The sequence below is a fragment of the Apodemus sylvaticus genome, chromosome 5 (genome assembly GCF_947179515.1).
Source record: "Apodemus sylvaticus chromosome 5, mApoSyl1.1, whole genome shotgun sequence".
In the NCBI taxonomy this organism is placed as follows: domain Eukaryota; kingdom Metazoa; phylum Chordata; class Mammalia; order Rodentia; family Muridae; genus Apodemus; species Apodemus sylvaticus.
Genome location: NC_067476.1, coordinates 141,671,147 through 141,785,240, shown reverse-complemented (window position 1 = coordinate 141,785,240; position 114,094 = coordinate 141,671,147). Strand labels below are relative to the sequence as shown.

General features: G+C 44.6%; 1 protein-coding gene across 3 annotated transcripts; it reads right to left on the bottom strand.

Moving 5' to 3' along the window:
- Positions 1 to 718: 718 nt before the first annotated feature.
- Phf20 (PHD finger protein 20) lies at positions 719 to 104,426 on the bottom strand. Of its 3 annotated transcripts, XM_052184094.1 has the most exons (18): positions 104,324 to 104,426; positions 82,140 to 82,254; positions 58,247 to 58,418; positions 55,785 to 55,869; positions 44,658 to 44,737; positions 41,427 to 41,814; positions 36,421 to 36,534; positions 35,470 to 35,658; positions 33,449 to 33,628; positions 23,125 to 23,403; positions 18,292 to 18,390; positions 17,215 to 17,379; positions 16,518 to 16,696; positions 13,097 to 13,196; positions 11,138 to 11,333; positions 7,267 to 7,663; positions 5,559 to 5,742; positions 719 to 3,360 (listed from the first exon to the last, which is right to left on the bottom strand). In XM_052184094.1, exons 2-18 carry the CDS (start codon positions 82,220 to 82,222, stop codon positions 3,218 to 3,220), a joined length of 3,033 nt encoding a protein of 1,010 aa, XP_052040054.1. In that variant the 5' UTR covers positions 82,223 to 82,254; positions 104,324 to 104,426; the 3' UTR covers positions 719 to 3,217. The 3 variants fall into 3 exon arrangements, with proteins under 3 accessions (XP_052040054.1, XP_052040055.1, XP_052040056.1); XM_052184095.1 differs by lacking the exon at positions 33,449 to 33,628; XM_052184096.1 differs by lacking the exons at positions 58,247 to 58,418; positions 82,140 to 82,254; positions 104,324 to 104,426 and having other exon boundaries at positions 41,427 to 41,794.
- Positions 104,427 to 114,094: the final 9,668 nt, after the last annotated feature.

Below are 114,094 nucleotides of genomic sequence, written 5' to 3'. Positions count from 1 at the left end.
CATGTTGGTTATTTGAGAAATGTTTTGCCTAAAACTATTTAGGGTTCATGACCTTAAAAACAAACTAGTGGCCATGATCAAAATGTTTATCATGAATTCCTCAACACCAATGCCTATTCCTCTCCTTCCTTAGCCTCTCAGTAATTGCCTCTGTAAGATGTCAACCCCCAGGAGTGCCGCACACTCGTGAGCAAGCCCTCCTTCCCTGCCCCAGTCCCTCCTGGTCCCACCCCTCAGATTTCTCTGCATGGCCCTGCCTATCCTGGAACTTACTCTGTAGACCTGGCTGGCCTGAAACTCAGAAATCTACCTTCCTCTGCATCTGAAGTGCTGGGATTAAAGGAATGCACCACCACTGCCCAGCAGGCGTTTTGTTTTTTGAGACAGGGTTTCTCTTTGTGGCCCTGGCTGTCTCTGAACTTTCTCTGTGGACCAGACTGATCTCATCATAATGTACAAAGCATTTGATCCTTGCTGGGTTATGGTGGTATATTCAGAGATCAAGACAGGACCATGGTTTCAAGCCCAACTCTGGGTTACATAAGCTCAAGGCAAGACTTTGTCTAAAGAACAATGGGTGTGATGGGACAGGATTTTAATACTAGCAATTGGAACAGAGGCAGGGGATTTCTGGGAGTTCTAGGCTAGTCAGGGCTATATAGTGAGACATTGCCTCTAAACCCACCATCTTTTATACTTCAGGGATGTGACTGACACATAGCAACAGGAACCTGTTTTTATTTTTCCAGATACAGAAGTTTTCATGTTTTGCAAATATTGCTTGAGAGCAACACTCATCTGTACAGTGCCTTCTGTCTAATAGCGCGTAAACACAGATACGTCCCCACAGTGCAGTGCTGGCTCAGCCAGGATCCACCTTGCATATACACTAAATGATCAAACCACAACTGTTTGTCAAGCTGACTTTGTATAGGTGGACAGTTTTTTTTTAACAGACAGAATGTAGGTAGTGCACATCTTTATAAATGATAATATTGTTTGCAAATAACAGATTCCAGTGCTCCAAACTTAGGGGTGAATTCACTTTGCCCCAAGAACTGGGAGTGGAGTCCCTCAACATGGCTTCAAGTTAGGGAAGAACTGGGGTTATCAGAATATGGGGGAGGGGGGCCTGTTTTGTTTCCCTAAAAACAAAAGTCACAACGGAACCAGATTATATCCTTGACAAAACCTAAATGATAAGCCCAGTAATGACCACATGGCAAAATTAGGATCATTCAGTTTCTGCTTCCTTCTTTGAAGGACACAAAACTGATTGCCTTCAAGGTTACAGCTTCCCCAGATGTGATATTCAAGAGTAGTTACATAAAAGAAAAACCTTAATTTAGAATCCTTTATTACATTTGTTTGTGTGTATGTGTGTCATAGAACAACTTAAAGGCATCAATTCTCTCTATTGGGTCCTGGGGATCGAACTCAGGTTAGCAGGCTTGGTGGCAAGCACCTCTACCAACTAAGCCACTTTGATGCGCCCTCCCCCCAAGTTAGTATCTAGTAAACAATCATCATACCTCACAGTTGTAGCTATAATTATCTTGTTTCTTCTCCCTTCAGACAATCATCATACAAGTCTCAAAATGTAGGCGTACGATAAGTTATCAGAACCCTGATGGCAGGTGTACTCTGGAGTACTTCTTCCCACAAGAAAACATGAATGCGCAGTGGGAAGCAGCCTCTTGTAAGGGACTGTGTTGGCTTAATTCCGGTTCACACATTCCCTAAGCTATGCCACATCAACTCACGCTTGCCCCACAGCGCATTTTATATCAGATGGTGAACAGATCTTTAGACAGGGCATTCATTCCCTGAAACTTCTCTGTACACATGCCTGAATTTATGAACGCGATGGCCTATCAAGCCTGAAACTTAACCCTTCCGAGGCAGCTAGAGGTGCTGCTGTTGGTAGCTACTGACATTGGCTCCTTGATGTTTACATAGTAAATATTTGCAGCCTAGAACATTACAGATTCCAAAACTGATAATGAACCTGTGGGTGTTGATGGATAAATCAAAGTTAGTGAGGCAAAAACTGGTGAAAATGAAGTCCTCACGGCATGGAACCTTTTACATTTTGCCTAGTAAGATAAAACCAACTGAACAACATAGCAATGACATGTGGAACCAGAACCTGGGAAACAATAGCACAAATATCTCTCTGAAGGTACAAAGAGGTTGTACCCGGACCATAAGCAGCATAATTACCTTCATCTCACAAAGTAATACAGACAGGAAGTTAAAGTGTTCTGTGTAGCGGCAAGTGCTCCACTCGCCTCAGGGAGGAGGGGAGCAGGCAACGCACAGGACTGCAAGTGTGCTGAGGAGACATAGAATAAGGTAATCATCCCCACGTTCTTCGTAACAAATTTTTACAGTAAAAGAGTTCAAAAATTTTGGGAAACTTTTTTTCATAACTTTAAATAGAACTGGGAAGCTGTTGAAATTAGTAAGTGGGTAGAAAGTGTTGTCCTTTGGGTTCCAGACCCTGACGGCTTCCTTCTGGAATTCCTTGTAGATTCTCATTATGTCAAGAGTCTAGCTCCTCCTTCAGCAGTTTCACTTGGCTGCCAAAGCCACAGCCCAGCTGACTCTGGACTTAAAACATAAAACCTTGTCCCTGGTACCATGAACCGTGTAAGAGACGAGGTGAGAAAATGAAGTCTTGAGGAAGCAGAGCAGTCAGGCCCCAGCCTTCAAACACCGCACGGCACAGTGAAGTCCCAACACTCCAGTGAAGCTGAGGGTTGAAAGCGGTGCCCGCTGCCCACATGCCACACCAGGCAGACAAACCAGAGGGGTTGGCACATGCCTCTACCTGACTCAAAAGTCAATTAAATAAACTGCAAATTGAATTTACAACTGTTTCCTACTAGATTTTTTTTTTTGGCTCTCATTTTGTTTATCATCAGTGGCACGATTCCAATTGAAGATGTGCAAAGACTTGCTTCGTCCAACCATGTGCACGGGATGGGATTCTAAGACTATGTGCTGCCTTTGCAGTGGCTTCCAGATCAAGAGTGCCCTGTCCTCCAGCAGCCAAAATGGTCTCTTTGTCCCAATGTCCATCACACTCCTGGCCAAATCCCTGAAGTCAGTCAGTTCACGTGCATTCAGCATGCTAAGTTTATTTACTTAAATACGCGAAGCTCCCCTGGCAGATGTGCCAGGATTGTGCTCCAAATGTCTTGGGTGCCCAGTCTCACGTCGAGCAGCAGAGGGCAATCTGCTGCACCTTGCCCAGGTCAGTCAGCAGCTGCTTGATACAATGCTTGAGCTGTGGAAGTCTGGCCAGTGGCTCCGGGGGCTCCAGCTCTCCAGTGTAGTCCAGCCAGCTCTCCAGCACTGCAGGTGGGAAAGAGAGGACCGCGTGAGTGCTCAGAACTTGACTGCCCATAACCTCAGCACAGCCATTTTAACAGACTGCCTCAGTACTAGCACCCCACAAGGCACCGCTCCAGGGCACAAAACCCTAATGCTAAGGTTTGCAGTGTGGACTATGGACCATAGGCTTCTGTCGAATGCTTGGCCTCCAGCTGGTGACGCTCTGTGTGGAGGAGCAGGTCACTAAGGGCCTGCCTTTGAGAGTCAGGCCCAGACCACTTCCTCCTTGCTCCCTGACTGCCATGACATAGACAGGTGCCTCCCCACGTGCTCCACCACCATGGCAAGACGAAGCAGCGATGGACTGGACGCTGAGATTATGAACAAGCAAATTTCCCCTCTAGTTGTTTTTGTCAGGTATTTGGTTACAGCGATGACAATATAAATGCTTCATGACTGTGCCGTCCTTAAGAAGGCCTAGTTAGTGACAAAATGATGTCTGCCCTCTCCCATCAGTCAGGTCAGATCCAGCTGTTGTGCTGAGGGCCCATGCAGCTTAGGAACTCATATGAATTGCATTTGCTTTAATAATGTTAAGGAGCCACACACACAAGGCTAAGCTGTTATTCTGCCACAGCAAAGCCCAGAAGGCTCTGAAGACAAAGCTTTTCCAGGTTGCAAATCGGGCAAGTGGGGCTGCTAGAAAATCTATAGGGACTTTGAGAAGGTCTGGTTTTTTATTTTTTTTTATTTTATTTTTTTAAAAATCACTGTCAGTTCTGATTTGCTTCATATTAATTCCTGATACACAATTATCAGCAGCATAAAATATACTTATTTTCTCCCTTTAACAAGTTAGTGTAAGCCTACACTAGCTTTTATTCCAGCAATCAGGTGGGGTCTCTTGAATTCAAGACTAGCCTAGCCCACAGATCCTGTCTCAAAACTAATCTGCCTCCTAAATGAAAGTTTTAAACTTCATCCTTCACCCTTCATTTTTAAGTTTTTTTGGCACCTCTTCAAGTAATGAAGGTAGGTGGGGTTCAAACCAGCGGGGCACATGGGAGGTCCTCTGGGAAGCCAGAGAGAGCCTGGTTTACCACCCCAACCACTGGCCACTTAGACAGGTGACACGGAGGTAAGATCTGTGAAGGCCCAGAATTATCTCTTGAGGAAGAATTCCTTGGGCAACCACAGAACATTCCACACAGATCAAGAAGACCCTCAGGTGGGCTGGAGCCATGTCTGGGCAGTTAAGATCACTGACTGCTCTTCCAGAGGTCCTGAGTTCAATCCCTAGCAACTACAAGGTGGATCACAAAGATTTGTAATGGGATCTAGCGCCCTCTTCTGGTACATATGAGAGCATTCACATACATAATAAAAGCCATGGGGCCTCATGTCAGTGGGCCTGTCCCTCTCTTCATCTGGCGGCAGGGAACTCCGGTTACTTCAGTAAACGTTCTACTTCAGTACTCTCATCAGTCCCTCTCCAACAGAAAAAGCATTAATTTTTCTTTGAACAGGACCCTTGTATGTTGCTCAGGTTGGCTTTGAACTCAGTCCTGCCTCAGTCTCTTAAGTGCTAGGATTAAGGCAAGAGGAAACACAACAAGCTTGGCATGGTCTCTGCCTCAGTCAGGATGGCCCCGACCACAGAGGAACATGAGCCACGCCACGTGACTGAAGATGGTGCTCAGAGTTCCCTCCAGCTGAGCTCGCGCTTGGCCACTAAGCTCTCCTTAGACCTGCAGTTACCACTGCGGAAGGAACAGGATAAGGGACGCAAGACCGAGCCCTCCTCCCCCATGGCACCAGACTATGTAAGTGGCTAATACATTTTAAAAGTTACGTTTTAGCTGGGCGGTGGTGGCGCACATCTGTAATCCCAGCACTTGGGAGGCAGAGGCAGAGGCAGGCGGATTTCTGAGTTCGAGGCCAGCCTGGTCTACAGAGTGAGTTCCAGGACAGCCAGGGCTATACAGAGAAACCCTGTCTTGAAAAAACCAAATCCAAAAAACCAAAAAAAAAAAAAAAAAAAAAAAAAAAAAAAAAAAAAAAAAAAAAAAAAAAACCCAAAAAAACAAAAGTTACGTTTGTCCTCACTGAGGGGAGAACTAGGAGAGATGGAGCTGAAGAGGCAAAAAGACAGCTGTCCCTGGACAGCAAAGCTGTGAACTTCAGAGGGGAAGCGAGACTGATTTCAGACCAGAACCTACCGTCCAGCTCCTTCTCAATGGAGTCCATGCGATGTGTTACTTCGTCCTGAAGAGACTCCACGTGTGTCAGCAGGTTGAACTGCCACTGGTGCTGAGAGCTCACCAGCCCTTCTCCACCTCTGTCCAGCAGCTTCCGCGCAGGCGTTTCTTCTGGCAAGACCTTCTTGGAAACGTATTCCCTCACCTGGGCATGCAATGATGTGTAAATCACTGAGAAGAGACAGCCAGCTTTTCTCCATCTAGCCAGCATTAAAACCCTCTGAAAAGGCAGCGCCCATCCTCCCGCTGTCATGTACAGTGCTTAATGCACAGAGGCGCCAAGCCTCAGGACAGCACCCACAGGCTCAGATGCTTCCTCAGCTGGCCCAGCCTGAAGCAGGCCTCTCAGAACCCCAAGGGCTGCCTAGAGCAATGCTGGTGACAGTTAGGTTCTTGTCATAGTTAGGGAGTCCTGGCTGTCTCTTGGTGAACATGTGGCCTTGGTGAGGTAGTTCTCCTACTGGCAACAGGTATATAGTTTTCTCAAACTATGGTGCTGGTCTACAGTCAGCTTATCAGGGGGTTGCCTTGATGAGAGTAAGAACCTCGAGATTTTACACTGTGTTTTCACAGGACTGTTAGTCTTTTACCCTAGATTCAGATCGAAAACTTTTGTTCATTTATTTAGAATGATATCAATTCACAATAACAGTTAGAGCCGGGTGGTGGTGGCGCATGCCTTTAGTCCCAGCACTTGGGAGGCAGAGGCAGGCGGATTTCTTAGTTCGTGGTCAGCCTGGTCTACAGAGTGAGTTCCAGGACAGCCAGGGATACACAGAGAAACCCTGTTTTGAAAAAACAAACAAACAAACAAACAAAACAAAACAGAGCTTCCTGTATACAAAGCGATGTTCTGAAACTTTCCATGGATCTGATGAGGAGAGTCAGAACCAAAGTGACTGAACCTAAAATAGAAACTAATCTGCTGCAAAAAGACCATTCTCACACCCTAAGCAGATGTCCATAGATAAGGACAGAGGCGGAGCGTGAGGATGCCCCTCTTGGCAATACACACCAGTGCATTTAAGCTGCTGGGTCCAGTCCATAGGCTAAAGTAGGGATGACAGGCAGAGACCTGAAACCACACAGGCCTCTTGCACAGAACACAGAACAGTGGCACTCATGAAGAATTGAAGATGGAGACTCTGGCAAAACACCTAGCCCTCATAACAGTGACTTAATAATGACAAAAACTAAGTAACAAACAAAAGGCTGGCTCCTGGGAAAAATGCTCAGAGTAGGAAAGACTTGAATGAAATTAACCCCTCATGACAATTTTCTTAAAAACATTATGTCTAATGCCATACTTGACTAAGTTCATGCTAATAATTTAGCATCTATTTATGATGTAAATGATACTAAAGAAAAAACAAAATTTCCTTAATTATAGCTTTTCCAACTTTGAATCAACTTCTAAACTTCTCCTCTCTCTGTTCCTGGCCCTCCCATTGTGCCATTTTGTCGAATTTCCTGGAACTGATGACCTTTGACTAAAGTATGTCCCTTACGCTTGTATACACCTTAGCAAGAGAAAAAAAGAAAAACAAAAACCAAAAGCCCTCTGATGAGCATATTTAATCTATTAAGAAGTGTCTTCCACAGGAGGCTAGCCCAGGACGCCCCAGCACTCAGCAAGGAAGGAGTAAGTAAGTACAGGCAAGACACCTACCTTTGGGGAGCTGGGTCTGGGATCGATGTCCCCTCTGCTCCTGTCTTGGTCGATGGGCCAGCCTAGGCGAGGGGAGAGGGGGTCATCGCCGTTCTCACAGAGGGGGCTGACTGCAGCATCAAGGGCAGAGCCTCTTGTCTCCACAACCAGCTTCTGCTCCACAGCAGGGTAATAGGCGCGAGGTTTCTGGTAGCAATGCTCACTGGTGATGTAGGACTCCTCCACAGACCGGGGCAGGGGCGATGGCTTCTCCACCGCCCCATTCAAAGTTCTATAGCTCGGGGACTCCTCGCTCCTGGTGTCTGTGATGTGGATGTGTCTGGAATGTGCTCTCCCCTCCCCTGAGTGCTGTTTCCAGGGCTGGCACCACAGCTGCAGATCAGGATGCTCCCTGCTTCTGTGGGGATGGCAAAAGGAAACAGTGTCGAGGGCAGCTGGCATTACTGCAAAGCTCCTCTCAAACATTCTCCTGTAAGGGACAGTGGCCTCTACCTGGGATATCTACCCACTTACCACACCGGGATGTAAACCCTCAGTTTCCTAGGAGGCCACGTCCCTAGGCTCCCACTGCAGGCACAGTGGATGCAACTAGACGTGGGTGCTGAGCAGCGGCCAGTGAGCTCAGGCTGCTTCTGGCTTCTTTTGGAAACTGGTGCTACTAGTGGAGACTCTGTCAGCTACCAGCCCTGACTTTAAAGGTGCCTGATGCCAAGCCAGACAACCTGAGTATGATAACCAGAACCACATGGTAGAAGAGAACCAATTACCAAAAGATATTCTTCTAACCTGCACACATAAAAGCTGTGGCACATGCACTCAAATAAATAAAATGCAGTAAAAACAAATGTGGCTTACTAACAACAACCTAAACTCAATCAACTGCCAAAATAACCCTGACATTCAAGAGCATTGATAATTACCAAATTACCAGTTACCAAAATGTAGTGGTGCTGGGGTGGGTAAGTATGTGTGGTCATTAATAATAAATTTCTTTCTTTTTTTTTTTTTTAAATTACAGTCTTCTATTTACACCATTCCAAAGAAAAAAGTAGCCAGGGTCAATAAAGGACAGAGATGGCCATCACACAGGACAGCCTCCTCTCTGCATCTGATGCAGGAGGACTGCATGAATGTCACAGTCCCCTGGAACCATTCTCCTGGACTGCTAACCCAACAGAGGGTCTTTACACTCATCTGGTCCATCTTAAGCAACTGTAAAATTGGGAAACAAGAGAAAACTATTTCAGTATACTGTTCTCAGTGGGAACAAGTACATGGAAAGTGTGTGGGAGCTGTGTGTGTGTGCGTGTGCATGTGTGGTAGGTGTGGGTATGGCTGTGTATATATGTATACATGTGCTAGGAACTTAGGAACTGAACCCAGGGCTTTGAGCACACTAAGCAAGCATTCTACTTACCTGCTCAGCCCCAAACTAACTAACTAACTAACTAACTAACTAACTAACTAACTAACTAACTAACTAACTAACAAACTAACTAACTAACTAACTAACTAACTGTCTGTCTGTCTATATCATCATTTTTAAGATTTATTATATTTTTAAGTTATATGTCTGTGCCCAGGGTATGTCTGTGACACACAAATATATTAAATGTAAAAACCGAGGTGAGAAGAGGGTCTGGAGTTGGGGAGTTGCTGGCAGTTGTGAGCTGTACCGAGAAGGGGCCAGGGGCCACATGGGTCCTCTGCAAGAGTCGTGCATACTCCGAGCCTGAGCTATCTCTCCAGCTTGCTTCCTGGAACATAGTTTACATGCACACACTTTTTAAATTAAAAAGGGACTCACGCCACCTTTCAGTTCTCACCTGCCCACCTTCCATTTCACAAGCACACAGAACTTCTACAACCTATGATCACTAAAAGGAAGAAAGAAAGGTGGCGACGGAGGAAGAGAAAAGGACAATGGTGAATGGTGGCTGGAGAGCACAGTGAGGGCAGTGGGGTGACAGTGTCCCCAGAGCCTATGTGGAGGGCAGTGGGGTGACAGTGTCCCCAGAGCCTATGTGGAGGGCAGTGGGGTGACAGTGTCCCCAGAGTCTATGTGGAAACAAGTGGCCAAACCCAGCTCTAGAAGGCCTAGAATCTCTGTATGAAGCTCTGACAGGGACAAATAAGTGTTATCAATGACTTGCCTAGAAGAATTTTTAAAACTTTTATTTTTAAGGGGGCAGAGGGTGGCTCAGCTATCGAGAGCACTGGCTCTTCTTCCAAAGGACATGGGTTTAACCCACATGGCAGCTCACAACTGTCTGTAATTCTAGTTCCCAGGATCCAGCACCTTCTCACAGATATAGATGCAGGTAAAAGCACCGATGCACATAAACTAAAAATAAATAAATCATTTTTTTAAAAGTATGTGTGTGCATGCACATGCATTCAGATGATCCCAGAGACCATCCATTGCATCTCTTAGAGCTGGGATTACAGATGGTTGTTAAGTTGGCCAATGTTGGTACTGGAAACTGAACACAGACCCTCTGGAAGAGCAGCAAGAGCTCTTCACTGCTGAGCTACCAGCAGTCCCCCTGGCAGCAGACTTAAGCTTCTTTGCCTATTAATCATGGGTGTTTAGGATGAAAGAATAAACAAAATGTGATATGCAAATACTACACATTTTGTTCTAAAAAGGAAGGACATTCTAATACAACACAGATGAACCTTGAAGGTATTATGCCAAGTGAAATAAACTGTAGGTAAATACTCCATGGCTTCCCTGAGGCATCCAGAAGCTGAAGTCACAGGGACAGAAAACAGAATGATGTTGCTGGGCTGAGAGGCTGGGGGACCTGGAGATTACTCAGTGCATGGAGAAATCAGTCTTGTGGGATGAAAAGAATTCTGGAGACTAGCTGCATGCCTGGGTAATGACTTTCACAATACAGAAATGTACAGAAAAACACTAAGATAGAAAACAGTCATGGCATGCAATCCTGTAATCCCAACTATGCTGGAGGCCAAAGCAAGAACATTGCTTGAGCTCAGGAATTTAAGACCAGACTGGTCAAATTAAGAGTTGGGTGCTTCATGTCTTTAATCCCAGTACTCAGAAGGCAAAAGGCAGGACCACCATGAGTTCAAGGCCAGCCTGGCCTACATATCTAGTTCCAGGACAGCCAATACTAAATAAAGATATCCTATTGTAAAAGAAAAAAATAAATTGAAAGGTTCAGATGGTAAATTTGGTATCTGGCATTATGTATATTTTATCACAATTTAAAAAGCCCTCACTATAAATATAAAAAAGACTCAATGTAAAACAACTGTATATGCGAAGATAATACAGAGCAACCTGGTAAGCGTGTACATTACACCACAGTGGCCAGCATCTATAATTCCATCTCTCAAGGGAAGGCTAAGACATGGTAGAAGGACAGAGCCACCTGCTGCAAACTGTCCTGACCTCTGAACATGTACCATTTGTGTGTGCACACATACATACCTGCACTACATGGGGAAAACAAAAGAAACCAAATGCATATATCATGTCCTGGTTTACAGTGTTAGTTGTATGAGTAATTGCACTTATCAAATTCAATAAGGTTTTTAAAAGAAGTGAACTTTATTACATGCAAAGAATTCCTCAATAAAGTTCATTGCTTTAGAAAGAAATGTTTATTACATAACTGACTTTTGGGGGAGCTGGGTGTGGTGAGGGTACTGAGATTCAAACTCAGCGCCACACATGCTAGGCAATCACTCGACCCCTAAGCCACACGCTCAGAATAGCAGCAGATATTTTGGTTCAGGTCTCAAACTTATCACTCTTTATGGCATTCCACTTTCTCCCCAGACCTGACTGAATTGAGAGCCAAAGCTGATCCCTGCCCAAGGCTGCAAGCGCTGCACTTACTGCAGGATGCTCATTTTGAGCTGCAGGCCGTGTAGCACCTCGATCACTCTCTGAACGTCCCCGAGCAGCTGGTGGGTGGCCACAATCTTCTTGGCATTCTGATGGGAATAGTTCTGTTCCAGAAATGCCAGTCCATGCATATGTCCCCGGCTCAGCCACTCCTTGTCATACCAGTACTTGAAGCCCGGCCTCTGACCTAAAGTGACGACATTACAATAGTCAAACATGTTGGAGGGAAACCCAGGCTGTCCCCTCAGCGGTCCTACTGCCCTGAGTTTCCAGAACTGTGTTCTGATTGCTGCACTCATTTTTTTTTTTTTTTTTTTTTTGCTGCACTCATTTTGATCACATTTCCGTGACCTCTACTAGGTATTGGAGACAAGGTAGGACTAAGGCATGGTCGCTTCCACCATCCATAGGAATGAGACGTAGTCTTCCTCCTTTCAACTATCTCCGCCTCCCTTCTCTAGACAGGGTCTCATGTGGCTCAGACAACCCTCAAACTAACCAGCTTAGACTGGCTCTAAACCCATTCCTCCTGCTTCTGCTTGGAGAGTTCTGGGATACAGATGTTCATCACCATGGCCAGCTGAATTACCTCTTCAGATTTAAGTCATTTCCTTCCCTCCTCTATTCATAACCTTCCACAGCTTTTGACTGTTCACAGAAGGAAACCTCACAACCCTATTTATTAAGGCGAATAGAATGCTTCTCTTTCCTCTCCTCACTCCACCCTTATCATGGCTTATCTGAGTTTTAGAAGCACGCACGCACACGCACATACACTCTCTTTCTCTCTTTCGTGGCCTGACCTCTTTCTTCCAGTGCTCCTATCTGAAGTGGCATTCCATCCCCCTAGGCCTCTCAGGACAGGTGCTCCCCATCTCCTCAGGCAGGGCTTTTGGCCTCCAGCCAGCACCAAAGCCATTTCAGAGTCCCTGGTTCCCCTCACTGCTTTCCCTCCTATCTTCACTTGTAGACCTGTCTTGTGTTTATTTAACTTGTTATTTTTTCTATCCCCAGTCTCATTAAAAGCCAGAGAAAAAGAAACCATCTTATTGATGGTTGCAGTCCCTAGCAACGTGTCTCCAATGTGACTCAGAGTGAACAGAAGGCTCCAGGCCCCTTTCCAACCAGACTACCTGGCCCTAACTAGAGAGATGACAGGGCCCCTTCCCTTCTTTGGACCCCTGCTTCCCATCTGTTACATAACAGATGACCTGGATGGCTCCCAGGCGCTGTTCATCATAAACCTCCTTAGAAAGGACAGAAAACTAAGCTCAGGGACTCGGCAGCACTTCCCGTTCCAAAAGCTCAGGAGGCAGCACCTTCCAATCTGACTCCTTCACTCTTCAGTCACTACAAAACCTGGCATGGTGGAAGCGACAGCCCAGAGCCACAGACAACCCGTTAACCATGGAACCAATGGCCCTGCTCCAGAGCACACCGAGACACTGCTTAGAGCATAGGAGCATGCACGGCTCTTCCCCACCAGGGGCAGTGACAATGGAGGGCAGATGTGCCCTCTCACATCCCCGAAATGCCACCAATAGAGCCGCACGCCCATCCTCAGAGCTCTCAGGAAGAAAGTGTCTCACTGCCGAATCTGGCTGAACCAAAGATCAGCAAGGCCCCGAGTAAGAACAACAGGATAATTCCCAGAGCGCTCAACACTGGATCTGTCTCATCAGACTGAAGGACCTCTGTGCTACGTGTTAACAAGAGCATGTGTGTTCCCCGAGACATTTCAGGACCAGGCCTTCTGCTAGGTAAGCATCTTCAGACACATCCCTACACCTCCGTTCAGGTCTGGCCACCAGGTGGGCTTGCAACAAAGGTGAGCAGAGTCCCCTAGCCATTAGCAAAGATTCATCGAGAGCACAGACATGGTGTCTTGGCAGTTGCTGTGCTAAGGAAGAGGTCCCATGATGCTCACACCCCAGCTCCAGCAATCTCTACCTGGAGGGTCTTGGCAAACATAGCAGGTGTATTTCTCCGGCACATTTTCTTCCAGTAATCCCATGCAGACCCCGTGCTGCCAACAGTGACACTCTTCACACTGAGAATTAAAGAAGCAACAGAAGTCAGAACGCAGGAGTCACCTGAAGCACCGCCCACAGGGCTGAGAGGAAATGGGGGAGCGCTCCCCTCTGACTGCTACCCAACAAAGCTGTAGCTACACGATGACTGACACAGCTAGTCCACACTGACCACAAGGAGGTTTACTCATAGTGAACAAATTAAGTCAAAGAGTCCTTAGTTCTTTAGACCCAGGTGCCATTTCAGAAGTGCCCATATGAGGCGATCATCTCTGGTACAGCCTACGGCACACAAAGACTTTAGATTGTAAGGTGTAGTGGAATATGCCTGTAATCCCAGCACTTGAAGTAGAGACACAAAGATAAGCTTAGCCAGACTCAGTTACACAGCGAGACCAAAGCCAGCCTGGGATACTTTAGAACCTGTATCGAAAACAAAACACAAAGCAAAAATGTAGATCAATTGAATAGCACTGACTTCAGACTGACTGATACCACTCCCGCCTCTCTGCTTCTACTTCCTGTTAACTTCAGGGTGTGAGTGAATCCGCTTCATACTCTCAGAATATATTACTGTTCTACTTTGCAGTTTCAAATCTCAACCCTAGGCCTCAGTTTCCCCAAGAACAGATGGGCTACTGTTCCTGCCCACACTATGGGCTGTCTGTTAGGTATCTAGGGTCACACGCACATCCTCCCACAATGAACTTAGCACAATGCTTTCTATTAAGTTTCTTTATTATTAACAGACAATCTAAGTCCCTTTGGCTTCCTAGAGCCATCATGTGCTAGCTCTTTGCATTTACTCTTAAAACTTGCTGAAGGTTGCACAGGTGGCCAACGGCACATGAAACAACATGAACTTAGCCAAGTGCAAAGATTCCTGCAAAGCCTTCCCTGGTATTGGGAGTGCTGCCAGAGGCCAGGAAGCAGAAAGGGAATCATTACTCTAAAAGCATCAACTTTACTTGGGGTTATAAAATATTGTGTGTACAGAGCCATATTGGGGCAGTCATGCATATGGTTTGAGTTTGAAGTTGGTCAAGGACAATTCGGGCAGGAAACTGCCTTTAGGACATAATAGGGAAGTAGGGTAAAGCAGGAATTTTTATCCTAGGGTGGAGAAGCTCAGTGAAGGTTAAGTTCATTGTTCCTCCAGGTCTAGGAATTCCTGAATTAAGCAGGTAACCCACCCAGCTGCCAGAGCAGTCAAGACAAGGACCTCCAAGGGGAAGCTAGACAACTTCCACTGGAACTCAGCCGGGGGTCTGGGGGGAAGGGTTTGCCCAAACTGTTAAAAAGTCCGACCGCCATTAAAGTTCCGGCCTTGATCAGTGAAATATTGTCTTGGCCCTCCTTCTTTTCACCCCTTCCCCATCCATCCCGCAGCTTCTGTTCCAGCAACCCAGCAACCCAGTTCGTAATAGCTACAGGCAGCTATGGAATACAACAATTGTGGCCTCAACAAATAAGGAAGTTGGTTGATAGCTCTAAAGTAAGCAGAATTCTAAGATTAGTAGTCAGAAAATATATGCAAAGAAGAAAGATGAAAAGGAGGGGGCTGACCTGCCAGGGATTTTTAAATATTACAAAAACATAATGTCATAGAATTGTTGTATTCTTATGTCTCTGCTTCACAGAAAAGAGAGAAAATCCAGAAAGAGACCAAATGTACAGAGAAAGGCAGTAAATCAAGCCACACTTCAAAAGGGGAGCACAACCTGTAATCCCAGCACTCTGGGAGGCAGAGGCAGGCGGATTTCTGAGTTCGAGGCCAGCCTGGTCTACAGAGTGAGTTCCAGGACAGCCAGGGCTATACAGAGAAACCCTGTCTCGAAAAAACCAAAAATCCAAAAATCCACCCCCCCCCCAAAAAAAACAAAAACAAAAACAAAAGGGGAGCACACTGTCAGTACACTGGGAAGCCACAGCTCTCAGGCCACACCAAAACAAAGCTGCAGGAGGATAAATCACACGTACGGGCTTAAAAAACAAAATCACAGCCGGGCGGTGGTGGCGCATACCTGTAGTCCCAGCACTCTGGGAGGCAGAGGCAGGCGGATTTCTGAGTTCGAGGCCAGCCTGGTCTACAGAGTGAGTTCCAGGACAGCCAGGGCTACACAGAGAAACCCTGTCTCGACAAAAAACAAATCCAAAAAAAAAAAAAAAAAAAAAAACCTCTCAAGTCCTAGAAGAAACCACAATTGTCTTCACCTCAGAAGCAGAGACAGCATGGTAGCACGTATCTATAATCTCAGCATTTAGGAAACAAAACAGAAAATACAGCACGTTTGAGACAAACGGAGCCAAATGAGACTAGTTATTTCATTAGCCTGACTCTCTATCACCTGTGAAGAGTCTCTCACTAAGGGACCGTCTAGATCAGGTGAGGTTCTGGGTCTGTTTATTCAGGATTACTGTAGAAAGGTGAGTAGGGGTATGGGACCGCAACATTGCCATTTCCCTGCCATTTCCTAGGCAGGGGGTGCTAAACTTGCCAGAGTAGAGAAGGTAAGCCAAGCACAGCATGCGAGCAAGGATGCATGGATTAGTCCCACTCTTCTTCCTGACACTGAGGTAATATGAGGAGCTGGCTTCATGCTCCTGCTACCGTGCTGTTCTGTGTCCTATGCACCCATCTAGAATGGTGGGCCACAGTAACTTCTCCCTTGAGTTTCTTTTGTAAGGATATTTTATCATAACAGAAAAGTAACTAAGACAGAGAATCTGCACCTCCCGCAAACCATCAACAAAAGGACCAAAAGGCATAAAAGCAACTATGCACAAGAAATCAAATCAACTTCAATGATGTCACATATATAGAACCAGGAAAGCAAAGAGCATAAAAAGCCTGTTCTTCCTAATAGAGCCTATGCAAAGACGCATGGTGGCTGCCGATCCTTTCCCTGGGAACACTGCTGCCAGCACACACACATGCATGCATGTACACACACACACAGACACACACACACACACATGCCAAGTAACAGAGATGGACAATGATAAAGCCTGACTCCATTCTTCCTTCAGGCTACCAGGGAAATGCATCGCAAGGAGAAGATGAGCCCATAAAGATGACTGAATTGCCTCTCCACAGTTCATGTTGTCCAACTCCTCCCTGTGAGACCACAGGTTAGGCCTTCCCCTTTGGCCTCAATGATTTCTCATTCTATTCATGGGTATTTACAGCAGCCTAGAATTCCCAAGAACAAGCTCAGTCTAACGTTGTGAGTTCTGCACACACAGGGCTGCTCACATGGCTCACTCGCTGCTGACCTCACACTAGGAGAGTCCTAGGACCAGTCTGGCTTCCTCTAACCTGTGTTCTGGAAACTACTTGCCTGAATCATGAAGTCATTTTCCTCCTGCACTTCACAGATGCAGCGGACCACCTCAAAATCATAGCGGTCATCGCCTTCAAGCTCCTCATCTGGGTTGGTGGTCACATCAACATCTTGACCATATTCCTCGTCACTCCAAAGAAAGCTCTCAGAAGAGGACTCACTCAAATTATCCTCCTCTGGAAGGAAAGGGAAGCCAACAGTCAGTGTTCTAAACTCACAGATAACTGTGTACCTCACACTATTTCCACCTGACTCCTCCAAGGATTCCACAGGCCTGCAAATAGGACTCGGTTTTCAGTTCTATTCTTATTAGAATAGCTCAAATGATGCCTGCTGCCTGACCAGGGCTAACTAATGTCCCCATTTCACAGAAGAAACACAAAGGGGATCCCAGTATCACTGAGTTCATTGTCAGAAGAGTGACTTCTTGTGACCCACATATAACACCGCCCAAAGGATTCTAAAATGCGTTCTAGTTATGCCCAGCCACCAGGACCTACCTGGCTTATAGCTATTTCTGTACATAGCCACCTTTAGATTTCTGCACACAGTAGGGAGAAAGAGAGCCAACTGCAGGGATAAGGCTAGACCTTCTCACTGACTACTTGCAATCACTGAGTACTTATTCTACACCACACCCATGTCATACAGCACATACTTTCTAACAGCCCGCCATGTAAGAATGAGCTCTTACCACATGCTTTCAATTTCCCTTTGTGGTTTCCATTATCCAAACCATGGAGCTGCGGGCTCATATGGACCCCAGGTTTGTGTGAGGACCCACACCTGGTGACAGCAAATGTTTTGGGTGGAGAAGGTTCCTGGGAAGTATCACTGATGTCCTCACTGCAGGGACATTCTACAAGAATAGCATCAGACACAAATGAGCAACTGAAGCAGCATCAGGCCCCAGAGGCAACCCCATCCAGTAACAGCCTTGGAGATTTGACAAAGGTCGAAGGCCTAGGTGCAGCACACCATGGAAAGGGGGAATGGCAGTCACCTTTGAGAACACTTCCTCCCCACCCCTGCCCCTTTCCTTTTATGATAAAATGGATTTCATAAGTCAGAGGCACGTGGATAATAAAACATGTCTTCTATTTAGCTCCCAAGGTTACAGCAGAGATTTTCTTAAAAGTGTTGTTTTCAACACTTTTTAACAACTAGAGGTATTCTTGAGAATTGACTATGTAACAGTTATGCAAGTAAACCTCAAGGATCACGCATGAATGTAAAGTCGGCGTTAGGACACTTAAGCTCAAGGGCTGAAGGGCTGAGAGCAGTCTGAGATAGTAAGAAAGACCACGTCTCAAAAACATAGGAGGGGAAAGGGACTTAAGCAACACACTATTCCTGTGCATATGTGTATCTTTCCCTGAGACAGGACACACTGGCCAGTGCTACAAGTGGGAGGCATCTACAGCGGCCAGTCAAACATTCTGAGGCTTGGCTGGAGGGCCAGGAAGATGGCTCAGTGGGAAAATATACTTGCCAAACAAGTCTAGTGACTTAAGTTAAATCTCTGAAGCCCACAGTGGGAGGAGCACTCGTCCTTACACCTCCACGCATGCTCTCTGCATGTGGATACCTTCAGTCACACACATCAGAACGTAAGTGCAATAACAGTAAATAAACTCAATCTCTGTAAGAGCTGGTTGCATGTTCAACCTCAACCCACATCCTCTTCAGGACCCATGCTAGGCTGAGCCCACAGGCCCTAAGAAAGGCCCCCTGCTCTTTCCTAAGTGGGGAAGCCCTCCATGGAAAATACCAGGCTTGGTTTTCTTTTTCTTCTTCTTTTTTTTCTTTGGTTTCACTCTCACAAGTTCTTTGAATTTCTTCTCTTTATTCTTCTCCTTCTCTTTTGCAGCTAGAATTAAGCACATGTTCAAGAGTTGTTATTTAGTATTTTGTCTTCAATTGTAGGATCTTATTCCTTTCTTAGTTATCTTAGCATGCCTAGGCAAAAAACCAACACACAATCCTGGACCTGCCCCTGCCCAGGAGAGCCCCTTCCTGCCTCTGGGGGATACAGCGTGGGCTGCCAGCACACCATCCCACCACCACAGGCCTTTTGGAAACTAGGAAGGGGCTGGGTGAAGTGTGCAGCGCTCATTCGCCGCATGTCCACAGCTGTCATAGTGAGCAGTGACAACAGTGACTTATTTGATCCTTTAAAGGCAAGTTTGCCAATACTACTAAAAAAGCAGAGGCAGGCAGATCTCTGCGAGTTCAAAGCTAGCCTGGTCAACATAGCAAATTCCGGGACAGCCAGAGTTATCTAGTGAAACTATCTCTCAAATACATAGGTTAAAATTTTAAACAAACAAACAAACAAATTTCAAAGGCCAGCAAGACTACCTTGTCAGAAAAAAAGTGTGTGCATGTGTACGTACACACACACACACACACACACGCGTGCATACATATATATGTATACATGTTACAATGACCTATGCCCATATATTGTGTCAGTTTTTCTTTTTTTTAGATTTATTTATATAAGTACACTGTAGCTGTCTTCAGACACACCAGAAGAGGGCATCGGATCCCAATTACAGATGGTTGTGAGCCACCATGTGGTTGCTAGGAATTGAACTCAGGACTTCTGGAAGAGCAGTCAGTGCTCTGAACCTTTGAGCCATCTCTCCAGCCTGCCCCTGTATTTTCAATTTTTTTTTTTTTTTGTTTGTTTTTTTGGTTTGGTTTTTTCGAGACAGGGTTTCTCTGTATAGCCCTGGCTGTCCTGGAACTCACTCTGTAGACCAGGCTGGCCTCGATCTCAGAAATCCGCCTGCCTCTGCCTCCCAGAGTGCTGGGATTACAGGCGTACGCCACCACCACTCGGCTTCTAAGTCTTTATTATTAAACCACAAGCAGGATCCCTACTGCAATCTATCTTCTAGAAGTCTTGGGACATGAGCTCTGTAACACTGGTCCCAACCCCCATCTTCTTTCCAGTAGTGCAGCACAGATTTCTCCCTTCAATTTATCCTTTCTGCATAAATGGACACGGTGCCACCAGAGTCTCTTCCACTACTGGGCACTATCCAGCAGGCGGTCCAAGCTGTGGTGCTTAGCCATGGACATCATAGGACAGCTATGAATGCGGTCCAACAGATCTGTAGACAGCAGAGACATGATACAGAGTGACAGTTGGACACCCTTGAATTCAGGTGTCTACCACGCTCACCCTGGACTAAGAAGTGACACTTGTGTTACACTGACATACCTGAACTACATGCTACCTCTCAGCCCCTCATCCCTGACACTGACATGTTCTGGCAGTGCTGAGGACTGGACACATGGCTTTATGTGTGTTCAGCATGTACTCTGCCACTGAGTTATTTCCCCAACCCTTAATTTTTTTCTCCTTCTTTGTGTAGACTTGGCTGCCCTGGAACTCACTCTGTACACCAGACTGGTCTTCAACTCAGAGATCCACCTGTCCTCTGCCTCCTGAGAGTTGGCACTATGGGCACCACCCTGCCTGGATTCCCATGTGCAGTGTGATGGTATCTAAACAAGGAATTTCTGAGAAGTATCTGAAATCATGAGGGCAGTAACTTCCTGATGGTATTAGTGTCCTTCTAGGGAGCCAGAGATGCATGTGAGGATGCAGGGAGGAGACCCTTCACTAGAAGAACCACACTAGGGACACCTTAACCAAAAATTCCTGGCATCTAGAATTGTGGGAGAGAAATGCTGGCACACATGTGGAAGTGCTCCCTTCTCTCCCACTGCACCAGTCTCCAGGACTGAAATCCTGCCTTATCACCAGCCTCCTATGCTCCCGTGCACAGGTTTAACCTAGAAAGAGTATCATGGATGGGAGGAGAAGCTACTGTGCTTACTACCTATTGCCAGTCTCGACTGCACCACTTTCCTACCCTGGGAATACCAGGACTTTAGACTAAACTAACCTTTGGGCATTGTGGGTGTTATTTTCTGTAGCCATTAGTATTGTTCACGGTGGTAAAGTCAGTGTGCAGGCAGGGACAAACCTGGCAGTTCTCCCCTCCCTCCCCCGAGACAGGGTTTCTCTGTATAACCCTGGTTGTCCTGGAACTCACTCTGTAGACCAGACTGGCCTCAAACTCAGAAATCTGCCTCAGCCTCCTGAGTGCTGGCATTAAAGGTGTGTGCTACCACTACCTAGGTCTTCTCTCTTCCTTTAAAGAGCATTAGTACCAGTGTTTGGCCAGAGACAAGAAGACACACTTTGGATCCCAGCAGAGATGGGCAGCTCTCTGTAAATTCAAGATCAACATGGTCTACAGAGGAAGGTCCAGGCTGGTCAGCATGGCATAGTGAGAACTTGTCTCCAAAAAGGGCAGTATTTTTGATGCTATATGTATCAAGATCAAGCACCTCTCAACCAAGAGAAATAAAGCAGCCTTTGACTCAGTACCAGAGTGCCACAACCACAAGCACTTCCCAGCACAGGACTTTGACCTTGGTCTCCTTCTCAGTGCAGGGCAAAAATCCTTGCAAAGTGAACAGGCTGACTTAGTTAAGCCTGGAGCAATTCTGAGTCCAGTGTTCTGGTCCTCTGCTCAATAAGCAACATTCCCTGTGGTGATCATTGTTTTATAAGAGCAGGTCCTCAGTCTACAATCTGGTTTATACAAGTCCTCTCTGAAAACTAGCCACCCCTGCTGGGGCTCAAGCAGGACCGAGGTAAATAAAGGCAGTAGGATGGTCAGCGTCCCCCACTGTAGTTCACACGGCTCCTTTCTGCCTAGTGGTCCCCATACCTGGTCTTCCTTGTGCTGCTCATTCTAACTCAGCTGTTAGTCTCACCAAGTACAAAACCAGTTGAAGGGAAATAGGCCCACACAGGCCCATAAACTGAATACCATTAGCCACTCGCTCATAGCTACTGGGCACCTAAAATGCTAAGCAAGTTTGTACTGACTTGTGATTAGTACACAGAAAACACATCATGGTTTTTAAAGATTGACTTCTAAGAAAAGTGTATAAAATAGAGAAGTCATGATTTTTATATTGAACACACACACACTAAATAGTTAAGTTTATATGTCAACTACTCAGGGTATGTTCTCAGAAGCTCATGCTTAGGTGACTTTATTGTCCAGTTATCACAGACTGTGCTTGCACAAACTACGAAGGCTGCAATATCACGAGATAGCATAATTTTATAACACTATGGTTGTATACATGGTTTGTCATTGACCAAATTTGCCACAAGGTGCTACAAGAACATTTTGGATATACTAAACATAAATATACTATTAAGAGCACTATTTATTTCCTCATTTTTAAAACTGTGGCTACTAAAAAATAGTGCACCACACACGCTTCAGAGTCTTGGTAAGTACACAGTATGCATGACCAAAGGTAGTCCTGACACACTGAGTCTTCCTGACACAACTAAAGACTGCCTTCTCATGTGCCAGAGATCTTAGATCCCTGGTCAGGCTCCACTGTCCCACAAATCGTTATCTTAAACTCCCCGGAGACACTAGCAGGTGCTTCCCCCCTACATTCCAAACTGCACTGCCTATAGGAAATGTGTGATATATGGATATGTCCATACTGTGCAGGTGAACTCTCACTTGCACGTGTGTATGGAAACCAGACACTGATGGTGAGTGCCTTCATTCACACTCCCCCTTACATTTTAGGAGGAGGAAACCATTTTGGCTAGTCTAGTATAGTTGGACCCACTGAGCCTCTGAGATCCTTATCTCCTCCTCCCTACATCTGGGGTTATGGCCCCAGAATCTTTGTGCCTAGCTTTTTAACATGGGGGCTAGGGATCTAAACTCCAGCTCTCATTTGCACACTAAGCCATCCTGCTAGCTCAATACATATACACTTTAGTACAAAATATCTAACTAACCAAAACAAACTAAACCTATGTGGCGATACTACAATCTCAGATGCAAATAACCTTAGAAGAGTGTAGAGTTTATTGGAAATTTGACAGCTATAGCACTATGCTCCTGTAATCCCAGCACTGTGGAGGTAGAGATGGAAGGATCTGGAGTTCAAGATCATTCTCAATACTTATGCTGACCTGAAATAAATGATACTGTCTCAAAAATAAAGGTATTAATCATTCTGAAATACCCTTGGAAACCTAATTCTCAACTTCTTTAAGCAAGCTCAAAAAAATAAAATAAAATAAAAAGGAAGGGTGTCTCTCTGCTAGGACAGAAAGGGAGACTTTGTGGTGGCTGTGCGGATGTGTTCCGTGGTTTCTGCACAAAGCAGCCTGAGGTGCAGTGAAGGGGTGGAGGGCTCACACCTGCACCCAGGGACAGACAGAATTAAGTAGGCTTTTTAGTGAGCGTTCAGGAACAGGACATGGGTCTAAGAGGCACCCATCTGTTCTGGGACAACTTCTGTTGATTTCAGAGCTCCTACTCATTCCAGGAATGCCACAGCCTCCAGCAGCAACCCTTTCAATGTCACATGAACATAGAGAGGGGCAGAGCTTGCTTCCTCCCGGAGGGCTTCAGTTCTACAGTGTCACTACCAAGAGCCACTTCCTCACTGGACCGTCAACCTACTGCAGCTTTCCATCTAAGAAATGTCAGGGCACTCCTAGGACAGTCCACAGAACCAAGATACTTACTTGGGGAGCTGGCAGAGAGCCGCTTCCTAGTCAGGCTCTCCTGGCTGGCCTTGTCAGACACTGCAGAGCCCCGAGTTTGTACATGTGTCTTCCCTGGGACGTCCTCTGGCTCTGGCGATTTCTCCATCCCATGGAAATACTTCATATGATAGTGCAGCAATTTAGCCTTGCGGAAAAATTTCAAACAGTCCACAACCTTGCATCGAAACTTGTGGTCTAGGTCCACAGCTGGCACATTCAATGTCACCAAGTCATCTGTTTTCTTCAAAGTACTTGGAACTGTAAACAAACAACCACACACAAGCGTGAGGAGCTCTGGGTCTGCGATAGCTATTGTGGACCATGTGTCAGCACACAACTAGGGAGAGTGGCAGAGTGGCAGACATCAAGACACACTGCCCCAGACATCAAGACACGATGTTACTTCCCAAAGCACTGTCTGGGTGTCAAACCCAACTTCTAGGAAACAACCTTGATTCTGTGTTAGAAAGGAGAGAGACACACTGATCTGTAACAGCCTAATATCCTCAGGGTTTTGCTGACCTTGGGGCAGAAAACAAGATGACAAGCTGGCCCTTGTGGCCAGTAAGCTAGACCAGACTCAAGATTCACCACCAGTCTTTACCAGCCTGTGTGGACAAAGCCAGAGATCTCCTCATGAAACCTAGGGGCCTCCACAACAGCATTTATACAGAGCTTTGTGTTTACTAAGCTTTGAAAGGTTACATGTGCCAATTGAAAAAAAAAAAAAAGTTAAAGACTGCAAACAAACACACAGCCTCCCATGTCGAGTAAGCAGAGGCCACAGACTATAATTAATGGCCCATGATGGAGCCAAGCACCACAATGCCTCAGAACTCAGCTCAGTAGCTTCGTGTCAAGAGGAGGCTCCTGTTATTAGAGAATTCAGGAGGCAGAACCAAAAGGGTCTCAAGTTCTAGGCCAGACTGAGCTACACTTGCAGAAAACCCAGTGCAATTCCCAGCAGCCACATGGTGGATCACAACCCAGTTGCTCCAATCTCAGGCGATCTGACGTCCTCTTCTGGACTCTTTAGATACTGCATTCATGTGATGCACAGATAAATATGCTGGGAAAATACCCAAACAGATAAAAATATACAGATAAATATTTTCTTCAATTTTCTTCAAAGAAGGAAAGAGAAAAAATACTGTTCGTTAAAGGTCTCCATTCACAGTTCCCTCAACCCAGTAAGAGGAATTATCTTTTACCCTCCAACACTAGTGCTAGGATGGAAAGGCGGGAGAATTAGAAATTCAGTTAGCCTCAGCAACAGCTGGAGATCAAGGTCAGTCTGGGATTCAGGAGGCGGTCTCAGAATAAAGGAAACGGCACCCTTGCACAAACACTAGCCGACGGACTTCAAAGCTGATGGTCTGTGTCAGACCCTGGATCCCCAACACTCCCTGGCCTCAGTTTGCATGAGTACAGAGCGAGGTAACAAAAGCACTGGCAGCACTGAGTTACAAGGACTGAATACATTACAAGTCGAGAGCCTTTAAAAGCTGCTGTGCATTTAAGGACACAATAAATACCAGCTAGTATCAATCTACAGGATTATTTTGTGTTACTGAGCAGCTTTTCTGGAATTAAGCAAAAGAAGAGGGAAGTGTGTCATTCCCCTCCCCCAGGCCACCCTGACTCCTCCCTAGAGTGAAGCCAATCGACTCTTTAGAGATACATCTAATCTGCAGAGGTCAATCTGGTTCTTTACTTTCTTGCCTATAAAAGTGACAAATGCCATCAATTCCAAAGAGTTGAGAGTTAAAGATAACTGTGCACAAAGTAGGAGATGAATATATATATATGGAAGACATACCAGGCATGAGCATAGTACAGGCAATACTTACACACACACACACTCACACACACACACACTCACACAGTTATCAACCAAATGGGAACTGTTTCTCCAATTAACTCTTTTTTTTTTGGTTTTTTGATACAGGGTTTCTCCGTATCCAAGACCAGGCTGGCCTTGAACTCAGAAATCTACCTGCCTCAGCCTCCCAAGTGCTGGGATTAAAGGCATGCGCCACCACTGCCCGGCTGCAATTAACTCTTGAGAGTCCAGGCTAGAAGACAGATGACTTTGTAAAGGCCTCAGTTTTATCTACATACTTCTAAAAATCGTGAAATCCAAAGTAAACCACAAAACTCCTAGTGTGTGGAAGCCCCAATCATCACCCCCATTTTAGGAGCTTTGTTAATTGGGACAATAAAAGGTTTTTGGGAGGAGTCAAGGAATTTTTATATAGTCCAAACTGTCCCAAAACTTGCTATATAGACCAGGTTGACCTCAAACACACCTGCTTCTGCCTTGTAAGTACAGATATTAAAGGCATGTGCCACCATTCCTGGCTTTAAAGTGTGTGTGTGTGTACACTCCAGGATTCATGTGTACCATGTTCATGCCCCAAAGAGGCCAGAAAAAGGGCTTGGATCCTCTGTAACTGGAGTTACATTTACAAATGGCTGTGGACCACCATGTTGATGCTAGGAATGGAATCCAGCACCTCTGCAGGAACAGGGAGTGCTCTTAACTGCTGAGCTATTTCTCCAGCCCCGTTTTCTCTTTTTAATATGGATTAGGATGGGGGATGGACCTCAGGAGTGAATGTTTACCTAGCATGCATGAAACCCTGGATTTGACTCAGGGGACCCTGCAAGTGTCCATGCAGGTAGTGACCAGAGAAGAGAAAATTCAGTTCAGACTGGCTTAGTCAACCTGGACCAGAATTTGGGTCTAACACCAGGTGGTATTGTCAGTTAAAACACAGTACAATTTGGGGAAAGGTTTCCAGGCAATAATCATTCCAATTCCAGGAGCACAATAAAGCTTAAGGTGTGACTACTTAGAATCTCTTTTGCAAGTACATGTGACCATGAAGATGGGTTCTTTAGAAATCTAGTATGGTCTCTGAAGGATAGCAAAGAGGTCAGCAGGCTATAAAATATATGACATCTCCCCTAAAGATGGCTTCTATTAAAAATTAAGGTCTAAGGAGGGAGCGTCTTGGATAAACATTCTGGGAGATTTAGGTGATATCTGCCTCCACAGATAACAAAAAGGTCACCAAATGCATCTCAACTTTTTGAGGAGAGTTTTCTAAAACTTGTCTTAGTTAGGGTTACTATTGCTGCTCTGAACACCATGACCAAAAAAGCACTTGGGGAGCAAAGGGTGCATTCAGCTTATGTTTCTATATAACTGTTCATCATCAAAGGAGGTCAGGAAAGGAGCTCACACAGGCAGGCCCTGAAAGCAGGAGCTGATGCTGAGGGCTTGCTCAGCCTTTCTTATAGAAGCCAGGAACCACCAACCTAGGCGTGGCACCACCCACCACAGGCTGAACTCTCTCCCCTCAATCACGAATCAAGAAAATGTTCAGGGGGTGGGGGTGGGGCAAGCCTTTAATCCCAGCACTGGGAAGGCAGAGGCAGGGGAAGCTCTGAGTTTGAGGCCAGCCTGGCCTACAGAACTAGTTCCAGAACAGCCAGAGCTACAGAGAGAGAAACCTTGTCTTGAAATACAAACAAACAAACAGTGAAGGGGGAACCCTGCAGGCTTTGTGAACAGCCCAATATCATGAAAGAGTGTTTCAATTGAGGTTCCCTCCTTTCATGTAACTCTAACTTGTGTCAAACTGATATAAGAGTAACCAGCACAAACTATATGGTAAATTGCAATTATCCCTACTAAACCCCACCTTATTATTTTAGCCTAAGAACTTAGTAACTTTTTTCTGCAATTTTGTTTATCTGAGATAAGTTCTTGCTATATAGGCTAGGCTATCTATAAATGCCATACTTCCTGCCTCCACCTTGCAAATGCTGGGATCACAGCCTGCACCAATATGCCCAGCAAGGATTTTGTAATTCTTACTGCACAAACCTATACATTTTTATGACTTTGGTGGTACTATTTTTAGACATGGTTTCTCTGTACTGTTTTGGGTGTCCTAAAAAACCCAATTTGTAGTCCAAGCTAGCCTCAAACTCAGGGGCCCACCTGGCTCTGCCCTCTGAGGATTAAAGGTGGGTGCCACCACCACCTGGCTAGATAGTCTTAGGTCTTTCCCAAGTCAATGAAAGAGTAGTCCAGTAGGTAAGAGAGGCTCTAGGCCAAGTTAACCAACCATAATACTCTTAATGGTTTCCAGAGCCAACTCAAGTCTACCTTTATAGAGTGACTACCAATGGCCTAATCATTTATCTCCTTATTTATAAATAGATTACAAGAGAAGTGTGTAGAAGTCTGACTCTACTAAACCAGGGCACATAGGCCCTGACAGTCTACCACTCCAGCAAACTTTTGAAAAGACAACGAGGTCAGCTAAGGAAAAAAGAAAACAGGAAAAACAAACAAACAAAACAAACAAGAAACAAAACAAACTGCCCCCAATCAAAATCCCTGATTCTTTTTTGTATTTGAGCAGAAGGGGGAATAACTTATTGCCGAGACAAGCAAGCCTGGCAGCTCGGTGCCTCTGAGGGATGGCAGTGCCAGGATCACACAGGCTCAGGTGGACAAGAAACCTCCCTAGGGAAAAGAAACTGCCATATGTCTCTAGGACAGAGCTCCCAGTCAGACAATCCAAAAGCTCTTTTTGATCAAGGATGGCGGCGTTAAGAAGATAGTGTGCATGCAGGAGTAAACTTGGATGATCCGAGATTACAAATCTTCAACTCCTGGTGTCCAAAAGAGTTGGGGTTCCCAGGAGGTTGGGCTTCCACTAAACCTAATGGTGTTCACCCCTTGTATAATTCCTCAAGTTTGAGCAGCACCTGAGTTATCTCTAATAAAGGTGATAGTACCTCCTGTTTGTGAGGCTTAAAGTCCTAGCAGAGAGTCTCTCTGTTGGTTTAACAACACAGGCCAGGTTCTGGGTGACTTCCCAGAGGCCAATGCACAGATGACCCAGAAGTGCAAGTAAAACACTGATGCTTTCAGCAGCTAAAGACTGAGGTCCACTTTGGAGTTTTCAGTTGGGAGCCCAGCCTGGACAATCCCTGGCTGAGTCAGCTATATGACAAGTACGAGAAAATAAGTATGTTCAAAGCCTTTGTGTTCAGAGTAATACTATTACACTGTAACAGAGAATGCAGAGCAGAATCTGTGGCCTTCTAATTTCCCTCAGACATGTAATAGAGAAATCAGGTCTATGTACAGACAAGCCCATCAAGAACCTGGGCTGTCTGAACTCCTTCCTATAGGCAGGGCACGCAGGGGTTTGGCTAGGTCTGTGTTTTCATCTGTGTCCTCTGGGGAGAGAGCCAGGGCTTCCTGACTATTGGCAGCAGTTGCCTCCTTTGGAGGCTGGTACTGCTGTAAATACATGGGCAATGTGTTAAATAAATACATACTATCTTGGACTTAATCTCGGCATCCGATCTCTTTATGGATGGTTGCTGGAATTTGAACTCAGGACCTTCAGAAGAGCAGTCAGTGCTCTTAACCACTGAGCCATCTCTCCAGCCAAGGTTGGCATTTTTTGTTTCATTTTGCTGCTATAGTATTAGGGGGTTATACCCCAAATTTCATGCATGACAGAACAACACCCCATCCCCAGCCCTTCAACTGTTTACTGCAAAAGTCTACTTTGAAGCCAGAGCAATGTTTCACCAGTTAAGAGCACTGGCAGCTTTGTTCCAGTCCAGTCTTCTCAGCACCCAGGTGGTCACTCACAACAGTCTGTAACTCCTATATTCCAGGAGTTTTGAAGCTCTTTGGCCTCTAAGGATACCAGGCATGAACATGGTACATACACAGATACAAACACATTTATGTACACACATAAAAAATAATAAAAATTCTAGACTTACTTTAATCTATTTTTGTATGCCCACTGCCAATATCTTAAAACCTCAGGTAGATGATACTCATGATACTCAGAATGGCCTAATTCTGGGCCCTTAGCACCTTGTTTCCAAAATCCTTACTGCACAATAAAGCCTCAGTTCTGGCTTCTAATGCCACTTGGCCCCAGTGACTAAGAATTCATGAGCTTCCCAGCTCACACCTTAGCTCATCCTATGCCCCTGTCTGCCTGCCATCCCGTCCTGGCTCAGCCCAGTCTTCCCTGCCATCCAGACTCAGCTCACACAGCACGTGGAGAAGGGAGGACCCAGACACCCCCTTCGGCAGGGATCACATGCCATCTTCTGCTGGCACAATGACTTCATGCTGTGCCTCACTGCTGGCGCTTAGCATCTGCTGCTGGATCCTGTTACCTACCACTTCTCCAACCAGATGAAAGACTCACTCCTCACTGTCTGGTGTTGCCTCAGCACCAAGATCTAACACAGCTGGGATCTTTGTTGGCAAAGAAAGCACATGGCCCTGTGCAGTCATACCTTTTGACATGTTCTGTGCGATAATGCCATAACAAAGTGTTTTACAGATCTATGAAAGAGTAACTTTCTCCACTCTGAAGGAATGAAAATCAATCCAAGAAAAACCAAACAGATCTCAACTCAAAATACCAGCCAAATGTTAAAATGGAAATGCCATATAGCTTTATTTATTTATTTATTTATTTATTTATATTTGGTTTTTTCGAGACAGGGTTTCTCTGTGTAGCCCTGGCTGTCCTGGAACTCACTCTGTAGACCAGGCTGGCCTCTAACCTAGAAATCCACCTGCCTCTGCCTCCCGGAGTACTGGGATTACAGGCGTGGGCCACCACCACCCGGCTATAATTTTATTTTTTAATTTAATTAATCTATTTATTTTTGGTTCCTTAAGAGAGAGATTCTCTGGGTTATCCTTGTGCTAGAACTCACTCCTAGACCAGGCTGGCTTCAAACTCAGAGATCTGCCTGCCTCAAGTGCTGAGGATTAAAGGAGTCATACCACCATGAGAGATGTAACTTTTTCTTTATGACATACAGACTGGCCATGAACTTGTGATGACAGGTGAGTACTATTATATCTGGTTTTTGTAGTCCTGCGGTTTAAAACCAGGATTCCTCCAAACTAAGAAAACACTCTATTAAGTAAGCTATATCCCAGGCCTGTATCATATAATTTTAAACAACCATGAAACAGAACAAATAGGGGATAGGTGCACACTTGCCTACTACATGTGAGGCTGTAGTTCCATCCCCAGGAAAGAATACAATGTAAGAGCTATACATAATGGCTTAAGTCTATAACCCCAGCACTTAGAGACTGAGGCAGGAGGTTTGCCATGAGTTTAAGGGCAACATGGACTACACAGGTTTATGTTATGTCTAACATAAACCAACTGTTATGGGTGGCAGGGGGTCCAGCTCAGTTGACAGCTGGCTGCTGCTTCACACAAAGCCTTCATTCAGTCCAGCTCCCAGCACCGCAGACACTGAGCTTTGTCGGACGACAATTCCAGCACACAGGAAGGAGACAGGAGGATAAGGAGATAAAGATATCTTCACTTATACAAATTCCAGGCCAATGTAGGATACAAGAGACCCAGTCTCAAAATTAATTAAAAATTATAAAGGGGCATTATGCTTCTTTTCCTGTCAACTTTAGAAGCATGCATATGCTTATATTAACAGATACAACAGTGAGCTGGGTGTGGCAGCACACTTGTAATCCCAGTACCCGGAGACCAAAGCAGGGCCACAGTGAGTTTCTGTCTGTCTGTCTGTCTGTCTGTCTGTCTGTCTCTCTCTCTCTCTCTCTCTCCCCGAAAAGCACAGGGGCAGCCAGAGAAGAACCCACTTGAGGAACTCTAGACAGCTTTTTCCATGTCTGCATCACTTCTGTTCTGTCAGCTGTCACTCCACCACACTTCTTCCCCACAGAAGGAATTACGAACTGCTAACCACTGTTGTTCAGACAGTATTTCATTCTGTGCCCCATACCAGCCTTGAACAAACTGTGTAGCCTAGGCTGACCTTGAACTCACTAGGTAGCCCAGGATAGCCTCAAACTCACTGTTACCCTCCAGCCTCCCAAGTGTGTAAGTCACCATGTTCCTCTTCTTTGTTCTACATTTACAACATTTTCATGGGCCTGAGATAATTTCAAGTGAGACTTACTTAAAAATGTACACAGGGGCAGGCTGGAGAGATGGCTCTGTGGTTAAGAGCACTGACTGCTCTTCCAGAGGTCCTGAGTGTGATTCCCAGCAACAACATGGTAGCTCACCACCATCTGTAATGGGGTCTGATGCCCTCTTCGGTGTGTCTGAAGACAGCTACAGTATACTCATATAAATAAAAAAATAATTTTTTTCACCGAGACAGGGTTTCTCTGTGTAGCCCTGGCTGTCCTGGAACTCACTCTGTAGACCAGGCTGGCCTTGAACTCAAAAATCCGCTTGCCTCTGCCTCTGCCTCCCAAGTGCTGGGATTAAAGGTGTGTGCCGCCACCGCCCCAGCAATAAATAAATATTAAAAAAAAAAAAAAGTACACAGGGCCGAGGGTGCTGACTCCGTGGTACACCCTTGCTTGGCGTGTACAAAGTCCCGGGTTCAATCTAGCACTATACAAGAAAAAGGCATAGCTGTGTGTATAGTTCAGTAACAGAGGGTGCAGTCAGTAAGAGTGATCTGTGGTTCAGTCCTTAGCATTAGAAAAATGATAATACACCTATACGAACACATGTACAGACAACTGTCTATGCTCAAGAAAAATACCTAGAGCTCCAAGGAGACGGCTTGGTTGGTAAAGGTGCTTGCTGTGCAGTCTGCCAATGTGATTTTGATCCCCAACACACATAAAGGTAGGAGAGAAGTGACTCAAGAACTGTCCCCTGACCTCCATGCATCTGGTTTCAGTGAACATTGCCTGTCTCTCGCCCAGAATATAAATTTCTACATACACACAAACCAAAAGAAAGCACTGGCCCTTATTCCACCAGATGGCAGTGCTGACCCTGGTGTTGGGCTGGGCTTTAGGAGGCCCTCTGCCAGCCAGCTCTGACCTTCTGCCCAGGAATCTCTGACAGACTTCTCCGGGCCTGACTCCATCTGAGTTTAGAAGCACTGAGGCTGTGGTAGTAGCCTGGAGAAGCCTACTCAGTGACTGAGTGCTCCTGCTCCCAGCGGCTGTTCTGCTGACAAGCCAGCCCATTTCCTGCTCACTCATATAAGGCATTCCTGGCTCAAGTGTCGTTAGCAGCCTTCTTCCCAGCAATCTTCTGCATCATCTGTATTCCCACAAAGACCTTAATCCAAAACAAACCCCAGAAATACTATTTTGCTTCAAGGATGTATCTCTCTCCCTTTAGCTACAGAATTACAAAGGTGACCTTCTTCCCCAAGTCCTGATCACCTATTGCATGCTGCTCCTTCTCGGAGTGGACACACTACTGTGACAAATGCCTGGAAGGAGTTGGCCCTGCCCCTCACTGTACCAAGTTCCTCAAGGCAGCACCCTGCTCTCTTCTCACTGTGTCCTCAGCAGTCGGCAGTCTGTCAGCAGCTGGAAGGGTACAGCACGAAGGAAGGAGGGCAGGATTTAGGATCAAACCAACAATCCATAATTTTGACTGAGTTGCTTCTTTGTCTTCTGTGAAGTTAGATTAACTTGAAAGTCAAGAACTCCACATATTCCTCAAAGCAAATGGCTCAGACTGAGAGCAACTTCCCTGCTCACCTACTTCAGTAGGAAGCCTGCAAACTGAGTCAGAAACCACATATCTGATGGTCTCATGACCTACCCAGTGCTTTGGCCCCACCTCCTGATGCCTACCTGCCACCCGCCTTCCAACCCTGCCTAAACACTCAGACCACGAATCTCTGTAAACTGAACAGCAAATACCTAGTCAAAATACCCTAGCCAAAATACCAAAAGGGAATATGGAAACAAAATCAGAAATGAATGGAGCATAGTATTGGGAAAGCAGAGGCAGGCGAAGCTCTGTGAAATCAGGCCTATCCTGGTCTACAGAGTAAGTTCCAGGACAGCCAGAGCAACCATCATATTGAATGTCTGTGTCTGTCTGTCTGTCTGTCTCTCTCTCTCCCTCTCTTCTCTCTCTCTCTCTCTCTCTCTCTCTCTCTCTCTCTCTCTCTCTCTCACACACACACACACACACACACACACACACACACACACACACACACACAAAGAATCAAGGTTTTCTGTTTTATTTCTTTTGACAGAGCTTCACTGTGATACCCTGGAAACAAGGCTGGCCTTGAATTTACTAAGATGTTTCTACTTCTGCCTGTGGAGAGTACAGTTGTGGAGGCCTTTAAATATTAAGACAGAAAAAAAAAATTACTGAAAGAGCACTTAAAAGAAGTTGCAAAGTAAAAGCACAAAGCCCACACAGAAAGCATGACTAAGTTAATACCACACACACACCTTCAACAGCTGAAACTTCCTGCACCTCAGCAAGAGCAGACACGGGTTCTGTTTTCATTGTGTTTTCTCCCATTGACTTGCAGTTCAACTCCAAGTCTGCAGCCCCCAGGCCATCCCCAGTGGGGTGGCAAGTTAATGCAGAAGAGACCTGGCCAGTTTCCAATGGAGGCTTCAACTGACCTAGAGGAAGAAATACAGAAAGAATGCTTGGGAAACAAATATGTATACAATCAGGAAGTCAAGAGTTCCAAAACAGACTAGAAAGTCAGAGACACCTCAGAGGACACGTAAGAACACATTTCAGTGGGCTGGAAGGATGGATGGTTCAGATGTCAGACTGTTTGCCACCCTTGCAGAAGACTCAAACGTACTTCTCAAACCCATGTTAAGTGGTTTAAAAACTACCTGTAACTGCAAATCCAAGGCATCTGGTCACCTTCTGCAGACATTGGAACAGATACATACAGACACATTAAAAAGAATGAATGAACAAAAGAAAGACAGTCACAGAGACAGATAGGATGGATGATGGATGGATGAAAGGAAGGGAGGGAAGGGAGGGAGGGAAGGAGGGAGGGAAGGAGGGAGGGAGGGAGGGAGGGAGGGAAGAAGGAAGGAAGGAAGGAAGGAAGGAAGGAAGGAAGGAAGGAAGGAAGGAAGGAAGGAAGGAAGGAAGAAAGGAAGGAAGGAAACCAAGAGAAAAAAGGAGGGTGGCAGCCCTCTTTAATCCCAGTACTTGAAAGTCAGAGGCAGTGGATCCTGTGGGTGTGAAGCCCACCTTATCTACAGTGAGTTCAGGCAAACTTGAGCTACAAAGTGAGATCCTGCCTCAAAACAAACAAACAAATTAATTACCAAACCACCAAAAACCAAGCATTTTTTTAAAAAGAGGGGTGGCAAGATGCTTCTAAGCCAGAGAAGCTGTAGTTAAACTCCAGTACCCTCTCAACAGAGAATAGAGTCCTACAAGTTATCTTCTGGTCATATGTACCACGGTACGTGTGTGTACACATACGTACGTACATACATACATGCAAAAAAAAAATGAACAAAATGGTACTTGTTAAAGAAAGAAAAGGCCTTCCACCCACACAGCCAGGGCTATAAATTCCTCAAAGAATCAGATTACGGTGAAAGGTCAGCAACCGAGGCGATGGAGCGAGGTAGCATCAAAACCGCAGAGCGAGAAGCAGGGTTCCAACGCCATGTACTTCCCTCCAGTCTGCCATACAGCATGGAACAATTAGCAAAAACAACCACAGATACATCCACTCCACCAGGTACAAACAAGACAGCATCAAGCACTGTAGCACCTTCAATACTTGGATTTCAAAAACAATCTACTGTGGGACTGGAGAAACAGTTCTGGAGTTAAGCTCCTACATACCGCCTCTGTACAGGGGGCCTGAGCTCAGTTCCTGACACTCACACTGGACAGCTCACAGCCACCTATAACTTCTGCTCCGGGCGATCTGACCACGTCTTCTGGACTCTGAGTAGCTGCATGCACATACACACACATACCTACACATATATTTTCTACGAGTTATTATTAGATTCAGTTTTATTTAGCGTGGATGAGTTTCAATAGGGTTTGCTTGTTTGTAGCCTTGGCTGGCCTCAAAACTATAAAGATATGCTTGCCTCTCCAGTACTGAGATTAAAGGTGTGCACAACCATGCCCAGCTGTGAATGTGTTTTGGCTGCATGTCCATCTGTGCACTACATACATGCAGGGTCTGAAGAGGCCATGACAGATCCCCTTAGAACAGGAGTTACAGGTGTTTGTGAGCCACCTAACTTGGGTGCTAGGAACTGAATCTGGTTCTTTTGAAAGAACAGCGAGTGCCACTAAACTATCTTTCCAGCCCTATACATAAAATATATGCAATATATAAAATAACACACACACACACTTTCAACCCAATCTAACACAGAAGCCAATTCAGAAGAATCTGGATTGGTTCTTAGTAGCCGGGCACTAGGCTGGCCAAATAATTCCTAAACAGACACTGACTCACCTTCAGCAGATTCCTTGGCACTGGGCGACTTGTCCGGTAGAGGGTCTGTATCAGCTGGATGAACCAGATCAGGTACAATGGGGTCAGGATCTAGGATCTCACGGGTCCCATTAGTAGACAGCCTGGAAGACCGTCTTCTGGATAAGTCTTTGTCACTGTTTTCAGAGCGTTTTTTTGGCTGTTCCTGGGCTGTAAACCATTAATAGAGTTGTGCTCAGAGACTAACAGGAAGAAAGACTTCCGCCTACATGGACTTCTGAGCTGGTCACTTCTACAAAGGCTTTTCCTATACAGACTTGTGGAATTTCTGATTGATCCTTTCCTAGCTTACAGTGAAAGCAAAACCTCTGCTAGGAAGGAAGTTTACCTTAAAAATGCATAGTCTGGGCTAGAGAGAGCTTAAACAGATGTCAAGAGTTTACTGACTAAGAAGACATGCTGAGGCATGTGCCAATCTTGACCATAGCTCTATTTTGGAGCTTCCGCCATGAAGGACTGTGTGCTGACTCCCAAGTCATCCATGGCTTACGAAAACCTTATTTAAAGGTCATCACAATTCCTTTTTGTGGTCAACATGCTTGTTTTCTAGTCAAAAAGTAGTATTTCTAGTGTTCGCTTTGTTTTTTCAGACAGGGTCTCTCTGTGTAGACCTGGCCTGTCCTTAAACTCACAGAGCCTCCCTCTGCCTCCCTAGAGCTAGGGTTGAAGGTGTGTGCCACCATGCCTGGCTTAAGTTTTTCTCTTATGGAAACAGATAAGCTCTCATTGAGCACCACAGATACAGTCCTGTTGCTGTTAGCAACAATTCCATCTCAATCACACTCCACTCACATTAGCTCATGTATTCAAAGACATTCATTAGTGTTTGTAAGAAACAGGGACAGACAGACACAGAAACTGACCCAAGTAATTATCAAATTCTAGCCACATATCCATAAACTGGGGACTCACATGAATTTTTGTCAAGTCGGGGACGCTTTAACGGGGTGTCACTTCGTTTTGATATTTTCCGTCTTCTCAACTCCAATGTTATTGGTTGCAAAGTTTGAGAGTTTGAATCCACAGCTGAAATATATACAAAGCACACGAAAAAATATAACTTCTTCATGCCTGATTGTGTATCTTTATACAAATAAAAATATATATACACAAGTACAAAACGAAAGAGAGAAGACACCCTCATAGAGATCAGATACATTACTAAACCCTGAAAAGCAACAGTCATCCTAAAGGTAAGACAAGACAATGGCATGAGTAAGAACTGCTTCCTTGGGAAGATGGGGGCACTCCACACACTGACTGTCTCTAGCTTTTTGTGGCCTTGCCTTAGACCCAGATCCTCTAAACCTTCACTTTAAAATACCACACTCCAACACAACCTCTTTAAAACATGTTAGGCAGTATAAAAGTCTCTTGACAGGGGACAGAGGAAGGACAGTATCTTCTTGCTAAGTTGCCCAGAGTAGCCCTTGATTTGTAATCCTCCTGCCTCAGCCTCTGGAGTAGATGAGATTGCAGGCATGCATGCTGAACATGCTCTTGTAATCTCGCTTTATTTGGAGAAGAAAAAAATTAATGAAGTAAAAGGCTCAAGGTGGTCTCAAACTACATCTATATCTAGGGATGACTTTAAATTCCTGATGCTTTTGCCTCTAGTTTCTGAGTGCTGGGGTTACAGACAGTTATTACCAAGTAAGACTCCTGAAGTCTTGGGTAGGGGAACTAGAAAGGAACTAGAAAGGAAGAGAATCTCAAATATATAGTCTAGGTGGCCTTCAACTTTTTTTTTTAAAGATTTATTTATTTATTATATATAAGTACACTATAGCTGTCTTCAGACACTCCAGAAGAGGGAGTCAGATCTCATTACAGATGGTTGTGAGCCACCATGTGGTTGCTGGGATTTGAACTCAGGACCTCTGGAAGAGCAGTTGGTGCTCTTAGCCACTGAGCCATCTCTCCAGCTCCAGTGGCCTTCAACTTTAAGTAGCCAAAAAAATGCCTCCCACCCCACCTAGCACCACACCTCCCAGGTGCTAGGATTACAGGCTTGTATCACCATATCTGACTCCTTCAGGCATTTTAAGCATCAAATCTTTTCAAAACTTGCTGACCAGTCCAGAAAAAGAAAAGAACTAAAACTGAACAAACTTGTACCTACCCAGTACTCAGAAAAACATACCATGCAGGTTCATTCTTAAAAATGTGTGTCATAGATTAGGGCTTGGTTCCTGTTTTCAATGTCTACAAGCTAAGTCAGCTGTCAGGTTCTAGGTGGTTTATTTTGTTTGCTTTGTTTAGAAGATCTAACTGGAAGCTGAGTCTACGGCAGGGCACTGCTGTGGATCGCCATCTCAGCAGGCACTATGACTCTGCAGTGCTGCATTCTCTACTTTTAGCCTAATGCATAAGAAATTCTCCTCAAATCTGAAAGATGGAAATCCAAAAAGAGACAGAAGAAAGATTAGGGAGCCCAGCGGGAAGGCGGGACTCAGAGATCTGAGGAGGGCAAAGAAGAGAGAAGAGGACTGGACCGGAAAACAGAGGGCTGGAAACAAAGCCAAGAGAAGAGATCCATGTATGATCTGCAGCTCCAGTGTGGCCATGTCAGAAGCTGAAGGAGAGACAGAGCAGAGCTCTGAGGAGACACGCCCCATTCTTGGCTCCTGCTATATTCAACCTTCCCAGCATATCAACATTATTCTATTCCAAGTGGCGGAAACTTGGATCACACATATTCCAAGTTAAACTAAACACAAACAATCTGCTATACATAGCTCAGATTCTGCTCCCAATCAGATCTGTGCAATCTAGGAGCTCAGGGCTCTCCTGGTCAACAGACCCATCCTCCTTCGTTCCTAAGGGCGCCTGAACTCTGTGTATGCACCATACAAGCCTTCTTTTCCTTTTGATACCACACATAAGCAAGTAGCTATAGAGAAGCTGAGTATTTCCTAACTCTCGCCAGAGCACCTCATCCGGGAGCCCAGCTTCTCCACACTGGTGCTGACAGAAGGCAGGGAAGCACAAGCTCAGCCTGTCCCTAGATGTCCAAGTCCAGTGAACAGGACATTTCCCTCTCTATTAAATGTGTCTATCTGGTATGAAATCACATCCTTACAAAAGCATTAAATGAATGTAGGAAGGCGTGAAGCTGTGGATGGCTCCACAAAAGAGTCTGTCACCTGGGGAAACAGATATCTTAGCACACACTCCACAGGCTCCAAGCTACAGCAGGAAGAGCTAAACTGAGCTGCAGACAAGTATGATGTCTACCAGTTCATACTTTCCACCTTTTTTCTTCCTGAACTACTGCCTTTTTCCAGCTTTCAAAAGAATGTTTGCTCTGGAGCCTAGAGATAGAGCCGTAAAGCATCAGCCTGGTGTGAACAAACGCTGGGCTCAGATGCAACGGAGGGGGGCAGCCTGCCTCCCACACACTCCGTCTGGAGACGGCGCACTGTCTGGGATGCTGAAACTTCTAGACTGCCCCAACTCGTTCTCTTCTTTGTCTGGAAGACACAGGGTATTTTCTCAGTTTCCCTCAGAACACTGTACAATTAGTAGCACTCTCAATGCAGGCCTTCGGTATTGGTGTTCACTTCTTTCTCACAAGTCAATCAAGACAGCAACTACAATTTTCTTTCTTTCTTTCTTTCTTTCTTTCTTTCTTTCTTTCTTTCTTTCTTTCTTTGACAGCAACTAAGCTTAAGGACAATGCTGTCACTTAGAAATACAATGAGAGCATCAAATGTAAGCTACATGTAACTAAATTTTTTAGTAAAATAACTAAATTTTAATCATATTAAGAAATTTAAAAAATGAAATTAAGTTTGAAAATTTAAAATAAATTAGTTTAACTATAAATTAAAATTTATATTTTATTTAAACCAATCCATCTAAAAACATTTCACCATGTAGTCAATATTGAAGACTATATCATGGGAGAGAGCTATGGGTGTGGCTCATGGCAGCACAGCCCTCCTCATCAGACAGAAGGACCTGGGTTTGACCAGCACTGCCGATTAACAAGAGAAACAAAAAAGGAGAGATGGGTATGGTGGCACAAACCTTTAATTCAACATTTGAGGTAAAAGCAGGAGGATTCTTAAGTTCAAGGCCAGACCAGTCTACAGAGTAAGTTCTAGGATAGCCAGAACTGCACAGAGAAACCCTGTATTGAAAAACCAGGGGTGGTTTTACTTTTACTTTGTTTTATTTGTGCATGCATGTGCATGTGAAACACATGCTTTCCTGAGCATGTGTATAAGTGGCTGAGTGAATCAGTGCCTACATATCACAGACCAAGTGTCAAGGTCAGAAGTCAATCGGGGCGCAGGGCCTGACCTTATCCCTTGGGACAGGGTCTCTTGTATCCTTGTTGTACATGACAAGATGGCTGCCCCACGTGCTTCCAATGAATCTTCCGGGAGCGGTAATCTAGGATTGCAGACAAGTACTACAGTACCTGGCCCTTATGTGGGTTCTGGATAGGCAAACTCAGGATCTAAGGCATACACAACAAGCTCTTTATCCAGCCCCGGAGGTTGTTTTTGTTTGTTTTGTTTAGTTTAGGAGGGGAGGCACATACTTCATCAGATGATAAAGCAGACTCTTATCTGATTTCCTATAAAATTAGAACTCAGCTTTAAGAAAGCTACATACACTTGTCTGAATGACGTAACCTAATGTAGACTTTCCCACTAGAAATCAATGAATTAGCTCTTATTCTAGTTTTCACAAAATATATTCTATATCAAATTTTACATGTTAAATTATCTACTGAAACTGTTTAAATTTCCATGGAGAAAAAAAAAAGATTGCAAGCTAGAAATGTAGCTAACTGGTAAAGCATTTGCTTATAGTGTGCAAGGTAACAGGCTCAGCTCCCGGGACAATTAACAACAACAAACAAGCCATATATGCTACTTGAAAATGGGAAGAAGTTCATAGTTTTCTAATGTTCATGCAGGAAAAGACCACGAATGCATTCAATGCCACCAAATCATCTCAAGTGTGAGTGTTCGACTTACCAAGAAATCAAAACTTGTTTCATTCTTGGTTATTCTAGAAGAATTCCAAACTTATACTGCCTTTCTTTTTATTTCTTTTTGGAGCAATGTTTCATTCTAGCACAGGATGATCTGCCGCTCAACTCTGCAGTCCAGGCTAGCCTTAAATTCACTGTAATCCCCTACCTCAGAGTTTTAGACTTCCTTTAAATAATTGGATATTATTCCCTACAACTATACTGGACCCTTAATTTTTACCAGTTTAGTTAACCAAATTATCTTTTTATGCAGACTGAAATGCCAGCACCAGTAAACATTTTTTTGAAGGCGCAATATCTTCTGAGATGATATCATTGTGAAGCGTGAACTAGTGGCCCTCCTGGTCCCGCTGCCCAAGTGACAGTGTCACAGGTGTGAGCTGCAATGCCTACTAAGAGTTCAAAATGCACCCTGCCTCGCTAGCATTAGGCTTTGCCTTATTTTACTCTGCCTCCGTCAGAGGCTCAACGTCTATATGTGTGTGTGTTTCGGCGCTAAGGCCTGAATCCAGGGCCTTCCACAAGATCAGTGTACCCTACCACGCTGTACCTCTCTTCCCTGCACCCTCAGCTTCCTGTCTTTTCCTCTCCTCTGTCATGTCTGCCCATTGGGATGTTATTTCCTCAGACTGAGGGCCCATAAGTAGGCACCAGGAGAAGGCCTTAGCTCCCTCGGCTCTTCCATGGAAACTCCATGTTTCCACCCCAGCTCAGTCATGACCACATTCCCCAACATGTCCACCTGGACACACACCTCATTGAAATTCAGCTCCACAGGCACGATTTGTTTTCAGCTCACAAGCCAGTCACAAACATGAAGGACTGAAGTACAGAAGGAGTAAAGAACCACAAAGGCCACAGAAGAACACCGCCATCACGCACTGCAGAGCGCACTTGGGAGACTCACCAGTAGGAGTTATGGAGGGGGGTCTGCCTCGTTTTCTTTTCGGCTCCTTCAGGTTCTCTTGCGGACTCTTCACGAGGTCCTTCTCAGGCTTCTTCTCCCCCTGGGCGTCCCCAGAATATTCCCGTTCGTTCTCAGAAATGTTCTCCTTGTCTTCCTTCTCGTTCTTAGGAAGGCTTTTTTCTGACACTTTGCCCTTTTCTGAGCAGATCAGCTTTCCATCTTGGTCAGGCTGCTTGGGCCGCTTTTCTGTCTTTAAGGCTTTTTCCACTTTGTCTTTCCTCACATTGACCGTGGCTTTTCTCTGTTCTTTAAACTTCTCTCGTTTCTCAGGAGACGATGAAAGACTTTTGTGATCTGTTTCTTTAGGCCTAGCATTACCCACAATATTCTAAAATGAGCAAAATAGCGATGAAACACTTTGTGATTACTTGCAAATACACAATCAGGAGGCTGCTTGCACACTTACGGAGACAATGAAGACACTAAGAGGACATAGGCCAGGTCACATGATGCACAGGACCAGGAGAGTACCTGAGCTTTGAGAACTAACTGTTCAAACACAACTGCTATCTCAATCCTTGTGCAACATCCCTACTAGGATGAGCCACGTGAGACTCGTTAGGGATGCCAACTAGCAGGACCCGTGGTTAGAAGTGGTATTTCTAAGGCAACTATTCTAGCCTTCTTATCTAGAAATTTTCAGAGATGCAGTGTACACTGATGTCCAGTTTGATATAGAAGAAAACCAAACTAGTAACTGGAAGCTTAACAGGAACACTGTTCAGAATGCCTAAGCCAGACCAACAGTCTTAGCTTCCTCTCCTGTTAACAGCTATGCTCACCCCAGCAAGCCACCTACTAGGTTTCTGAGCTGCTGGGTGTTTTCTCCATTGACAAGCAGTACTGCTTCTAAGTTGCTACTAAACTGACTTTAATAAGGCCAATTTTGAAAGTTAGAATCTCTAAGGCTACAATTAAGTTTATTTATGAATGAATCACTCCTCCAAAATTCCCAGAGAAGAGTGGGGATCTATCCCACAACATGCTCCTATGGGATTCTGCATATACATTCCAGGCTCATTGATTTCCCAGAAACAGGAATGTTTAACTGTTCAGCAGTCAAAGCAAAATTCGTCCCACAGGGGAAAATAATAAACAGTGAGAGGTTTTTTTTTTAAATGTCCCAATTATTATTCTAAAAAGATGGAGACAAATAGGCAGTTGCACTCTCGTCTGGATGGGGTGGTGTCAGTTCAGATCAAAAGACTTGACAGTTCCTACTTCTGAACTAAAACGAATTCCCAGAAATGGAGTTGGCTAATAGAATAATAAGACTTCACAGCTGGGTACAAATTCCCTGACTTGCACTTGGAAGCCAGCCCCATAAAGTACATGCATACTACTGAACCTGCAGAGCTATCAGAAAGCACAACTTCAGAGGACACAGGAACAACGGCAGGGGACTGTTACACTGTTAAGACAAAGAACTACGCTATAGACAGTAGCATGCACTTGACTTCAATTTGGGGAATAACACACACAAGTTTATAGCAACATAAACCAGCAAGACAGACACAGAGTGCCAAACACAAAGAAGCAGGAACCCTTTGTCTGAAGAGGGCTGTCTTGCTTTCCTTCTGCTTTTGAGTATTTTCTAGATCTTCTAAAAGAAGCAAACTTTCTTCTTCTAAGTTCAGAAAACTAAATGTAACTCAAGTGTAATTACCAAAACATTTGGAGTAACATGGTTGTAAAGTGAAAGTCTGGCCTATTCCAATACTGTGAAAAACTTTTAGACAGTCATCTTGAATCTAAAGACTACACTCTCTTGGCAGGTAGGGATGTGGGTGCATGTGTGCGCTTGTATGCATCTGAGAAATATCTGTCTTAGTGGTCTTCTGGGACTGAGGTAAGATGAGACACTCAGAGACAGCTGGAAAGTGGGAAGGGAACTGCCTATAACTCTTCGCTCCGTAAGCTCCCTCCCTCCAGGTCAAATCCATTTTCCTGAGTGAACAGTTAAACTCGATAGGTTCATGGCCCACACCTCGAGTCCCAACACCTGGGAGGCGAGGCAGGAGATTCCTGTGAGTTAGAGAACACCCTAGGCCAGAGTGAGACTGTCAGAAAATATACTTTATTTTAAAAGTTGGACTTTTGCTATCAGGCACAGAGGAGTCTCATGCCTGTTATATCTACCAATTGCATCTACTACATATTTCAATTCTTTCACTCATTCCATAAAAGCTAACAAAAATGTTAAAATCACAGGTGAAGCTTTTCTCAGGTGTGCAGGAGGCAGGTAAAGAGAAAGAAAGCGCCAATCATCTTGGCAAAATTTCAGTTTTCACACTATTTTCTAGAGAAAAGTCAGCAAAGACAAAAACATTCCTGAAGCTCCTGGAAAGTTCTCCTGCCCTCAGTGTTTATACAGAACCTGGTGTAATCTGCACCAAGTGAAAAACTTCATCATCAAAGAAAAAGACCCAATGGGTCAGAGCATCCCCATCTGGTCAACTTCCTCCCTAAGGAAGGACCACTAAGGGAGGACGTCTCAGACAGAACTAAAACCTCTGAGCAACCTGCTTAAGCTGTATCAGTAACTACCAAAATTTAAAAGGCCCCAAAAGACACTTAGTACACAGACTTTGTTAAAACATGAGGAGCAAGAGACTAAAGGGAGGAAATCATAAAGTATTTCAAGAGGGCTCAGAGCTCTGGAGCAGTTTTCAGGAACAGAACTTGGGCTCTATGCTCGGCAGGGGGAAGGGGGCATCAGGACACTTGATTTCAAAGTAGACACAAGTTGCTGCTGTGGTTGCCAAGTGCACAGCAAGGACAAGCTGTAAGCTCCCAAGCCATAGTCTAAGTCATGTCAGAGATATAGCCAGAGGAGGAGGAAGTGCATCTAGTTCCCAACAAGCTCCCCGTACTGGGTGAGGGTGCAGGAAGACGGGACAGGGGAAGCATCCAAGACACTTGAGAAGAAATGAGAGAAACGGAAGTCAAACAATGGGGGCTGTGCTCAGCACTTTTAAAGAAGAGAATCTGTGAAGGGGGAATGAACAAAGAAACACAGATTTTGCAGCTTCTGAAAACTTTCTGGTGGAACTGTGAGATGGAGGAAATAAAGACTTGTCATCAGAAACACATGTAATGTCTTTATTTGAGAAACAAAAGTACAGTGTTAGCATAGTTCAGAACACAAAAGCACAAAACCACATTTCTCACCTGATCTTTGGAAAAAGCTTTGACATGAATATGTTTGACAGTTTGAACTACTCCATCATAAAATTTCACAGTGTAAGTACCTAAAATTCAAGAAGATATCATGATTTTAACGTGCTGTTTCATGAAAGCAGCAACTTTTAAAGAATACACACAAAGGAGCTCCAAACATAACAGATGCACGTGTGATTATAAGAAGCTTAAGAGTCACCTTGAGGCAGACTCGGCACAGTGGTAAGGACCTATTTAGCATGCACAAGACCCTAAATTCAATTCCTAGCACACACACAAGGCAAATTTAGCTTCCTCAATTTTCTAGTCAAGACTGGTTTGCTTTTTATCTATAGAATTCAGAATTTGCTTTAAAATTTTCTCTGCTGTTTCATGAAGGAATTATGTACACTGAATTTGAGCCAAAAAGAAAGAACAGTAAAACAAAATAATCAAGAACTGAGAAAAACACAAGCTAATATCTTGGTGCATGACATTTACAATTTTTTTCTGTCTTGAAGGACATTTATCATGTTTTTTAAGAGGTTGTGTGACCCTAAAAATATGACCCTATCTCGGCCAAAAGGCTGTGTTGTCTGGCAGTTGTTGAATAGGAATCCTGTGAAAAAAATTAAAGCTAGAAACTTGTATAAGCGGGGTGTGTTTGCTGATTTGTTGATGCTGAAGACTGGCCTGGTACATGCTAAAGTCATGCTCTACCACTGAGCTGCACCCCAGCCCCTCAAATCTTACCTTCCCAAAGCGGAAGAACATCCAACTAAAAAAATCCTCATTAGTTGCATCAAAACATAAGTTTTTTAGGTTGTACATCTTAGAACTAATCCATGCCCTGCCTCCCCTGTTTGTCTTGGGGATTTAAAGTAAGAAACAATCACTCTTGTCCAGTGGCCTGCTAATATTCATGTGATAGGTCATTAGTGGTTCACACAATTCAGGTAAAAACCCTAAGAGGTACTAGAAAAAGACAGTAATAAAGGTGTGATGTGCTCCCTGTCATCTCTCCGCTTCCCCCAAGAAATAGGATCCAGCTATGCTGCCAAGCTAGACCTGCTTCCTGGCCTCCACCAGTCTTCCTGCTTCAGCCTCCACAGACCACCATGCTTTGTTCTTACCTCTTCAGTGCACAATCCCTTCCTAGCCAACTCTCCTCCAGCTCTTAACAGGGCCTGGTCACTAAGTAAAGTCCAAACACCTGCCTCTAGTATTGAACATTCAATATAATCAGAGCTCAATTATTTTCCAAGCCTACCTCTCAATCAATCAAATTCCCACCATCTCTGAGTAACTCACTTCTTACCCACTGAGGCACCTGTAACATTTCTATTTCATCTTTTTTTTTTTTTTTTTTTGAGATATTGTGTAGTTGAAAATAGTTGTGCAGTGATGCTGGCTCTTACCAACTCACAAGCTGTTTTGTTTTAGAGAAACAGGCTCATAATGTAACTCAAGCTAGCCTGGTACAGGCTGTGTAGCAAGGGTTGGCTTGATCTCAGAGTTACGGTCTGACCTCAACTCCCGAGTGCTGGGACCATAAGCATAGACCACCATACCCATCTCCACACTGTAACAGAAGTATCTTCCTACCTAGTGAGCCTCAGGCAGCCAGCTCACATGACTGAGACAGTGTAACAGTTCAGTACACGTTTCCTGTTTTCCGGCTAGTAGCCAGTTCCCTCTGCTCTGGCCTTTTGAAATCTGCCACCTGCAGAAAGTCACCTTTGAGCTCTTAAGAGAAAGGCTCATGAGTCAACTTCTTCCTCTTTTTTTTTTTTTTTTAAGATTTATTATTATATGTAAATACACTGTAGCTGTCTTCAGACACACCGGACGAGGGCATCAGATCCCTTTACAGATGGCTGTGAGCCACCATGTGGTTGCTGGGAATTGAACTCAGGACCTCTGGAAGAGCAGTCAGTGCTCTTAACCACTGAGCCATCTCTCCAGCCCCCGAATCAACTTCTTCCTCATGCAGTACATGGTACACAACAGTCAGTACTAAAAGTAATCACAGCAGCAGCAGCAGCAGCAGCAGCAACTCCCAAAAAGTGCAGTTTACCACCATGCCCTGGAGACTGGATTGAGGAGTGTTGGGGGCTGGGAGCATGCCTGTTTTAGCAAGTCCTCCAGGTGGTTCTGATGACACAGACCTGAGAGTCACCACTGAAGACTACTGGCAGCTACCTATGCACATGTACTCCTGGCAATTATAAAACAGGTGTCCTCAGCACAGAAGGAAAACTGGCTAGGAACCTATCAGAACATACAGACAAGCTTGTCCAGTTAGATTCAGGCTTTGATAGAAGAAAGAAATTATAACTATTGTCTACACTACGGGCTCAGCAATGACTTTCTGTACCGGTCATGAAGCAAATGTCTCCGCTCCAGTCTTCCCTGCCGACTCTGTAACAGCGAGGTCTGCCAGAGCGCAGCAGCAGCCACTGCTCCTGGGTGCTGGGCACACACTTCGTATCTCTGGGTTGCTAAGATTTACTTACATTTACTTAATTATTTTCCTTTATTTCTATTTTATGTATATGGGTGTTTTGCCTGCACATGTCTGTCTGTCCTGTGTGTGCAGCGCCTGAGAGGCCAGAAGAAGGCATCAGATCCCCTGGAACTGGAGTTACAGATGATTGTGAGCCACAGTGTAGGAGCTCAGAGGGGTCTTACTCTGTAGAGTCAACTGGCCTTGAATTTACCAGATAGCTTACACTGACCTCAAATTCATTGTGATTCTTCTGCCTCAGCCTTACCAATGTTGGGATTATGGACAAGTAATGACACAATATCCAGCTCTTGAAGACTTCTCATGGGCTAGGAAGATGGGTCACTAAGGAACCCAGTACTGATGTGAAAAAGGCCAACCACAGCCGCCTATAATGCCAGCAGCACCTGGGAGACAGACAGGGAGATCCTCGGCACTTGCTGGACAGCTACTGCAGCCAAATCAGTGACTTCTAGATTCAGTAAGAGGAATTATCTCAAGAAATAAGGTGGTGGCAAGAGGCGGGGCTGGGGAAGGAGGGCAAACAGACACACGCATATACTGAACAAACAAGTAATGAAGATATCTCAAGAACCAAGGTACAGTGCTGCACCTCAGGCTTCCCAGGGATGACGCTGAGGGATAACAACATCAAGCTCTCCTTTAATATTTGTTAATTCAGCTTAGTTTCATGTTTGTCTGCATGTATATCAGTGAACCATGTGTGTGTCTGATGTCCACAAAGACCAGAAGAGGGCACTGGATACCCTAAAACTACAAGCAGATGTGAACTACTGTGTAGATACTGGGAATCAAACCAGTATCCAGGTCTCCTGGAAAAGCAGCTAGTCAGTCACAAGTGCAGATCTCTCCAGCCCTCTCTTCGATACTTAGTGTGCTGGGACTAGACCATTAATGCTTACATTATAAAGAAAAGTCATCAGACCTGGTGATGTGTACCTACCTACTTGGGAGGCTGAAACAGGAGGATTGCCTTGAGTTCTAGATCAGTCTAGGATACGATGTGAGAAATAGACTGTGTAGATGACAGGAGGAAGGAGGACTGCCATTTTTAGAGATAGTTTCAAGCTCCAAAAATCGTAGAAGAATAGACCACCATTTTCAGCTGTTTGGAATTAATTTTGAAGCTAACTCTTCCTGATAGCAGAAGCCAGAGTACAAATTTAAAGCTAGGAATAATGCCTCATGCCTGCAATCATATTCAGTAGGCTGTCAAGTCCAGCATGGGACATTGTGTAAGAATGTGTCTCAAAACACAAAGAAAAAAAGAGTCGGAATTAAAACCTACACCTGCCTGCTGACCTCTGACCAGTTCTTTTCCTATTGCCCATTCACTGTCCAAGTCCTGATGCCTAAGTCCAAACCACAGACCCAGAACACCAGCTGGCCAAACTCTGGCCAAAGATTTGGAGGTCCCATTGCTAAGAGCAAATCCTACTCCTGACCCTCCCAACATCCAAAGGACTATACGCTGTCCCGTCTCTGTTCTCACAGTAAACACAGACGAAGAAATGCATCTGAGGGAAGAAGCACAGCAGTCTAGTCCTGTCTGAAGGAAGACCCAATGCTACTTTCAAGACTGTATGTACAACTTAAAGAACATTTCCTCTAGGGCTGAAGGGTGGCTAAGAACAAGCGGTGCTCTTTTGAAAGTCTGAGTTTGGTTCCCAGCATCCCCCATCAGGTGGCTCACAACTGCCTGTAACTCCAGCTCCAGAGGATATGACACCCTTTTCTAGCCTCTGCATACACACACACACACACACACACACACACACACACACACACACAGTTTTAAAAGAACACTTTTTAATGGAATTTGTCTATGGGCAGATTATTTGCTGGCCACAAATCATATCTAACATGTAACATGTAAATACCTGACAGAAATACCAGGCTGAGGCTGTAGCTCAGTGGTATACAGCACAAGGCTGAGTTCCACTCCTAATAACAAAAGGAAAAAGCACAGCATACCCTGACAGAAGGTCTACCTACTCTGGTTAGCTTAACCTCCTGCCCCGCCCCTCTTCAGTGCCAAATCAAACACAAGAAGCCTTGCCCTCTAAGGCTAAGAGCTTAGCATATCAGATAACCTTGGAAACAGTCAGAATGCAGAAGGGGTGTGAGAATCCAACCACAGATACTCTACAAGCTTTTCTTCTCTAAAGCCTATATACCTAGAACTCAGGCTAACCAGAGCTAGCTGGCTAGCTACATATTAAGATGCAGTCTAAAAGAAAAAAACAAAACCCACATGTTTTCCCACCAGGGATGACTTCAAGCATCCACATGAACCCTGACATCTGCACACAGATGTGCATATGACACAGCCTTTCACTTCAGAGCTACTATTTTACATACCCGTCTTGCTTTCTGCCATGGGACATTTCCCAAACCATCCAACCAGAGCAGCATACCCAGCCTTCTCTTTTCTCTTTAAGACAGGTCCTAAAGTCTTCCCAGTGTAAGAAATAAATTGTTACACTCATGTTTGGAATGAGGCTTAGAGTTCACTGGTTACATAAAAGCAGGGGACACCACGTCCTCCCTATCTGAGAATTCAGAGTTGGAAATTACAGGTTTGAGGTTTGGTGCTACAAGATCGGAAAATAGGGCAGAATCAAGCCACAAATCAGTCAATACACAAGGCTCTGCGACCTAAACCTATAAGATTGGTAATTGGGGAAAGGGACAAGTCCAGGCCTAGGAGAGGAGATTGGAATTTCTAAGATTCCAGGATTTGAAATCAGCATGCCAGTCATTTTTGCCCTTTCTCTATGCTGGCATCCTGTTATCTGGAACTGTGAGCTGAAAACTGCTTTGCTTTCACTGGTCTGTGAATTCATTACCTTATCTCCAGGCTGGCCTGGAACTCACTCTGTAGCTGAAGACAGGCCCTGAACTATGATCCTCCTGCCTTAGTTTCTTGAGTAGCTGGAACTATAGGCCTAAAGCACCAAGTCTAGCTCCCCTCTCAGACTTCTGATTGCTCAGATGAGTCCTGATCAGGAGCAGTACATGGCCCATAACCACAGTCCACCCACAGGACCAACAACTACAGCCTGTCCCCACTCAGGGTTCCCAAGACACTACTAGGCACTAAAAGGCCAAACCACCTACCTACCAGGAATATCCAACCAGGAATATCCAACCCATAGCTCATGAATAGCATGTAGCCAAGGTAGCCACAATAAACTTAAGACATCACACTCGAGGGGGTGGGATGGGGAGGGTGGCAGTGGCGGTAGTGGTGCACGCCTGTAATCCCAGCACTCTGGGAGGCAGAGGCAGAGGCAGGCGGATTTCTGAGTTCGAGGCCAGCCTGGTCTACAGAGTGAGTTCCAGGACAGCCAGGGCTATACAGAGAAACCCTGTCTCAAAAAAAACAAATCAAAAAAAAAAAAAAAAAAAGAGCTCAGCGGTTAAGAGCTCTGACTGCTCTCCCAGCCATCCATAATGAGATCTGACTCCCTCTTCTGGAGTGTCTGAAGACAGCTACAGTGTACTCACATAAATAAGTAAATCTTCCCCACCCAAAAAAATGTATTTATAAAACACAACAACAAAACAAAAAAAACCCTCTAGGATGATCTGTACAGATGACTAAATCATGTAGTCAAGTTAAAAAAAAATGGGCAGAAGCAAATGGATTTCTATGAGTTCAAGGTCAGCCCGATCTACATAGGAAGTTTCAGGCCAGAGAGAGCTATATAATGACTCCATATCTTCAAAAGAAAAAAAGAAAAAAAACAAAAAGAAAAAAAACAAAAAACAATGGGTACACTTGACATCTCCCCTGGCTTGAGAGCAGTGAACATCCATCCAGGCACACCTGTGACCTTTCAGGAAAAGCCTGCTGGGATGCTCTGGGCAGGCAGGTTTGAACTACAGGAGATACGGGCCCTGAACTCTAGAGCCTTGCCAACCAAAAACCCCAGCTCTCTCCTGTGACCTTAATTTCTCACCTATAAAAGGAGGATGAGTTTGACAACTAGATGAGATGTGCAAATTCAGCCAGGTATAGTGGCCCAGACCAGCACTGGGGAGACAAAGGCAAGGAAAGTATGAGTTCTAGACCAACCCAGGCTACACAGTAAGATCCAGTCTTAAAAGCAGCAAAGTACAGAAACTACTTAGCACAGAGCCTGTCAGATCAGTAAATGGCTCTAATTATTACCTCTCAGCAAGTCACTCTGAAAGAAGTGTACCAGTAACCCCTCCCCAGACAATACAACGAGAAGGAAGTCAGATCCTGCACATGTGGGCCTATCTTCCTTTTATTTCTCTTCGTGCAAATCTGATCACAAAGTACTAACCTCCCAATACTCCAAATGTAGGTTCAGTTACAGCAGACAGAAGATACACAAAAGAACCGCTTCTGGGGAGACCTGGGAAAACCATTTCCACAGCATTTCCTGTGGTAGGCACCAGCTCCAGGCACAAGCCCAAAATAAACTGAACTGGAGGAAAGGAGAGCATGTGACCTAGAAACTTGCATTTAATTAGGAGGAAGACTTATTGCACTGACCCTTAACTCCAGCATGTAGGAAGCACCATCAAGAACTGTTGCAAGTTCGAAGCCAACCTGGTCCACAGAGTTAAGTCTCAGGCCAGTCTGGGCAACATAAGATCAACAAGAAGGAACCTATCTTGTTGCTAATGCTAGCCACTTGCAGTTTCTTCAGTGAGAAAGCCCTGTGAACGGTGGTGCTCCACGGGGGTGAAGGTCATGTGGCTCTGGGCATGGCAGTACAGGCTGGTAATCCAACTCCTGTGAAGGCCAGCCTCAGCCAGACTCTCACAAGGAAAAAAAAAGTTGCAAAGATGAGTCAAACAGCCCCTGACAAATAAGGTCCAAGGTCAACTCACCAAAGACACAGGCACATTCACACGCACTCACAATTTTCTGAACACAGAATGCTATCTTTCATTCCTATATAAACTGGAACTGGGCATGTAACATGGCTTCAAGTATGGCTGCTTCACACTACATGAGGTTTTTTTCTCACTGCCAAAAAACAATAAAAGCTGGGCATGGTGACCTGAATTTGTAATCTTAGCACTTGGTGCAAGAGGACTGCTATGAGCTCAAGGCCAGCCTTGACTGCATAGTGAGACCAGGCTAGCCAGGAGTTTGAAGTAAGATCCTAATTCAAAAACAAGACAAAAACCAGATAGGTGTAAGGATTTTATAGTCTCAGCACTCTGGACGTGGAGGCAGTAGGACCACCAGTCTAGGGCATCCTCAACCACATAGTTCAAAACCAGCCTGGCTAGACGAATCCACCTCAAGCAAACAAACACCCCCCAAAGATCCATTATCGATGGCGAGTGCTGCTCTCTCTTTTCCAAACATTAACCAATTTCCCTAAGAAACTCTTGAGTTATTTAGGGCTGATTAATCATGCCAGACCCCTCATGCCAGTAGCCGTTGCTCCCCCACTCTGCCCACAGCCCCCACAGCCTCAGGAAAACCCCCAAGGAAGTTAAGAGCAATAGGAATTAAGCCGGAAGATGAATGCACACGCTGTGTTTCCCTGGGTTCCACTTCCTTCTCACAGCTTGGACTAGACAGAGTAGTTCATAGGAAATTGAAAGGCACCCTGCCAGCAGAGATCCACCTCCTCTTCCCCATCCCACGCGGCTGCAAGAACCAGCTGAGGAAAGTAGAGAAATCCAGGATAGGAAGAAAAAGAAAGTCAAGAGCTTGGAATCTAGCTCCGAGGTGGAACGCAATCCTGGCACATGAAGCCTTAAGTTTATTTAATACGCAGGACTGAAAAACCAAAGTGAACAAGGAACAAAGGAAGAGAAAGGGGGTGGAGAGGGATGGGTCAAGATGGCATATGCCCGTAATCCAGATGAGGCTGAGGCAGGAGAACTACAGCTTCCAGAGGCAGATTTGGTCTCCAAACAAAACCAGACAAACAAGTCGAGCACTATATCAACCAAGCCCACAAGCACTCCTACTCTGCTAGCCCCAAAGACAGCACCTAAGAACCAGTGGACAGGGTGGCACTGCTCAGAGGCAAGGAATCACTGGCTTCACATCCATAACTTTCCCAGCATGCTTCGCTAGCATCCCACTTCAGGATTTAGCCCATTCTGTATCTTCTCACCCTCCTTCTTCCAATCCATCAGTCTCAAGAACCACCACGGCTTTCAGCACAATACAGAAGGGCCTCAGCAGAAATCCCCACTCAGTCTCCATATCCTTCAATTAAGTGAATGAAGCAGGTGGAATTAATAAGTCAGAGCTATAGAACCAATCACAGGGTGGCCAATGACCACCTCATGAGCCCATGGCCTCAAGACTCTCCTTCCTATAACCTAGCTCATGAGGAAACAATCCGCAAAGCTTTAGTTACTCCAGTTATATTATTGCTCGATTCATTGTGTTTTGTTTTTTCCTGAGACAGTCTCACTGTGTAGCCCAGTGGCCTCTAACTCAGTATGCAGCCCAGAGCTGACTGCAATCTTGGGTCATCTAGTTCTAGTCTAGCCTCCACAGGCATGTGCCACCATGCCCACCTGTAGTTGCCCCAGCTTAAAAGCTGTTTAAAACTGCTAATTAACTACAGCCAATAATATATGCAATGGTATTCATTACTTAATGACTTCAAACGTATTTTGCACCCCCCCACACACACACCCTCCCCTCCCGAGTTAGGATTTGTCTGGTCAGTCCTGCTCTTACACTGTGCCTTCCATCCCCACTGCACACTGCACACTGGCTTCATTCTACCTTACTAAGTCTTCTGGATGTTGCCATGATGTCAAGCTCAGGGCTCTACACACACTACATGTAAAATGTCAGTTCCTAAAACTTCTGTGTCCTCTATGAAGCCACCCATCTACTTTCCTTGATCTCTTGCCTCCTCACAGAGCTCCTGCAGTCCTCTTCCTCCATCTGCCCCTGCTTGCCTCTGTGTGCCTGGTCCCAGTCACTCTATTGCAGTCCTACCTCCCATGAACTTGGCCAGCACTGGAACAAAAGCTGTCCCCAGCTAACTGCTGCTGTTACTTCAAGAGTGACTCATAGAACTCCACCAAATTTTCATCCCAGCTGAAGGGCTGGTGCTCCCCAAAAGAGCACTTCTAGTGAATCTTTAATTAGAGGGAAAAACATGACTTGATCGTCCTATAGTTATAGGCCCTTTATGAACCTAAAGAACACTCGATTACAAAAGCCAGTACTATCTTGAAAACAAGAATCTGGAAAGGCAGAATGCCTAACTATAAAGAGTATAACTAATTGACCTAACTATAAAGAGTGTTTTAATATGTAAATTTTTCCAAAACAAGCTGTTCATAAGATATATGTGAAAAACACTAATTAGAGATGTAATTTTAGAATATATAATATATATTATATGTAAGACATAATTTAGTGAAAGATGGAATTATCCAAATGCACTTCACGTGAGCTGGAAAATTCAGTAATTGCTTAGTTAGCTCAAAAGATGGAATGTCACTTTGAAGTTTTTTTTAGACAAAATCAACCATTTCCAGACAAAATTTAATCATCCAAACACTTGAAAGAGTATTGAATAAATAGCGGAACAACTTCATGGAATGAAAAACCAATGTGGGCCAGGCCTTGGTATGCATGACTTTAACCCCAGCACAGGAGGCAGAAGCAAACAAGATCTCTATGAGTTCTAGATCAGCCAAGGGTTCATAGTGAGACTCTGTATCAAAACAAAACAAAACAAAACAAAACAAAAAAGCAAAAAGACCCACAACAATAACAAAACCATTGACAAAATAGGCCAGTGTTTTCTTCTGATTTGCAGTGCTTGGGATTGGTTCAGGGCCCCGTGCATGCTCAGCCAGTCCTCTTTTCACCAGCTACATCCTCAGCCCCTTGAACTGACACAATGGGACTCTGACTGCCCAACACATTCACTCCAGAGATCAGGGCCACACACCTATACATCCTGCTAGAATATGCTAAGGAAACACATTGTGTGGACCCAGAGTCTCTTCTGATCATACAAACCACTCCCCTATACCACTCTCTTATACGCAAAAAATGCATCTTTTTGGATCAAATTCCCTGCCCTGTCTTCTCACGTGTTCAGAAATGCTAGGCAGCCACATGCAGGGTTCCCATCTTGGAGTCTCCATTTCCACCCTAATCACCTTGTATCCACAAAGCATACGTTCAAACATTTGCTGAGGCCTAATTAATTTGTAAGTTGTTCACAAATAAATAAAATAAACAATGAATGGTATCTATTTCATCAAAATATCAGGAAGTTCTAGAGAGAAAGAACCCACAGACCTCTCAGCAGAATCCGAAGTGCTGCTGAGTTGAGAAAATAATGAGTGAAACTTAGTAGCAAAGAACAAATCTCTCTCTCTCTCTCTCTCTCTCTCTCTCTCTCTCTCTCTCTCTCTCTCTCTAATGTAGGAGAGTGAACCTATAGGAAATCCCTCCCTCATATCCAGCTTTCTTTCCATTTATAATCTCTTCCTAGTGCCAGACATATACCTAGTAACAGCTGAAAAAATATTGCTAGGTAATAAATCCTGATACATTATTAAGTACTCAAACTATAAAAATTCCCCTATGCAAAAGCAAAAGCAACCACAACTGAACACCTTACCATCCTTGTTCACAGCAGTGACTCTGGCTGGATAAAACCGACAGTCAGACCAGCAAGCAAGCACTTGCTGGTTTATTTGAAATTCCTATAAAAAAAAAAAACATAAAAAAATAAACGTCCAGTTACCAACTGAATTTCCTAGGGAGCACATTACAGCACAATTCATTAAAGCAGCTGGGATGCATGGGAAGGGGAAGGGACTGGCCTGAGACTCAGTAATCCTAGCACAAGCACCACGCAGAAGGGTCAGCGGGTTGAGTCTGTTTTAGCCACACAAAAAGATTCTTTTGGAAAAATAAAAGAAGGGCTGGCAAGATGGCTCAGCAGATGAGGGTGAGTACTGCTCAGCCTCACAACCTGAATTCTATCCCCAGGTCACACGTTTATTAGAACAAGGGACAACAACTCTTGCAAATTTTCCTTTGACATCTTAAACCTGTGCTATAAGTATAAGTGTATGCATGCATACACTCGCTCTCTCTCTCTCTCTCTCTCTCTCTCTCTCTCTCACACACACACACACACACACACACACACACACACACACAAGATAAAAACAGACCAACAAGAGTAGACTAGAATGGGCTATTAAGATTCAAGTTGATTCTGACGTTCAGCATAGGGAACCAAAAAATAAGGTTAGGGCTAGAGAGATTGCTCAAGGGTTAAGAGCACTCACTTCTCTTACAGAGGACCTGAGTTCAGCTCCCAACACCCACATGGTGGCTCGTGACCATCTATAACTGCAGTTACAGGAGATCTGATGCCCTCTTCTGACCTCCAAACATACCAAATACATATACGCAGGCAAAACATCCATGCACATAACAGTAAAGAAGCCAATCTAAAAAACGATTATACACACCTTTAATCCCAGCACTCAGAAAACAGAAGCAGGAGGATCTCAGAGAGTTCAAGAGTAACCTGCTCTACATAGTGGGGGGGGGGGGGGGGGGAGGGGAGCCCTACATAGTGAGACCCTGTCTCAAACAACCAAAATCAAACACTCAAGAAGGTAAGACCTAAGAGTCCCTCTGACAGGGAGGTCTAGGTAGGCACAGGAGGACATCAAGGCAATCTTCTGCCATCCAGTATTCATGATAAAAAGGAATCTACGAGTCCTGGGCCACCAGAGAATATGCCTAGCTTAGGAGCTGGAAGGAATGTGGCTCCCATGTTCAGGGAAGCAGCACCAGGACATTTCATGCCCCCCCCCCCACTGCTGCCTCGTCCCTGACCCAGGGAAGCCCCCAAGGGCCTTTTGTATGCCATGCTGCTCTCACAGCACGGTGTGCATTCACAAACTACAGATGACCACAGAATGACCAAACGGAACAGTATTCAACAACCCTAAAGTGGAAGGGGAGAAAGGCACAACAAAGGCCAGCCAGAGGTCACGTTCCTCTGTGAGGTTAGAATGGAAACTGGAATGCAGGCTGAGACAGATCCCAAAGCAAGGGCTACCACAGATGTCTCAATGTCTGTTTTAAACGAAAGTAAAGGTTGTGTGCCATTTTGAAGGCAATTAAAGCCCTAGGAACAATAACGAAATTTAGATAAGCTGAAACAAATCAACCAAGTGCAAGTCTCCAGGACTATATACAATAAACTCAGGATCCACATATAAAATGACTGCTTAATAGATGAATCTTAGCACAGCAAAGTCCTTCCAGTGTAAGTCCTTACCTAGCGTACACTATTCTAGACACAGGGGTCTGGATTTCAGTCATTCACTCATTATTCAATAATTTGGTGGAGGAACAGTTTTGTTTATTGTTGGTTTTAAATGGGTCTCATTGTGTAGCTCTGGTTGGCCTGGAACCTGCTGTTTAAAGTAGGCTGGCCTGGAACCCCAGCTCGAATCTTGCCTCTGCCTCTCAAGTGCTGAGATAACAGCTCTACTGCTTTGGTTTGGTTATTCTGGTTTTGATCGCTTGAGCCTCCTGTTCCTCCATACCCTCCGAGTTGGGATTAGGGTCACATAGCATCATTCCTGCCATGGGAGAGGTGGTTGGTGGTGGAGTTTAAGACAAGGTCTTACTTTGTAGCCTAGGCTGGCCTCAAACTCAGAGCAATCGGTGAACTTTGGCCTTCCAAGAACTAGGATGAGCCACCACACCTGGTTTATTATACAAATATTTCCTGAAGACCTACTCTGAACCCAGTAGTATTTTGAACACTAGGGAAACAGTGGTCTCTGAAAGAGACATAAGATTGTATTCGTATGGATGGAAGCCCAGTGAAGTTAGTTTATGAACTATTACATCAATTGCACCAAACAAGCGAACAGTGACCTCTTAAGGAGCCCTAGTCCACAGAGACCTGAAGGTAACCACCACAGGCTACAAGGGCTGCTCTCCAGTGGGTAATGAATTGTCCACTGAAGATCAAAGCCCAGCCACGACGAGCTCGCCGGCCGATCAACCTCATTCACTATACAACTCCAGGGATTTGCTACTCACAGAAGATCCATCCTCTTCATGTAAACCCTCTTTCCTCAGCTGTATCTTCTCTAAAGGGCGTAGATAAGGACTGTCCCAGCAAAACCACTCATCGTAACGATGGTTCCAACGCTTGAAATGGATGAGAACTCTCCCTTCTTCGTAGTCAATGTCTTCAATATGAGCTGGATACCTGGGACAGAAAAAAGGGAAATTATTACTTTAATGCCTATTCAAAATAGCCAAGCCTCTTCCCACAGAGCACAACTGCAAAAGTATTTATCACATACCTTTACTAAAATTCATATTTGTTTTTAAGGATTTATTTATTTGTATGAATGTTTTGCCTGCACATATGTTTGTGTACCACTCGTGTGCCTACTGCAGCCCACAGAAATCAGAAGAGGGAGTGGGATAACAGATGGTTTTGAGCTACCATGTCATGTGGGTGCTAAGGAATCAAAGCACAGGTCCTCTGGAAAAGCTGCCAGTGATCTTAACTGCTAAGGTAAGCATCTCTTTAGCACCAAAGTCCTACCACTTTAAAACCAGCACCTGAGGGCTAAAGGCAGAGAGATTACTGCAAAATTGAGGCTAGGCTAACTTGAGCTTTATGAATACTGTCTCAAAAAGAGAAAAAACAAAAACAAAACCTTTAACACTTTGTGATGCTGTTTAAGTGGGTCAAATAATTAGAAAAGATAATTCTATGGATTCAAGTCTCATTGGCCACGGCTGATACACACCTGTAATTACAGAGCCAAAGCAGGAGGAAGTACCACGATCCCAAGCCACCTGGGCCAGAGACCCTGTCTCAAAATAAACAAAAACAAAAAATAGAAGTCTTGATCTGGGGGCTGGAGAGATGTGTCAGCAGTTAAGAGCACTGGCTGCTCTTCCAGAGGGCCTGAGTTCTATTTCCAACAACGACATGGTAGCTCATAACCATCTGTAATGGGATCTGATGCTCTCTTCTGGTGTGTCAAGGCAGCTTCTGGTGTGAACAGAAGCTATAGTGTACTCACATATAAAATAAACAACAAACCTTAAAAAACAAAAACAAAAGCAAAAAAAAGGTCAAAATGCCTGATCTGGTGCAAATGAGCTGGCTCTACACTTGCCACACAGATGAACAATCTGAGTTCCATCAGCAAAGCCCACACCAGAAGAAAAGAATAAACTCCAAAAGTTGTCCTCTGACCTCTTCATGCATGCCACAGGGCACACACTCAGACTTTGTAAAAGATCAACAGAGTCCTTTCTTAACTGATCAACTATTAACTTTACAGAGAGAGCCTGAGTTCACTCATGTGAAGTCAGTCATAGTCTCAGTTACGAGAGAAGACACACACACAAGTCCTGCGTACACTGGAAGCAAGAAGCAAATGCGAACCTCCTGGCTATATCAACATCTGTCCATAAACTATGACAAGCCTAAAACACAGGCTGGTTTTGTTCAGTTTTGTATGAGGTTTTTTGTTTTGTTTGTGTGTTGAGTTGGTTGGTTTTCTGAGACAAAATCTCAGGTGGCCTATGTTAGCTTCAAAAGATATGTTGGTAAAAATTACCTCCAACTCCTGATCCTCCTGCCTCTCCCTTATGTGGACAGGGATTATAGTGAGTGCCAGCACAGCTAGATGTTCTTGTGCATTTTTAAACCATATAACAAAGTACTGTGCAAATACTGAAAAGAACAAGATGTTCTTCCTGTACTGAGACACAACAACACACTATGGAGGATACACTGTTACAGCAAGTGTTTACATTTCTATTGCATTTTATTAATTGTGTCTGTCCATACTGCAGGGGGTGGGGATGGGGTTAATCAGGGAACAACCTTTACAAGTCACTCTCTCTCCCATGTGTGGCCCCAGGTCCAGAACTCAGGACATCAAGCGTGATGACGAGTGCCTTGACCTGCTAAGATACCTCACATCATTCATATTTGAAGTTTTCTGTTGTTGTTTGTTTTTATGTTTGTTTGTTTGTTTTGAGGTAGGGAATTACTATGTAGCCCTGGCTGGACTTGAACTCACAAAGATCTTCCTGCCTCTGCCTCCAGAGGACCAGATTCCAAGGCAAGTGCCAGCACATCCAGCTATTACTTCTTTTTAAAGGAAGGTAAATATGTACAAATATTTAGAAGGATGCAGAACTGTAGCCAGTCCCACCTGCAACATCAGTCTCTATTCACACTTTCTAGATTAAGGGTTGGAAAAACAAACAACACCCCCTCATTCCCTTCCAATAAGCAATAAAGGTGACAGAGACCCACAATTCAGTCATCAGACCAACCATTTACCCGTAAATCAGAACTTGTTAAAATGCAGCTGCTGATTCAACAGCATGGCCTTTGCCAGAGCAGAGATGGGTTCCTGGATGCTGCTGCTGCTGCTGCTGCTCTTCCACAGCAAATGCATAGCCACCAGTTATATCCGTGCTAAAGACAAGTGGCAATGCCAACAATGACTTCCCAGCTGCCCATTGAGAGCCCTTCAAACTGCTTCTCCACAACTCCAATCCTTCGCTGTTTTATAAAAGCTTGATTCCCTGTTAAATCTTTTCATGGCTAAAATACTCAAGAAGCTGAGCAGCTTGGCACACTCCTTTAATCCCAGCACTCAAGAGGCAGAAGATTGAGAACTACAGGCCAGCCTGGGGCTACACAGCCAAATACTCTTCCCCCAGTAGGTAGTGTTGTAGCATACACCTACAATTGCAGCACAGGAGGACCACTGCAAGTTCAAAGCCTGCATGTACTGCAGAGCAAGACCTAGTCTGGAGAGATGGCTCAGCAGGGAAAGGTGCCTACCACCAAGAAGCCTGATGCCCTGAGTTCAATCCCTGAACCTCCACGATGGAAGGAGAACCAATTCCTACAAGTTGTTCTCTGACCTCCTCATGCACGCCACTCTGTGCATGCATATACAAACACAAATAATTTTTGAATATGTCTTAAAGCAAAATCCTGTCTCAAGAACAAAACTAAGCTGGGTGTGGCAGAGTGAGTTGGTAACCTGGTACTTTGAGTAAGAGGGTGGGCTAGAGAGATGGCTCAGCGGTTAAGAGCACTGACCGCTCTTCCAAAGGTCCTGAGTTCAAATCCCAGCAACCACATGGTGGCTCACAACCATCTGTAATGGGATCCGATGCCCTCTTCTGGAATGTCTGAAGATAGCTACAGTGTACTTACATATAATAATAAATAAGTCTTTAAAAAAAAAAAAGAGTAAGAGGGTAAGAGTGCATCCAAGGACCCCCCTCAACAACACAGCAAACTGGCAACCATACTGGGCTCTATGGGACTCTGAGAGGAGCTGGAGAGCTGGCTCAGCAGTGAAAAGCTCATACTGCTCTTGCAGAAGACCTAACTTTGGTTCCCAGTACCAATATTGAGTGACTCAAAACTGTCAGGAACTCCAGCACCCAGAGATCCAATACATTCTGGATTCTAAAGGCACCTACACTTGTTCACATATGCAGACAGACACATACATACATACATACATACATACATACATACATAGATACATACATACATATATAATGTTTTAAGTAATTGGGGTGGTTTGAATAGCAATAGCTCCCATAGGCTCATAGGGAGTGACACTATTAGGATGTAGCCTTGTTGGAGTAGGTGCCGCTTGGTTGGAGAAAGTGTATCAGTGTGGAAGAGGCCTTTGAGGTCATATATGCTCATATGGTCATATATGTGGCATACTGTTTCCTTCTGCTGCCTGCAGATCAAGATGTAGAACTCTCAGCTACCTTTCTAACTCCATGTCTGTCTGCATGCCACCATGTTTCCTGTCAAGATAATGGACAGAACCTCTAAAACTCTAAGCCAGCTCCAATTAAATGTCTTCTTTATAAGAGTTGCCTTAGTTTAAAAAAAAAAAAAAAGAGTTGCCTTAGTTACAGCAATAAAATTTTAACTAGAATAGTAATTAAATAAATTAATTTATTTTTATTTTCTGTATATGGATGTTTTGCCTGAATGCACAGATATCTACTTGTGTGTATCACATGCATACCATGGATACCAGAAGAGGGTACTAGCTCCCCTGAAACTGAAGTTATAGTTGTTATCTGCCATAAAGATGCTGGGAATTGAATCAGGGTCCTGTGAAAGAGCTATCTTAACTAGTAAGCTATCTCTCTAACCACAATTTAAATTATTTTGTTTTTTGAGACAGACACTACTATGCAGACCTGGCTGTCCTAGATTGTGCTATGTAAACCAGGCTGGCTTCAAACTCATAGTTTTTGTTGTTTTTATACTATTGTTAATCTGGTCTTGGAACCTGCAGTCTGTCTCCCAAGTATTGGAATCCCTGGAAGAGTGCACAGTGTTGGCATATTCCAACTGTTAGCAGATCTAAAGAAAACTCTCCAGGAGGCTCAACAGTAGCCAAGGGAACAACATTTTTTTGTTGTTGTTGTTGTTTGTTTGTTTTTTTGGATTTGATTTTTTGAGACAGAGTTTCTCTGTATAGCCCTGGCTGTCCTGGAACTCACTCTGTAGACCAGGCTGGCCTCGAACTCAGAAATCTGCCTGCCTCTGCCTCCCACCACCATCCGGCTGGGAACAACAATTTTTAAAAGTAGTCTGTCTTCTCCATTTCTCCACAGTGACAGAGTTGGGGCTAGAGAAAATAGTTCAGCACAGAAGAACACTTACTGCTCTTGAGGATGACCACATGATAACTCACAACTGCCTATAATTCCAGTTCCAGGGAATCCAGTGCCCTCTTCTGACCTTGCAGACTTCTGCATGGGCCTGAAACATACATTCTGGTACTGGTACTATACACATACTTATAAAAAATACAATAGGGGCTGGAGAGATGGCTCAGTGGTTAAGAGCACCCACTGCTCTTCCAGAGGTCCTGAGTTCAAAATCCCAGCACCCACATGGTGGCTCACAACCATCTGTAAAAGGATCTGATGCCCTCTTCTGGTGTGTCTGAAGACAGCTACAGTGTACTCATAAATAAAATAAATAAATCTTTAAAAAAAAAAAATAAAATAGGGCTGGAGAGATAGCTCAGCGGTTAACAGCACTGACTGCTCTTATGAAGGTCCTGAGTTCAAATCCCAGTAACCACATGGTGATTCAGAGCCATCTGTAATGAGAGCTGATGCCCTCTTCTGGGTTGTCTCAAGACTGCTACAGTGTACTGACATATAATAAGTAAATAAACAAATTTAAAAAAAAATTAAAAATAAATAAAATAAAATGAATACTCTTAAAATAAAAAATAAAAATAAGTGACAGGATACAAGTTATTCCTGGATGAGGGGACCTATCTGTATGTCATAAAAAGAAACAGCACTAATGACCATCTTAGTCACTGACCCAGTAGAACTTACAAGATCACAGCAGCTACCTGCCTTGAGGACAGCTTAGCTCCATCAGTCTCAGGGCTTTATTATGTGCCTTTGATGTAGCCAGTAAATGACAGGCCCCCAAAGGGTCTATACACATGTGCTCTGACCCCACCCTAAGGGTCTATACACATGTGCTCTGACCCCACCCTCAAGGCAAACCAGACTCATGAACTGACTAAACTTTAAACTACAGGAGATTAGTAATAGCAGATGCTTTCATCAAATAGTGTCACATGGCTTGGTCATCTCAACAACTATAAGACAAGCTAGAGGGAATGGGCAGAGGCGAACACTGAGTCCTGAGTACTCTGTCACAGGCAGGAAAAGGAAGGCAGGACCCCAGTACACACCTGAGAGCCACACACAGAGGCTCCTCTGTCACTGGCACTGTAGCCAGAGCTCACATTTCCTTGTTTTGTTCTTTTCAGGCTTTTGTTTTTAATTTTGTATGTGTGGGTGTTTCACCTGTATGTCTGTCTATGTACTACTTGCATACAAGCGCCCTTGGATATCAGTAAAGAGATGGATCCTCTAGAACTAGAATTACAGATTGTTCTGGGCCATCATGTGTGTACTGGGAATCATATCTGGACCTCTGGAAGAACAGTGCTCTTAGCAGCTGAGCCATCTCACCAGCTGTCTTTTTTCTTTGGAGACAGAGTCTCACTATGTAACTCTGGCTAGCCTGGAATTCACAATAAGCCTATGTCTACAGAAGGAATAGCAGAAAGAGCAACACTTCCAACAACAGAAGACTCTGTAATTAGAGTAGGTCTAGAAAAGCAAAAAGGCAGAGAAGAGGGTGAAGAAGAGAAGAAAGCAAGACGTCTCTGCAGAAGAGAGAATGACTGGCCTCAGCTCTGGGAGATGGCAGGAGTTCTCCATGAGTCAGGAAGGTTGTGGAAACTGGGCATTGTGGCATACATCTGGAATCTTAGCACTCTGGAAGCAGAGGCAGCTAAATCAGGTTCAAGTTTACCTTCAGTTGCACAGTGAGTCAGAGACTAACTGGGCTAGAGACCTTATCTCAAGAAGTAAATATTTAAAAACAAAAACAAAAACAGGCTGAGGAGTGTTTCTGAGAGAGAATGCAGTCAGGTTAATCAGACAGTGCGGAAGGAAAAGGCAACAAGGAGATTCAGAACACAGCCACTCCGCCTGATCCTAACCAATGGGCAGCTAGGCCCCAGATGAGTGCTTCCCAAACCATCCTGAGCCAGCAAGATGGAAGCACACAGGTAAAAGTGCCCACCACCGGCGCACGCCTGTAATCCCAGCACTCTGGGAGGCAGAGGCAGGTGGATTTCTGAGTTCAAGGCCAGCCTGGTCTACAGAATGAATTCCAGGACAGCCAGGGCTATACAGAGAAACCCTGTATCGAAAAAACCAAAAAAAAAAAAAAAAGTGCCCACCACCACGCCGGCCAGCCTGCGCAGGGTCACACAGTAGGAGGAGAGAATGAACCCCAGCATGCTGTCCTCTGATCCCCAGGCACTCACAAACAACACTTTAAAAAATGCTGTCCCTGGCCAGGCAGTGGTGGCGCACACTTTTAATCCCAGCACTTGGGAGACAGAGGCAGGAGGATTTCTGAGTTTGAGGCCAGCCTGGTCTACAAAGTGAGTTCCAGGACAGCCAGGACTACACAGAGAAACCCTCTCTCGTAAAAAACCAAAAAACCAAAACAACAACAACAACAACAACAACAACAAAACAAGCAGACAAAAAGCTGTCCCTGGCCCAGGATATGCCGCCTACAAGGTCTCCGGGGAATCCTCTGGTCTCCAAAGTCTCCAAAGTGTTTACTGTGCTTTATGAAATCTGGACCATTTTTATCAAACTTCCTAACTCAGTCCCAGAACTGGTGACAAGAAAAGACCGACAACCTGACACAGTGGTTCCCACCTGTGACCCTAGCACTCAAGAGGCTGAAGCAACCAACTGCCACAGCTTAGCCCACTCTGGGCATTAATAGAGGGAAAAGAGAGGGAAGGGGAGAAAAACAAGAAAGAGGAAGAAAGAACAAGAAAAAAGGCCTTAAGAAAGGCCAAAAGGCCAGATCACCACCGTGGAATCAACGACTACTAAAACAATTATTTGCAATTAACCACATGTATAATCTCCTTCCAACAGTCCTTGCAATGACTTCAAACGATCTGCAAGCTTAAGATAATCAAAGCTTTGTTTCTGTTACCTTTAATGTAACCTTTAAAGCATGAAGAAGCTCCCTTCTGTAAACCCAGACTTGACAAACATGCCCCGCAGAGCAGACTCATCTTAAAGAGAACTAAAAAGGAAAAAGAGCCAGGGCATTGCATTACCCCTACTTCTAAGGTACTGTAATCCTTGGTAGCAGGGATCAAGCTTGGTAAGAGTCCATAATCCTTTCCAGTTTAACTCCTCCACTTAGGACCAAAGCAGAAAAATAATCTAATAACTCAACTACCATTCCCAGTAGGATCCCAGTCCTCAAATCTTCTTCATACAAAATTCTTTTTTCTTCCACTGGCCCATAAGTTGTCTCCCCACATGTATAACTATTACGTTTCTCTCTCTTTCTTTCTCTCTCTCTCTCTCTCTCTCTCTCTCTCTCTCTCTCTCTCTCTCTCCCACCCCCCCCCAGTGAGAGAGAGAGAGAGAGAGAGAGACAGTATAAGAGTATAAGAGTATAAGCTTTCTTCAAAGAAAGCATGGTTTTAAGTAAGACATAGCCAATACGAATGTGTCAAAGCAAACCCTATTTCCTGACACTCTAGAGACAAGAAGGTAACTGATCTCAAAGTCAGGCAGAACAGAACTACCAGCCCCAACCACACTCAAGCCGGGTGTCTGCTCATCCACAGCAGTTCTTCTAGCTCTGACCTTGAGCCAGTATTGTGAACAGACTGAGGAATTATCAAGACAGTAAAAGAGGAACACAGAGAACAAAGGAGTCCTCAGAACACGCCCACATCCTCGCTGTCTCCAACCTCACACACCAGAAGAAAGGAGGGCCTATGAAAGCAGGTAAATACCCCTGCCTTCAAAAGTGGGGTCGGTCAGGTTATCCTCTGCTTGAATGAATGTGGCAGAAGGAACAGTGTGAGACTTCCAAAGCTAGGTCACACAAAAGGCCCTGCTGGTGCTGGGTAGATGCTCAACAGTTAAGAACAGTAGCTCCTACTTGTCCAGAGGACCCAGGTTTAATTGCCAGACCCACTTGGCAGCTCACAAAGATCTGTAACATCAATTCCAGGGGATCTGACAATCTCTGTGGGCTCTAGACACATACATGACATGGTATGCAAACATACAAGCAGGTAAAACACCCATACATATTAAATAAATGAATGAATAAACAAACAAATGAATAAATAGTTCTGCACGATTTATTGTATATCAGTTTATAGCTGAGATAATTTCCATCTCACCAGCTAGGTGTGTTACACTGCCTAATTTTATTTATTTATATACATATATATACATACGTATATATGTGTGTGTGTATATGTATGTGTATATATGTATATATAAAAATATATTTTTTAAAGACTTATTTATTTTATGTATATAAGTAGACTGTCACTGTCTTCAGACACACTAGAAGAGGGCATCCAATCCCATTACAGATGGTAATGAGCCACCATGTGGTTGCTGGAAATTGAACTCAGGGCCTCTGGAAGAGCAGACAGTACTCTTAACTGCTGAGCCATCTCTCCAGCCCCTAAATACATTTTTCACCATAAAATGGATAAATCTTATATAACTACATGCTTAAAATGGTTAAAATAGTAACCTTGGGCTGGTGAAATGTTCAGTTGGTAAAGGTAAGCCTAGCCTATCAACCTGATTTAACCCTTAAAAGCCTAAATACTGAAAGGAAAATAACCAACTTATTTACTTAGTTTTGGAGGTAGGGGTAATGTTATTTGGGATGGGGGTTCTTGTTGTATAAAACCCTAGTTGGTCTAGAATTGATCAATCTTGCTCCTGCTTCCTGAACATTGAGGTTACAGGCATGTGCCACCACACCCAGCGACTACCACACCCAGTGTATTTTACCATACACAATACTGCTACTTTAGTCTATAGGCTCTTGGGTTCCCATCATGGGAAAGCAGAGAACAACAAGTGCTACATTGTGAAAACAGTATTAGTTTCTATGGAAAGGCCTGTATGGTTAGGAATCAAGATATCCCCTCAAAACTCATAGCTCAAGACCCCAACTCTATATTACGCCACGCTGAACAGCAAGCCTGAACCAGAACCTCCCAGGTAGCTTGCTCCTGAATTCTGACCCACAGACACTTGGAGAATAACAAATGTTTAACCTTCTTTCAAACCTCAAACCACTAAATTCCAAGGAAACTTGCTATAGTATAATTAAGAACTAACAAAGTAGTATTTGCAGGATTCTTGTGGTTTTCTAAAAGTAGAGACCTGGGATTTTCTGGTTTAAGATATACTTCTGAAAGCTACTGTATAAACCAACATACCTAGGCACATCAAGAAAAGGGGAGAGCTGGAGACCCAAAGTTCCTGCCAAGTCCTGGGAAAGGCTGGTTCCACAGGCATGTCCAGAGGAGCAGAAATTGCCTGGTCTAATTCTGAGATAAAAACGTTGTTGACTTACTTGTTCATACTGTGGGCCCCAAGCTGTAGGAAGGGTGGCTTGTAGCTCAGGCTTGCCCTTCAGAGTAAAATAAAACTGTCTGTTACTGTAAGTCTCTGGCTCACATTACAATTAGCAATGCTGGTAGGGATCTGGTCCCAAGAGCCCCCCCCCCCCCAACACACACCCATGAACTAGAAATACAAACAAAATGACATGGTGGAGAGTGAAGAACTTGGGAGGAGTTTCCTTCGGAATGCCTATTCCAGGGCAGGGGTGTGGCCCAGTGAGCCTGTGTTAGCATGTATAACACCCTGGGCACCATCCCCAGTGCTGCCAAAACAAAAAGCAAGAATATTAGGAACTACTCCAACTGTCCAAGTTGCCAGTTTATAATTACTGGAGTAAACAGCAATTTTAAACTATTAATAACTCATGTAAACTGGATATGGCGGCTCATAATCCTAGAAGTAGAGAAGCTGAGAGAGGAAGATTGCACAGGTTTGGAGGGTAGCCTGGACCAACAGTGAAACACACAACGACCCTCAAGATGACTATGACTCAGAAGATAGAGGAGACTTGCTACCAAGCCTAACACCCAAGTTTGATCCCTGGAGCCCACATGGTTGGAGAAAACTGACACCTATAAACTGTCCTCTGTAAACACACAAGCTAATTTTAATATAATAATAACCACCATCCTTATCCTCATCATTAAAAAACACAGCTGGGAATAGTGGTGAATGTCTCTATTCTCAGTACTTGGGAGGCAGAGTTTCAGGCCAGCCTAGGCTATAGACTGAGTGCCAGACCAGCCTAGGCTATATGGTGAGACCTAGTCTAAAAAACAGAAACAAAAACATCCGTGTGCACGGCTTACTACAAGCTTTACAAAGGACTCTGTAATAAGGAATCTCACATGACTTTACCACAATCCCACAAAGATTTAAGAACCATTACCATCACTACATCCATTTCACTATGTGTGTGTGGTGTGGCGGGGAGGATCTCAGTGATAAGATCAGCATCAACATCTAACTCCTGTAATTCCAAATCTATCAAAAAGACCTCTACTTGTTAAAAAACAACTTATTTTTATTTTCTTTGCATCGGTGTTTTGCCTATATTTGTTTCTCTCTGTAAGGGCATCAGAATCCCTGAAACTGGAGTTGCAGTCAGTTGTGAGCTGCCATATGGAAGCTAGGAACTGAACCCAGGTCTTCTGGAAGTACAGCTGGTGCTCTTAACCATGAGCCATCTGGCTAGCCCCAAGAGCTCTGCTCTTGATTCAAGCTCACATGTATATGCACTAGTAGTGACGCATCCACAGACAGTCTGCCCTTTTGGCTATCGAATAGTGACAAATCCATCAACAGCCTCCTCCTATAGCTATCTAGTACTCTCTCTAGTGGCTAGCCCAAAACTTGTCTTAACTTTTTGCCCTGGGTTTGGGTATCTAGGCTGATTCCATATTGTTTCTTATATAAATAGTCTTTTTGCAAACAAATAGCAACTCATTGTGTTTCTGGAGTCAGAGCCTGTCTATTCCCGGCTCAGACCACACAGCAGAAGGCAGAGACTTGGATGCACAAAAGCAACACTCCAAGGCACCAGCAGCCTTTACTGGAGAGAGAAGATGGGGATGGAAGATACATTTAGCAAAAAGAAAGAAAGGGCCAGCTAATGGACTCTGGAAAACTCTACTTGTTTTGGTGCCAGCCTTCCTTACACTTTACCACCTCAGCTAATCAACACCTGATAGTTTCAACTGAGGAGGTGTCTTCATCTTGAATTCATCTTGCCTCTTAGTCCCAGTTCCCTTAGCAGCCATGCTCAGAATAGTACAGCAACTCCTGAGCCCCTCCCATCAACACCAAGCAGAGGCCAGAGATAGCACCATTCAGTAAACACTTAGGAGACTAAACAGGCAGGATTCGTTTCCTGCTCTTGCCAGGGACAGGGTTTCTCTGTATAGCCCTGGCTGTCCTGGAACTCACTTTGTAGACCAGGCTGGCCTCGAACTCAGAAATCCACCTGCCTCTGCCTCCCTGAGTGCAGGGATTACAGGTGTGCGCCACCACCACCCAGCTGGCATTTCTTTTTTTTAAACTTCCCCTTCCAGCCCCTTCCTTCTCCCACCATTCCTATTTAGTGCTCTCTCTGAGCTCTCAATACATGTTGTTTTCAAGCTTAGATGACTTCTACTGATGTCCTTCTGACACCTCCAGTTCTCATTCTCATATTCTGGAAACCATCTCGTATTTTTGTCTCACTTCCTAAAAATATAACCATCAGGGGCTGGAGAGGCTCAGTGGTTAGGAACACTTGTTGCTCTTGCAGGGGACTCAAGTTCAACTCTCAGAACACACATGGTGACTTATAACCACCCATTACTCCTGTTCTAGGAACCCACCACCTTTTTCTGACCTCTAAGGGTACCAGGCATGCATGTGGTGCATATACATACATGCAGGGGAAACACTCATACACATCAAATAAAATAGATAAGTCTTTTAAAAATATCCTTTAACGTCTGGCCTCCCTCCGTCCATCATGACTGCCTTAGGACTGCAGTTATGTCTGACCTCCATGTCCCTCAGCTTCTGCAACCAGAATTCTGACATAGCCAGAATAACACTTAATAAGCTGCTGGGGCTGCCAGAACTCACTTGACATGCACATAAGGCTTCCTTCTGAGGGGGGCAGAGCTATGGGACTCAGTGAGGGACAGTCTTCGGAGAGGTCCAGTACCACCTCAAGCTTGGTTGGCTGGTGCAGAGAGGTGTATAGAGAGGCCCTCAAGCCTTAGCTTAAGATGAGTGCGTATACTCCGATAAATCCTTTCTAAGTATTTCCTCCATCTGATAGTCTGCTATATCATAGCCTAAGCGAGCCTTAAACTTATAATCCCTGTTCCTTAGCCTCCCCAAGAACTGTGATTACAAGTAGAAACCTAGCTCAATATGTTTTAAAATATCATAAGAGTGTCAATTATATTTACTTTTTCTTTCTTTATCCAATGTCTTCCATCTGTAAAATGATATGAAACTTAATACCAAACACATTTTATCAGGCTAGGAGACCACTTAATCAGTAAACTGTTTGCCATGCAAAAAAAAAAAAAGACCTGATTCAGATCCCCAGTACTCAGGCACGCATGCACACACTTGGATGGATGGATGGTGGATGGATGGATGGGTGAGTGGGTGGGTGGATGGATGGATGGATGGGTGGATGGGTGGATGGATGGATGGATGGATGGACGGACGGACCAAACTCTTCACTCTTTAATTGTGGTCCAAAAGAAGTAAATTCTTTACAAGTGTGAAGGAACCAGGAAAACTTTACAGTGGAGAACCCTGTATTAGAGATGACCAATGTATACAGCAGCAGTGGGACTCACAGATGTGGTAAAAATGGCACTTCATCTCTGTGGGCTTCCTCCAATAAATGCTAATCTACCATGAAGAAAGTATCCACCAATCCCAAGTGAAGATTACTGCATGCATTTCTTCTCCGGTCTGCTCCTCCACTGGGACCTCTGCCTCTAAGAACCGCCTGCCCTAAGCACCAGCAGACACTGAACAACCTGACTTCAAGTGAATCTTGGTGAGGCCTCTGAAATTCCCCCTATGAAACTAACTGCTCTCCCACGGAAGTTTTTACATGAACTTTGCACAGAGTTTATCTCTTCACATTATAATTAATTACAGGGCCTCTGCTCTATGTTCCAAATTCAGGACTCATCATGGGATCAAAGATATACCTCCAGGGACTGGGGGCACAGCTCACAGACAGAGCCCAGGCCAGCACACTCAATACCCTAGTTCAAACCATTGGACCAACACACACACAAATGTGTCAGATGTATACTATTGAATAATGTATATCTAGTCCCAGTAATCAGGAGGGCAGGAGGATCACTGTGAGTTTGAACCAGCCTGGGCTACAAGGGAAAAAATACCCTGCTTACCTAGCAAGACCATCTCAAAAATAACAAGCCAGGGCTGAAGAGATGACTCAACATAAAGTGCACTCTCTGCTCAACAATCACCCGATCTGTAACTCTGGTTCTAGGAGATCCATCAGGCTCACAGAGCACTGTACGCAGGCTGCACAAACCCACTCAAGCACATATATACAGATAAAAATAAAATATTTTTAAAATAATTAAGACAGCTGTGCTGCTAGCCAGAAGCAGCCAGAAGCCAGTCTAAGAATTACTGTTATTGCTGTTTTCCTTGTCCCATCCTCAACAATTTTAATTTTAAAGATCAACCCTGGCCACATAGTAAGACCCTGTCCCTTTTTTTTTGAGACAGGATTTCTCTGTGTAGCTGTCCTGGAACATACTCTGCAGACCAGGCTGGCCTCAAACTCAGAAATCTACCTGCCACTGCCTCCCAAGTGCTTCTGGGATTAAAGGTGTGCGCCACCACCGCCCGGCAAGACTCTGTCTTCTGTCTTTTTGTTTTGTTTGGTTTTTGGGGTTTTCGGGACAGGGTTTCTCTGTGTAGCTCTCTGACTGTCCTGGAACTCACTCTGTAGACCAGGCTGGCCTCAAACTCGGAAGTCTGCCTGCCTCTGCCTCCCAAGTGCTGGGATTAAAGGCGTGTGCCACCACCGCCAGGCTGATCCTGTCTTTTGAAAGAGGAATAATGTAGGGCTGGAGAGATGGCTCAGCGGTTCAGAGCACTGACTGCTCTACAGAGCTCCTGAGTACAATTCCCAGCAACCACATGGTGGCTCACAACCATCTGTAAAGAGATCTGACGCCTTCTTCTGGTGTGCCTGAAAACAGCTGTAGCATACATACATACATACATGCGCGCGCACACACACAGACACAGACACAAACACAGACACACACATACACCGACACACACACACAGACACACACACACTGAGTGAGGTGGGGTGTTATGTAATGGACTTTTTTTTTTAATGAAGTATAAACCACATACCAAAACTTGATCAGTGGAAAGAATCCTAAAGAAAGCAGGAGCTTGGGGGGTGGGGAGGGCTGGAGAGATGCTCTTCTGAAGGTCCTGAGTTCAAATCCTAGCAACCTCATGGTGGCTCACAACCATCTGTAACAAGATCTGACTCCCTCTTCTGGAGTGTCTTAAGACAGCTACAGTGAACTTATATATTATAAAAAATAAATCTTTAAAAAGAAGCCAGGCGGTGGTGGTACCTTTAATCCCAGCACTTGGGAGGCAGAGGCAGGTGGATATCTGAGTTCAAGGCCAGCCTGGTCTTCAGAGTGAGTTCCAGGACAGCCAGGGCTACACAGAGAAACCCTGACTCAAAATAAATAAATAAATAAATAAATAAGGAAGGAAGGAAGGAAGGAAGGAAGGAAGGAAGGAAGGAAGGAAGAAAGAAAGAAAGAAAGAAAGAAAGAAAGAAAGAAAGAAAGAAAGAAAGAAAGAAAGAAAGAAAGAAAGAAAGAAAGAAAGAAAGAAGCAGGAGCTGGAGAGATATCTCAATGGTTAATGGTTAAGAGCATTATCTGCTCTTCCAGATTCAATTCCCAGAACCTACAATGCAGCTCGTAACTTTCTGTAACTCCAATTTTCTGTAACTCCAATTCTAAGAGATCTGCTATCTTCTTCTGGCTTCTATGGTGATCAGCAGGCACAGACACACATGCAAGAAAAATATCCATACATATAAAATAAAAAATATAGAAGAGAGAGAGAGAGAGAGAGAGAGAGAGACCAAGTGGTAGATGAGATTGCTAATGGGTAAATGCACTTGCCATAACAGCCTGCACATTTCAGTTTGATCCCTGGAACCCAAGTAAAAATGTCAGATGTGATAGGATATATGTATCTGTAGCCCCAGATCTCCTATGGTAAGGTAGGAGGTTGAGACAGAACTGCCCACAGCTCTCAGGCCAGCTAGTCTGCAGCATGCGGAGACCCTGTTCCAACACTATAGGAGAAAGCTGACTACTCAAAGTCACCTGTAATCTGTTCTGACCTCCATGAGCACATTGTGATACTGTGTACACAGACAGACACACACACACATACACACACACACAAATAATAAATAAAAAAAAAACCAAAAATAAAGGGCATTGCAAATCAGATTTTTTAATTCTTTGTACATGAAATAAACTATGAGCACTTAACTAGAAATACAGTAGGGAGAATGTGGCAGAAGGATCTGGAAGCCAGCAGACAGAAGCTACTTCACTGTGCTCACTGCTACTTGGGACAGATGGTACCCTGCTGACAGGAAGAAGGCAGGAACATCAAGCAGAGCAGGCACTTTTTATTCCATCCACCCAGCATCTAGAGTAGGAAACCCAAGCCTGTCATCTCAGCCAGCTTATCTGACAGGTCTGGAAGTGAGTGGGGTAGGCAGTGCCCTCTATAGAGGCATGTGCCCAGAAGCAATAGCTCCAAAATTAGAATCATTTTTGGTTTGAGCTTTGTTTTTTGTTAGGCAGCCTAGATATTACTATGCAACCCAAGCTGGCATTGAACTTTGATAATCCTCCTGCCCTAAGTCCTAGCGCTGGGGTGTCAGGAGTGACTCACCACATCCAGCTTAGTATTTGTTGCTGTTTTATTTCCACTGCAGGCCACTGAGAATCTCAGTTTCTTGCATGCCAGCCAAGGGCTCTGTCACTAAGCTACACCTCTATCCACCAGTTAGTTGGTCATGCTTCCTTTTGTTTGAGACCAGGTCTCATAGGTAGGCCAGGATTGTGTCTTGGGGATTGGGATTGCCAAGTGGATTTGTATTAACTCCAAGCCAAATGTTTTCCTTTAATCCCAGCATTTAGGAGGCCGAGACATAAGGATCTCAGTAAATTTATGGCTAGCACCACTACCCCACCACCACCAGCCCAAGAAGTAAAAATCCAAATTGTATTACTTCTTTAGGACCTAAAATTTTGAAAATAAATTTCTCCTGGGTGATTTACAAATAAATCCATGAGGCTCTCTGAAGCACTGCTGCCAAGCCAAGCAAAGTGAGCCTTACACCCAACAGTCTTTCAAGTCACTCAATTCCAAATAGGCCTTTATTTCAGTGCTAGGGATTGGAACCAGGGCCTGGTTTCTATGTATGTGCTCTACTGCTGAGCTGTAAACCTCTGATGCACAGATGAGCATTTCTGGAAAGAACTAAGTAAGACAGCCCATAGAAAACCATAGGGACGATAAGCCTCACACCTGTCAGAACAAATCCGCAAGATGGTCCCTGTCAGTGCTGTTTGTCTAATTCACAGCATACTAAGGTGAGGGAGAACCAGGCCTCAGCATAAGCAACCCAGATAAATTAAATGGAAGCAATAAGAAGCATCCGCCCACATTCCTGCTCTGAGTGTTCTGTGTGCTCTACTGTCACACAGACAGAAAAATATGATTAAGCCAGGTGGTGGCGGCACACGCCTTTGCCTTCAATCCCAGCACTCGGGAGGCAGAAGCAGGCAGATCTCTGAGTTGGAGTCCAGCCTCTCTATAGAGGAGGTTCCAAGATAGCACAGCTCTGAGACGTCAGTGAGCAAAGCAGATGGTTTCTGTGTAGGTGACTTAAAAACATACCTATCTAATTCTCAGTTTCTGGCTAGTAACTGACCTAGTCACAGTATGAATCCACGGGTCCCTCGGACCCAACAGAGCTCTCCCCGAGAGAGCCGAATGAACAGAAGAAGCGAGACTTCTGGAAGAGGAGACACTTCTGGTGGTAAATTTGTTTTGCAAACTCCCTATCTACTCAGGCAAAACAATCTGCTAAAAAAGTTATAGGAAGTTACCATTGTTTTAGACTAACCTGTTTTAGCCTAACATGAGGCCCCAACACCCTGACACACACACATCAAAAGAATCATTCCCAGGAAAGTTGCAGGTCACCAATCTAGATCTAAGAAAGCAAGATTGGGATAGTAAAAGTCAGGTTCCCCACACAGGCCAATCAATATCAACTGGGATGATGAAGTTCTAAAAGCCTTAGTCCTAAGAAAAAGATCTTAAGATGAAGTTCATTGCCACGGATCAGTGATTGTTTTACTGTTCCATCTCCCTGGGTCGCCTGGGAAATGAACCCAGGTATGGCTCACCCCTTCAGTCCTTGCACTCAAGAAGAAGCCAGCTGATTCTACACACTCCAGGCCACCCATAGCTAAACAAACAACAAAAAAGTTTCAAGTAAATTTGTAATTTCTAGCAATCTATCTTTCTTTCTTTCCTTATTATTTATTTATTTGTTTGTTTGTTTGTTTCTGTACAGGGGATTAAACCAATGGCTCACTCTAGACAAAAAAATCTCTACCACTGAGCCCTCTTCTGCCTTTGTTTGCTTTGGTTTGGTGGTTGTTGCTTTCTAGGAAGGCTCTTGCTAAGCAGCCCGGCTAGCCTGAGCTGCCTGTGTAGTCTGTCAGCATTGAACTCCCAACTTCCCACTTGGCTCCAGAAGAGCTTGTTATGTCAAATGTTCCTGAGGAAATAAAAGGTGGAAGTGCTATCTGTGTTAACACTAATAGGTTGTCAAGTTATGGTAGTTCAGGACTAATCCCAGCAGGTGGGAAACTGAGTCGAACGGTAACTAGCCTAGTCCAGCCTGGATGGCATAGGAAGAAAGGAGAAAACAAACGAAAAACTATGTGCCGGCTTGAATATGCTTGGCCTAGGGAGTGGCAATATTAGGAGATGTGACCTTGTTGGAGGAAGGGTGTCATGGTAGGTGTGGGCTTTGAGACCTTCCTCCTAGCCACCTGGAAAACAGTCTGCTCCTGGTTTCCTTTGGATGAAGATGTAGAACTCTCAGCTCCTCCTGTACCATGCCAGCTTAAATGCTACCATGCTCCTGCCTTGATGATAATGGACTGAACCTCTGAACCTGTCAGTCAGTCCCAATTAAATGTTGTCCTTTTATAAGAGTTGCCTTGGCCATGGTGTCTCTTCACAATGATGTAAACCCTAAGAAAAACTATATATCTTAAGATACTTCCCAACCCCCACATGTATACATTCGGCCAGCCTGGCAGTAGTGGCACTTTTGAGGCAGAGGCAGGTAGATCTCTGAGTTCAAGACCAGCCTGGCCTACAGAGTGAGTTTCAAGATATCGACACCCCCCTAAACAAGAAGAAATGGCCCATGGACCGAGTAGTGAAGATTCAAAGCAGTCAGCTAATGAAGAGATGAGTTGAGCCTTACATCCTAGAGCACACTTTGTTTCCATGGAAACACAGTGATGTCTTGATGGACACCTGGCAGAAACACTGATGAGATGCTCACAGCACAACCAGTTCTATCTAAACCAAAACGTTCAGAAACCACAATTTGCATAAACAAATGCTCAGGCCAGTGAGAATTCATTCTTACACATAGGTCAAAAAGCAAAAATCCAACCTATGAGGCTGACCACAACTACTACCAGGCCTGACAACCTAAATTCAATCTCTGGAACACACATGATGGGAGGTGAGAACTGACTCCTATAAATTGTCCCCTGACCACACACAAGATAAATAAAAAGGCAAAAAATTAAAATTAAAATTAATAATAATAATAATAATAATATTTTTAAAAAAACAGTAAAACAGCTGTTATGTGTGGTGGCATATGCCTTTCATCCCAGCCCTTGGAGGACAGAGACCAGCAGATCAGTGAGTTCCAGGGTAGTCAGAACTCCAATGGAATCTTATTTCTAAAACCGCAACAGCAGCAGGGCAGTGGTGGCACATGCCTTTAATCCCAGAGGCAGGCGGAATTTAATCCCAGGGAAGCAGAGACAGGTGGAATTCTGAGGCCAGCCTGGTTTTCTACATAGTGAGTTCCAGGACAGCCAGGGCTATACAGAGAAACCCTTTCTCGAAAAACAAAAAACAAAACAAACAAAAAACTAGCAACAGTAAGCACAACCCCACCACCAGAAGCAAGAAGACCACCATGAGTTGGAGGCTGGCTTGCACTAGAGTGCAAGGCCCTGCCTTCTAACAAGAAGAATACTTATGGTTCTATTTCCTTTGATATAAAAATGGAACACTGACTGGGGCATGGTTCTATCTAATCCATGGAACAATCGACAATATCTCTTCATTCTGCCTTTATGGAAACATGAGGCTAGGGAGGTAAAGTAATTGAACCAAGGAAACTCAGCTAGTAATGAGAGCACTTTAGACCTGAATCCAGAGCACCTAGCTATAAACTACATCCATTTCTTACTGTTCCAGATACGGGTTTTTAATCCACCATCTAAAGTTTATAGGATTGACTTGTTATTTACATTTGGAAGGGAAATCAAAACAATAAACGTATCTGGGCATGATACATGATACAAGTCATCACCCGCACCCAAGGAACCTAGCCAACCAACAGACACCAGGGACAGCATATTGCCTTCCCCCTCCCCACCCCCCAGACTGTTTGTGCCCTATGGTGCTTTGTGGCTTTGTGTTCAATGAAGTTTCACTCCTGGCTCCCTTGGGCCCTTTCCTAAGACCTTACACCATCTCTTAACATCCACTAAAAGACCACTCCAACCACCAACGGCCCCTTCATCTCCTAGACAAGATCCAAACCATGCAGGAGAGAATTTTATTCATTGCTAAACTAAAAACAAATAAATGTAGGGCTGGAGAGATGGCTCAGCGGGTAAGAGCACTGACTGCTCTTCGAAAGGTCATGAGTTCAAATCCCAGCATCCACATGGTGGCTCACAACCATCCATAAAGAGATCTGACACCTACAGTGTACTTACATATAATAAATAAATAAATATTAAAAAAAAAATTAAAAAAAAATAAATGTGACTGGGGCTGAGCAGCAGTGACTCATGCCTTTAATCCCAGCATCTGAAAGACAGAGGTAGGTGAATCTCTGTGAGTGGAAGGCCAATTTAGTCTACACAGTGAGTTCCAAGACAGTCAGGGCCACGGAGAAACCCTGTATTACCCCCCCCCCAAAGAATGATGGTGGTGGTGGTAAAGAAATATAAACAAACAAACAAACAGGACTGGGGATTAGCTCAGTTGGTAAAGTGCTTGCCTTGTAGGCACAAAGCTCTAGGTTAGATCCTCCATGTGGCATAAACCAGGCTTGATTGCATGCTTATAATCCCAGCACTTAAATGGAAACATGAGAATCAGAAACTCTCTGATTAAAAGTATGTAACACCACCTGGCCTTAAAACAACTCTTTTGACTTCAACAGGTTCCTGCACACACATGTGTAGCACATATACACTCAGGCATGTACATATACACATAAAAATGAAAGTTGGCTTGGCAGGTAAGAGTGCTGGCTGTTTTTCTGAAAGACCTGGGGACTCCCAGCCCGCACAGTGGCTCACAACTCTTAACTCCAGTGACCTCTGTGGGCACCAGGCACATGTGAGGTACACTACAGACATGAGACATGCAGGCAAAAAACTCATACACATAATACCTTTACATTTTTAAATATATAAAATTCCAGGATCTGTTCTTGGTCTACAAGGAGAAATTCTATCTCAAGCAAGTAAAAAAATAAACAAAAATGTCAAAAAAATGGTCAGCAAGATGGTTTAGTATATAAAAAAACTTGCTACACATCCCTTACAACCTGAGCTCCATTCTCAGATCCTACAGTAAAAGGAGAAACCCATAAGTTGTCCTCTGACATCCACAAATGTAACAATGCACATAGACCTGCATGCATGTATACACACACACACAAGAACAATAAAAAATAAAATTTAAAAATTGTACTGACTAGCTTTCTGTCAACTTGGCTCAGGCTGGGTCATCTGAAAAATGAGAAAATGTCTCCATCAGATGGGCCTGTAGGCAAGACTGTAAGGACATTTTCTTGATGAACAATTAATTTGGGGAGATGCACCCACTTTGGCCATACCATTCCTGGGCAGGTGGTCCTAGGGCATACAAGAGAAGAAACTGAGCAAGCCTCTAGGAGCAAGCCAGTGAGCAGCACTCCTCCATGGTCTCTACTTCCTCAGTTCCTCAGGGACTCCAGGTCCCTGTCTGGCTGAAGTTCCTGCCCTGGCTTCCCCTCAGGGATGAACTATGATCCAGGCTTGTAAGCCTTTCCTTCCTGAGTTGTTTTTGGTCATGGTGTTTATCACAGAATAGAAAACAAACTCAAACAGAAACGGGCTAGGAATGCAGAAGGATCAATTATCTAATGTGCACAAAGCCCTGGGTTCGATCCATTTCCCCTTGGCAGCCAGGAGGGGTGCAGGGAAAATAGACTGACAAGGCTAGAAAAGGGCTTCATATGCCAACACAAGGACCTGCATTTGAATCCCTGGCATTCGTGGAGAAGCTGGGCATAGCGCCCTTCGCCTGGGGAGGGGAAAGAGACAGGCCGGTCACAGTGCCTCCCAGGCCAGCCAAAAGAGCAAATTCCAGGTTCAGTGAGTGACAAGCCTTAAAAAATAAGGGAGAGTGATACAGAGATATCCATTTTATGCTGCCTTCCACATGCATACACAGGGACATGACCACCATACATGCATACATAGGCAAATGCATTTGAAAACACGTACATACATGCATACACTTACACACACACACACACACAAATATACAAATAGCTGAAACCAATATATGAAGTAATAATAGATAATTAATGCAAATGACCTAAAAAGTGTCTACTTTCAGTAATTCTGTCCACAACCAATACAAACGCAAAGGTGGTAGGGACTGATCGCAGAGCCTCACCCATGTCAGACAACATTTTACCACTAACTCACTTTCTGGTTTGTCTTTATTTCTAATAGCATGGACAGTTTCCTGCCGGACAGCATTTCCCAGCCCTCAGCCTACACCCCAGAAACCAGTCAATCTATTCTGAGATAACTATTACAACAGTTAAGCTCTTCCTTAGAAAAATTCAAAAGGTTTGTGTTCTGAAACCTCTATGTTTTGAGCACCAAGAATCAAATTCTAAAACGTTCACAGATACAGCAATCTTTGTAGCTGTTTTGTTTTTCCTTTTCTTCTTCTTTTTAGGCAAGGTCTCACGTATCCATAGCAGGCCTCATATTCACTATGTATCAGATAAGATAACCTTAAACCTCCAATACACCTGCCTCTACCTCTGCAAACCTCGGTTTAATCCAGTGCTGAGAATCCAACCCAGGGCTTCGTGCATCTAGATAAACACTACCAACTGAACCTGAATTTCCAATGGCTAATTCATCTTCGGGGGTCAGGAATTTACTCTGCAGATTACGCTGGTCTATCCCAGGCTTTGCTCCAGTTCTCAGTAACCCCTACCTTAACCTCCTGGCTGCTCAGAGTACAGACAGATATGTGTCTCCACACCAGTTATGTTTAGTTTTTAAGACTGTCTCCAAATATTCAATATACGACTCTCAGAATCCCGTGTTGCCAATTTTACCAGTAACTGTGACCACATTCACAGGAATGTTCTAAGTATCTGACAGGCAGAGGACAGAAGGCAGCCATGGTGGCAGGGTTCTATCTATAATCCCAGTTCTTACAAGGCTGGTCTATCAATTCAAGGTCAGCCTCAATTATCAGAAACCTTGTCACACAAAACAAACAATATTCAGCAAGGCAGAAGAAGGCTTTTTAATCCGATTACTCTGAAGAGCAACCCTGGGTATTAACAACTCTTGGCCACCCTTTACCACGCCTGGACAGCAGGAGGGGCTGAGCCCACCCAGTCCCTCAGCTCCATTCTAAGCAGGCTGCTTAGAATCTCACCTGAAAGGTGAGAGTGAGGAGGCTTTCCTTTCCAGTGATAACTCCTGCTCTGCTTTTGCATAACTCCCCCATCAAACAGGAAAGGGGAATAAGTGTGACCCAGGGACGCTGGGATGAATGTGGGATGGATGTGACCAGAGAAAGCTGGGAAACACCACAGCGGCACCCCATTTTATCAACACTGGTGAGACTCCCTCCCTAAGGTGCTTTAAATAGCAGGAAAAAAATATAAAAGTACCAGTTTTTTAAACGGTCCCGAGCTTCCAACTGGGCTCCCACTTCAAAGCTGATTCCTCGTCTGTTAGGTGGGTGCTTGGTCATTTTCAGTCATCAACCGGGCTGCTTTTATTCTCCTGAAAAAGCCAATTAAATATTCATGAAACTTAGGAAAGTTTGCCCAGGGTGTAGCATCACCACCTCACATTAAAAATCCAAGCAGGTATTCAAAAGACCCAGGTCTATGACCCTGTCAGCACCCTGTCTGATACCTCTCCTCTTATCGGGTGTCCCCACTAACAGTACTTCCCAACCTTGCCACAGCCTGTGTGAATGCTGAAAGTGTGGAGGACCCTCTCAGCAAGTTTTACCAAGGGCTCATTTATGAAGTACATCCTTCAGAACTCCAAAGAAAAGCTAGCCTTGTGATTAAGTTCAACCTCTCGCCAATACATTCAACAAATATTTGTTCAGAGACTATTTAGTCATGACACAAAGAGACACACAGTTCTCACCCTCAAGGAGCCTCCAAATATAACACAGCCAATAAACAGAAGAATAGCCAATAAACAGTTCAAAATACAATTGCTATAAAATTTAAGTGCTAGAAAGGAAACAAATAGCCAGGCGGTGGTGGCGCACGCCTGTAATCCCAGCACTCTGGGATACAGAGGCAGGCGGATTTCTCAGTTTGAGGCCAGCCTGGTCTATAGAGTGAGTTACAGGATAGCCAGGGCTATACAGAGAAACCCTGTCTCGAAAAACCAAACCCAAAAACCCAAAAACCCAAAAAAAAAAAAAAAAAAAGGAAACAAATAAAAGCTCAGATAGGCAAGAATGTAGTGCCAGCCACATGGACGGCTGAGACAAGAGAGATCCCTGGGTTCAGGGGTCAGTGCCAACTCTGAACAACAAAGCAAGACAAAAAAAAAAAAAAAGTACCTGACCCTACTTTTAAAAGAGTAGACAACAAGTTGTAGGGCTGAGGGCAACAGCTTGCCTAGGGGGGCACAAGGCCCTGGTGGATCCCCAGCACCAAATAAAGTCAAGCTCGGTGGCCATCCCTATAACTGAAGTAAGCAGAGGCAGGGGGCTTTCTTAAATAAGTCTGTTCCCTTTAGGGGCTGGAACCATGGCTCAGTGGTTAAGGAGACTGGCTGTTGTTTCAGAGGCTCTGAGTTCAATTTCCAGCACCCATATGGCAGCTCACACTTTCTGTAACTCAGCCCTTAGAGGATCCAACACACTGCCCTGGCCTCTGCAGAAACCAAACGCACACACGGTACACAGACATACGTGCCGACATACATGGATTCAGATAAAATAATTTTATCTGTTCTCTGCTTGAAAAAAAGTTGGGGGCTGGAGAGATGGCTCAGTGAGAGCACTGACTGCTCTTCCAGAGGTCCTGAGTTCAATTCCAGCAACCACACGGTGACTCGTAAGCATCTGTAATGGGATCTGATAACCTCTTCTGGTGTGTCTGAAGACAGCTACAATGTACTCATATACCTAAAATAAATAATTCTTTAAAAAAAAAAAAAGAAAAAGAAAGAAAGAAAAAAGTACCTAGCCAGGCGTAGTGGTACATGCCTTTAATCCCAGCACTTGGGAGGCAGCAAGGGATCACTGTGATCCAGCACTGGGAGACAGCAAGGGATCACTGTGATCCAGCACTGGGAGACAGCAAGGGATCACTGTGATCCAGCACTGGGGAGACAGCATGGGATTACTGTGATCCAGCACTGGGGAGACAGCATGGGATCACTGTGATCCAGCACTGGGAGACAGCAAGGGATCACTGTGATCCAGCACTGGGGAGACAGCATGGGATTACTGTGATCCAGCACTGGGGAGACAGCAAGGGATCACTGTTATCTAGCACTGGGGAGAAAGCATGGGGATCACTGTGATCCAGCACTGGGGAGGCAGCAAAGGATCACTGTGAGCTCCAGGCCCACCTGGTCTACATATCAAGTTCCAGGGCAGCCAGGGCTACAGAGCAAGGTCTTATCTCAGGAAATATTAAATTAAGTTTTAATCTTAAAAAAGTCTCACATGAGATAGTCAGATGGCTCAGACATAAAGGCGGTTACTGCCAAGCCTGAGGATGAGTTCCCACACAGATGGTGAGAGGAGAGCACATTCCCAAAGTCATCATCTGACATTCACATTTGTGCTATAGCACATACATACAGGAACACATATAAAATATAAAAAGAAATAAATGTGAAACAATAGGCCAGGTTGTGGTGACAATGCATGCCTCTTGAGCTCAGCACTTGGGAGGCAGACACAGGCAGACCTCTGACCAGCCTCGTCTGCAGAGAGTACCAGAACAGCAAGGGCTACACAGAGAAGCCCTGTCTTGAAAAGAACAACAAGGCCGGGCGTTTAATTTTATTTATTTATTTAAATACATTTAAATATGCATTATTTAAAAGCATTTACAGCCCAGCAGTGGTGGTGCACGCCTTTAATCCCAGCACCTGGGAGGCAGAGGCAGACAGATTTCTGAGTTGGAGGCCAGCCTAGTCTACAGATTGAGTTCCAGGACAGCCAGGGCTACACAGAGAAACCCTGTCTCGTAAAAAAACAAAAAAAAATAAATAAATAAAAAATAGAAAAGAACAACAAAAATTTAACAGAAAATAAAAGATTTTAAATACTCATACTTTCTTCCACTAAAAACAATATTCATAATCAGTTCAGTATAGGATTTTTTTTTAAGTATGGTGGCACATGCCCTTAATTGCAATACTTGAGAGGCAGAAGATTTCTGTAAGTCTAAGGCTAGCCTGGCCTATATCGAGGGTTCTAGGGCAGCCGGGACTACACAGTGAGACTCTATAAAATATTATTTTAAAGTATATATTTTACTTTTACATTTAGCTTTTAAATACAAATAATTTTTATCTGTTTGGGGCCTGGTAATTTTCTTTCAAAAATCTTCAGTTTACAAAGATGAAAGGAGCGCATACAAGGGCCTAACATAACTGTCCTCTGAGAGGCTCTACCCAGCAACTGACTGGTACAGACACTGAGACACATAACCAACTGTTGAACAGAGGACAGGGAACTTTTTCTTATAGAAGAGATGGGGAAAAGATTGAAGTCCCCGAAGGGGATGGAAACCCCACAGGAAGACCCAGAGTCAACTAACCTGAACCTCTGGTAGCTCTGAGACTGAGCCATCAATCACCCAAAGAGCATACACCGGCTGGACTGAGACCCCCTGCACACAGGTAGATGTACAGCTCAGTCTCCATGCGGGTCCCCCCAAAACTGAAGCTGAGGTGCTCCCCTAAAGCTGTAGCCTGACTGTGGTATCCATTCCTCAACAGGGCTACCCTGTCTGGCCTCAGGAGAGGATGTGCCTAGCCCTGTATAGACTTGATGTACCAGGGCAGGGGGGAAAACCCAGAGGGGCCTTACCCTCTCAGAAAAGGGGAGGGAAAGGGGGTAGGAATCTGTGAAGGAAGACCAGGAAGGGGGCATCATTTAGGATGTAAATAAATTTTTAAAAATTACATACTTTAAAAACACAAAAACAAAGGAGATGAAGAGAGTGTTATGTTCAATGTGAGTATTTCATATGAAATACCCGGAAGTTTCCCAAGGAAAAAATACCTGATACAATCTGTAGAATTCTACTGTCAAGACTGGAGAACTTCAAAATATTCCTTTATATTCCAACTCTCTAAAGAACCCACTGCTCCAAAGGAGACGGAGAGCCTGCCTTAGCCCAGAGCTTCATTGCTTCACCAATAAAGAGCGCTTTAATACACACTGTGGCGCATGGTTCACAGGAGAAAGTAACTACAGCCCATAGCTTCCTTCATTAACAAAGACTGCACTGCACAGGAACAAGGATCAAAGATGCCAAAAATTGACAAATTGCAAGTACTGGCAGATCACAGGGAGTGGCAGGAGACAAAAAGGCCCAAGAAGTGTGTGATGTGTGCCCACAAAGGCACCCTGAGCTCCAGAAAGGAAATGCGAATCAAAACAACCAACTTCTGCTTTCAGGAGCAGGGCCTCACTCTGTAGCCATCTCAAACTCAGCAATCTGCTCAACCTCAAGTGCTGAGATGACAGGCAATGACTAAAACTATATACAAAATATTTGGTTAGTTGGTTTTGGTTTTTCAAGAGTTTTCCGGTATAGCTTTGGCTGTTTTGAACTCAAAAATTTCTTATTTGTGGACTGGAAAGACAGCCCCATAGCAAACTTGCCAGTAAGCCTGAAGACCTGAGTTCACTCTCCAAAACAGTTAGACACAGTTAGTAACACAGTAGAACAAACTCCCACAAGCTTTCCACTGACCTCCACATAGATAGCAAACATTTTAAAAGAATTTGATACTTATACTATGCTACTGAACTTTCAAAAGCAGGTACTGTATGTAATTAAGACTAAATTTTTTTTGTTCCCATGATACTGAAATGATATATAAGTACAAAAAAGCTGAACCACTCATGAGCTAACAGCTTATACAAGGTTATGTAAGATTATTCACGGCAGAGTTGGAGAGATGGGTCAGCAAAGAGCACTCACTGCTCTTCCAGAGGATCTGAGTTCAGTTCCCAGCACTGACATAGTGGGCAGTACACAGCAGCCTATAACTCCAGCTCCAAGCTATCTGATGCCTTCTTCTAGCCTCTGTGGGTATCTATACATATGGCACATACACATAGCCATAAAAAAAAAATTAACAGGAATCTACATGAAATCTCTATTATGAAAAGTAGCAGGATTGCCCCAGAAGCAGACATACATGCCTGTGCTCACAGTCAAACCTTCAGATGGACAATAAAGCCACTGACGCCTTCTGAATGCTGTGCCAGCATTATCACACCATTTACAACACACAGAAATACTTTCCAAAAAGGACCAGAGCAAATGGAGTCCTGCAGAAGAGAAAGTGAAACACTGCCCAGGCTCTAGCTCAGGTTCTAAACCTGGCAATCTTTTAAACCTTAATGGGTAAGCCGTGAAGCAGCTTAGAATCTTGGAATCTTGGGGCTGGAGAGATGGCTCAACAGTTAAGAGCACTGACTGCTCTTCCAAAGGTCCTGAGTTCAAATCCCAGCAACCACATGGTGGCTCACAACCATCCATAATGAGATCGGCGCCCTCTTCTGGGGTGTCTGAAAACAGCGACAGTGTACTTACATAAAGAAATCTTTAGAAAAAGAAAAAAGAAAGAAAAGAAAAAAAAAGAATCTTGGAATCTTGTTATTCCCATCTAAAGACTATAGCCCATACTATAAAGAAATCATTTGTGACAAAAAAGCAGGAGCCTCTTATACTCAATTCTAGAGAAATCTAGAAATAATGCTCAAATTTAGAAACAACAGAAAAAAATTTTCATTGAACAAGTTTTATTACATTTTTATTTATTCTGTATGTCCGTGTGGGGGCCTGTGTATCACTGTGTCCCTGTGGAGGACAGAAGGCAACTAGTAGGAGTTTTCTTCTTACAAGTTTCCTTTTAAAGATAAGGAACAAAGGAAAACTGGGGACATTCTAGGATACTCAGTTAAGGGGCTGGTCACAGAGTTAAGTCTTTTCTTAGGCAAGATCTTCCTATGCAGCCCTGGCTGGCCTGGGACTCACTTTGCAAACTGCTTACACCTCTGCCTCCCAAGCACTGAGATTCAAGTGGGCACAACTGTCCAGATTACAAATTTGCTCATGAGTTAGTGCCGTCAGTCTTTACTTCCTGTTATTAGACAGGGATAATGTCCTCTATCTTGGGTGCAATGAGGATCAGGTGAAGAAAGCCCTAGAAAGTCCTATTAGGCTATCAAAAAGTCCTATTAGAATGTATAGCATGGTACTGCGGGATATGGCTCAGATATAAGATGAATGCTTTCGCATGCAGGGGCCATGAATGCTATTCCCAGAACTTTAAAATAATTAACATGAACACCACCCTGCAGGAAGCAAGTCTGAGAGGCGGAAATGGAGTTGAAATCATCATCTACTATGTAGCATGTTTGTGCTACAAATAAATCTGTTTGTAGACCCCCATCTCAAGCAGGGCCCTTTTCCAGCTCACACTAAAAAAGAGTGCAATCAATCTATTATACTTGACAGGACAGACAACAGACAACAGGAGAGCCAAAGACAGGCCAGTAGAGAGAACGTGGTTTGGTTTTGTGTGGGGTGGCTTTTTTTGTTGTTGTTTTTTGTTTTTTAAAGATTTACTTATTTTTATATGTAAGTACACTATAGCTATCTTCAGACACACCAGAAGAGGGCATCAGATCCCATTACAGATGGCTGTGAGCCACCATGTGGTTGCTGGGATTTGAACTTGGGACCTTCGGAAGAGCAGTCAGTGATCTTAACTGCTGAGCCATCTCTCCAGCCCCTTGTGGGTTTTTTTATTAAAGGGTTTTTTTTTTTTTTTTTTTAAGATTTGTTCTATTTGTATGGGTGTTTTGCATGCGTGTAAATGTAGTCTGTGAACCATGTTCATGCCTGGTACATGTGGAAGCCAGAAGAGTACCTATAGAAATTCAGAAGGTGTTGGATCCCCCTGGAACTGACTCTTGTGAACTCTATTGAGTGCTGAGAGATGAACCCAGACCTCTGCAAGAGCAGCCAATGCTCTAACCACTCAACCATCTCTCCAGACCCAAGAGAACTGTAGAGCTTTTATAGAAGATTTTTTTAAACATGAGTATTTTGCCTGTACATATGTGTGTATCATTTGTGTGCAGTGCCCACAGAGGCCTTGGAAACCCTGGAGCTAGATTTAAAGATGATTGTGAGCCCTCTGACATGGGTGCTGAAAACTGAGCCCGAGGTCTCTGCAAGAGTGGTAGGTGCTCTTAACCTTTGGGCCATCTCTTAAGCCCTGAACAGAAAAACATCTTAAAATGCTTTCTAGGGGCCTTTGGGATAAGTGTTAGGTAAGGTGTTTGATGGCTAATGCAAGCCTGGGTTCTATCCCTGGGATCTATGTAGAGCTGGGAGGAGAGAGCTGGCCACAGAAGAGATCCTCTGATCTCCATCACACTGTACCGCACACAGCCCATCCCACCCCATGCATCCCACCAACACAATAGTAAGTGTATATCCTGACACAAAGAGGTTGCCCCAAGGTTGAGGTAACCTGAGCTACATAATGAAACACTGTTTTTGTTTTGTTTTGTTTTCTGAGGGATCAGGAGGGTTCTGTGTAGCCCTGACTCTCCAGAACTCCCTTTGTAGACCAGCATGGCCTGGAACCCACAAAGATCTGCCTGTCTCTTGCCTCCAGAGTGCTGGGATTAAAGGCCTGAGTCACCATTTCTGGCTTTAACACTGTTTTCAAAATAACAAGAACTTTCTCCGAGGACCCAAGCTTTTCCGCCTGTAATTAAACAGGCTGAGTTTATTCATTCCATGTTACTGAGAATGAGGTGGCTGAATCAGAGGGACAGCCCAGTGCCCAGGTTTTTCCCTAGAATACTTGTCTATGACCTCTGGCCTATTACTCAGCATCCCTGAGGGGAGAGCTTCCCCTCGGTCCCTCACTTCCTCCCATCACAATGTAAGGCGGCTAGCCCAGCCATGCCCTCAACATCTCTTTCTCTCAGCTCCAGTCCCACTGTCTTTACAGTGAGAATGTAAAGACATTTGTGTTTTTCTTTCTTTTTTTGAAATAAGATCTTATTCTGTAGCCAAACTCCTGCCTTTCAAGCAGCCAAGACAACACATCAGCAGGATTTCATTTCAGCCCAAGGTCCTGCAGACCCTACTTCAAAGTTTCTCATTGCCAAGGGGGTATCCAATCAAAGAATTAGCTCAGCCGGGGGGTGGTGGCACACGCCTGTAATCCCAGCACTCTGGGAGGCAGAGGCAGATGGATTTCTGAGTTCGAGGCCAGCCTGGTCTACAGAGTGAGCTCCAGGACAGCCAGGGCTATGCAGAGAAACCCTGTCTCAGAAAAACAAAACAAAGAATTAACTCAGTAGACCAGGATGACCTGAAGTCAAACTCACACTCACTGATCTGCCTACCTCTGCCTTGCGAGTGGGTGTGCCACCACCACCCAGATAATTTTTTTTAAATTTTGAGATGGGATCTCATGTAGCTGAGAATGATATTGAACCTGACCTTCCTTCTTCCTCTAACTCTATCACCAACCACAAGTTTAAAGCAAGCCCTCTACCAACATCCTCCTTTCCAACCTCAATCATTAAACTCTCAACCAAACTCTAAATCTCCAGACACACACATACATACCCCACCCAAATCAATACTATCTCAGTAACTAACATCTAAGAGTCTGGTTTTTGCTTGGGCAAATAAACAAACAAACAAACAAACAAAATACAAAAATAGACAAACACAAAAAATAATAAAGTAAAAAAATAAGGTGGAAAAAGAAAGGCAGCCAATGTAAACTTCTGGCCTCTACATAAACACAGCATATATACAGAACCCACATATACACTAGCGGGGAGGACATGGTGGTATACACCTAAAATCCCAACACATGGGAACTTGGAAAGTGGGGGCAGGAGATTCAGTTTAAGTACACAGGGACAGTATCTGGAAGTCACTCTGGGCTACATGAGAATAAGGACTACGGATTACCCAAGTAGGTAGTCTGACTCCAGTTAACACCCACACTGCTAGCTGGGTGGTAATGGCACAGGCCTTTATTCCCAGCACTCACTCAGGAGGCAGAGAGGCAGGCAGGTCTCTGTGAGGCCAGTGTTGTCTATGGAGCAAGTTCCAGAACAGCCAAGGCTACAGAGAGAAACCCTATCTCAAAAAACAAAACCAAAAACACTGCACTGCCAAGCCAAACTCTGGTCTCTGAAGATGGGAGCTGGAAAGGAGAGAAGCAGGAAGTCTGTCGAGGCAGTTAGGAGCCACGACTCTGGTAGGATGGCCTGAGTTAGGATCACATAATGTCCAGCAGGTCATTTCCTCCCTGAGCCTCAGGCGCCTCCCTTATAATGTGGAATAACAGCACCTGGCACATACCTTCACACATGTGTTTCAAAGAGTCTGGCTCATAGAAGCTGCCAAGGCTATTCCTCTTATAGCCCTTAGCCCTATCAATCCAGACTTCTTATAGTTTCAACCCCAAGAACCTCTGCGGAAAATCTGCCTCATCCACCAGGGTTAGGCCTAGGTACAGCCATCAGAAAGAATCTCCCCCCAGGGGGTCAGTTCTGTATCCTCCCCTGACATCTGACCTGCCCAGTGACAGCTCAATACTGGTTTCAGCTGACCTCTCCCAGAAGGTAAGGAACTCTGATGGACACCCCAGCATCAAACAAGCACTGAACTTACATAAAACACACTTGTTTCCAGGTAACCTCAGCTTCTTCACTAGGAAAGTGGAACTAAAAACAAGGTCAGTAGCATCCTATGTAGGATGAAAGGACTTCATTGTGCTAAAACCTTGAAAGGCTCAAAAAACACACGATGAATACCCCTTGGGGACAACAGATGATGGCCCTAAGGAATCCAGAACCCGAAGATGGGACATTATTTCGTCCCTGGAGTCTGACAAAATTTTTAACTACTTTTCTCAGACCCTAGGGGCTTCAGCCTCCAAGTATCCACATTGTTCAGACACTCTACAGTTTGGAGGTCTGGAGGAAAGCTTGAGTTGTTGTGGTTTTGGTTTGGGGGGAGTTGAGGGGGTTCAGGGGAGACGGGTGTCTTTTGTTTTGTTTTTTTCCGGACAGGGCTCGCTATATGCCCCTAGCTGGTCTTAAACACACAGAAATCTACCTGCCTCTGGCCTCTATACTCTAGGCATGAGCCACCAGCTGGGAATCAGTTCTGTGTAGATTCCCCACTCCTACCCCATTTCCTCACTCTGTAGCCAAAGTTAGCTTCTGAAGCCTCCTGAGTCAACCTCCTAAGTATTAGGATTATGGGAATGAGCCACCATAACCTGGTTACCTATGTTCTTTCTGAAAGTCTTAGAAAAACACAGCTAAACTAAGTTCGCCCTCCCCAAAAAGCCTTTTTGTTGTTTATAGAATGTTAAAAACACATTATTTAATAGACAACTAATTCTCTTATGTTTTAAATACTTTTATTTCTGACCTTCCTTAACTAGTAATTCCAAGAAATAGCTAACATTTGGTCAGTTTTACCATATACCAAATCCTTGAGAAATATTTCATTCCCAACAATGCAGAGAAACAGGCACCACCAGTGACCCACAAGAGAAGAAAAGGCCAAAACCAAGAAACCTAGCTCTGGCTCCTGGCTACATAGAAAAGCTGAAATCTTGAGAAGCATGGCTTCAAGCAACTCTATCTACAGAGCTTTTATAAACAAGGGCTTGTGATACTAGAAACCAGGCCAAAAGCCCATGGCTGAGCAGTTATGGGCCTGGGGGTACCTAGTGTTTAGTGTTCCGCTAAATGGTCATATATGTGGTTAAACAGCTCCTAGATGTTTATGTTTCTACCCACAGATCTGTGCTGTTTTCAACCCTGCAGGCAAGCTTCTCCTTGGCACTGCTGATTCAGAGACAGTACAGTACTGAAGTGTCTGATTCAGTACAGATAAAGCCCAGCAAGTCAATGACAGTGTCTACCCATACATGGGTCATCGTTAGCAACCTCCCTGCTCTCAAGGGGGTGGAACATCTTGGAAGAAGGGTGGAAAGAATAAGAGCCAGAGGCTAGGGAGGGCTACTGGGAGCTGCTATCCTATGGACAGATATGGCTACTGCACACCTGAAGCCACAACAGCTGTGGTTACCTACAGGAGACTTGCACAGATCAAACCAGACAGAACTCAAGAACAGACAGGGATTTCAGGAGTCCTTACCCATAGCTGAGGGGCTATGGATAGCTAGCTGATGGTCACAGGAAGAGGGAGAGTCACTTTGAAAGATGTGCCCATGCTATAGCGGATGGTGCCATGCCAATGCAAGTATGGATGGCACTAATTCTAATTAAGAGTTATTTAAAAGAAGAAAACGAGTTGAAGCCAGGAGGGACTGGGGGTGGGAATTAGGACAGATATGATCTATGATCAAAAGGCACTGTACACCCTAGTACTTGGGAGGCAGAGGCAGGTGGATTTCTGAGTTCAGTGCCAGCCTGGTCTACCGAGTGAGTTCCAGGATAGCCAGGGGCTACAGAGAAACCCTGTCTGGAAAAAAACAAACAAGAACAACAAAAACAAAAAACAAAAAAACCCAATACCGCACCATACACATGTATATTATGGATATCAATGTGTGCATACATAAGATCTGAGCAGGGTATGGTGGTAAACAACCATAATACCAGCTACTCTGGAAGCTAAAGCAGCAGCAGCACAAATGCAAGGCTACACACCTGGAATACATAAAATACTATATCTGAAAACATCAGAGCTAGGAGCTGGAAAGATGACTGGAAAGCCAAGGGCACTGGCTGCTTGTCTAGAGGACCTAGGTTCAATTTAGAGACCCACATGACAAAAGGAAAGGATGCTACCTGACCCTTCACACCCCAAGCTATGTCTGTCCTTGCCCTCCTACATACACAAATAAAAATGTAATAATTGGGCTGAAGAGATGGCTCAGTGGTTAAGAGCACTGACTGCTCTTCCGAAGGTCCAGAGTTCAAATCCCAGCAACCACATGGTGGCTCACAACCATTTGTAATGATAGCTGATGCCCTCTTCTGGGATGTCTGAAGACAGCTACAGTGTACTCACATATAATAGAAATAAATAAATCTTGTAAAAAAAAGGAAGAAAGAAAGTAACCAAAAATGTAATAATTAAAATTTAAAATTAAAAAGGCCTAGTGGCAGGGCTTGGCAGTACATGCCTAAGAGCCAAACATTCAGGAGGCGGAGGCAAACAGGAGGATTACAAGTTCAAGGTCATCCTCAGTTACAACAGGAAATTTGAGGCTAGCTTCCTGTATCATAAAAATAAAAACCAGGGCTGGAGAGATGGCTCAGCGGTTAAGAGCACCGACTGTTCTTTCAAAGGTCCTGAGTTCAAATCCCAGCAACCACATAGTGGCTCACAACCATCCGTAATGAGATCTGACACCTTCTTCTGGTATGCCTGAAGACAGGTACAGTGTACTCACATATAATAATAAAAAAAAAAAAGAAAGAAAAGAAAAGCATATGTAAAATAAAATAAAATAAAAAAATAAAAACCAAACCCCTCAAAAATGGTCTTTGGGATAGTTGTGATACTAAAGATAGAAAGAGGCTGCTATGTTTTCTTTTTTGAAAATGGAGGGTCAGGCATGCTGGCCTGTCTGTAACCCCAGCTTCTAGGAGGGACACCAGGGTTTTAAGTACCCACATTTCCACAGCCTTTCTGTCTTCCACAGTATTTCTGTATCTGTGCATGCAGTCCTAGCTGGCATGGAACTTGATATGAAGTATAGACTGGCCTCAAACTCAGAGATGTTCCTGCCTCCTCCTGAGTGCTAGGATTAAAGGTGTGGTGGGATTAAGGATGTAGACCTTCTTTAAGTGGAAAAGAAACCTCAGAAATCACAGGATTCTACTGGGAAAGAGGTAAAAACCCCTTCACCTAAGACCTAGCAGCTGGTCTGATACCTCAGGTTATGTCCTTCACGGAAGAAAGGCCTCATTTTAAACCCTTTCCCCAACTGCACCCCAGCTGTCTCCCCAGACCACTGACTAGAGCACACCTCCCTTTCCCATAGCCATCCTATATACACTTGGTGACTAATCCCAGACTCTTAAAAGTTTTTACAAGATTTCTGAAAGTTCATTAGTTCCATTGTTTGGCCAAATAACCATGGTCCAACTGAAGAGACCTAGGCAATGCCCCAACAAAGCCATTAGCATCATTACAAGTCAACGTTTTGATTTTGATTGGTACCTCACTGTTAGTTGGCAACCTATAGGGGCAGTCCCTGAAAAGCCATCCAAGGCAGCTCCCTCCCCTTCTCTAAACTAGGAATCCATCAAAGTTGAGCAACTCAAACAAACACACCTGGAATCCCAGCGCTCTGAAGGCTGAGGCAGGAAGATCACACAGCAGCCAGTTACACAGCAAAACCCATTTCAAACAAACAAAATAAGAAAAAAGAGCAGAGAGCCAGCAGCCAGCTCCTTCCAGTGCCCTTCCAGAGGACCTGGGGTAAAGTCCCAGCACTCGCTCTGTAACTGCAGTTCTGAGAACTCAACACTCTTCTCTGGCCTCTATGGGCACTGCATACATAACACACACACACACACACACACACACACACACACACACACACACACACACAGTGCCCTTGCGGGCAAAACACACTGCTCTATAGACCAGGCTGGTGAACTCACAGAGATCCACCTGCCTCTGCCTCCTGAGTGCTGGAATTTAAGCCATGAGCCACCACCCCCCACTTACCCCAAGGTTTTTTGGGGGTTTTTTTTGGTTTTTTTTTTCTGAGACAGGGTTTCTCTGTGTAGCCCTGCCTGTCCTGGAACTCACTCTGCAGACCAGGTTGGCCTCGAACTCAGAAATCCACCTGCCTCTGCCTCCCAAGTGCTGGAATTACAGGTGTGCGCCACCAGCACCCGGCTACCCCAAGTCTTAAAACAAAGCAAACTGCTTTTTGTGTAGCTGGAGACAGAGAGTCCCCTAACCTAGGCTGACCTCACCAGGCAGCCAAGGATGACCTCACCTGTTTTTCACCATCCAAGTGCTAGAATTCTAAGCCTTAAGCATACTCCACTCCATCTGACTACAAACTGCCTTCCACCTTTAAAATGTCATGCTACTTGCCCTGCTAATTAAAATGAGGGAAAAAGGGCAGGGAGGAGGTAGGTACCCAGGCATGAGAGTATATGCCTGCAATCTCAGTACTCAGGAGGCAGAGATGAGATGATTTTCACATGTCTGAGAACAACCTGATCTACACAGGAAGAGCGTGTCTCAAAAAAAAAAAAAAAAAAAAAAAACAGCAACAACAACAAAAACAAAACAAAAAAAAAAAAGAAAGAGAAGAAAAAAAGGGAGGGGAGATTGCTCAGTGGATAAAATGCTTGCTGCACAAGCAGAAAGACAGGAGAGCTCACCTGTAACCCAACCCCAGCACAGCCCAAGAGACAGGCTCTCCGGCCAACCCATCTAACCAAAATGGAGAGATCAGGGTTCAGCGAGAGATGGAGGTAGCTGGAGCAGTGGCTCAGTGGTTAATAGCACCAGCTGCTCTTCCAAAGGACCCAGGTTCAATCCTGCACCCACATAACAGCTCACAACTGTCTGTAACTCCAGTTCCAGGGGATCCAGCGCCCTCTTCTGGCCTCATAGGACACTTCATGCAGGAAGTACACATACATCAAGGCAAAACAAGTTTTTTTTTTTTGTTTTCTTGTTTTTTTTTTTTTTTGGTTTTTTGGGGTTTTTTTTGGATTTGGTTTTTTTGAGACAGGGTTTCTCTGTATAGCCCTGGCTGTCCTGGAACTCACTCTGTAGACCAGGCTGGCCTCGAACTCAGAAATCTGCCTGCCTCTGCCTCCCAGATTACAGGGATTACAGGCGTGCGCCACCACTGCCTGGCGTTTTTTAATTAAGTAAAGTTGAAAAATAAAGGGGCTGGAGAGATGGCTCAGAGGCTAAGACACCAACTGCTCTTCCAGAGGTCCTGAGTTGAAATCCCAGCAACCACATGGTGGCTCACAACCATCTGTAATGGGATCTGATGCCCTCTGCTGGGGTGTTGAAGACAGCTACATATGCATAAAATAAATAAATTTAAAAAATTGAAAAATAAAGAATAAACAAAGCCAGGCAGTAGTGGCGCATGCCTTTAATCCCAGCATTTGGGATGCAGAGGCAGGAGGATTTCTGAGTTCGAGGCCAGCCTGGTCTATAGAGTGAGTTCCAGGACAGCCAAGGTTACACAGAGAAACCCTGTCTTGAAAGAAACAGAAGAAGAAAGAAGAAAGAGGCAGGAGGAGGAGGAAAAGAAGAGAAGGAGGAAGGAGAGAAGGGGAAGAGAGAGGAGGAGGAGGAGGAGGAAGAAGAAGCAAAAAGAAGACAGGGAAAAAGAGAAGAAAAATTTAAGTATGTAATTTTTTTAAAGGTGGAACTGGAACTAGGCGTGGTGGCACACGCCTTTAGTCCCAGCACAGGAGGTGGAGGCAGTTGATCTCAGTGAGTTCCAAGCCAGCTAGATCTCATATAGCCAAGTTCCAGATCAGCAAGCGCTACATAGTGAGACTGTCTCAAAAAAAGGAGGGAGGGAATTACCGTATAAGATGGGACAGATCTCTGTGACTCTCAGGCCAGCCTGGGCTCCATAGTAAACATTTGTTTAAAAATGAACAAATATATGAATATAAAGGGGTTAAGGTATTGAGGAAGAATCTTGGCTTCCAAAAATGCAAACTTGTCTCTCTCTCTCTCTGTCTGTCTTATATACATACAAACACACATACACACATACACACACACACACACACTAATAATAATAAATTAAAAGTCTGACTGTGTGGGGGCTGGAGAGATGGCTCAGCGGTTAAGAGCACTGACTGCTCTTCCGAAGGTCCTGAGTTCAAATCCCAGCAACCACATGGTGGCTCACAACCATCTGTATAGCTACAGTGTACTCATATTCATAAATAAATAAATAAATCTTTAAAAAAAAAAGTCTGACTGTGGAAGGAAAACACTTAAAATATGCATTAGTTAAAAGCATTTACAGCCCGACAGTGGTGGCACATGCCTTTAATCTCAGCACTTGGGAGGCAGAGGCAGGCGGATTTTTGAGTTTGAGGCCAGCCTGGTCTACAGAGTGAGTTCAGGACATCCCAAACTACACAGAGAAACTCTGTTTCGAAACAAACAAACAAACAAACAAAAAAAACCAAACAAAAAAAAGCATTTACAAGAAAATATGGTTATATAAAAAAATATGGTTATATACAAAATACAGCCTACAACCAAATGGCTGAGTGACCTTAGTAATGCAGAGGCAGCTAACACCGAATAGGGAACTCAAGTCCGACTTCTACCTTCACGGATTTCTGAATGAACACGGCCCAAGACTGTCAAAGCACAGTGAGTAGAAGAATGTTGATTCTGGGTGTGAAGACAAGGTAGCTACTTGGCTAGAAAGGAGACAGTGCCAGCAGAAGTGACTTGGGACAAGGCACCCACTGGCCATCTGCCCACTAAAACCTGTGAAGGGAATCAGACCTGCGACTAGGCGCTCTGCAAGCAACTGGGCTTCTAAACAAGGTCCCTACAGATTCCATGAGGGGTGGACTTTGAAATAATCAACTGCTCAGCATTAAGCTTCAGAGAATGAGCTCCTAAGAGCAGGAAGTGATTCGCCTGAGGTCACACGTGAGTGTAAGAGCTGGGACCACAGCCAAATCCAGATCAAATCTGTCACTGAAGATAATCTGACATTCCTGTGAGAAGTGGAGGGGCTGGGGGAAGATCAGGGACACAGAACAGTCTGGTCATTCAGGTTGGTCCTGATCAGAGCCTGGAACAGGATCACATTGGAAAAGGGCCAGGAAAGCTAACAGGGAAACAGATACTAATGATTTAAGAGATTCAGAATGGAAAAACCCCACTGAGAGCTGAGCTTTAGTAGCACATGCCTAGAATCCTAGCACAAGGGAGGAAGGGGCAGAAGGATCAGTAAAAGAACCTAGCTTTAAAATATAAAGGAAAAGCCGAGCGTGGTGGCGCACGTCTGTAATCCCAGCACTTGGGAGGCAGAGGCAGGCGGATATCTGAGTTCGAGGCCAGCCTGGTCTACAGAGTGAGTTCCAGGACAGCCAGGACTACACAGAGAAACCCTGTCTCGAAAAACCAAAAAATTAAATAAATAAAATAAAATAAAAATAAAGGAAAGAAATATTCACTAAACTACAAGAAGCGATTACTACAGACTTAAGACCTCACGGGAGGGTGCCGACAGCTCAGCAGGACAGCCTTCAGGAGCACTGATGAACCAAACTGAACCATTCAGCTTCCATTCAAGAACAAGCACCCAGCTTCAGCCTGGCCTTTATCAGGTCTATTTGAAGAACTCTAAAAACTCCAGTGGCTTCATGTGATCTTGACTGCCTTCTTACAATAACAAGAGGAATCAGAAAGTGCTGGCTAAGCAGTATTTACTGGAATGACTCTATGCCAAAAAAATTATCCATCAGAGCTTAAGATATAGAAGCTCAGAAGATAAACATTCTTCTTGAACCTACAATACCCTGGTTCAAACCTTAACACCCCAGGTCAAAAAAAAAAAAAAAGTTCACATTAAAAGCATACATATTGGGGCTGGAGAGATGGCTCAGTGGTTAAGAGCACTGACTGATCTTCCAGAGGTCCTGAGTTCAATTCCCAGCAACCACATGGTGGCTCACAGCCATCTGAAATGGGATCTGATGCCCTCTTCCAGTGTGTTTGAAGAGAGTAATGGTGTCTTCATATATGCAAAATAAATAAATAAATCTTTTTTAAAAAGCATACATATTTAAGCAGTTAAATCTAGGAATATATAACAAAAAAAAACAGTATATTTTGTAGACAGTTTAAAAGCTAAAGATTAGCTAGGAACAGTGGCAACTATCTATGCACCAGAACATGGGGGAGGGAGGATTTGAGCAAGTCTGGAGAAATGGCTCATGGGTTAAGAGTACTGGCTATCCCTGCAGAGGACCCCAGTTCAATTCCCAGCACCCACAGAATAACTCATAATGGACTGTAACTTCAGTTCCAGGGACTCCAACTTCCTCTTCTGACCTCTGTGGGCATCAGGTATGCATGTGATGCAGCTACATTCATACAGGCAAACAAACAAACAAACAAAAAAATGAATGTCCTTTATTCCTCTCTTTTTTTTTTTCCAAATAAAAGAGGGAGGGAAAAAAGAAATTGGGCATGGTGGTACAAACCTGTAATCCCAGCACTTCAGTACTCAAAGGACTGAAGCACAAAAAGTCTATGTTCAAGCATAGCCTGGGCTACATAGAAAATTGAAGACAAGCGTGCATCTGAAAACAATGGACTTGTACAAGCTTTAAGAGATGGTCTGGGGCTGGAGAGAGAAGGCTCAACAGTTAAGAGCACTGATCGCTCTTCCGGAGATCCTGAGTTCAATTCCCTGCAACCACATGGTGGCTCACAACCATCTGTAATGGGATCTGATACCTTCTTCTGGTGTGATAGCTACAGTGTCACTAAATAAATAAACCTTTTTATAAAAAAAGAGAGATATATGTGTGGCTGGCAATGCAAAGCCTCAAGGCCAACCTGGATCTATATAGAGTGATTTCCAGGCCAGCTGGAGCTATAGAACCCTGTCTCAAGGAAGGAAAAAAAAAGGGGGAGGGGGGTGAACAAAGGGAAAATGAGAAACAATACCCTAGCATTTGGTTAACGATTGGTTTTCTGTTTTCACTAGCACTCTCCAGCTGTCTATGGAAATCTGGTGTGTACTCCCTTAATCTCTTGATGTATAGTCCCTTAACACCACCCAAAAACTCAGACACCATCTTCCACCTACCGAATCAGAGTGAGCATTTTAACAAGACAGGCTGGAAACTGGAATTCGAGTTCCAGGATGAGAACATAGTGTAGGGTCCTTCAAAGGGTACTTAGAGCACTATACAGACGAAGCAGAAACGGCCACATAAAGAGACAAGTACCTGTCCACTTCAGCAGACTATAGCTGATTAGGTACTACTTGGACAGACCTGCACTCTTTTTAAAGAAATGTAGTACTTACTAATAATGAACATGGGACTTATTTCCCTTTGAAATAACATAACTAAGTTCTAGAGCTTTAGTGAACAAAAAATGTGAAGTATCTTAGCTGTTCCACAAACACAATATGGACAATTTTATTCAAGTTTTCACACTAAGTTGGGAGCACTTCCCCACAAGTCCCATTAATTCCTACAGACTCCCAGGGGTACCATTAAATCCCCCAGCATCCCAAGGAAGCAAGTGCCTGGCAAATGTCCAGTTTCTAAATGAGATTCAGAACTTGGTCTCGGGATACTGTATTCCTGCCCTGTCCTACTGGTATGGCTTCCCAGATCCAAACTCCCTCCCCCTCCCTCATGCCTCTAGCAGCTGCAGCATTCAAGTACTTCCCAAAAGGAAGAAAGGTCAGAGGAGTCATTATCCCCTAAGCATTAGAAACTCCAGCTGTGGAGAAAGGAATCAGGGGCACTATGCAAAACTCTAGAGGGGAGAGAAATTAGAGGACCTACTGAGGTAGGCTCCAGAGAGACAATTGTGCTCCACCACACCTGGCTGCAATGTACTGGGTTTCCTGCTGAGGACCAAGCCCAGGCCCGCCCTCCACAAGTGCTAGGCCAAGTCTAGTCCAAGTCACTCACTGAGCTACATCTTTCAGCCCAAATGACTTCTTTTCTTGATCAAAAGAACTAATGGAAAGTAGTTTATGGCCTAGAAAGCTGAATTACTAGAAAAGTCTCTGAAGCCCTCACCCAGAGAACAGGGAGATTCAAAGGGATCATCCAGCAGTGGTGAACCTTTAATCTCAGCACTCAGAAGGCAGAGGAAGCCAGATCTCTGTTGAGTTTGAGGCCAGCCTGGTCTACAGAGCTAGATCCAGGACTGCCAGGGTGCCAGGGCTATACAGAGAAATCCTGACTCAAAAAATAAAAAGAAATAAAAACATAAACAGGAAAAAGGAAAAGGAGGGGAAGGAGGATATGTGGGGAAGAGCAAAACCTAAGAGCCTACGCAGACTGTTTGAGATGCATCCCTAGCTAGCCTAGAACTCAACCTGTTGATCAGGCAGTCCTCAAATTTGCAACAATTGCAAATCCTGCCACAATTGCTGGGATCAGACCCACAAAAACTACAGAGGACTTCACCAGAAACTTACAGAAAGCAAAGCACCAGAGGATTAAGAGTTCTAAGAGTAACCAAAAATTACTAGAGGATTCCTTTCCATTTGACTCCAGAACAAGTCAGGAGTCCTGGTCTTGTGGACACCTCCAACTAATGATCAAGGATAAGAGGAAGAGAGTCATTATCATCACTAGAGAAACAGAACACTGACCAACAGGAACCAGAAACCAGAAAAATGTCTGGACAGACTGTGAACCAAAAAAGAATTCCTGTTTGCAGAAAAATAAACTACATATAAAATAAGTCATGAAAAACCAGGCAGTGGTGGTGCACACCTTTAATCCCACCACTTGGGAGGCAGCAGCAGGGGGATTTCTGAGTTGGAGGCCAGCCTGGTCTACAGAGTGAGTTCCAGGACAGCCAGGGCTACACAGAGAAACCCTGACTCGAAAAACCAAAGTCATATATTACAGGCCTGGAAGTTCTTGCCTGTGCCCTAGGCAGAGACAGGAGGCGTTCAAAGTCAACCTGAGCTACCTACTAAGTTCCAGGATAAGTTGAACTACCCAGTGAGACAACACCTCACAAACAGCAAAGGAAAGGCACGTGCATGAGAGGGCAACCTATCTGGGAAGAAAGGCTCAGGGTGGGGTAACTACAAGAACTGCCCCGAGGGGAAAAAAAAGAAGAGGAGGCAACAGAGAGTGTTTTGCAGATATGCACTCATCAGAGGAAGGAAGAAGACCCAAGAGCCAGGGAGCCAGAGAGGGAAGGAAACTCAAGACTGAAACTATCTTGATGGCAGAAAAACAAAAAAACAAAAAGGGAGGGAGGGAAGGAGGGAGAAAGAAAGAAAAAAAGAAAGAAAGAAGACAGAAAGGAGGGGGCGGGGGAGGGAAGGAGAGGAAAGGGCACCTGTAATCTCAGCCCTCAGAGCAGCGAGGCAGGAGACTCATACCCAAGCAGGGTGCAGAGTAAGTTCCAAGACAGACACACAGCAAAACCTGGTCTCAAAAAAAGGAAGACTGGCTAGTTAGATGGGTCAGCACTTGAAGCCAAGAAAGACCATCTGAGTTTGATCCCTAAGACCCACTAACTGGAAGCAGAGGAATAACTTCCTGCAACTTGTCCTGGGATCACCACATGCATGTTATAGTACACGCCAAATAAATATGGCTTTCAACTAGGAAAAAAAAAAGAAGCTGTGGGAAAATGGGTGGGTGGGGAGGATGCACCACCTCTAGGAATTAAAAGATTCAGAAGAAAGGTGTGCCCAGAAGCACTTGCTGCACCCCAAAGGTTGGTATGTTTCCTGCTAAAAGAGGTTCATCTCAAACCTTAAAGGGACACAGAAAGCAAAGATACGCTCAGATAGGAAAACAAGTCTCCCCCCCCCCCCCCCGAGAAACAAGTTAACTTGGAGAACACAAGAAAAGGTGCAGCTCCAAGGACAGACTTAAGGACAAGTTAGTGAACCCCCTTAAAGATGAAACTGAAAACTATGTGCCACAAACATCAGGATTTGGAGAACTTGAAAGGGATGCACATTCCAGACTGAAGGACTAAGAAAAAAGAACTAACCCCCAAATTCACTAACTTCTGAAAACATACTAGATCTGAGGCCTGGAAAGAATTCCTCCTCGGAGTTGCGGGATGTAATAAAGTATTCTACAACTTTGGTTAGTGACCTGATTTCTGAGGAACCTATTAACGGACTGAACCCCAAACTGAAATGGGAGAACTGTTAATTAGGCTTGAATATGGGAGTGTTCCCTCAGAATTGGGGGAGCAAAGAAAACAGAGTATGACTTCAGTCCGTTTTTAGGGACGGTTAGAAATTGAGAGAAAATCCCAAGGCTAGAGCTTAAGGAAGGGACGCCCAGATTTTCCAAACTACAGAGAAAGAGGACACTCCCATATACAGGGTCTTGAGGAAAGGGTGTGCTTCCCAGATCAGGATAAGAAAGGCACTATACGAAAAACCCGTCCCCGCGGCAGAGGCAGCAGCTTAGGCCTCCCCCGATCTCGCGGGCTGGACTAAGCAGGGGGTGCAGCCTCGGCACCCCTCCCCACCCCCACTGCCCCGTTCCGCGCCCCGGGCCCGCACCTCGCGGCCCAGCCCCCTCGGGCCCCGCTGATTGGCCTGGGCGGCCGTCATTCCCGCGGGTAACCGCAGTGATTGGGCGGCGCTCGCACGACCGCCACGCTCTCAGCAGCGGTCCCCGGGCCTCCCTCCGGGGCTGGGTGATCCGGGGGCCAGCCGGGGAACAGGACAGAGCCAGGGTCCCGCAGTGGCCGGGGCGTCCGTCCCCGGTCCCGCCCGCACAGCGCGCGCGCGGCACGGGGCCTGCCCCCGACACGGCCCCAACCAGCTGGCTTCGCGTCGCCGCGCCTCGCCACGAGCTCACCTCACGGCCCCGCTCCTGCTGCGCCGCTCCAGACCAACCGACCGAAGGACTGTGCGCGCTGCGCACCACGTGACCCCGGGGACGCGCCCAGCGTATCCCCCGCCCCCCACACACACGCACCATCTCCACCACCGAGTGACGCAGCCGCCCGACAGCCCCGCCCCACCCGGTCACCAGGACGACAGCGCGAGAGGCCACGCCTACCTCCCTGACGCGGGAACACCAAGTCCGCACTCCCGTGACCGCTGAGGTCACCAGAAGCAGCGGCCTGGGTGCTGCCCATCTGCCCTCTTAATTCTCCATCTAAAAGCGTCTGGAAGTCACCCACTTCCCTCTACCCCGTCTGTCACCACTCTCCTCGAAGATCGTAGTCTTTACAGCTCATTACTTTCCCTCTTCCAATCCGCTCTTCACACGCAAGAGCTTATCAAAACGACTTGTCCCTTCTCCAGATGAAGAGCTAAGTCTTCAAGATCGATTGTCACCAGGCTTTCTCACACATCCAGTCCGCCCTCTGTGCTCTGCCCCTTTCAAGTCCTCATCTGAACCTTCTCACCTCTGCCTTTGCTCTCATCCCTAAAAAAGGATTCCAACGGAGGCTGAAAAGAAAAAGAGCCATACTTTCTCTCTAGGGAGCAAGGTCCAAGATGCCGCCACAACAAAAGAGAGGTTTTCCCAGTGGGACTTTGCACGTGCCAACCAGAGGTGGTAAAATTGCAGTTTACATTTGGGAGGCAGAGGCAGGCGGCTTTCTTTTTTTTTTTTTTTGGATTTGGTTTTTTTCGAGACAGGGTTTCTCTGTATAGCCTTGGCTGTCCTGGAACTCACTTGGTAGACCAGCCTGGCCTCAAACTCAGAAATCCGCCTGCCTCTGCCTCCCAGTGCTGGGATTACAGGCGTGTGCCACCACCACCCGGCTTAAATTTGCACATCTTAAATTATAAATCTAATCACAGCCAGACAGTGGGCATACACGTCTTTAATTCCACCACTTGGGAGGCAAGGCAGGCAGATTTCTGAGTTCGAGGCCAGCCTGGTCTACAGAGTGAGTTTCAGGACAGCCTGGGCAATACAGAGAAACCCTGTCTCTAAAAACCAAAACCAAAAAAAAAAAAAAAAGTCTACTCACATCATATACCTACACTACTTAACTCGTCAATCAATCTGGTCAATCAATCTGTCTGCATCCTGTGCCTTTGCTTATCCACACTTTCAGCTGTTTTTCTTGTTGTTGGTTTTTGTTTTTTGAAACAGTCTCAATATGTAGACTTGGCTACTCTGGGTCTCAGTACATAGACAAGATTAGTTTTAATTCACAGTGATCCACATTTCTGCCCCTGACATATTGAGATTAAAGTCATTGCCCACCCAAAAGCATAGCTCTCCAAGCAAAAGGATTAAGAGATAGTTTGTGGAACCAAAGTGTAAATTATCATACCCTGGAAAAATACAGATTTAAATGACCCTACTTCATGGAAGTAGTTTCCTGGAGTTTTATAGAAACAAAACAAAGAAAGCTATAAACCAAGGCAGTTTAAACATTTCATTAGTAGAGCCCAGGTGTAGTGGCTCCTTTAATCCCATATATAATAAATTCTAGGACAGCTAGGTTATGTAGAGAAACCCTCTCCAAACGAGTCAGAACAAACAAAACAAAAGCACAAAACAAAAAAACACATTAGTAGAAACATTAAGTAAGTAGTTACAGTAAAATGGAGTAATCTCAGCTGGGGGCTTAGAAGCCATGTGGCAGCATTCTTGGCTCTTCCATTGGCCGAGAAAAGGGCTTTGTTAACTATACAGTTCAAGGTTTATCTTTTATCAGGCTCCTACATCTGACCCACAGATGGGCTCCTTAGCCCAAGAGAAACCAGCTCTGAGACCTGCAACATTCCAAACCCTCCACAGTCACTGTTTTCAGCAATCTGGCTCTGGAGGCCTAGTTGGTTTTGTTATCAGGAATTCTTCAGAGTGATTCACAGGACACCACCCTGACCCCTTTCTTTTTTAAACAATGTCTCAGGAGCACAGGCTGTCCCGTGGCCTTCCAATTGCTGGACTTGCAAGCCTAAGCAACCATGCCGAGCTCTTTTCTGTGAGTTTCTCTTTCCCAAATTGTCTTTAATTGGCTGGATGTGATGACACAGGTCTTCAAAAGAATACTCTGCAGGCAGAGGCAGACATTATTTCTATGATATCCAGGCCAATCTGTTCTATACAGTAGTCCCAGTCCAGCCAGGGCTACACAGAGAGACCCTCTCTCTTCTTACACTTATTTGTTTATTTTAATGTGTGTGCATGTGTGTATACACATAGGCATACTTGGAAAACTCATAAGTGGAAGTCAGAATACAAGTTGTATGAATCGGTTCTCTCCATCTTCTGGATGCTAGGGTCTTTCTGTATTTATTTATTTAGGTGTCTTAGAACAAGGTTTTCCTGTGTAGTTCTAGCTGTCCTAGAACTCAGAGATCTGCCTGCCTCTGCTCCAAAGAGGCATTAAATGCCCAGTTAAGTACTCCAATTACGCACTAGTATTTTTGTTTGTGTGTATACTGGTATTTATAGATGTCTGTGTACTACATGCATGCATGGTGCCTACAGAGCCAGAAAAGGGCCGAGACCCTTGGGAATGGAGTTACAGATGTTTGTGAGATGCCCTGTAGGTGCTGGGGATTGAACCAGCACCTCTGGAACAGTGGCCAGTGCTCTTAACCTCTGAGCCATCTCACCAGCCCCTCCTCTGTCATTTTCTGTGGTTCTTTTTGTCCTCTGGGCCTTTGAAAGGACCTCTGCTGTAATGGTTATATTTGTGTATTTGGGTTTCCTCATGGATTTCAGGCACGTGCCACCATGCTTTCCTAGCTGTTACTAATTTTTTTTTTTATAAGACTGGCACTTTTCCCAGCACTTGGGAGGCAGAGGCAGGCAGATTTCTGAGTTCGAGGCCAGCCTGGTCTACAGAGTGAGTTCCAGGACAGCTGGAGCTATACAGAGAAACCCTGTCTGGGGGGTAGGGGGGGAAGACTGGCATTTTTTTTTTATTTGTTCATTTGTCAAGACAGGTGGGGGTTTCTTTGTGTAGACCAGGCTGGCCTTGAACTCAGAAATCTGCTTGCCTCTGCCTCTCAAGTGCTGGAATTAAAGGCCAGTGCCACCACTGCCTGGCTGGGTGGCATTTTTTTAAGGGGGAGGGATTACAAGGCTGACCTCATGTTACTAGTCTCAGTTTCAAATTCCAGTAAGGGCCTGGCAGTGGTGGCACACGCCTGTAATCCCAGCACTCTGGGAGGCAGAGGCAGGCAGATTTCTGAGTTCGAGGCCAGCCTGGTCTACAGAGTTAGTTCCAGGACAGCCAGGGCTACACAGAGAAACCCTGTCTCAAAAAATACCAAAAAACCACACACACAAATTCCAGTAAGATTCTCATTGTCCACCTTATCTAGCAGTGCTCCACTAGTCTACAGGATTTTAATGTCAAATTCGACATAAAAGGACATTTAGATGAGGAACATGGATGGATTTGTAGCTCTTAGCAATACAAAGAAAGATATATTAGTTGATATATGTGTGTGCATATATGTATATATATATACACATACATATACACATATACATAAACACACATATATATATATACACACATATATATGTATATATATGCTACTTCATTGTTTAGGCTCTGTTCTAGCATAATGAAGTGATTACCAGGGAAATGACACTGTGAGGCCAGTCCTAGTGGTTCAACCTTGTCCTCCAAAATACTCAAAAAACAGGATCACAAATTTCAAGATGATCCTGGGCAACTTAATGATAGATACCTTGTCCCAAAATAAAAACTAATCTGGGCATTATGGCACAGGACTTTAATCCCAGCACTCCACAAGCAGGTAGATCTCTGAGAGTTTGAGACCAGCCTCAGCCACACAAAAAAATCCCAGGCCAGCCAGTGCTACATAGCATAACCTTATCTTAAATAAATAAATAATAAGTAAAAACAGGGCTAGCAAGATGGCTCACCAAGTAAAGGTGTACTGGCTAATTGTGTGTCAACTTCACACAAACTAGAGTCTTCAGAGAGGGAGCCACACTTCGAGGAAATGCCTCCAAGAGATCAGCAGCAAGGCAGTCTCTCAATTAGTAATCGAGAAGGGAGGGTCCAGCCTATGGTGGGTGGTGCCGTCCCTGAGCTGGTGGTCCTGGGTTCTACCAGAAAGCAGGCTGAGTAAGCCTTGATAAGCACTCCTTTGTGACTTCTGTATCAGTTCCTGCTCTTGGTTCCAGCCCCGCTTGAGTTCCCGGCCTGACTTCCTCTAAAGACAAAAGGAGATATGGAAGTATAAGCCAAATAAACCCTTTCCTCCCCAATTTGTTGCTCATGGTTTTTCCTCACAGCAATAAAAAACGCTAAAACAAAGGGCATGTACCCTGAAAAGCCTGGTGACCTGAGATCAAGCCCCAAAACAAGAAAAGCAAAAGGAGAGGTCTGAGTCTGGAGAATCTACCCCACCTTCCACAGGAACACCGGGACATGTATGCATGCAAACACACAAAATAAGTTAAAAAAAATTTTTTGGAAGGCAAGTCGAGGGGCCACACCCTACTTCATGTGTGGAGGTCAGAGGCTTTCCTGGGAGTCAGGTTTTTTTCCCTCCAACCATTAGGGTCCTAGAAATTGAACTCAGGTCTTCAGGCTTAGTGGTGAGTTTCTTTACCTGCTCAGCCATTTTCCCAACCCTTAAAAAATTTTCAAAACAAACCTGGAAATATAACTTGGTGGTAAAGCACAATCCTGGCATACAGGAGAACCTGGATTCAAGCCCTACTACCTAAAGTAAAATAAATAAATAAATAAATAAATAAATAAATAAATAATCAGTAAATCCCAGTGGAAATTGTTTATATATAACCTTTGACAAGAGCAGAAAAGCTACAGAGAGCAGAAATGGTCCATGGAGATGTAATTCTAAGAAAAAGAAATCCAATACCTTTCTTGCTGTAATAAGAACGCCCAAGCTTTAGAGAGCGTGGGGGCTTCTTTCCTACGGTTTTGACCGTAGAGTTCAGTTAGATGTTTCTAAACTGGCCAGGTTTCAGGCTAGACAGATCCTGGGAGAACAGAAAAAACTCCCGACCTGTTCTCCCACCTGACCTGGGGGATACTGTGAAGTGTGTCAACCCAAGAGATGACTTTTGTGCTTAAAATCTCTGTCTGAGCTGGGCAGTGGTGGCACACGCCTTTAATCCCAGCACTTGGGAGGCAGAGGCAGGCAGATTTCTGAGTTTGAGGCCAGCCTGGTGTACAAAGTGAGTTCCAGGACAGCCAGGACTACACAGAGAAACCCTGACTCAAAAAACAAAAACAAACAAACAAAAAATCTCTGTTTGAGAAAGTGTCAGGGCTACACTGGGATCTTGACCACCCTGTGTAGTCACCAGCCAGCTAATAAAGACTTTCCTTCTTTCTTTATTAAAACTGTATTAGTTGGGCAGTGGTGGCGCCTGTAATCCCAGCACTCTGGGAAGCAGAGGCAGGTGAATTTCTGAGTTCGAGGCCAGCCTGGTCTACAGAGTGAGCTCCAGGACAGCCAGGGCTATACAGAGAAACCCTGTCTCAAAAAAACTAAATCCAGAGAGAGAGAGAGAGAGAGAGAGAGAGAGAGAGAGAGAGAGAGATTTATTTCATGTATATGGGTACACTGTCACTGTCTTCAGACACACCAGAAGATGGCATTGGATGCCAATTACATATGATTGTGAGCCACCATGCTGGGAATTGAACTCAGGACCTCTGGAAGAGCAGTCAGTGCTCTTAACCACAGAACTATCTCTCCAGACCAAGACTTTCTTTCTTGTTTGTTTGGTTTGGTTTTGGTTTTCTGAGACAGGGCTTCTCTGTATAGCCCTGGCTGTCCTGGAATTCACTATGTAGACCAAGTGGACTTCAACTCAGAGATCACCTGCCTCTGCCTCCCAAGTGCTGGGATTAAAGATGTTCCCACCAGCACCCAGCTAATAAAGACTTAAACCTGTGTCCTAGTCACTAGTCTTCTCTGGTGACAAAATGTTTCTAAGTAATTTAGACATAGTATGCCTACACAGCAAAATAGTTGGGTGGTGGTGTGTTGGGATCAGCACTGGAAGCAGCATACGATTTTAATCCTAGCACTCCTAGAGGCAGAGGCAAGCAGATCTCCATGAGTTTGAGGCTAGCCTGGTTTTAGTTCCAGGACAGCCAAGGTTATACAAAGAAACCCTGTCTCAAAAAGCAGAAAACAAAACCAAAAAAAAAATTAAAAATAAAAATGAATTATTTTGCCGGGCGGTTGTGGCGCACGCCTGTAATCCCCAGCACTCTGGGAGGCAGAGGCAGGCAGATTTCTGAGTTCCAGGCCAGCCTGGTCTACAGAGTGAGTTCCAGGACAGCCAGGGCTATACAGAGAAACCCTGTTTCGAAAAAACCAAATCCAAAAAAACAAACAAAACAAACAAACAAACAAAAAGAATTATTTTACATGTATGGATGTTTTGCCTGCATGTCTCTGTGCACCACATGTGAGCCTGGTACTGGCTGAGGGCCATCAAATCCCCTGAAACTAGAGTTACAAATGGTTGTCAGCTGCCATGTGGGCTCACAGATTTGAAACTGGTTGTCTGGAAGAGCAGCCAGTTCTCTTAAACACTGAGCCATCTCTCCAGCCACATTGTTTTAAAGATATTTTTAAAAAAGATCAGATCTCATTACAGATGGTTGTGAGCCACCATGTGGTTGCTGGGATTTGAACTCAGAATCTCTGGAAGAGCAGTCAGTACTCTTAACCGCTGAGTCATCTTTCCAGTCCTTAAGAGTTTTTTAAAAGGTTGTTTTTATTTTATGTGAAAGAGTATTTGGCCTGTATGTGTATATGTACACATTGTGTGACCGGTGCCTATGGAGACCAGAAGCAGCCATTGGAAGCCCTAAAACTGGAGTTACAGATGATTGTGAGCAACTATGTGGGTACTGTAATCTGAACCCTGGTCCTTTGCAAGAGCAAAACGTGCTCTTAGCCACTGAGCTATCATCTGTCCAGTCTGTTTTGGTTGTTTTGGGACAAGGTCTCATGTAGCCCAGGTTGACCCTGAACTACATATACCTTAAAGTGAAGGACATAAAACTCCTCCACCAGCCAGCCCAGTCTTGAGTTTACAGCTATGGGCCACTTGATGCAACCTGATCTAATTCGTTCTACTTTCTGCTGTTTTAGTTTATGTTTTTTGAATGGAGGTCTTTTAGGTAGCTCTGCCTAGTCTGAGATTTGCTATGTAGCCTCAACCTCCTAAGTTCTGGACCACCCACCTCACCCTGCTGTGATGATATTACATTACAATCTAGTTAGTGGTTCTCAACCAGGACAGCCAGGACTACACAGAGAAACCTTGTCGGGGAAATATATATATATATATATATATATATATATATATATATATATATATATATATATATAAATATATAATATTCATTTGTTATAAGCATTTTCACTGCTGCAATTATAAGCAAAAAGGAGCTTTATTAGAAGGATATTGGGAGTCCTGAACAGCAACAGGATTAGAAAACAAGGACGCCCAAGGGTAAGTCGAGCCAGAAGCAGCAGCTGCAGCTGTTGCCAGCACTTCAATTCATTCTTTGTCTTTGAGTAAAACTTGACCAGCAGCCACTGTTGATCAGCCAGTTTCAGGTCATGTGGCGGGGCTGGCCACCAGGGGTGAGGGCAATGGTCTGCCCTATAAGTTTTTTAAATACAGAAGGGGATGGTAGGGTAGGAGAAAGGCTTTGGCCACGCAAGCAACCTGATAGTGATATGAATAAAGTATTCTTAGAGCTGGACTTTGATTGTTTTTAGTGGGGTGGGTGGGTGGGTGGGTGGGGTGGAGATAATCCATGCTGGCCGGGTTGGTGAGTTCTAGGTCAGCCTTGGCTACATAATGAGATTCTCAACAAAAGAAGAGGAAGGTGCTTCACTGGGTAGAAGAGCTTGTCTTGTGAACCTGGTAACCCGAGTTTGAGCCTGGAACCCTCAGAGGAAAGACAGAACAACCTGGAAAACTGTCTCCTGGCTTCTCTATGCAGGTCCTGACCCTACAATCACACAACACTCATATACCACCATCATCACCATCACCACCACCTCCGATACCACCACCACTACCACCCAAAAATTACAGGTTATTCTCAGATTTTAAAAAAAGATTTGTTTATTTTGATTTAATATCTGTTGATGTTTTGCATGTATATTTGCCTTGTTGGTGCTGTGCTAGGAGAGACCAGAAAAGGGTGTCAGATTCCCTTGAACTGGAGTAGCAGGTGTCTATTAGCCCCATGTGGGGGTTGGGAATTGAACTCAGGTCCTCTGGAAGAGTACCAAGTTCTCCTAACCACTGAGCCACCTCTCCAGCCCCATGCATATTAGTACACAAATGATTTTTTGTTTTTCTACTTGATTCTGAGTATAGCATATTTAAGATGGCTCAGCAGTTAAGAGCACTGGCTGCTCTTCCAGTGGTCCTGAGTCCAAATCCCAGCAATAACATAGTGGCTCACAACCATCTGAAATGGGATCTGATGCCGTCTTCCAGTGTGTCTGAAGAAATCTACTGTGTACTCATTTAAATAAAATAAATAAATCTTTAAAAAAAATCTATCCAAAGGGCAAAGGAGATGGGCATGATAATTCATTTTTTTTTTTTTTTGGTTTTTTGGATAATTTTTTTTTTCCGAGACAGGGTTTCTCTGTGTAGCCCTGGCTGTCCTGGAACTCACTCTGTAGACCAGCCTGGCCTCGAACTCAGAAATCTGCCTGCCTCTGCCTCCCAGAGTGCTGGGATTACCTCTGCCCAGCAGTAATTCATATATTTAATCTTAGAACTCAGGAGGCAGTCAGGCCAGCCAGTGACATAGCCTGTTCAACGCCAGGCAGAATCACACAGTGAAATTCTTTCAAAAATAAAAGGTGCTCAAGGGTTAAGAGTAGCACTGGCTTTTCTTCAAAAAGACTCTGGTTCAGTTCCCAGCATGCATGCTGAAGCTCACAACTGTGACTTTAGCTCCAGGAGATCTGACATCTCCCATGCAGAACATGCATGCAGGCAGAATACTGATGTGTGTAAAATAAAAATTATTACAAATAAATAAACTTAAAAATAATAAAGACCAAACATAAGATACTGAATTAGGAGCCTGGCATGGTAACAGACTGCTTTAATCACAACACTTAGAAGGTAGAGGCCGGCAGATCTCTGAGTTCAAGACTAGCCCAGTTGTCAGAGCAAGTTCCAGGACCAGTCAAGGCTACACAAAGACATTCTGCGTGGGGAAACAAAAAAAGATACTAAACTAGGAAACTGTTCTTTCTGCAACCTGTCTGGCCAAGCCTTAATACACAACCTCGGGCCATTTACAATGAATTCCGTTTTAAAAACAGGCTGTGTGTGTGGGGGGGCGGGGGGAATGAGAATCAAAATAAAGAAGCAAGCTCCTTATCTCTCACAGCCATGATGAACAGAACATCTTGTGTCAGTCCCTGCGGAAGAGAGCTCTGCAATCAGTGTGAGAACTCAGGAAGCTAGAACCACAGACACAGGATGAGAGCTCCAGGAGCCCGGCAGCGCAACCGAGCCCAGCAGCACTACAGATCCCAGCGCCCAGCAACCTCAGTCTTGGCCCTACCCTGTGCTCTTCCCAGGCTGGTTTGATGGAAAGTTCCCGAACTCTTCAGGTCTTAACGCCTCCCT

Bases quoted from the DNA above. Each gene is read 5' to 3' on its own strand.
- Phf20 (XM_052184094.1), bottom strand. From the start codon at position 82,222: ATGACCAAGCACCCACCTAACAGACGAGGAATCAGCTTTGAAGTGGGA. The intron at 58,419-82,139 runs GTACTTTTATAT...TTTCTGTCCCAG, and splicing joins CGGGACCGTTTAAAAAACTG to GTATCCAGCTCATATTGAAG. The intron at 11,334-13,096 runs GTAGAGATTGCT...TCGTCACTTTAG, and splicing joins TGTTTGCCAAGACCCTCCAG to GTCAGAGGCCGGGCTTCAAG.